Source organism: Chenopodium album, chromosome 18, assembly GCF_948465745.1.
Source record: "Chenopodium album chromosome 18, dcCheAlbu1.1, whole genome shotgun sequence".
NCBI lineage: Eukaryota > Viridiplantae > Streptophyta > Magnoliopsida > Caryophyllales > Amaranthaceae > Chenopodium > Chenopodium album.
The window spans coordinates 665,722-808,245 of record NC_137851.1 but is presented as its reverse complement, the minus strand read 5'-3'; the positions used below and the strand labels follow the sequence as shown (position 1 = coordinate 808,245).

Sequence of the window (142,524 nt, the reverse complement as noted above, 5' to 3'; positions counted from 1 at the left end):
ACGCTCAACATTTCAGGTATTTGGCGGATTTGTAATTGCTAATCTTTCAGATTGGTGCTCGAAGAAGCTGGGTTTATAACGTTTCCGGAACTACACTTAACTGATTATCATATTCTTTTTTCTCGTCATCAGCTTTGCATTTTGGGCGAGAAGTGTCATAAAAAAGGAGCGTGAACTCCCAAGGGGTAAACGACATTTGCACAGAATATAAAAGAGCAAAATAATGTAATCTAAATCATGTCTTGGTGAAATATGAATAATGATAGTCAGAAGGTTAGTTACCAACAAGAAAGAAAGAAAGAAAAAAAAAAAAAAAAAAAAAAAATCAGTTTTTGTATGGGTGTTGCAGTTGCACCCTCTGTGTATATATACTTTGATATTGTATTGATCTGAAATAAAAATTTAAGTCAGTTTTGTTTCAAAGTCACTGTGAAGTTTGGTTTTCAGTTTCACCTCCCACTTTCAGGGTCCAAATTTGGCATCCCAAGCACAATATATGGGCCAAAAAGACCCCTAATTATCTTAACAGTAAGAGTAAACCCTAAAGAAGCGTGATCACTATCACAACTCAAGATTCACAACATCAAAAGGATTTTTTTTTTTTTTTTTTACCAACGTTAGAAAATAGGGTAATGATATATTACAAACCTTGTACAAAAGTTTTTAATGCATTTCCTAGTGTGATATGGAATACGGTTTGGAAATAGTATTATTAATCCTTGACTATGTTTATTATATCCTTTTCTAATTTCTTATTAAAAGTCCTTAGGTTGTATATATCACTTTCCTATAAATTAACTCTATATCTCAAAATTTTCAGTAGTCTGTAAAGTATACTTTCATTTCTATCAAAGTTTTAGTAGAGAGTAATGTAAAATCAAATATGGAGTATATTGTTAAATATATGCATTGACAAATGTACTAATCAAAACGTTGTGTAATGATGGGCTCTGCCCCGTTTGCATCCAAAAAAAAAAAAAAACTAATCAACATGTTGTAATTTCGAGGCAATAGAGGAGTAGAGGACGCATGGGACTCTCTATGTATTCAATTAATCACAACATGTTGATTTTTACACTATCACTGCATTTTTGGTACGGGTGGCCGCACCATGCGGCAGGGTGCCAAATCAGTAAATGACAAAGTAACCCCCAGACAAAAGTAACCCCTGACCAAGTAGCCCCTGACTGATCTAGTAACCCCTGACCTAGTAACCCCTAACCGACCTAGTAACCCCCGATCTAGTAACCCCTAACCGACCTAGTAATCCTTGATCGACCAAGTAACCCTCGACCAAGTAACCCCTGACCGACCAAGTAACCCCCGACTAACCTACACCACCTGTTGCACATTCACTCCCGTACCCACTGCCCCACGCCGCCAACAGCCACGCCACCACCTACCACCAACTGTCCCACGCCACCACCACAATTCACCGAACCCACAACCAAACCACACCCAACCAGACCCACACCACGATAGCACCCAAACCTTACCCCACCACTAGATCCCTACCCAACCAGACTCACCCAACACACCCACACCACGACAGCCATAAGCTAAAAACACCCGGAAAAAAAAAATTAAAAATCGTTTTAAAAAATTAAATGAACAAATATCTTAAAATTTAATAGTGGCTTCAAATTTCACTCTGAATATGGTTAAAAAGGCCAAATTCGGTCATGAAAACTCTAGATCTAGAGTTTTCGTGTCTGAATTTAGACCTAAAAACCTCTAGCTTGTAGTAGAATGAGAAAGTGGCAGCATGGGTGAAGAATTAATGAGAAACCTCTAGCTGAATTTGGGAAGGAGGAGAGAGAAAATGGGTGTAGCTGAATTTGGGAAGGAGGAGAGAGAAAATGGGTGGAGAATTAATGGTGATGCAAAGAGGAGGGAAAGAGGAGAGAGAAGATTTGTAAATAAAAAAAAAAAAAAATTGTGGCTAGCCGTACGGTGTGGCTAGTCACATATGAAACTTTGTGTTACACTATTTATCATGTCTACAACAAAATCTTAATCAGATTAGATAACATTGTTGAATTATCATTTGTAGTGTATATTTTTGAAATATTACTAAGTATATCTATATCTATACTTATATATTAAAAAGCGTTCTTAAAAACGTTTATGTGCCATGTGGCACTCTGCCATGTCATCATTCAAATATGAGCATATTCTAATGAAAATGTCTATCTTGAGATTTGAACTCACAATCTAAAAAATATGCATTAGAAGCTTTACCATCTCATCTATTTATTAATAATGCTTTTATACTCGATTCATAAATATATGTATGGGCTGAAGATCCGAATATACATTTAATGACTGCGATTCTTAAAATACCTATTCTATTATTTGCTAATAATGCTCATCGATGAGGTAATGCAAACAAGAAATATTAACTATTGTTATATACTAATTTTATTTATTTAATTATTTTGATAATAATTATGTCTTTATTTTCATATTGATGATAAATTATATACAAAAGACATGTTTATATAATTAGTATTTGTTCCATAAATAAATTATTTAAAGGTTAAATGAAAAACTATTATATAAATAAACAAATAATGAATAAATAGAATAATATAGAATGAACCTATCTATTCAATTATAAGTGTTCAAAGTAACAACCCGGGGCATCGCCCGGGTCACACACTAGTTTAATTTACTAAAAGATGTTACTTGTGTAACCAAATTACCAAAGTTGCGTAATGTGGAAGTAAAATGTTGCAATTAATCTAATTACATTAATCTAATTGAGAGTGATTAAAATTAATGACACCTAAGTGCCAATTACTAAGTGTAAAAAAAAAAAAAAAAGTGTCAATCTATATATATAACTAAAGTAATAACCGCTGACATCATCAATGTCCAAGTGTCAACTTCTCATACAAATATTTCCCTCTAAAACTTTTGGTGACATCATTTTTTTAAAAAGATAAATAAAGGTTTGAAATTGGTAGATTAATTGCACATTTCCTAAAAAATTTAATGATTGAATTGGCTAACTACACATTTTCCTGTTCCTCCTACTCTATACATTTATAGTGATTGTATGTTTTGGGGAGTTCCATTATTTATTAGTTCTTCAAATTATTTTTAATGAAAGGCAAATCAATAAATTAATATGAAGTACTCCCTCTATCCCTAATTATTTGCCCCAAATCATAAATCCACTTTATTAAGGCTTTGGGCAAAAAATAGTGCTCATAGGTTGACACAAATATCAATAAGGAGAGAGATAGAGAGATTGCAAGTGGGAAAACATGCCAAAAGTAGTATGGGGCAATCTTTTAGAGACATCTTCAAAAGAAAAGTGGAGCAAATAATTTGAAATAGAGGGAGTATATGCTAACATCTTAAAAAAAAAGCTTAAATTTTATTTAAATTATGAAGTATATAATATAATATATGATTATAATACACAGTATCTAATAAGAAGTCATATGATTTATTATGTTTTTTGTTAAATATGTATCACATATAAATAAGAAAAAAATTAATTGTTTAAACGTGCATCGCACGAGACTCACCTCGTTACTAAATTACTATACAACCCTTTGCCTATTCAGTCTTCACCAGAGGTTTTAAAGTAAAATGAGCATATCGACTTAAATTAATAGCGGATTGACTGCTTCGAACTCTTCTGCTATGGCGACGATAAGCAGATCCAATCTTCTTCTTTCTCTTTCTCTAACGCTTTGTTTCTGCGATCTTCTGCCAACAACTCTCGCTATCTCATCTGGGTATGTCTAATTATCCTTCCAATTTTATTATTTGACAGTTATTTTTTTGTTTTTTTTTTTTTTGAACTAAATTGCCAATTATTGAGATCTACATCATATTAATTTTGTTGATTACTTTGATTTTTCAGGCTGAATGATGGTTTCACTATCAATGGTCGAGTAAAAATCCCAAGTACGATTATTCTGACCTTATTTTTTTTCTTTCTATTTAGTTGTTAGATATATGTTTTCTGTTCTGAATAATTTTAATTGAGAATTTATGTCAATAATTAATGTACAGTTTGCTAGTTTCTTAAATTGAAAGACTGGATTTTTATGTGGGTTTGAATCTGATTATTGAAACAATCATAGCACAACAAATTATAGGTTGACCTATATGGATTATAATTGAAGACATTGTTGTTGATTTTTGAATTACTTGAAGCTTTTGAATTATTAGAATATTGTAAGATGAGATAAGTTTGTCTATAGGTTTTACTAATACATTCAATATCATTCGAATTTCTCCATGTATTGTGTAGTGTGGCCGTGCGCTGGGGGGCTAACTGAGTAGCTTGTTTGGTTGGAGTTAGTCTCTTTGGATTAATTTGACATCTCATATCTCGCGGTAGGTTGGTGTCTTGTTGATGGGTGTTAGACTGTTAGCTTTGGGTTGATCTAGTGAAATGATAACCAAACTAGCTATGGTTTTTGTGGCAATATTGATACATGTTGTGAAGAGAGGTTGAGAAGTCAAAGCTCTCTTATTATTGAGATTCAAGAATAATTCCCGACAGTAGCTTTCTTTGGAAAAGTTTGTACTTGGTAATAGGTATTAAAAAAGTATGCATGATACGGTAAAGGAATGTAATGTGGAATATGTATGAACTATGAAAGATGTTTTAATTGGTGCTAATACTAAGGGCACAAAATGATTGTTCAATCATATATAGGATTTTGCTTAAAACTGATGAAGAGCTCAGCTTTAGAGGTCTGAGTAGAAGCTCCGTTATCAGCTCTTTGGTCTTCACCAATGGTTGTATTCTTAGCCTACAGAATTTGTATTTCAATCATCAATCATGGTGAATTTTACACAGGAGTAGACAAAACATTGAACCAAGCTACAAGGCCTACAACTTAATAGTATGACTCGAGATATCTAAGTGCTGTTAGTTGGATTTTAGAAAGTGATTAACCAATAACGCTATTTTTTTTTTTTTTTTGAAACAAACCAATAACGCTATAATTAGGTGTAAAGAAGAGAGATTTGCATTAGAATGATAACCAATGTATAATTCCCAAACCTACACAAACTAAGCCTTTTAATATCAGCTAGATTATAATCGTTGCTAACAAAATAGCATATGAAATCCGTGCAATACACTTGCTTTTAACTACCTAACACTACTTCCATGATGGTTTCAAAACTGTGTTTTAGGGAGAAAATTTGTAGGCAAAGATGAAATAGATGTTCTAACTTCTAAGAGATATGAATAATTACTAAATGACTAGTATGAATAACTTAATGGCAGACAGTGAGTGACTACGTTACTTTGTGATAATCTGTATGAACTAATCATTAGTCCAGATATAATTTACATAGCTCAAACCCCTCATAATTAAGGATATGATCTACTTTGTATTATACAGTTCTGCTAAATAACCTTCTATTATGCTTTGGGCGATTCCCATTTCCTCACATTACTAAATTCTAGCGAGGATATTTTGGGAGATTCAGTCACAAACTACACGTAGTACTATTCTAGAAACGGTGACAATATTGTTTAAACATTTTGCTATGGCATATGTGACTATTATTCTCGATGGATGGTTCAGATTACAACCCGTCGTAAATGTACTATATGTGAAAGCGTGAAACTAACTAAGAATTGGATATAAGGAGAAGCTACATGGCATCCTATTTATCAAATGTGGAAAGTTATTGGTCATTATTCTGTCATTTTCATTTTTAATAGGACAGAGTGATTGAGATTTCCTGATTTAAAATGGGTGAGTGACATGACACACATTGTTGCTTGTATGTGAAAGCTATGTTATAGTATACATAGTTATGTCAACAACTAAAATTATTGCTTTCAACTTTATACACTAGGATCACATCCCCATATCCTATTACTTTTTGCTGTGCTGATGATGCTTCCTTGCATAATGTTGTGGTTCATGTTGACGAAAAAATCCAACAAACTGAACTACATCTTTCCTTGCAGATTTTGGGACTAGGGATTTTGGTTTGCCTGCAAAGACTTCAAATATCAAAGTGATACTCAATGGTGGTCAAAGGGTTACATTTTTGAGGCCTGATGGATATTTTTCATTGTATCCTACCATGTAGATCCTACGAAGTGTACTTTTAAATTTTATGTTTATTTTGAATACAGTTTATTTCATTATAAGACTTCATATAAATCTGTAGGGATAGGGCCATTCCTTTTGGATGGTCTTAATCTGACAACCTTTTGCCAATCCTCAATGTCTTGCTTGAATTGTGATTCATACATATGCTAATGGCTGAAGAATAAATTCACTAATACTTAATTGTCTCTTGCTCTATAAATTATTCCTTTACTATGCTTAAAGCCATAACGTTCTAGCTGGCACTCATCTAATTGAAGTGGCTGCAACTGGTTATTTCTTTTCACCGGTATGTCTATTTTATGGGGTTTTTTATTTTTATTTTTTGGAGGTATGGGTAATCACTGTTTAGTATTTTTTTCATGTTGTTTGTGTAGGTTCGTGTTGATGTTAGTGCTAGAAACCCTGGAAAAGTCCAGGCTGCATTGACGGAAACCAGAAGAGGGTTGTCCGAGTTGGCTTTGGAGCCCTTGAGAGAGGAATACTACTATGAGGTAAGCCATGAACTAGTCTTGTTTATCACGGAGTATCATTCTATCCAACAGTGTATCATTCTATCCAACAGTGAATCTCACACAATTGGTCATGCTTTGCTAACCACAGAAAAGGGAACCCTTCTCACCCCTGTCTCTAGTGAAGAGCCCTATGGGTCTTATGGTTGGCTTCATGCTTTTAGTTGTTTTCGTGATGCCCAAACTGATGGAAAACATGGGTAACTGTTCTGAACTCTTAAATTAGTTAACTCTATTCTTGCTTACATAGAATTGCATCTATTTGTGAATTGTGACTGCACCACCTGCTAATATTTGTGTATCCAAGAAATAACAGAAGCAAATACCTAAAAGTATCCTGGAAAGGATCGTTGAGGAGAATTCATGTTAATATAGCCGGAAAACTACTTCCTAACCAGCTTATAAATTTTTTCTTCTGAGCAACCTGTATAAATGTGTAAATGCATCTCCTTAACAGTATATTTTTGAACTTATCATATACTTTGACTCTACTTTAAGTTTGGCTTTTGCTTTATGGAGAGCTTCTTTCAGTATATAATGTATGTTGTATCCCTGGCAGATCCTGAGGAAATGAGACAAGCTCAAGAACAAATGAGGAGTCAAGGTGGACCATTGGCAAGCTTGTTAGGCGGTGGTGCTGCTGCTCCGAGAAACTGACTCTAAAGTCAATTGTTTTAATATGCTATATTTATAGTACAATATTTAGATTTCATTCAGACTTTTTTGCCGTTTATGTACTTTTTCATAGGTTCAGTATTTTAACATTAAGTGCACCAATCCACGTATGTTAGGTTCCCTATTACATTCCCCCCCTCCCTCAGTTGCACTTTTGCAAACGAGTGGCCTTTATATTTTTGTAATGAGGCATGCAGTCAAATTGATTTGATCAATCTTAAGGTTAATCGGATAAAAATGCAAAGTGATATGAATGAACAAACCAACCTATGTTACCGTATAACCTAACTCGATATCAACTTGTAGACCTAGTTTAACCGTCTACTTGGTTTAGGGTTAACTTGACCTGCTAAAAGTCAAAGTGTCTCAAGTTAAAATATAGAATTCGTCAAAAACACAATTACCTTTTAGGCTTTTTTTTATTTATTTATTTGACTTAATATTTTGTGTTATTAAATTTATAAAAAATACTATGTATAAGAACTTTTCTTTGTTTTTCTTTTTAAAAAATAAAATATTACCATATGTGTTATTCAATTTATGAAATATACGGGAAGTTATTAGGAAAGTCGGAAGTATTTTTCTGTCAAAAAATATTACTCCCTTCGTTCAATATGAGCCCCACATGGAATCAATCACTTAAAATAAGAAAAGGAGAATATTTGTAATCTAACATTAAAGTAAAAAATAATATATAAATAGTTTTGCCTTATTTAATTTTTTAAGGAAAGAATTAGCCATAATTGCATAAATCAAGGGAGTACTTTCTTTACTTAGAGTCATGTCATTAATTCACAATCAATTAATCTAACCAATCAGAATTTAATATGTATAAAATAGGAAATAAAAATTAAGTTAAAAGTGAAATACATTCAATATGAAGTATATATGAGACTAAAAAATTGAAACGGAGGGAGTAGAAAAGTCGGAAGTAATTAGAATTAATAATTGTTTAAAAAGTTTTTACAGTAGGAAAAAATTATCTCTTTTGCTCCGTATTTGGATAGATTTTTGTCTCCTATAAATTCAAGTATCCTGCTCCAGTGAATAAAAGAAAAGAATAAAGAGTTTTTCGTTCAAAGCAGGGGAAATCAATTACACAGAAAACTAAGGTAAGGTTTTGTTACTTAAATCTGTTTCGTTCAATTTTGGTCTTTGATTTTGAGATTAATTACTCAATTGGTGTAATTGCTGTTTTCCAATAACTCAATATAGACTCCTTTTGGCAGGCTCAAATCGACAAATATACAAGGATATATAATAAGAATTCGATTAATAAAGGTTTGTTACCTGTTTATCTTTTCAATTAATGTATATTCCCTGTTTGTTTGGTTGATTTGAAATTTCTCGCACGGGGTGGATTTAATTTATGTATTCTTTGTTATGAATTGATTTGATTTTGACTCTTAATTATTTATGTGATAATGTCGTAGATGGGTGATTGGTCCTTGTTGCACTCTGATATTCTTGCTGGAATTGCTTTGAAATTGAATACCATTGAAGATTTTATCTCTTTCTCTTTGGTATGTCGTTCATGGAACCTTGTTTCCTCAATGGTAACCCGAATGGAGTCGTGCAGATAAACCAACTCCGCCTTGGTTGCTGCTAGCAGAGCCGGAGCCGGAGCTGGAGCTGGAGCCGGAGCCAAGCAACGATGACAATTCGAATTGTAGGAAAATTTTCAGCATCAGCAAAAACAAGTGCTACGACATGTTGATTCCTGAGATAACTGAGAAAAGATGTTGGGGGTCGTCTTATGGGTGGATTGTGACGCAAGACTTCAACAAGAATGTTAAGTTGTTTAATCCTATTACTAAAGCTCAATTAAGCCTCCCTTCGTTGTATGATTTGCGAGCTTACTCAAATACTTACACATACGATGAAGACGGATCATCATCAGATGATATGATGGAGAGATATCCCTGGGCTATGAAAGTTTTGGTGCGAAAATTCATTGTTTTAAAGGTTCCTGGAAGCAACAACATTGATGAGCTAGTTGTGTTTGTAATCCATTACCCAATATATAGTATATCTTTTGCTCGTCCCGGAGACAAAGCATGGACCGAAGTAATCGAACCATGGCCACGAAATCCACTCCGCCCTTTTATTCATCATGCCATGGTTTGGGATGGAAAAGTAGTCATCTTGTGTAGTCATATTGATGACACTGGTAATAATGCAGGGATTGCATATTTGGATACAGCTAGTATTGCGGCTAGTTCTTCTAATCCTGTTAAGGCTAAAAATCATAGTTTCATTCCCTACAATTTGTATGGAAAAACACGAGAAACATCAATGCATGCAATAGCGACTGAAGGAGAGATGTATATGGTGGAGTTAGCTGGTGATTTACTTATAGTGTTACGCCAAAGAGAGTCTGGTGTTTCGGATCAAGATGGTCAAGGTGAGTATATATACCTCTGGGAGAATAAACATTGCTACCGTACCATTAATTTCAAGGTCTATAAGCTTGTTCGTGACACTTCTTTGTCGTGGGAAAATGTTGATGGTTTGGGTAATTATATGTTATTTGTTGGTGATAATTATGCTACTGCTGTTCATATATCAGAGGCTCCAAATTGCCAAAACAACGCTATATACTTTACTGATGATGAACAAAGAGTATATTGGGCTGCATCATGCGGAACAGATGTCCGTGGACAGGATATGGGTATGTTTGACATGGCATCCGGAAATATTACATCATTCTATGATGGTGGTGATACAATTTCCAAATACTTTGCTCCTATATGGTTTATGCCCAACTTTTAGATTTTGCTTGTTTTTGTACCGACTTTCTTTCTTAATTGCAAGATTAGTATTATGCTTTATCTTCGTTCTCGTGGTTAACCATGAAATACTAGTCTTGTAGGTTGTAGCACCATTTTAGTACTTATGTTTTTTCAATTATGTGTAATTATTAATACTAGTAGTATTGATAAAACCTTTCAATTATGTGTAATTATTAATACTAGTAGTATTGATAAAACCTTAATTATGAAGTTTGTGATTTAAGGGTTTAAGCTAATTTTGTTGTAAGACGGATTTACTTTAATTTTATTTTAAAACAATCAACTTAAGGGTAACGGTAATCTTAACCCCGTTAAGGAACGAATATGATTAATCTAATACATTATAAATATTTTTAAGGTAAATTTTTTGTTATAAAAAGGGTAACTTTAAATTAGGGTAACTTAACTCGTTTTGCAATAATTTAATGAAAGTCTGTCAGCTCCGTCTTGATCATGCCATGTAGGTGTCGAAAACTGACCTGATCAACTTGATTCGAAAATCGACTTAAATAATATTCCGTAGCCAATTCAGCGTGAATCAAATTTGAAAATTAATCTGAACCCAGTCCGATCTCACCGAACTCAACTTGGATACCTCACTTTTACTTGTTCACCTGGATGATCGAGTAACAGCAATAAAAAAAAAACCCTCGTACTTAAACGACAACGTTCTATTTTGATTGAATGCCCTCTTAAATTACTGCTTTTCACTTAACTTTAAGTTGAAGCTTCCAACCTTGAAGTGCTCTGATCGGCAGAAATGGAGGGTTCACTGCCATTGACGACGGCGGCGAAAGGAGGAGGAGAGAGAAGAGGCGTTGGAAGATCATCTGCCTACAATTCTTCGTCGTCTTCTTCTTCCGCTAAACCTTCTCTTCTCTTGGCGTTCCTCTCTTGCGTCGCTTGTCTCTACGTCGCCGGCAGGTCAATTTTTCTCTCTCTTACTTTTGTTTCGTATCGATTTTGTCGTAATTTGTTGTTTTTTCGATCAAATTGGAGAAATTGTATAATTTTGGCTGTAATTTATGTAGAATTCAGCGCATTTATTATGTGAGAAATTAGTGTGAATTCTCTACTTTTTGATTGTTTTCTGATTATTTTGACCTAATTGAAGAATTAGGCTGCTCATTTGATTGATGTTAGGGGCTGTAATTAGATCAATTTCTGGTGTTTTCAGATCGGATTGATAACATATTTTCATTGTTATTACGAATTAATGATCATTTTGAACTTTTGATGATTGATCATCTGATTTTATCTTAGTACTTGAACTTACTGATCTGATTTCATTGGTTTGTAATCTGTTTTCGTCATTAATCAGTAGCCAATCAATCTGGAAATGTGTTAATTAAGTTGTTAGAGTCCTTTGTCCTTCAATTTAATTAAACGTCCATATGTTTGGATTTGGCATTTCTGAGTGAAATTTTTGTAGGTTTCAGATCAAATTCAGTTATTTGTCGTGTCGTATAATCAGGTTGTTAGCTCCTTATGGTTGTACTCCTGCACTTTAGTGTCTAGTAATGATTCTGAGAAGAAATATATGCTCTTAACTTGTGTGTGTTTATTACTGTCTGCTCTTCCTGTCTTTAACGTCCGTGTCATATAATCAGGTTATGGCAGGATGCTGAGAACCGAACTTTACTGGTCAATCTTCTCCAGAAAAACTCAGACCAGGTTTGTTGTGTTATAACTGGATTGGAAATTTGGATTTGTATCCTATCCTATTTACACAAAAGAGTTGATGCAGGAAGGACACTATAAAATTATATAGCTCTTTTCGTGTTATTGAGCTAGCAATAACTGAAAATTGTCCATTATTGATTTTTGGTTTCTTCAGTTCTGGTTGATTATAATACTCGTGGCCTTATTTTGTTTCCATTTTCTCTTTGCAGAGACCAAAGGTTCTTACTGTAGACGATAAGCTTATGGTGCTAGGATGCAAGTACTGCTCTCATTCTTTTTATTATATCTGTACCTTCTTTGGTCTAAATGCTTACTGCTTGTGGATGCTTTTGTGTTGCATTGGTCATTTTCACTGATATTTACAATGTTGCTTGTTTAAGAGATTTGGAGAAAAGGATTGCCGAGGCAGAAATGGACTTGACACTGGCTAAGAGTCAAGGATATCTAAGAAATCAGCGGAAACAAGATGGTTCTGCTGATAGGAAGCTTCTTGCTGTTATTGGAGTTTACACCGGATTTGGAAGTCGTTTAAAGCGCAATACTTTTCGAGGCTCGTGGATGCCTAGAGGTTAATGTCCATTCTCTTTATTTAGTGTCGTGCTAGCAATCTTAGCATCTACAATTGTCACCCATTAAACTACTTTATGCTAAAATCTCTCATAGAAATTTGGATCACTGACATAATTTCATTACTATCATGATATCTACCATTTATTACTAGTTACTAGAGTACTATGTATCTAGCCTTTTGCTTTACATAATCTCATGATGTCCTCCTTTCTTTTTTTTTTCTCAGACAAGTAAAAATTGTTTGGGGATCTCTTTTACTTTGTAATCAATGATCTTGTGTCTGTTTTTTCATCTGCAGTTTCCCTTCCTCTTCCTTCTCTCATATCCTCAATTCAATTGAATGTTGTTCTTAATTTGCATGACCATTCATCCCTATTGCAAAGTCTACTTTTGGCTCTCTGGTATTCCATAACTTGCATGGCTTATCATGTGCAATTTATGAATGGTCTCTAAGAGTCTAAGTTGTTTATTTGGCATTGCCTGCTGTTGTACTAGTAATTTTATCGATTGATGAGTCCTGAGTGATGGGCCTGTGATAAATCATTACTGATTTACTAGAGATGTTTGACTTATCCGTTGGAGAAGTCCTTTGACCTTATTTTCTTGCAATGTGGGCTTATAATGCACCTTCAGCAAAATACGTTTCACTTAATTTTTGCTGCTTGCTTGGTTTGGAATTCCATTGATTTTTTATTTTTTTTTAATAAGTTGCCTATGTGTATGGTGTCGTTAATTATTAAAATTCTGTATCTGCAACTTAGCATGTGTATCACAAGCTTCATGATTACTGTTTCAGGTGACAACTTGAAAAAACTGGAGGAGAAAGGAATTGTCATACGATTTGTTATTGGTCGGAGGTCTTTTTTCTGCTCAACATCTTTTCTGGTCTTTGTAGTTGGCACTTTGCAAGATGCTGAACATTGCTATCATTTTTTGCTTTCCTATTATTACTATCTCCATACTTTCTTGGACATTACTCATTCGTTGACTTTCTGAAATGCAGTCCAAATCGAGGTGATAGCTTGGATCGTGGCATTGATGAGGAAAACCGCCAAACTAATGATTTCTTAATTCTTGTGAGTCAAAGACTGATAGCTCAATGAAGACCTTGATTTTTATTTTTTATACTTATTGCTGGCTGATGTTGCTATCACTAAGTGCTTTCTTGAAAGATTGCACTCAAATAAACAATTATATGTTTCCCATGATCATTTACTGCTCCTTGTAATTTGAATGATTTTAATTCTTGTATCTTGATTCATATCATATTTTTTATCTTTAATAGCTTATATATATATATATATATATATATATATATATTCACAGATGTTTGTATATTTCTGATTTTGGCTTTAATCAAGTTATATGTGGCTATGTGCTAAGTGAAGGTGTAAAATTAAATATTTTGTTTTCCCTTGACTAAGTATTAGTTTTTCCCTTTGTATCTGGATATTAGGTATATGCTATTTATTTGGTTTTGTGAAGTGCTAGTATAGCAGATTATGTCTAAAGGATCTGCTTGTAACTTTCCAAAATCTGGTTTCGCTTTGCTCATGTAATGCATGCATTTTCTAGGAAGGGCATGAGGAGGCTCAAGAAGAATTGCCGAAGAAAGCGAAATTCTTCTTCAGTACTGCTGTACAAAATTGGGATGCTGAATTCTATGTAAAAGTTGATGATAGTATTGACCTTGACCTCGGTAAATCTGTGAAAGTCAACTCTTATTCATATGAGTGATTTATACACGGCTTAAGTCTCTTCTAATGTTTTAGCTCATCATTTGCTTTTTTTTTTTTTATTTATCAGATGGGTTGATTGGACTTCTCGAGAGCCGTCGTGGTCAACAGAGTGCATATATTGGATGTATGAAGTCCGGAGACGTGATAGCCGAAGAGTAAATCTTATGTCTTTACTAGATTTAGCTTGTGTGTGTGTGTGTGTGTGTGTGTGTGTGTGTGTAAGCTTTAACATGGGTTTGAGCTCCTATTGTAGCTTATCACTGTATCAAATAAAAATTTGAATACAATGTCAGGAATTTAATGATGTTCATTACTTTTCAGGGGAAAACAATGGTACGAGCCTGAGTGGTGGAAGTTCGGTGATCAGAAATCGTAAGTTAGACCTTTTACAAATTCGATCTTTTGCTATCTGTTGCTTTTGCCATAGATAAGGATTGCTTAAAAGTAGGTGTGAGTGGGGTGGGGGGGTGGGGGGGGTGGGGGCGGTCATATACTTAAATGATTCGTAGATTGGTCTCTTTCTTTGTGATAGTCCCATCTCTTGTTGTAATATGCTTGTGTGAGGCTAAGCTGATCGTTATGCAATAATTAGCTAGGTTATTGTGTACTCAATCTTTTGCACCTATAATATGCTTATCTACGGCATATTGTCTTCAATTGTAGAATATGAACTTATTTTATGTCAGCTATTGACACCTTTATATTTTTCCTTTGTTAGGTACTTCCGACATGCTGCCAGTTCACTTGTAATACTGTCCAAAAGCTTATCAGAGTACATTTTTGTGAACAGGTAGTTTTGCCTAATTGTTTTTGCCCAGATGACATTATTATAATCAAATTGAACTATTGGGGTGGTTGCAGTCCTTTGAAGTTTTCTTGCTAGGCTGGAAAATGGCATTATTTTTAGAATAAGCTAAATACTGATTTGCAACCCATAAAGATATCGGAAATCCCCCCCCCCCCCCCCCCCCCCCCCCCCCCCCCGGCGGTTGTCAAGGAAATTGAGCACACTTACTCCTACCGTGATAAAAATATGATTGCACTAGTTTGCTGGGTTTTTACAGAATCAAACTTCCAGCCTAGTTAGTTGGGAGGCAGGTTGGTTTAACTAAGCTCGTATTTTGATTTGGGCATTTAAGGTTGTTAGGTTGAATTTCAGAAGTATTTTCTCAATGTATTTTTTCTATTATAAATTTGAATTGGGCAAGCATTTTAGGATTTTCTAGCTCCTAATACTTTATTTGTTCCTTCCTCTAGTGTATCTTTAAAGACGTATGCGCATGATGATACATCAGTTGGTTCATGGATGATGGGATTGCAAGCCACTTACATAGATGATAACCGACTTTGTTGTAGTACCAACCGTCAAGGTATTATTATATTTTCAGACGATCATATTTTTTTGCCAAAACCTCAAAGATTTAAATTTATTATTCTATTTCCTGTCAAAAAAATAAAATTATAATTCTATTTTTTTGCAGACAAAGTGTGCTCTGTGGCATGATCCCGGTGAAGGTAGAGAGAGGAACCAGGAGGAGCATTTTTTTTTGGGGGGGGGGGGGGGGGGGGGGGGGGGGATTGGTGTAGGAGCTGTATAGAAAGAATGTGAATGCGCGTAAGCCATAACAAGAGAAGTATTCAGTACAATCCATTATTATTATTGATTACAATACAGGCCTATTCAGCGTTCACACAAGTTATATTAAGCTCATGAATGCCAAAATTTTGAGTCCAAGATACTGAGCTGCCCATTACCACGTCTCCTCTCCCTCATTTTCAGTCCAATTTCTCCATAATCTTTGATCCACAACATGGTTTTACTATCTCCATTTAACTATGAAACTTTGCGATGAACTTTTAATTTGTTGACACTTGTGATATTCATTCCATCAATAAAATAAAATCTTCTTTCAAAAGTAATTACATTAATTCAGATTTCAATCTTCCTTGAGCCTTGAGGCTATTTAGAAAAGAAAACCATGAAAGTTGATTACTAATGTGAACGACAATTACACAAAGGAACAACTATAGCTTGCGCATCTACTGTGCTAACATTATACCATGTCCCTGAACTATTAATCCATCATTTACATTAAGGCTAAATCTTAACCAAAAGAAGTCAAGATGATACCCTGTTAGAGTTGGACACCATAGAAGTTCACAGCTGATAAGGGTGGTAAGGTACATGTGGGAAAGAGTGGCGAGCATCATGCGATCTTTGTAATCAAGGAGGATCTGGATAAGGAGCAGTAAGAATGTAAGGCTGATGGGGAGGCAGTGCACTACTACTTGGTCTATAGGATGAAGTATGCGAAAGAGATGTTTGAAAACTAGTAGCAGGATGGTATATAGTTTCAGCCTGAGCCTCAGGTCCAAATCCTGCAGCAAGATTAGCAAGGGGATGTGATCGGCTCATTGAGCCGGCGTAGATTGGTGTATCAACATGCATTCTATCATGCATATATCTTCCAAAACCTTGGACTGGTGGATTAAAAACAGAAAATGGACCTGCCGGGAAATTTGGAGCATGTCCTAAATTGTGAACATGAGTTCTCTCTGATCTAAACCCACTATGACCTTGGATATGTAGATTAGAATGAGAGGGCAGTTGGTGCTGCAGAAAATTGGAATCAGAATATTTCATTATTTCATGATTTCTCTCTGGTCTAAATCCTCCATAACCTGAAAAGGAAATAGGTTGCTGTGGAGGATAGTTCGGTGAAGCGTCTCTCAAAGTCTCAACATGAGTTCTATCGGGTATAAATCCTGCAGAACCTTGAAGATAAGGGTTAAAATAGGGAGGCGGTTGGCCATCCAGAATATGTGGAGGTATAATTACTCCAGAGCCTTGAAAAGATTTTCTTTTTTTTCTGGACTTCTTTTTTACCCTGCCAGTCCTAGAGGGTGTTGGGACTTTCGTGCTGGAAGGACTATGACAATGCTTACCTTGTTTTCCAGGTCTTTGCTCCTCAGCAGGAGCCCCCTGTGTCGGGCACTTCTTCTTTCTTTTTTGAGGGACGGACTTTGATAGATTTGAATCACAGGCAGTTGCAATTATCTTCTTGGTCTGAGGTGGAACTTTACCAAATAAAAGACTCTTTAAATTGTCAGCACTAATTATTCCCTTAATAAAGAGCTGAATCTGTTCCACAGAGCGCCGGATACATGAATATATCTTGGTAATTTTAGCAGACCTAACTGCTCTTGCAGTATTCTGGGACCTGTCAGTAAAATCCTCGATCTGCAAGATATTCAGGTAGGAAGCTATAGGACCAATATGTTCAAAAAAATAATTGAATTAAAATTTACAGGCATACATTTCAGTTAATAAAGTCAGGCAGCTTACTCTTATCACACCTGTTGCTTTCCAGTTTTTATATATCCATGCTCCCTCAAAAGTACTAACACAAATTCCCTTCGACCACAGTGATTCCACTGATTCAATCTATAATGGCAAGAAAAATCAATGGAAGATATCAAAACCAGTGGGAATTGTACAAAACTACTGACATAGATTAAAAAAAAAAAAGGTTCTAAACCAACCATATCATGCAACTCCCTTTTTTGATACAAAACTTAAATGTGTTTTTAAGATGTAGCACATAAAGCAGCGAGCATTTAAATTTAGAAGAGTAAATTAATTGAGTATTATGTCCTTGTGTGCTTCTTAAGAACTGCATAAAATGGCATAATGGAAATTTAGAGCAACCATGATATAGGAGAAATTATTAAAAACATACTCTATAAACCTACCCCATAACTTGAAACCGAGATAATATCATAATAATCAAAATGATTACCTTAACCAACACAGATACAAAGAGCTCAGCAAGAGATTCTTTATTTCGTTTTCCATATTTCAAAAATCTAGGAATTATTTTCTTCACAGCCTCCGGGTCTGTTCCATCTGGAGTGCGTGACGTAAAAAGAGTAGTCAAAACAAAATGCTGAAAATCTGTGATCATCTCTATATGACTATTCCCAGCATAATATTCAGTAAAACCAATGGCAAATTCAGAAATGACGTGTACACAAATTACCCCAGAGTATCATTTTGTCTACGGAAAATACAGAGGTTGCAAGTATTGCAACTAATATCAAGTCTTGAGAGTTGAGACTGACTATTTGAAAAACTAAGCTCCACTTCTCTCTAGGCAGAAGCAAACAACAGCTAAAAAGAAAAAGAAAAAAGAGGATCCATCTAATATTTATATACTCATGATCAGGAAAAAAAATACCTTTCAATATGTCAGAAAATGGAGGTAATATTGGGATGTCCCGAGTCTGCATCAATCAACATAGAGTCACCAGAAATAATTGAAGAAAAGTCAAGTCAATGATAAAGAAATGTCCCAACATTATTTATGAACCCCAATCATTAATAAGTCATTGCCAAATGCCAATAAGATAAATAGAAGAAAGACTTGATGTTTTTACTTTTTAGGATACTAAACACATTTATAAAATCAAGATGATTATATACTTCAAGTTTTCAACATTGTACAAATTCTGCCAAGAAGCATTCAATATAGGCTAACAGTCATTTTATGGTGCCAAGATGATATTTTAACCTTCTTGAAAGAAAGATAATCTGAAAACTGGAAATAAATACACATTTAAAAATCTGGAACAGTTCAATGGTCATGAAATTAGCACAAATTCAGCAACAGGTATCCATGCAAGTCTGATCGCCACAGGGAAACTTGCAACAAGCATCAGCCAACAAAATGACTATTCAGATGGCCCTTGGAGAAAAATCAATGGTAAAAAATGATGATAAAACATCTGTATGCGCATTAATGTGCACAAATTACATGGTAATATTCCCAACCATACAGTATAAAAATGCAGTGCATAATATTCACTCTGATTAACATCTTTTTCTATAATCTTGATCATCTTATAATTTAGGTCATTGGTAAAATTCTAAGATACAAGAAAACAACAAAAAATAAAGATAATAGGTTAATCCAAGTGTCATACCTGCAAATGAAATGCCGCCAGTAATATCAGTGATAGAGAATTCAGTGTACCATCTTTAGAGCTGTTGATATCTTGTGCCTTAGCCCATGCTTTCAACTGCAAATCGGTTGCAAATGAAAAGGTTTACACAAATATGTTTCTATAGATCAATAGTTCAGTTCCTTTTTAATTTGGGTATTTAATACAGTGACAAAGTCAGCAATCAGTATAACACACAACCCAAATAGCAAATGGAGCTCTCATTGAACTACAAGCCCCAACCATAGTTTCATACAGTACATTTATTCAAAAACCAAATCATGTTTTCTCAATCACAGGCCTTAGTTGCAGCAAATAAAATCCACCACAATTTTTCTCCTTCTGTATATTAATTTTCGTATCATAATCCAGCCTTTATATCTTTGAAAGTTGCTATTGCCCAACCCAAAAACAAATCGCACACTAAAACTAAGGCAAAGCACCAAATAAAATTTGCAGTACACCCTTTTTTTTTTTTTTTTTTTTTTTTTGTGTTCTACTCACTTTCCAAATTTGACCTTTTTTGTTCTACTCATTTTGCTCATTCTGTCTTAGGCATACCCCCTTTACAAGCTTACCCCTTTTATCCCACAATAATTACAACTTTCCACACTCTCTTACTTCATACACCTTATCCTTACACCCACCAACCTTTTTTACTTTTTCTCCCCCTACTTTATCTAACATTTAATCATCATTTTTAATATTATTTTACGGTAGAATATAAAAGAAAAAAGGGAGTATAGAATAGTGTGTATATGTGTCCTATGTGATGTGAGTGACTAGCTTCTATAAGTTGGTAAATCCACAATCTTATAAGTCGTGACTTCCCCCAAGAAAGTGAAACAATTATATCTTTCACCCATCTTATTGAAAGACCTTCATCCATCTCTTAATGCGGAGCAAATGAAAGGGAAAACTAACATATATTCAATCAAGTCCTTACAAGCTATTACCAACTACAGCTGATTGGCTTTTGATTCTCCTTTTACTTACCATAAAACTTAGCTTTTGAAACCTTTCATCGATAGCCGAAATCAAGAAAATAATGTGGGATTTAGCAATACCATCTCTATTTCCAACTGAAAAATCACATTCAATTCCAGATCCAGAATCAGTAACTTTTAATACAGGCACCCTAGCCGACATGATCAGCTCCACAGTTGTAACATATCCTTTCTCTGCAAATATTTAAAAGGGTCAACTGAGCTTGGAGCGAGGAAGAAAGGATCCAACTCTATAGTGAGTGACTGACAGCCACAAAACTTGGAAACTTTATCAATTGAACAAAATGAAAAGTCACATTTTAAACAAGATAAAGGCCAGACAGGGAGATAATGAACTACCTCTTGTTCAGATACACCAGTTATTTAGTGTTTATAGAGACAGCCTATTCTGTTCTGCCACATAATGCAGCAAAGTGGAATTTTATATTCAAACTTCACTTTGCTAAGTTTCGCAAAAACCTATGACATGCTAACATTGCAACTAATCCAAAAAAAAAAACAAAAATCTGCATTATTCCTACTAACAACAGTGTGCCCACATAATTTAAGTACTACACCAAGAGTCAAGACGAAGTTTCTACATCACAAATAAGCTTATAAGGCAATAATCACTGTAATATCAGATTATAATATTCTCATAATCTCAAATTATCGAATTCCAATATGCGTATTATTAGGTCCAATTTATCGTCCTTTTGCTTTGATTAATGCATGTTAATCTAAGCATTATTCCTCATTCTCACTATACATGGGACTTAGGGAGTATCTTCTTTGATTAAAGCCTTATATATTTCCTTTACGCATGTTAAAGCATCATTTCAAATACACCATGCTTCCGTCTACGACACTACTTGCATGCATACTTACCTCTAAAAATTAGCACTTAAGAAAGTGCCTACGCAGTTATATATCGGTTGTGTCATTCAATAGAATAAGTTAACAAAAAAATCAGTTAGTTTATCTACTTGGTACCATAAATGACGGATATGCTACTCTATATTTTATACATAGCTACAAAATAATCTTACAAAAACAATGATTATCCACCGCAAAACCAATAATTTTGAAGCAGATTTCAGCACCAAGGAAACAATTAATAAATGCAATACATTTGAAAATTCAACAGAGGAATAACCTCGATAAGATTAAGTAAAAGAAGTATCAAAAGAGAGCCATAACTTAACAAACGTTAAGTGAGGAGAAATTTGTAGGTTACTTACTTCGAAGGGCATAGAATTTCTTTGCAAACTTGCGGAGGGTCTTGATTTTTGCAATGCGATCAGCTTCAAACAACTGATCATTAAAATTAATTGATAAATCAAGGTCACTTTTAGCATCGAACATATTCATCAAGAATGATCCAAAATCCTCCACTACAGGGCATTCTTCATTTCCTGAGATTTATAAGAATGGATTCATTAGAGAGGTTTTATTTTTTCCCTCATTGATACCTAAATATAATAAATGTATAACACAAGAGCATTAAAAAAATGATGACATAAATGGCTTTTTTCAAAGAAAAAAGGGGTGAAGGGGGTGACAATTGACATGAATAATCCCTAATTTCACTCGTCCTTTTAAATTAATCACACTTTTTGAAATTTTGGTAATATAGGATTAATCTGAGGTCTTGTGGGTACCTTTTCAAACTATTTCGGAGTACTAGTCTTCCTATATACGACAGACAAAAGACAAGATAAATAGCAGATCCTACTCTTTTGTGAATAGAACCTCCAAACTTTAAATTAATTTTTAATAATCAAAGGTAAAGTTAAATTTAACTTGTAAGTGAGACTTGGTATTCTTACAGCCATTTTCCTTGAATATAAGACCAGGGGAAAAAGGTAAGATTGACCACACCCCCCCCCCACCCCCTCCCCAAACAATAAAACAAATGATTAAAGTAAATGGTGGAAAGTGTAAGAATGATTACTTCTAGTTAATAAGTTGACAAGGGTTTTTTTTTTTTTTTGTTTATTAAATTTTGTGCTTTAGCTTCCGCTTATGACTTTTTTAGGGGCACCTCCTGAATCTCATTACAAAAAACAAAAATCCAGATTAAATCCCCCCCACCCCTCTCAACCAAAAAAAAAAAAAAAAAAAAAAAAAAAAAAAAAAAAAGAACCTAGGGGCCAAAACAGCTATACCGAAAGGCCGAAATATATCCTTTTTAGGTAATCAAAAACATCCAGCAAGCCAGGCTAAATTATTTAAAGGTTTTCACTACTATTTTTAGTCATCCTAAAGAAGATAAAAGCAAGAAACATGAAAAGTAGCCCAAATACTCTAGTATCTAAATAAAAGACGGTATTATAAATGCTATCATCAGCAGACAATAATATGCATAGGGGATGCTTTGTGCTTTCAAGATCACCATACAAATATTTCTCATTTGTAAATTCATAAAGGATTAGACAAAATTGCTAAAAAGAATAAAAAATAAATAAAAACTTTGCAATCTGCACTCTATCACTTGCTCTTGCTCAGCAATGTACTTTGCTATACAATAAACAATCAACAAAACAAGATTCTCTTCCCAATACTATATTGCAGATTGTACTTCTGAAAGTTCTTAAAGCACATTCCACAAAGTATATTCCCATTCAATTTTTTAAATCTATAAAATCCCAATTTTATCAGATAAGGGAAGCGGCAGTATGCCACTACTTATTGAGTGGCTATAAAAAAGGTAACATAAAGAGCTAATCATTCTACATTTCTTAATTATTGTGGTTTATTATGTGTGTCATGACTCATGAGTGATAACTTAGTTTCATTCAGTATATGTGCCCTTGCATTGATGTTGCAATCAGCTCTGGTGCAGCAGCTACTGCTCAGCAAGATCTACAACAGGTTAAGATAAAACTGTCTAATATAAGGTCTTGTACCAAGACTACTTCTGTGAAATTACGACATTTGAAAAACTTCTTCATGTTCAAGGGCAAAGAATATGATTCAGACTAGCTTATTTATCGGGCATCTCTGCACAATAAAAATTTTAATCGATAACAAAGCAAAGCTTGTCAAGGAACATGTGCATAAAGCCAGAAATACAGTTTTAAAATGAGGAATTTATACTTTCACTCACAGGCAATATGTTTTGTGCAATAGGTAGTAAATTTCTGTAGCTTTACACAGTCAATGTTACATCCACACACAAAAAAATATGCACTTCACAATAAACAATGTGTCAAACTTCACCTTTCAAACAATTAAGAAGCACCATTAAGAAATTGCAAGACTTTCCCAGGATAAATTATTTAAGAACAGAATATCTAACAACACTGTGAGCAGTACCAAATCCCATAATAACAATAGACTATCTCTCCTCTTCTATTGATTCAAGTTCAGCATGAAATTATAAGGGGACACCCACTAGCATATGGTGATATAGTTCCTCGTGCACATAAAAGAAAGCTTACCATACATTTCCCTAGCGATATCATTAAAAATACGAATCAAATCCCTTCTATTGGCATAGTCGTCAATGCTGGGACGAGTAGATCCATAAACTTCATCCAGCAGGGTCTGAAAAGAAGATAATTGAGAAAGCAAATACTTGTTCTTCTGCAATCCTAAAACCTCCTGTTTCTTAGCAGTCATCAACATCTCTGAAACAGTTGCCAAACCAAACTAACTCATTAGAATAACCTATTTTAGCTTTGCCTCGATAACCACAACAAGAGTCAAGAGGGACCCTCTCATTCATGGCTCATACAAATTACAAACTTCTTAACAGGTAAAAGGAATATATACTAAATCAAGAACTCAATAGATACATCAGTTAAACTTTACGCTGTTTGTACCTTAATTTTAACAAAATCACTAATCATTTACTAGTAAAAATTACAGTATAAAAATTGATATTTTGAAAATATACATTGACATTAACACAATAACAATTCTTATAGCAACATGTCGACATATATCTTTACATATTAGTCGCAGTACATAAACGAGGTCAAAGTTAATATATAATAGTGAAAATAGTCAAACCGATGCATCTAAACGGAGGGAGCATGATACGATAATCTGTACAAACTACTAATCATCTGAATATTATGCACATTTGCATCACTTAGTCACAAAATTAACTTAAATAAACAATAAATTAGTGCATAAGATCATAATAATCATCATCATCATCCTCATCATCATTAAACACTTAAATCAATTACTCCATCACTAAGTCGCAAAACAACTCGAAAAATCAATGCATATGATCATAACAATATTATTAAGCTGAATTAAACGAAATAATCACCACTATTATTGAAGCAATCGACTTCAATTAACCGCCAAAGAAAAGCAGTTTAACAAAAAATAAATAAATAAATAAATAAACGAATAATCATACTTACCGAAACAAGAAATTGAAAGGAAAACGTGATTTGGAAGCAATAAACCAACTGAAGAAATCGAAATTGAAATTGCAGAGAAGAAAATGAATTAGATTGATGAAATTAGGGTTAGAAGATACCTCAGGAATCGGAAGCGCCTGAGAAGAGGAGAGAGAAAATTGGAAGAGGATGGAATGAAGCACCAGCAATTACAGTCGGTTAAAAGGAGGGCGGGGAATTTTAAGGGGCTCGTATGACTGCGAATTTTGTCAAGTATAGTGCACATGGACTATCGACCGTTTTGTAAACTTACTCTATTAGCCAAATTCTAAGATGAGATAGTCGTCAGACTCGAGACTCAATGAACCATAAACGTTGGGACATGGCCTCGTGGGAAATGAGTTAATAACTTCTCGTAACACGGAGAAAGAGTTTTGAGTCTTAGGGCATGCTTGGATTGTGTGTAATACATTAAGGGGGTAATAAAAGTCAAATTAAGCAAAATGAATGTGAAAATAGGGAAGAAGGAGATAGTGATGGTGTGAGTGTAAGAAGATTATGTAGTGATGGTATGGTTTGAGGTGAAGAAAGAGGAATCAATACCCTCATTTTGGGAGTAATAGTTACACTAGGGGGAGGGTGGGTAACTATTACCCTCATTATGAGAGTAATAATTCCTCCATCTCTCTATTTTCCTCATAGCACAACTAGTTTATTTCATTTGTAAGCACCATGTCTCCTACAACAACACCTCTAATTACTTATGTTTTTTCAAGTTTGACTTTTATTACCCCCTTAATGTTTTACCCCCAATCCAAGCATGCCCTTAGGGTATGCTTGGATTGGGGGTAATATATTAAGGGGGTAATAAAAGTCAAACTAAGCAAAATGAATGTGAAAATAGGGAAGAAGGAGATAGTGATGGTGTGATTGTAAGAAGATTATGTAGTGATGGTATGGTGTGAGGTGAAGAAAGAGGAATCAATACCCTCATTTTGGGAGTAATAGTTACACTAGGGGGAGGGTGGGTAACTATTACCCTCATTATGAGAGTAATAATTCCTCCATCTCTCTCTTTTTCTCATGGCACAACTAGTTTATTTCATTTGTAAGCACCATGTCTCCTACAACAACACCTCTAATTACTTTTGTTTTTTCAAGTTTGACTTTTATTACCCCCTTAATGTTTTACCCCCAATCCAAGCATGCCCTTACATGTCATAAACGTGACTGTGTTATAAGCGTAATTGGATGCAAAATATATTTAGTTCACCTAATCTAATTAAATAATTTTCATTTAATTTTATCTAATTAGATTAAACTTTGACCTTTTTTGTAAATTACGAAGTAGTTCTTAAGATTATATTCAATCAAATGAGCTATCAGTAAATTCGTATTAAACTGTATTTTCCATATATGAAATTTTCGTAGTTTTTTAAAATTTACCGAGGTAAACATATTTAATGATATAATAAGTAAATTTAAATGAAGCGATATAGTTGATTGATTTGATCATAACTAAAATAAACAAATATTTTCTTAAATGAGCTAAACTATATATAACCTAATGGACAATATGAGCATGAAACCGTCAAGTACTTCCTCCATTCAGTTTTAGTTGTAAGTATTGTAACAATTTTCTCATAAAAAGAGTGAGAGTTTTTGTCAAAGTTATGAACTATTATAACTAGACTAGAAGTGAACAACAATAAATAAAATGGTGACATATAACAAATGGTATAGATTATTGTAGATTAGGGCTACACTTAGTGCCCTTGTGTTGATTAATATTGGAATTCATCCTATGTTTGTTCTTATTAAAAAGAATAAAATAAAAAATAAAAAATCTTATTCTTGCAAGTACAACTCAAATTTGTATAAGAGATGCACGAACTTATGATATAACATATAAGAGTAGACATGTGAATGTGAATGTGAATGTGAATGTGAATGTGCACCTATTGTATTTGTAAATGTATGTGTCCACACACATTGACCTTATGTGTACCTTGTTACTTTTAATTTATAGTTCAAATTATGACTAATCGTAGGGTTCGTTCTGATTTACTGAACTACACTGATTGAAGTTGAACAGAACTGAATAGAGTTAAAATGAATCATTTTATGAGATGAGGAAATTAGGAAATAAAATGAAACTAAGATGAAGAGAACATGCCCACTATGAAACAAAAGAAGTACTACGAATACGGGACTAGAGGAGTAGGGTTTAAACGAGAGCTGTCAAAAGTTGACCCGACCTGAAATACCGACTCAAACCCGATAATTAACCGACCCATCTGAACTCGAAAAAATGGTGACCCAAACCCGACCTGACCAGACCTGAAACCAACCCTAGACCCGAGTTGACCCGAGTATGTGAGACCCGAACCCGAACATAAACTGACCTGGAGATGACCCGACCCGAATGTAACCCGTAAATTATTGACCTGAACCGAACCCGACTTGAACCGAAATTGACCCAGGCCAAACCCGTTTTAACCCCTCAAAACCCGAATTTAACCCGACTTGTTACTAACTTGACCTGAATTCAATCCGACCTGAATTTAATCCAACCTGTTACAAACTCAATTCGAAATCAACCCGACTTGTTATTGACCTTACCCAAATTCAACCCGACTTGTTATTGACCCGACCCGAATTTTACAAGACCTATTACTAACTCGACCTAAAAATTCAACCCGATCTGTTACTAACCCGGCTCGAAATCAACACGACTTGTTATTGACGCGACTTAAATTCAACCCAAATTGTTCCTGACCCGATTTCAAATCACCTTAAATGCAATTTAGACCACCTTATTATTGTTGATCAAAGCATTTTGTCTAGGGAGATCAAGTCGGTCCAGGCCAACAAAAGAAAGGAGCATCATCCTCAAATTTAAGAGTTAAATATAGTATATATTTGTTGTATGGTCAAAGGAGATAATTATCTTCCTAAATTATAAACTATAGTTCCCTAATATATTGCCATATATATTATAGTCAAAGAAAATAATTAGCTTGATAAAAATGATAATTATCTATTTATAGTTAGTTGAACCCGAATATGACCTGACTTGGAAATGACCCGACCTGATTGTAACCTGTAAATTGTTGACTTGAACATAACCCGACTTGAATCCAAAAATGACCCGACTTGGAAATGACCCAACCTGATTATAACCCGGAAATTATTGACTCGAACAAACCCGACCCGTTTACCCGAATTGACAGCTCTACTCAAAACCTCCAAAATTTCTCAAAAAGCATGGATATTAGTCTTCAATTTTGGAATTCTTTGACTTTTTTTCACCCGGAAATAAAAATTGCCGAAATGTTTACCATGGTCCCTAATATCCTCCGGGAGTCCAATTGGCTGGGACCATCCAATTTGTCTTTAAACGACCAATTTACCGGTTTCCAACTTGCACCGATTTCATTAACTCAAGCCTACCACGAACATTTATGACAACATATAATGATCATATATGGTTCCAAACGGCATTATATGACCCCGAGATGTATCCCCTCTCAATGCTTTTCGACACCGGGCCCCGAAACAAAAGGCGTGGATATTAGCCTTTAATTTTGGAATTTTTTGACTTTTTTTCGCCCAAATATAAAAATTGCCTAAATGTTTACCATGGTCCCTAATACCCTCCGGGAGTCCAATTGGGGGGGTGGAACCATCCAATTTGCCTTTAAACAACCAATTTACCGGTTTACAACTTGCACCGATTTTATTAATTCAAGCCTACCACGAACATTTATAAATAATGATCATATATGGTTCCAAACGGTATTATATGACCCCGACATGTATCCCATAAAATCTCAAAACTTTTCGACACTAAGTCTCGAAACATCTCAAATTTCTTAAAAAGCGTGGATTTCAATTTTGGAATTTTTAGACTTTTTTTCGCCCGGAAATAATAATTGCCGAAATGTTTACCACAGTCCCTAATACCCTCCGGAAGTCTAATTGGGTGGGTGGAACCATCCAATTTACCTTTAAATGACCAATTTACCGGTTTACAACTTGCACCGATTTCATTAACTCAAGCCTAACACGAACATTTATGACAACAAATAATGATCATATATGGTTCCAAATGGCATTATATGCCCCCGAAATATATCCCCTAGAATTTCAAGACTTTTCGACATCAGGCCCCGAAACCTCCAAAATTTCTCAAAATGTGTGGATATATTAGCCTTCAATTTTGGAATTTTTTGACTTTTTTTCGCTCGGAAATAAAAATTACCGAAATGTTTACCATAGTCTCTAATACCCTCCAGGAGTCGAATTGGGTAGGTGGAACCAACCGATTTGCCTTTAAACGGCCAATTTACCGATTTACAACTTGCACCGATTTCATTAATTCAAGCCTACCACGAACATTTATGACAACATATAATGATTATATATGGTTCCAAACAACAATATGACCCCGAGATGTATCCCCTAAAATATCGAGTCTTTTCGTCAACGGGCCCCAAAACCTCCAAAATTTCTCAAAAAGCGTGGATATAGACTTCAATTTTGGAATTTTTTGACTTTTTTTTCGACCGAAAATAAAAATTGACGAAATATTTACCATAGTCCCTAATACCCTCCGAGAGTCCAATTGGGTGGGTGGAACCATCCAATTTGCCTTTAAACGACTAATTTACCGGTTTGAAACTTGCACCGATTTCATTAATTTAAGCCTACCACGAACATTTATGACAAAAAATAATGATCATATATGGTTCCAAACGGCATCATATGACCCCGAGATATATCCCCTAGAATTTCAAGACTTCTCGACACCGGCCCGGAAACCTCCAAAATTTCTCAAAAAGTGTGGATAAGCCTTCAATTTTAGAATTTTTTAACTTTTTTTCGCCCGGAAATAAAAATTGCCGAATTGTTTGCCATGGTCCCTAATATCCTCCGGAAGTCCAATTGGGTGGAAGGAACCATCCAATTTGCCTTTAAACAACCAATTTACCGGTATACAACTTGCAACGATTTCATTAACTCAAGCCTACCACGAACATTTATGACGACATATAATGATTTCAAACGGAATTATATGACCACGATATGTATCCCTTAAATTTTCGAGACTTTTCGACACCGGGCCTCGAAATCTCCAAAATTTCTAAAAAAACGTGGATATTAGCCTTCAATTTTGGAATTTTTCGACTTTTTTTCGCTCGGAAATAAAAATTGCCGAAATGTTTACCATGATCACTAATACACTACGGGAGTCCAATTGGGTGGGTGGAACCATCCAATTTGCCTTTAAACTACCAATTTACCGGTTTACAACTTGCACCGATTTCATTAAATCAAGACTACCACGAACATTTATGACAACATATAATGATCATAAATGGTTCCAAACGGTATTATATGACCCCGATATGTATCCCCTAAAATTTAAAAGCTTTTCGACACCGGGCCTCGAAACCTGCAAAATTTCTCAAAAACGTGGATCTTAGCCTTCAATTTTGGAATTTTTTGACTTTTTTCGCCCGAAAATAAAAATTGCCGAAATGTTTACCATGATCCTTAATATCCTCCGGGAGTTCAATTGGGTGGGTGGAACCATCCAATTTGCCTTTAAACGACCAATTTACCGGTTTACAACTTACACCGATTTCATTAACTCAAGCCTATCACGAAAATCTATGACAACATATAATGATCATGTATGGTTCCAAACGGCATTATATGACCCCCATATGTATTCCCCAAAATCTCAAGACTTTTCCACACCGGGCCTCGAAACCTCCAAAATTTCTAAAAAAGCGTGGACATTAGCCTTCAATTTTTGAAATTTTTGACTTTTTTTCGCCCAAAAATAAAAATTGCCGAAATGTTTACCATGGTCCTTAATACCCTCCGGTAGTCCAATTGGGTGGTTGGAACCATCCAATTTGCCTTTAAACGGCCAATTTTCCGGTTTACAACTTGCACCGATTTCATTAACTCAAGCCTACCACGAAAATTTATGACAACAAAAAATTATCATATATGGTTCCAAAAGACATTATATGACCATAAGATGTATTCCCTATAATCTCAACGCTTTTCTATACCGGGCCCCGAAACCTCCAAAATTTCTCAAAAAGCGTGGATATTAGTCTTTATTTTTGGAATTTTTAGACTTTTTTCGGCCGGAAATAATAATTGCCGAAATGTTTACCATGGTCCCTAATATCCTTCGGGAGTCCAATTGGGTGGGTGGTGAAGGAGTTATGTCTTCGATAAGTGCAATTACTAGATATATCAAGGATCACGATTATGGAGATAATTAGTTCATTCTATAGGGTCGTCAATGTTTGGTGCTAGATATGACAATTGATCTTTGGGATAGCTAATGGCCCGAAGCCTTATAGAGTGGATCCTACAAGGTCACACATAAGAGTATTGGGTTAAACAAGTTAGAGGCCCATTATTGGGCCTCATGAGTTCATGACATACCATGTTGATAATTGGGCTTGGATAGTCAGAAGAGTCTAATGGATTTTGGACTTGACATGGTTTTATTTCTAGATATGATCTATAAATATAAACCATGCCTAGGGTTGCATGATATAACAATTGACATACAGTGAATTGTCACACAAGCAACCAAGCTTCCCAAAACCCTAACTCTCTCTCTCTCTCTACTCGGCCCTCTCTCTCTCCTCCCTGTCCGTACGGCCCTCCTCCCCGGGTGGCGCGTGTGGTGGCGCGTGGGTGGTGTTGTGGTGTGTTCGTGGCTCAAATCTCCGTTGAAGGTTGATTGAAGTGTTCAGTCACAACTAACTAGCATTAGTGGAGGTTTAATCCGTGCTCGTGGACTAAGTAGAGGAATCACACGTAGGGTTCTTGTTCTCCTTATTGTTCTTGTTCGATCATTTGTGGAATCACGCTTCAAAGGTATAATTCTTACTTCTTTATGTGTTATGCATGAGATCCTTGGTTTAGGGTGCTTTATGAATATGATTCATATATTTTCCGCAATTTAGTACCTATAATCTCCTACAGTGGTATCAGTTAGCCTCTTGCAATTACATATATTGAGTATTAATTCTTTGATAATCCACAATTTTAATTTAATTAGGAGGGAGAATAATTTAATTATGGGTCATATATTAAATGTGATTTAACAATATAGAATCATTAAAAGTTGTTTAATTTGCTCCATATTAGCCTTAATTTGATCCGAAAATTGCCCTAATTAATTCGAAAAAATTCAAACCCCCCACCCTATTTTTTCAAATTCGAAATCATAAACCCTAATTTGTGAAATTTGTGTTTTTTGATTTTGATTTAATTCGATAGTTATGTGTTTAAAGAATTTAATCTATTTGATTTCATGTTAAATTATGAATTTTTCATGATCTAATTATTTAATTTATAAGTTAAATTGAATTGGGATTAAATTTATGAAGAACCCTAATTTTGAAATTGAATATGATTTAATTTTAAAATTAGAAGGACCACACTAATTTAATTTTAATAAAAATGTTTTGTTTTAAATTAAAATAAAAAAAAAGGAATTTTAGGTGCGGCAGCTGGGTGGCGCAGCCACGACGATTGCCGCACAGGCGGTGGTCCAGGAGGGAGAGCGGGCTGGGTAGGGGTCGAACAGAGGCAGCGCAGCAGTGCACCACCTTGTTGCGTGTGCTGCTGCTGTTGTCCTTGCGTCGCTGCAGGGCAGCGTACACCGCAAGGTGTACGGCCACCGTGGCCGGCTTTGGCTGGCCACACCACAATGGCTGGTGCGTTTTTCAAAAAAAAATTTATTTTAATTTTAAATAAAAAAAATCAGGTTTCAAAATTAAAATTAAAAAGATAAGTTTTGATTTTGAAAAGATAATTAACAAAATTAAAGTTGTTATTTTTGTTAAATTTGGATAATTATGGAGCAAAAGATTCTATATGGATAATAATTGATTAAATAATGTGATTATCCCATAATTATTTTAGAATATTAATTGATTTAAAATATGTGATTGGCAAGTAATTAGGATAGAATATCCTAAATTAGTTAGGATAATCATGGAAAATAAAAATGATTTATCTTCCACAATTAAAATAAGATTTGATTCTATCTAATACCTAATTTAAAGTATATGATATTTTATAATTGGTTATGAATAATATATGATATTATCTAATTACAGTAATTAATTAAAATATGAGATATTTAGGAGCCATGTTTCCTTAATTGTGAACATCCGATGTTGTAATTTAGGAAAGCATGATGAGTGATTTATTATATGGCATTCTATAATATATGATGTTATTTATTGCTATATAGACTAGTATGGCCCATAGATTCTAAATACGATATGCGCATCGTGATGTATTTTTGTAATCTAAATACGGCCTGCGTACCGTTAAGTATTTTTGTAATTTATTTTATTTTATTTAAGTAGTAGATAGAATAGAATAGTATTACAGGTTGCATTTAATCCAAGAAATCCATGGAGTGAAGGCCCAAAGGAGCAAGATGGATGAGATCCATGAAGGTTCAAGTGGGAGCTTTTTGCTTTATTAATTTTCTTAGGATTAAGGGGCCATACTATGTCATGTTTATGCATTAGTAGATTATGCATGTTAGATTTTATTTATGTTGCTTGATGATACGCTAGAGTTCACTAAATAATCACAACATAATAAATCTAGGTCCCGGTAATATTGAGGTAGCTTTTCCAATCAAAAACCCGATGAAACCTTCGATATTTATGATGGGTCATGCCAAAGCAGGGTGTCATATTATATCTTAGGGGAGTGGGGGTAAAACAAATTTTACATTTTTGATTGGTTATAACTCAACAAGGTTACCTAAAGAGTTTAGAAGCTTGAAGCTAAGGGTAATAATTAAACATGTGATGGGTAATTATTCAACCAAGAATTACAAAGAGTTGTAATCAGTAAAGAGTTTACTCACCTTGAAAATGTAATAGTTGATGGTAGGGCCAAAGTCCGGTCAATTATTGCACAAATAAAGGGTCTTGGAATCATTTTATTCAATAGGGATCAATTAAAATTGAATAAATGCTTTAAAGTTACCAGTTTTAAAATCGCTTATGGTACTTTAAATTTATTAAACATAATTATTGAATTTTGCCTCATTTGGTTTTTGTTTGTAGATGAATGACTAATAATGACAACACTATTTTGCCAACGAAACTAAATTTAAGGCTGAATCTCAGAAACTTCAGGGAATGGGAGAACGAGTTGAGAAATGTTCTCATAAGCCAAAAGCTTGAATCTCGTTTATACATACCTGTTGAGGGCAAGTATACTGAAGGTTATGATCCTGAAAGGCATGCGAAAATTATTTCGGATGCAGAGAAAATCAGGAATCTCATTTTAGAATCTATTCCAAATTGTTGGAAAAGAAGGTTCAGGCAATATGAGTTAACCAACTTGTGTGAATGTCTTTGTGCCATCTGTCGAGGTGGCATTGGGGCATTAGGAAGTGGAGGAGGAAACTTCAACGACTACAATGTAAGAGAGTTCGTTAATTCGATCCCTCAGATTTACTATCCCTGGACTGACAACATAAGGTATGAGGCTTACAATGTTCATTGTAAGATAATGGCTAAGAAGCTCATGTCTGGTCAGTCAGTAAGGACCCATGTCAATGAACTGATTGATTTATTCAATCAGATGGACGTCCTTGGGAAACCGTTTGATGATGACTCCGCACATGACATAATCTTGTTCTCACTCCACGATGGTTTTGATATAGTCGGGCTTACTCATAATGATGAGGGCTCGACGGTGACATTAGTTAACCTTTTACTCAACTATGCTGAGGAGTACCTGAAAAGGAGACAAAGCGAATGCTTCTATTATGGTGATTGGCTTCGCCATACACCAGGGTGTCCCCATTATACACCAGTGAAAATAGAAGGTAAGGAGTTACTTGATGTTTTTGTTGTAGAAATTAATCTTACCTCTTCTTCAACTTGGGTATTCGATACCGGTTGTGGTGCTCACATTGTTGATAACATGTAGGGCTTAGAAGGGAGTAGGGCATTAGCAAAAGGGGAAGTCACACTCTGAGTAGGAAATGGAGCGACAGTTGCTGCACTTGCTATTGGAGATTATCATTAAAGAGACTTCCGTCTGGTTTAATTTTGGTTCTTAATAAATGTTATTATGTTCCAACTATTACCAAAAACATTATTTCAGTTCCAGCTTTAGATACTGAAGGTTTTTCTTTTGAAATAAGAGACAAATGTTGTTTTATTTCCAAAGAAAATATGTTATATGCTAAAGCGAAATTATTTAATGGCTTGTATGTCTTAGATTATACAACTCATATCTACAACATAGTTTACAAAAAGAAAAGAACAGATGGATCAAACCCAACTTACCTATGGCATTGTAGGCTTGGACATATTAACCAAAAGCGCATCCAGAAATTACATAAGGATGGACTCCTTTCAACATTTGATTATGAATCATTTGAAAATTGTGAGTCATGCTTGCTTGGTAAAATGACTAAGTCACCCTTTACGGGTGTAGGTGAAAGAGCTAGTGACCTTTTGGGACTCATACATACAGATGTATATGGACCAATGAGTTCAAAAGCAAGGGGTGGATTTAATTACTTCATTACTTTTACTGATGATTTAAGTAGATATGGTTATATTTACTTAATGAAGAATAAGTCGGAAGCCTTTGAAAAGTTCAAAGAATTCCAAAATGAAGTACAAAATTAACTTGGGAAGACAATTAAAGCACTGCGATCTGATCGTGGTGGTGAATATTTGACCCAAGAATTTGATGAACATCTAATAAATTGTGGGATACTTTCACAGTTAACTCCTCTAGGAACGCCACAGTTGAATGGTGTATCAGAAAGGAGGAATAGGACCTTACTAGATATGGTTCGGTCCATGATGAGCTTTACTGATCTTCACATATCATTTTGGGGATATGCATTAGAAGCAGCTGCCAGAGTACTAAACAGAAGCCCGTCCAAAGCAGTTGAGAGGACACCATATGAGTTATGGACTGGAAGAGTTCCAAAGTTGTCTTATCTCAAGATTTGGGGATGTGAAGCTTATGTAAAACGTTTACAAGGCGATAAACTATACCCTAAATCAGACAAGTGCTTCTTTGTGGGCTATCCAAAAGAAACAAAGGGGTATTACTTCTACAATCGCGAAGATAACAAAGTGTTTGTTGCTCGCGATGGTGTCTTTCTAGAAAAGGAATTCCTCTCTAGAAAGTCAAGTGGGAGTAAAGTGGTTCTCGAAGAAATTCGAGACGAGCAACAAATGGATGTGGATAACACCACATCAGAGGCGAGGGCGCATGAGTCGATTAATCATGCGTTGGAGCAAGCTAATTCGACTAGCGAGACTCCTATCGTCCCACTTGAATCTAATTCATGCGAAAATCTTCAAGGAGTTGGAGAGAATATTTCTATTGTTGCTCCTACCCCACGCAGGTCTGCCAGAATCAGAAACAAAAAGTTTGTTGAGGTTCTGATAACTGAGGATTCTGAAATCTTCTTACTGGAGAATGAGGAACCTACAACCTACAAACAAGATTTGGCGAGCCCCAACTCAGATAAATGGCTTGAGGCCATGAAGTCCGAAATGGAATCGATGTCTGAAAATGAAGTGTGGACCCTAGTTGACTTGCCTAATGGGGTAAAACCTATTGGTTGCAAATGGGTTTACAAGATTAAAACAGACAAGGATGGAAATGCCTACATCTATAAAGCAAGACTGGTTGCAAAAGGGTACAGACAGATTCATGGTATTGACTATGATGAAACCTTTTCCCCAGTAGCTATGCTTAAGTCCATTCGGATCCTTCTAGCGATTGCTGCATTTTTCGATTACGAAATTTGGCAGATGGATGTCAAAACCGCCTTCTTGAATGGGTTCTTGACGGAGGAAGTGTATATGATACAACCTGAGGGTTTTGAAGATCCAGAAAATCCTAGAAAGGTATGCAAACCTCAGAAATCCATTTATGGATTGAAGCAAGCGTCTAGGAGTTGGAATCTTCGTTTTGATAAAGCAATCAAACAGTTTGATTTTGTCAAAAGTGAAGAGGAACCTTGTGTATACAAGAAGTCTAGTAGGAGCAGCATTGTTTTCTTAGTCTTGTATGTAGATGACATACTACTCATGGAAAATGACATACCAATGCTTGAGTCAGTCAATGAATGGTTGAAGAGTTGTTTTTCCATGGACTTAGGTGAGGCTGAATACATATTGGGGATCAAGATCCATCGAGACAGATCTCGAAGGATGATTGGATTGAGTCAAGAGACTTATATTGATAAGGTTCTTGATAGGTATTCCATGAAAGACTCTAAGAGAGGATTTCTCCCCATGTCTCATGGCACTACACTCAGTAAATCTCAATGCCCTAGCACGCCAGCTGAGATGAGACGTATTGTTGATAAACCTTATGCTTCGGCAATAGGGTCAATCATGTATGCCATGATATGTACAAGTACAAGGCCAGATGTTGCATATGCTCTGAGTATGTGTAGCAGGTTTCAGGCAAATCCAGGAGAAGCACACTGGACAGCTGCCAAGAACATCCTTAAGTACTTGAGAAGGACTAAAGGAATGTTTCTAGTATATGGTGGCGAAGAAGAGTTGGTTGTCAAAGGTTATAAAGATGCGAGTTTCCAAACAGACAGAGATGATTTCAGATCACAATCTGGATACATTTTCTGTCTGAATGGAGGAGCAGTGAGCTGGAAGAGTTCGAAGCAAAGCACTGTCGCAGACTCTACGACAGAATCAGAGTATTTAGCTGCTGTTGAAGCAGCTAAGGAAGCAGTTTGGATTAAGAAGTTCCTAACTGAGCTGGATATCATACCAAGTGCTTAAAAGGGAATCGAGTTGTATTGTGATAACAATGGCGCCATTGCTCAATCAAAGGAGCCTAGGTCACACTTCAAATCCAAACATGTAGAGAGGAAGTATCACCTCATTCGAGAGATCGATGACAGAGGAGATGTCAAGATGTGCAAAATTCATACAGATGAGAATATCGCTGATCCCCTTACTAAACCCCTTCCACTTCCAAAGCATGAGAAACATGCTAATGAATTTGGATTGAGGCAAATGATGTAATTAGAAGTTGTATTTGTTTTTAGAGAAAAATAAGTTACATATGTAATACATTCATTTGCAGAATTATGTTTAATCAGAAATTTTATTATTTCTCTTATTTAATTATGGTTTTTCAATGTTAAATAAAATGTCCAAAATAATTATGGATTGATGGGCTCATCAGGTTGATGACATGGTGAATGAAACCCCACAGGTGAACAAAATCCATATATTATTTGAGTTCCTAGTTCAGAATCATTAAACTGTACATAAATGATTTCTTAAATTGGACTAGCATGTAAGATTGATTGGATAGTGCAGTTTCATGGGCTATAGGAGCATAGTGATGATGCTCAGTCAATCACATGGATATGCATGAATGATGCATGATCGAATTATAGACCTACTTTGAAGTTCAAGTATAGAACTTCCGGATATATTAGCGGATTCCTTTGACATGAGTGGAACACTGATTCCATTCAATGATTGATTTAACTGTGGTACACTCAAACGTCCAGCCGTAACTAGGGATTATAAAGGGTGTTTCCCGGTTGCTTCATAAGTTGAGTGGGAGCTTTGGTTGCCACAAGATTGGATAGAGTCTACCTATTTAATTAGGAATGTGTCTTGGCCCCTTGAAGAGGGAGAATTCAGAAAATGCATGGCCGTGCTCAAATGCATTACATAGTAATCATTTGTTCTGTGAATCTAACTCAGTATTTCAAGAAAAGATTTGTAGACTAATATAATCACGACATGAGATGCAATCATATTATCAAATCGACATACATTAACTTAAGGAATTTGAATATTGCGCACTTGTCTCAGACAAGTGGGAGATTGAAGGAGTTATGTCTTCGATAAGTGCAATTACTAGATATATCAAGGATCACGATTATGGAGATAATTAGTTCATTCTATAGGGTCGTCAATGTTTGGTGCTAGATATGATAATTGATCTTTGGGCTAGCTTAATGGCCCGAAGCCTTATAGAGTGGATCCTACAAGGTCACACATAAGAGTATTGGGTTAAACAAGTTAGATGCCCATTATTGGGCCTCATGAGTTCATGACATACCATGTTGATAATTGGGCTTGGATAGTCAGAAGAGTCTAATGGATTTTGGACTTGACATGGTTTTAATTCTAGATATGATCTATAAATATAAACCATGCCTAGGGTTGCATGATATAACAATTGACATACAGTGAATTGTCACACAAGCAACCAAGCTTCCCAAAACCCTAACTCTCTCTCTCTCTACTCGGCCCTCTCTCTCTCCTCCCTGTCCGTACGGCCCTCCTCCCCGGGTGGCGCGTGTGGTGGCGCGTGGGTGGTGTTGTGGTGTGTTCGTGGCTCAAATCTCCGTTGAAGGTTGATTGAAGTGTTCAGTCACAACTAACTAGCATTAGTGGAGGTTTAATCCGTGCTCGTGGACTAAGTAGAGGAATCACACGTAGGGTTCTTGTTCTCCTTATTGTTCTTGTTCGATCATTTGTGGAATCACGCTTCAAAGGTATAATTCTTACTTCTTTATGTGTTATGCATGAGATCCTTGGTTTAGGTGCTTTATGAATATGATTCATATATTTTCCGCAATTTAGTACCTATAATCTCCTACAGGTGGAACCATCCAATTTGCCTTTAAACGGCCTATTTACTGGTTTATAACTTGCACCGATTTCATTAAATCAAGCCTACTACGAACATTTATGACAACATATAATGATCATATATGGTTCCAAACGACATTATATGTGTAACACCCCCAAATTTCGAGTCTTTTTAAAACAACAAGAGTAACCTTTAACTTTCAAAAACCCAACCATCGAACTTTGGGAGTGTTACTGCTACACTTATTTTCCGTAGAAAATAAATGCAAAGCAAATTGAAATAATATTTAAATAAACTAAGTGGTCTAATTGGTGGCAAAATAAAATAGTCATTACATCAAATCTGCAATTATTTTAAAACAATAGTAAAAAAAAAAAAGGAATAATTTAATTCGAAAATAAACTGAATGTCTTAGCTACGTGATTATTCTAACGTCTCCTCACACGTAACCGAGTGCCCTCTTACCAACCTGCAAAATATATCAGAAACAAGAAAAGAGATAAACTCCCAAAAATCAGATAAACTGAGTACTTCCAACTCCATCCCGTAAAATAAATAATTTTAGTTCGAAACATTTTATACATAATATAGTCTCATAGACATTATAATACTCAACCAAATTCAACTTGTCACATGACATTTTATTTCTTTAGTTAAGAGAGGGAAAGAGAACGCCAGTAAGCCGGGACTAGTCCCTGTCACCACCTACTTTACGGAGGGTCGCGCGTAACCCCAAATGGCCATGAAATAAAGCAGAATGTCCCTAGTGTGCACACCCCTCACTAATACCCAATGATTAGCAGGAAGACTAACAACAACATACAATAATTTAAACCAACTAGTAGCAACCATAACTACTAGTGGGCAACCTGTTCTTCACCCTTTCGGGTTTTATTTCCCTTCTTAGACCATCAATCACATATAATCAATCATCCAATTCCCAATATTTTATTCATTTTAAAAACTCATACGATATAAAATAATCATTTTTTTCGAAAATACATATACTAGTACACAAAATAGAAAGCTAGTAAATAAATTGATTCCATAATATATATCATACGATAGCACACTCATCACATGTAATTACATAAGCACGTATTTGGCACACAATATTTCAAAACAATTTCCTAACGGGATTCTAAAGATGATGGACATTGAAAATTACCTTGATTGTGCGTAAAAACTCAAGGTAATTAACCTCCGTAACGTTCACTTAGTAGCCTCCGTCTACAATAATAGATAATAATACTAAGTCAGTATGACTAATAATTTAGATGATACGAAGTTAGTAGTAGTAGTACACTAGTAGTGGGTAATTAAGCAACTTCTTGTAATATGTAGTATTGATAATTAAGTTTGGAGAAATAGGAAGAATTTTATTAATAAACCAACTATGACCAAAAATTTAGAAGTGGAGTATTGAATAAATAAGTGGTCCACAACAAACTTTGCCATCCTCAGCCTGTAAATCCCACGCACAAAACCCCAAAACACTTCAAAGTTTTCTTCTTTGACAGAAAAGAAAACAACCCATTTTCTTTTAAAAAAAAAAACACTCTCAACTCGTTAGTTTTGAGATGCTCAACGAGAACCAAGAAGATTGAAGAAATTATTAGGTAGAACAAGAAATCAAGAAAAAGTTCAATCAGAATTTCAGATTTGCCAAGCTCAATCCAATACAAGATAATCACAGTAAGAAAACTCATGGCTTACCGACGAAAGATCGGTTGGGGATGACGACTTGGGAAAAAAAATTGAAAGTATGGGTATTGTATCAGCATTCGGGATAGATGTATATATATATTAGAAAGCTTAGGTTGAATTTTCTAGAATATTCAGAAGATAAGACTCAATTCAAATTGAGTTTGTTGCAAATTCCTGTTGAAAAGATAAGCTTCAAATTTATTATTTTATCACTTTTCAAATCTATTTCTGAAATTATCGAAAATTAGTTTTTTATTTTTAAATTTTTTTTTTTATTTATTAAATCCGAAAATAGAAAATAATTAATATATATTTGAAAAAAAATAAATTATAAATTATAAATTTAAAAGTTTATACTAACAAAAGAGTTAACTAAATATACTCAAAAATTTGGGGTATTACAATATGACCCCGAGACGTATCCCCTAAAATATCAAGACTTTTCTACACTGGGCCCCGAAACCTCCAAAAATTTTCAAAAAACGTGGATATTAGCCTTTAATTTTGGAATTTTTTGACTTTTTTTTTGTTCGAAAATAAAAATTGCCGAAATGTTTACCATGGTCCCTAATACATTTTGGGAGTCTAATTGGGTGTGTGGAATCATCCAATTTGCTGTTAAACGGCCAATTTACCAGTTTACAACTTGCACCGATTTCATTAATTCAAGCCTACCACGAACATTTATGACAACAAATAATGATCATATATGGTTCCAAACGGAATTATATGACCCCGAGATGTATCCCATAGAATTTCAAGACTTTTCGACACCGGGCCCCGAAACCTCCAAAATTTCTCAAAAAGCGTGGATATGAACTTCAATTTTGGAATTTTTAAAATTTTTTTTGCTCGAAAATAGAAATTGCCGAAATATTTACCATGGTCTTTAATATCCTACGGGAGTCCAATTGGGTGTGTGGAACCATCCAATTTGCTATTAAACGGCCAATTTACCGGTTTACAACGGCCAATTTAATTAACTTGCACCGAACCCGACTTGAATCGAAAGTGACCCTAACCCGTTTTAACCTGTCAAAACCCGAATTTAACCCGACTTGTTACTAACCTGACCTGAATTCAGCCCAACCCGTTCCTAACCCGACCCGAATTTAACCCAACCTGTTACAAACCCGACCCGAAATCAACCCGACTTGTTATTGACCTGACCAAATTCAACCCGACTTGTTATTAACCCGACCCGAATTTTACCAGACCTATTACTAACCCGACCCAAAAATTCAACCCGATCTGTTACTAACCCGACTCGAAATTAACACGACTTGTTATTGACCCGACCTAAATTCAACCCAAATTGTTCCTGACCCGATTTCAAATCACCTTAAATGTAATTTAGACCACCTTATTATTGTTGATCAAAGCATTTTGTCTAGGGAGACCAAGTCGGTCCAGGCCAGCAAAAGAAAGGAACATCATCCTCAAATTTAAGAGTTAAATATAGTATATATTTGTTATATGGTCAAAGAAGATAATTATCTTCCTAAATTACAGACTATAGTTCCCTAGTATATTGTCATATATATTATAGTCAAAGGAAATAATTAGCTTGATGTAAGGAGGGTGTTCCCATCGTAGAGGATCTTTCTCCTTAGATGCCCATGGCCTTTAAAAGCCTAGAACTTTACACTTGTTAGGGTGTATTAGAATTTGAATTCCTGACTGTTTGGGAGACCTTGAATTAGAAATGATACTCTCATCACACTTTTTTGTAAGAAACAAGTATGAGTCGCCAATGAGTTTTAGGAAAACTCATAAACCTCGTTCATGCCTTTCTCTCAAGTAGAGTTCAAGGATAATTAGCACGAATCGTAAGTTTACCCATGCCCAAATTGGTCTACATAAACCAAAAATGAGTTCGGGAGCGAGGGTACTAAAATAACGTTCCTTTTAGGGAGGAATCGCTATTCTAGCCCTAGTTACGGCCTCTACTAGGTCTTCCTTTTTCACAATTTCATTACCAAACAATATATGCAACGTGATACCTAAAACTAAGTTAGTTGATTTTATTTACACACATTGATCACGTAGGAATTACATTGCAAAGTCGTTATTCTTTATTTAATTCAAAGTTCGTGAGAGGAACAAAATAAACAAGATTCGCCTTGACTTAAGTGATCACTCAACAATTAATTATTTAATTCTATTCTTTTTTAACGCAAGACACTATGTGAAATTGATTAATTAGAAATCCGTTTAAAGTGATCAAACAACACTAATTAATTAATTAAAGTCCTTTTAAACAATAAAAATAAAGGTGATTGATCTAAGTGCTCGGGAATTTACTACTTCTCTTTGCTAAATCTTCATTTAGAACACTTATGGACTCCTTCTTATTCGGGAACCTCCACCGTAGTAACAAAGATTAAGAGGGGTGAGTGTTTAGGACAAGAGGGTTTGGGTGCACACAAGTTCACAAGTTTTCTGCCAGCGTTTTAGGTTAATTTCTGTGTGTTTGAGCCTCGTATTAAGCCCCTATTTATAGGGAGGGGATACGATTAGGGTTTTGAGCATTCTGCCGCAGCAGGTGTCGCGCGCATCTGAATGGCTTGCGCGCGACTCGCCGGCGCAAGTGATTTAGTAGGCAGCACAACGGATTATCTTGGGCGCGCGGTATTATGGTAAGATTCAATTTCATATTTTTATAAAATTCTGAATCTTCCGCAAGCGCATCACTGGAGGTTGCGCTGGGTGTTGCGCACAACCTTGTGAGTTGCGCGCGCCAGACCAGCGCGACTCTTTGAGATGTGCGCGAATTTATCTGCGGCAGCATCAATTTTAACCTAGGCGCCTCTAAATCCGTCATTAGTAGGGTTTAAGCTCGGGCTTAAGCCTAATTATGATCGGGCTTAGTTAATTGGACCTTAATGCTTTTGCTTTTGGGTTAGGCTAGCTAATTTTTATGTTCTTGCAATTCAATCAATAATCCACAAGTGTTCTTCACGTTAATCCAACACGAAGATGATTTTATTTATCGTCATTGCACTTCCTGTCGGGACAGGATGCCAAAAGTAGATGTCTACACTTGATAAAAATGATAATTATCTATTTATAGTTAGTTGAATCCGAATTTGACTTGACTTGGAAATGACCCGACCTGATTGTAACTTGCAAATTATTGACTTGAACATAACCCGACTTGAATCCGAGAATGACCCGACTTGGAAATGACCCAACCTGATTATAACCCGCAAATTATTGACTTGAACCGAACCCGACTTAAACCCGAGAATGACCCGACTTGAAAATGACCCGACCAGATTATAATCTGCAAATTATTGACTGTAACCGAACCCGACTCAGACCCGAGAATGACCCGACCCGATTCTAACCCGCAAATTATTGACTTGAACCGAACCCGACTCGAACCCGAGAATTACCCTAATCCGTTTTAATCCGTGAAAACCCGAAGAAACCCGACCTATTGTTCACCCGACCTGTTATTAACCCGACCTAAAACCGACCCAAACCCGATAAGAAGTATGACCCGATGTGACTCGACTCAAGAATGACCCAACCCAAACCCGACCCGCATAGGTTATGGAATTAATTCGAATTGACCCGACCCGAGTTGACTCGACCCACTCTTATCCGACCCAAACCCGACCCGTTTACCCGAATTGACAGCTCTAGTTTAAACAGGGTAAACCGAATGTGGAACATGTTGTTAAATCACCGGTCTCAAAAATCAACCATCTTTTAGTTAGTGGTGGACTGGTGGTACATAAAACCCAAATTGACGAAACCACATCAAGATTATATCCAAAATAGCCGAAAATGGTAGCACTAGCAAGGTGCTGCAAACCCTTCCTCCCGCCATATCTAACCCCTCTTTCTCTCTCCAAAACCCCACTTCAATTCCGTTCTCAATTCTCCAATCACCCCAGAAACTATGCAATCAACAAAAGGGTTCGTTCATTCTGTTCTACCCCTTCAATTAATGGTAAAATTACCAATAACAATTCGGTTATTGATTCAAATAACGAGAAATTAGAGGGTGGAATCAAGAAAGAATTGTGGCTATATAATACAATGAGCAGGCAAAAGGAATTGTTTAAGCCTAAAATTGATGGTAAAGTGGGAATGTATGTTTGTGGGGTTACTGCTTATGATTTCAGCCATATTGGTCATGCTAGAGCTTATGTTACCTTCGATATACTTTACAGGTTTACTCTTTCTCCCTCTTTTTTAATCTTTGTAATGCGGTAATTGGGTGTAGAGAGAGTCGCAAAGGGTAATGATGTTGACGGGATTTGATCCCGGGTTTTGAGTTCCCTTTAACCAACTGAACTAGTAGTCCTGCACTATAATGTTGTGAATTTGGTTTTATTGCTGTGAAGTTTCTGTTTTTTTTGTTTAAATTTATGGTTTGTTGAAATATAAATGGGTGTTTGTTAATTTGTTTTGTTTGGGTGGATGTTATAAATTGTTAATAATGTATGTATGGAGAATTTTTTGTTTAATTCTGTTGGTTTCATTTTGGAAAGTTAAAAGCTTTGCTGTAGTTCACCAATAAATTTGGGTTTGTTGAATGGATAAGGTTACGTAATTTGATGGTATATGCTGTAATTAGAATGGTAATCATACTTCATATAACTGTTTGACTTATATCTTTTCTAATGGATTAGGAAACTTAATTTACTGGCCATATGTAAAGACAAACTTCCATTTGTCTTTACAGTCTAGGAAGATGGAAGGTTGGTAGGCTGACTACTAATAGATACGAAGTATTAGATAAATTGAGCTTTTGAACTGTTTATGTGTGTTTTTAATTATCACTGTATCTGCTGATTAGTGCTGTTTCTACTTAATCTGATGGCTTGGCAGGCATCTCAAGCATATAGGTTATGAAGTCTGTTATGTTCGTAACTTCACTGATGTTGATGACAAGGTAAGTTAACAAGATGCACTATCACGTGCTTATGGATTTTTTTAAACGCCCTCCTTTTGGTTGTCATGATTGTAAAATTGGATCGATTTACCTATCCTAAACTTTCTCCCAACACTGCAATTTGTTTGTGATTGATTTGTCTTAAAGCTAAAAATTTTGTCACGTCAAGGCAATCAACATATTTGTGCTTCAATGTAATATTGGCTTTGAGTTAATATGAATGTCATGTACCGACTGTCTTATACTTGTCTGACAGGATACCTGAGTATGGAATTTTCGAATTCTGTAGATAATTGCCAGAGCTAACGAACTGGGGGAGAATCCAATATCTCTTAGCAAACGTTTTTGTGACGAATTCCTCAAAGACATGGCCTATCTGCATTGTTTGCCTCCATCTGTAGAACCTCATGTCTCCGATCACATACCACAAATTATAGACATGATTAAGCAGGTATTTGTTTGAATTATTTTACCAGGATATGCTCATTCATAAGGTCATGTTGTGATTCCATATGTAGTTGTTGGCTGAAAAGATTTTTTTTATTACATGAAACTGTTTTATGTTGAGGACTATATTGCACAAATTCGGCGAGGGAGTTTCTGGATGACTTGAAATTTTTGTAGAATAAGTTCTTCATTTTACTTCTTTTTTTGTTATATATTCTCTCTTTCTCTTGGCAGATTGTTGATAATGGCTTTGCCTACAGTGTGGATGGGGATGTCTACTTCTCGGTGGCAAAGGTCCCTGATTATGGACAATTGTCTGGACGAAGATTGGAAGACAATCGAGCTGGTGAACGAGTAGCTATTGACACTAGAAAGATACATCCAGCTGATTTTGCATTATGGAAAGTAAGGATTTTTTTATTTTTTATTTTTTTTATCATCCTTCCATATTTTTATGGAAATCATTGGAGCAGAATTCATCTTTGGTTGTATCTAGGTTGTTACTACTCCTCCCAATTCATATCAATGATTATGCTTTCCTATATTGGATAATGGTTACACTTTACCTTTTTTCCATTTTGAGTTGTGTTCTACAATTTTTCTAAAAATTCATCTCCTTACCCTTTTTATACATGTATTGTCGTATTGATGTATTTACTCTTTTGGACCCACTGTTTATTTAAAAAAAAAAATTTCCTCTTTCAAGATTCCACCTTTTCCATTTTTCTCTCTGAATTTCCAATCATTTCCTTGGTTTTAATAAAAGGGAAGTGTAACCATTTAATTGTATCAAATAGAATTGGATAGCGAAGTGTGTCTGTACTCTGTAGTAGCTTACGTGTTCTGTTCCTTGTGCTGTGTTTTGTTCTCTCCTATGTTCTACATCAATTCTAATTCCTATTGGGAATTAATTGGTATAATATATAAACACCTCAATATTGGATATAACATGATACTTTTACACTTCAAAGTATTCCATAGACTTTTGACTTTTTGAGGATACCTAGCCATAGTGTCGTATGTGATTCTTTTTATCTGAGCCTTGTTGCATCAATGTTTCTTTATTCCTTGTCTTATACTTCTCACTGTTCACATCTAAAAGAATGCAAGAGATTTTAACCCCTCAAAAAAAAAAAAAAAAAACAGCAAGCTGGTTTTTGACTGTTTGTTGTTGATGAAGGTGGTAACATTTAGTTTTACTTTGCTGTGCTGTTTGGCTGCTTTTGATATATGACCTTTTACAAAACTAAGCTATTTTTACAGTCTGCCAAAGAAGGAGAGCCCTTTTGGGAGAGTCCATGGGGTCCTGGAAGACCTGGTTGGCATATTGAATGCAGTGCTATGAGTGCTGTATATCTGGGCTACTCTTTTGACATACATGGTGGTGGGATGGACCTTATGTTTCCTCACCATGAAAACGAAATCGTTCAGAGCTGTGCTGCATGTCGTGAAAGTAATATAAGCTACTGGGTCCATAATGGATTTGTCACTATAAATTCGGAAAAAATGTCCAAATCTCTTGGTAACTTCTTCACAATCCGGCAGGTACAAAGATTTAGCTGTATTAGATTTTCAGTTCTAATTATTTTGAATTGTGATCTTTATTCACCTCATGCTCATAACCTATCCGTTTCTGGCTGTTGTACTGAATCTAGTAAGCTCTTGGTCTTCCCAGGTTATAGAACTTTATCACCCACTTGCCTTGAGACTCTTCCTCATGGGAACCCACTATCACTCTCCAATAAATTATTCTGATGCCTTACTAGAGTATGCATCAGAACGTATTTTCTACATATACCAGGTATTGTCTGGCAATAATTTCTGTTATTTGAAAAATGTTGTTTTAATCTTTAGACACTTTCAAATTATTCTATAGATGGTAATTCATAATGCCCTCTTAACATAAACTTGGGGACCTTCACTCCTTTTATATGAAGTAAATGGAAATAGCCTGTCCTCTTTTTTAGTTCCTTTCTATGCACTTTTGATGTAGTTTTTTGCTTATGATATGGGCAAAACTTAGGTGGTTCTGTTGCTCCTACTGGCTTTGTTTTTTATATATAGTGCGATCTGTATGCAGACCTTATATGATAGTCAAGTTCTTCTGGGCAAGCATGACAAGGCTAGTTTAAAAAATTCAATTCCCCAGGATATTGCAAGTTGCATCAATGATTTCCAAAATAGTTTTGTGAATTCCATGTCAGATGATCTCCTCACGCCAGTTGTTCTTGCTGGACTGTCTGATCCGTTGAAGACCATGAATGATCTTCTTCATACCCGTAAGGTATGTAATCTGAATAATCCCAATTTTCCTTTACCTAGGTTAAATATGAGGCCATTATGTTAGTTTATTGGGCTGAACTATTACTTGACTATGCCCCAGATTGGAGTTTCCCTAGCTAATAAAAGAATAGTATTGTATACAATGTTCAGAAATTATCGTTCTTGTTTTTTCCTCCCCTCCTTTTCTCTCCTCTTCCTTATATCAAAAGGGGGCGTAGCATCTGATGTGAGCATGAAGTCGTGTCTGCTAAGTCATTTTGTTCTTTTATAAGTGTTCAATAACAAGTCATGGAAGGAATTTATTTATTTATTTGCTATATTAATTAATTAAGTCAACTTGCTGAAGCTTTGTTAACCCATCTGCTGGGGTTTGATATAGGAATGACGGTTTTACTTGAAAGAGATGGATATATGCTTCTCTGAACTGTAAAAGATGATAGTCATCATGTATCATGTAACTTGAAATAAATAAAGGGGAATTGTAAATGGGAAATGCTTGGATAAGTCTGGGTGATGAATTGATGATAGTTTGAAAGTTGTGATCTGTGCATTTGGTTGCTTTGGTTAGGAAATATATGGATGCTCTTTTGAGTGGTTATCCTTTTACTCAATTTTTTTTACCATCTGATTCTCCGTTATAATTCTGTTACGGGAAGAAATGTCTTTCTAGTTTGGTATCATGAAGGGAAAATTTCAGCTTTTTGATAATTTTTTAACATTTGGCACTACAGGGAAAGAAGCGTGAGCAGCGAATTGAATCACTTGTAGCCTTAGAGAAGGCAATCAGAAATGTGCTGGCTGCTCTTGGGTTGATGCCATCAAATTACTCAGAGGTAAACATTGTTGATGTTTTTAGATCCAATGCAGCCAATAAAACCTGGAAAAATGCTAACTAATGTCGACTTTTGGTGATGCAGGCTTTACATCAGCTCAAAGAGAAGGCTTTGAAACGTGCCAAGCTCTCAGAAGCTGAAGTTAAGCAAAAGATTGAAGAGAGAGACACATCAAGGAAGAACAAAGAATATGAGAAGTCAGATGCAATAAGGAGAGAACTGGCTGCAGTGGGAATTACTCTGATGGACAGCCCAGAAGGAACGACCTGGAGACCTGTGGTTCCCACTGCACTACAACAAGAGCCAACAATGGCTAGCTGAGTCAATGTAACAAGATTGTTTTCACACCATATCAGATATTCAAAGTCCAAGAGACATCATTTATAATTTTGAAATTTTCTGTAGATTATATTGAGTTTTCTAGTGAAAAAACTTGAGGATGAGCATAAGATATGCGGCTTAATAATCTAATACTATTACTGGAAACATTTTGTCTTTATTAGCTTACGAGTACTCTTCTTATGTTTATTAAGTTCGAATGACTAACCATATTGTTTCCAATTGACTATATGATTTCTTGCCTCAGTACTCTGTTGACCCCTCGCCTTGCTTTTTAGCATGGAAGTCAGATTTGGATTGTAACAAATACAGTTGAGACGAGACAGTTTCAGAACTATAAAGCTTCATTTGATATTAGAATTGATTTAAATTTGGTACATTTATGCTGTGTATTTGTAATCTATTATGATTTCTATCTGTTTCTATTTGCAAACGTTTGAAACAATGCTTGGTATATGGACAAATGCAATGGAAAACGGGGCAATAGTTATAGGATCATTTATATGTACAATTGCAGGTTTCAGTATTGGTATGTCTCCGGAGGAATCAACAGTCAAAACTCTCCCATTTAGGAGCATTTTTTTGCTGCTCAAGTCTCTATATGGGGCTGTCAGGTGGTACTCTTCTCTTATATTCTGAGTAAATATTGGCATTTTACCAAATTTGGACTTCCTAGCAAATGGTCCGCTGTTTTCTGCTGAAATGCTGCCTGTTTCTGTAGATATGTTGACTCTAAGGGTCGCCTCAGCGTCAAGGTTGATTAAGAGCAATGTGATCCCTTGCTGAATGGATAAATACGGTATGTCAGATCAAGTTTAGCCTTGTCAAATACAACTTCCTGTCTTTCCTCTACTGAATTTTCACCTTTCAAAGTTTCAAGTAATTTATTCATAAAAAACCTTAAAATGAGGAAGAATGGCATGATATACTTGATCTAGTTTAAAATGTATAGTTAAACTTTCCATTTCAAACTAAATGTTTCAATTATGGATGTCTTTAGTTAGGCATATACTTTTTGAAGTAGGTGGGACAGTTTTTTTTTTTTCTTTGTTCAAGAAGATATAATATTGTTTTAGGAAATGCTTCTTGTTGTTTTAACTGAAGTGGCTAAAATATTGTGTGTAAAATTTTCAAATCCATATGTTATAAGATAAGAACTTGATATGGGAATTGGTAGTACTCACAGATTGCTTCGAGCAATGAGTGTATGCTCGTAAATTACTCATCCCAGAAACGCTTGTTGAGAGAACTTGTTTTCCCATCAAACGATGCCAAAGAAGAGCGCTACCAATTTTATCAAGTCAGTAATAAAACAAATTTGCTGCAATTTAAAATATATGCTTTGCTTGCATAACAATTATATCTATAAAACTTATTGTTAGAGTACCTGTAATAATCAGGGTTTGGCACAAAATTAGATCTATCGAGAAGCCCATAATTTCCACCTATCAAAGTTTGTCTGCAATAAGTTTTGGTATTATATGTTGCTGCCATTCCAAGCTGATCTAAGTACCTGTTTTTGTTTATTAAAAGCCTGGAAGCTTAAGCCAAGGTTCATCAAAAATTTAGCTGAGTTTCAGTGGGTAATTGAGTGGAATGTTTACCAGAAGCTCATCACAAAAGTATTCGTAACATGATTTCGACCACTGTTAAAAGCACCACCTGCTTCACCAACCCAAGCAACAGCTGAGGTCCCTGAATTCCTTATGTCCTGTTGGAGTTTTTTGAATACTCTTGCTTCCCCGTTGAGGTGGGATGGATCTAATATATTACCCACAAGGCCATTGTAGTCACCTGCAAATCAAAAAAAAAAAAAAAAGGTTCACGGTAAGGTTATTTTTGCTATCGAATTACCTATAAAGTCCTACCTTCTTCCTGAGTATGCAATTATTATTTTCATGTTAGTCCTACTGGTCAAGATGTACATAGCTGTAAGCCTGTAATGCCTTATTTGTTATACTAATACTTTGCCAGTTAATCTGATAGGGAGACTGTTTCTGGTAGGTTGTGCTGATTTCCTTAATATTACGAGTCAGATGATTTTGAGAGAATGAGTGGTTTACCACTTTACCTGCACCAAGATTATAGACATGGTGGGTGATTGCTTGGAGAGACTTGGTTGTTTTGCCAATAAACTCTGCGAACCATGTAGCATCAAAAAATCCTCCAGGGCCAAGTATAAGAGGCTTTGTCTCAGAGCCTACATACACCTTTTCAATCAGATTTTGCAGGGTTTTTACATCTGAAGCATACTGGTGAGCTGTTACTCTTGCACCTATTCCCCTTGCACTGAGTTCATTTCCTATCAATAGTTCAGAGCATTAACAATATGTCATAATTTTGGAACGAGTACTTTGATTCGCTTGAAATCTTGTGAGCAATTCATACTTAGAGCACCTTACCAAGTTCCCATCCATAGATACTGTATCCCTTGTTAACTGTGTAGCTTATAAGTGATTCAGCATTGCTGGGATCCCAAGCTCCTTTTGTTGACCCATCTGGGTTTATAGTTCTTCCTGTCAGTGCATTCAACCCGAAAGTGACCACAGCCCTAGTCATACAAATGCCATATAACCTTTTAAGACTTCCGAAATTTTTACTTGGATTTTGATTAAGTTTTTGTAGAAGGCTCGAAAGATACATTTGTTTAGATATGTATTGTTGGCAAGGAAATTTGTTAATAAACTAGTACATACCCCGTCTCTTTGAAGAATCTGTTAAGGTCATCCCATCGTGCCATGGGCAAACAGCCTTGGGAGAAACCAAGAAATTGAGAGGAGTCTTTGATGAATGAGTTACAGGGTTGTTGCTCGTTTGTTTGGTAGATTAGCCTATCCTGTAATGTTCCGCCCATTCTGATTTTCAGGGGAGAAAATGCTGCAATACCACGATGATCACATAAATCTTATGAAAACATTATTACATATTTCCATATATATGCTGGAGACTGTTACAGCGTAGAGCACCGAGCTTACCCTTTACAGCATTTGACAAAATTGTGCTGTTCAGATCCTACAGTTAGCAAAGACACATATTAGAAGAAATCAGTGAAACCTCAGATGAAGATACGTGTGCATTCTTGTTAGATGTAGAAAGCTTCAAAAGGTAATAATGTAGCCGAGATTTGATCCAAAGATTACCATGCTTAAGATATTAATCAACTACTGTTAGTAGTGGTGGGCTTGGCCCAGTTCAAAGATAGGTCAGTAAGTTGGATTGGGCCTAGATTTGGACCAAGTAATTGGGTTGGGCTAGTATAGGTAGACCTATATTTTTGTCAAATTTAACCCGGGCTTGTTCATGCATGAACATAACTCAAAGACTTAGCCCATGACCCAGTGACCCACCTGGCCACCCGCGCTCGATCAACCTAACCTATTTGGGCTCGGGCTAAAGTTGTTAGGCTAAGTGGAAAGATTATAGAATGGCTTATCTCATGAGAAAGCGAGTTGATAATTAAATTCTTCGAAGATAAATGCAATTAGAAAATAAGTGAAAACTGAAATCATTTACTTGTAGTTTTTAATCCAATTTGCCTAGCTAGTCATTTGATTATCATTGATAGTAATATAAATATATTATTGCGTATTCCTTTTGTCACAAGTATGTAATAATCAGCATGCTTCATCATAGTCATTGCATATAGGGCAGGCCATATACAAAGCACATAGCAAACTCAAGTGGTCATGATTTCCCATTTTTATTGAAATGATTATGTATTGTTTACATAACAAAAGCAAAGTATTTCACCCACCTAATAAGTATTGAAAATTGTGCTCCTGTTAGTATGTTTCGATTACGTGAGGCCTATGTCCTTCATTTGCAAATATTGGTGTACGTACCGTTATATTTAAGGTAAAGTGTACTTATGAATGCACATTACGAGTAATTTTTTAAAAGGGCTGTTCATCCCCAACAAGAAAGAAAGGAAAATTTTCCAAATGAGTATTTTTGACATAATCTTTGAAACTTTTGTGTTTGTGAGGAAGAAATTTAGTTTGTTGGCCTCATTTAAAGGACCAACCATTGTGAACTTCAAATGGAAATTAAAGCCAATAATATATACTGTAGTGCAAAGTTATTCCTTGATGCTTTATTGCTTATTTTGTTAAAACAAATAATTCTTAAATAAAGTTGATAAATGACAAATAGTGTTGCACTACTAGTCTACTACTCTCTCATCCAATCATCCTTATGTATCGCTTTAGTCATACTTTTTGAATTCGGTTCATACTATTTGTATCTATAATTTTTTGTTTTTAAGCTTTCTTTAATCAATTTTGATCCTGTTATCAGCTATTCTAGATTTTAAGTACTTTCTTCTTCTAACTTAGCATTTTGATTTAGAGGGAAGAATTCTATTTCAGTCATATCTAGGTGCTGAGTTAATCAACCAAAGCTTAATTAAAGCTGGGTACTAGTCATATATACAAGTTTGTTAACATTCAAAGCATCTTGTTATGAAAAACTTTTGTCGAGTCTATCTCCAAAAATGTTGTATTTCAATTAAAAGTGTTTATGTCTCATGCATGTGTGCAAAAGGCAAATGAGACTTTTATTTGAAAACGAAAAGAGTATTATAACCCAGGTAAGTTTAGTATCGGGTTATGAATACATGAATGCAAAACTTGTATAAAGAGAATAGAAGTATACAAAAACACTATACTTCATGCATTCATTCACCACAACATAATCATAACAATGAAACTAGATGAAGAAAAAAGGTAAAAAAGAATACCAGATTGAGAAGAGAGGTTTCACCCCAACTACAAGAATCATAGTCACACTTATCAGAAGGCCACCAATCCAGTGTGGCGCAGATATAATCATCATCGGTCCGAGCAATCTCAGCCGTCGAATTAAAGTAAACATCCACCGTCTGATGCTTTGGTGATTCAACTGAACGGTTTAAGATGAAATACAATATGCAAGCCAACCCCAGAAGAGAGATGATAGAAAACACCATTTTACACCATATTCCACCTCTTATTTTCATTTTCATGTCTTAACTAATTTTCATATTATTCGTGTAACTTTATATGTATGTTATTGTAAATTTGTAGAATATAGTGTGATATATTATGTATTAATTGGTGTATATTATATAATATTTGATATATAGAATAAATTATGGAATTAAGAAATAAAATTTTGATGGGTGTTATGATTTTTCTTGTTAGATTTGATGGTGGAAAAAAAGTGAAAAGAAAGTTGACATGAGAATAATGAAAGAATAGTGAGAGAGTATACTTTTCATAAGTGGAAAGATAATAGAAGAATTGACAATTTGGTCTCATTAATAGAACAATTGATCCTTCTTCTCTTTTTCCCACTTTAGATTTTTCTATTAGTATGTATTTAGGGTCAATGGTGGCTATACAAATTACATGAACAAGATTTAGGATTGAGGACCCACTTTGGTTGGTAAGAAATACTTTTCTCTTTATTTTGCGCGTAAATTTTGATGGGCATAATCCATAAATCAAATAGTAGGAACTTGGAATAAAATTTTTACATCGATGTGCATAAAGGTATAGAGCTAATCAAGGGTTGTGTTAGAATTTGGGCCGAAAAATAGATTATTTTAATTTCAGGAGTAAAGGTTGAGATTTGGGTCAAAAATTAATAAGCTCTACATAAAGTTGCATGAGTTAATAGTATCAATGTTGTTGATGTATATCAAGAGCCAAGAATATAAGACTATTAGGCAAAGAAACATCCTATATAAAAGTACAATACAAATAAAGTTGCAACTTGCAAGTTGAGCATTAAGATTAAGCACATTTTTATATGGATGTAAACATGAATATTAAACTACTGGTATACTATATGCTTTTGTTAAATACTTGTATCAATGCATTGTATTATTACTATATAAAATAGGATAATGTATAGTTAAAAATAAGGTGGAAAACTTTTTGAAGTCCACTTGCTAAACTAATTTTGATGATTCCCTGACTAGTTAAGAACTAAGACACCAAATTCTTTGCTGATTGGCTATACTATACCCTCCAATGGGGCATAAAGGTGATTTTTCAAATGTTCCATCTGGTCAAAAACGAATTGATCCCACGCATCATTCACAAATCGTATTTGTTGTAATTTTAGACTTACAAAGCTTTGATCAATTATTTGTTGCAATATTCTTGTATAGTTGTTGGGGATTTGTGTTTAACAAGGGTCACAAAGAATAGCAAACGAAAATAAACGGAAAAATCTTTGAGGCGTGAACGGAATTACTTTCCCAAAAGTATAATTCTGACCCTATACTACAACCGGGTATCACGGAAATTTACTCAGAAGATACAACAAAGAACAATTGCAATCACAAGTAGAATGATTACAATACAATGCAAATAAGTGTATGTGATTTGTAATGATGATAATTAGAGAATCTTTGCAAAACAAGAGAAAATGAAAGAAGTTAATGTTCGTACTTTTTCATCACCCAACTTTCATCATAAATTAGATAATATATATACAAGAGCATACCTACGTGAATAACCGTCAAATGCAAACAACATTAAACCCAGAAAACGTCCGGACCCGATCGGGCTAACAACCGCCCGATCGGGCGAAAGAATTCCAGCAACAATCATGTGCGTGCGGGCCCGATCGAGCAGTTGTGGCTCGATCTGGCAGTTGATCGTCTATTCTTCACCTCGCACACGCGCCCGATCGAATGGTGGTGGCCCGATCGGGCGGCGATTCAGTGAGATTCACCCTCACTCTCGCGCTCGATCAGGCTGCCATAGCTCGATCGGGCTGCGTCAATGGAGTTCTCAACTCCCTTGGTTTGCTCTTATTTTTTGATTAATTAATTGCAACACCATTGCCTAAGTAATCTAATTAAACAACATGAATTTTGTCACCAATACTCTAAATATTTCAACAATCCTCCCCCATTTAGAGTATTAAAATTGACTCATTGCAAAATAACATCATCATCACAAAACAATCTCATGCATAAATGAAAGTGTACAAAGACTTGAACTTCCACTTAGTGAAACATATAATTCAAGAATCCGTATCCATTTGGTATCGTAAAACGTTTGAACCAAAAGCAACACATATTGGAAACTTGAAGATGTTACACACACAAGATTAATTACTTAAATACGTATTAACTCGACACTATAAGCCATGTGTCCATATCTATTCATAAGTACATCAAAGCTATGCCCCAATAGCTTCTTGAAGCGGCTAAACTTCGTACTTATATAGGTAGACTTTCAAACATGCTCATGTGACCGAGTATTATATCAGGAATTCTATTAAGTTAAAACAACCTCTTTTCATCACAGTAAAACTGGAACTTAACCTTGGATGATAAACAAGTTCCCAATCATCAATCAAGAGAATTAATCTCATTGAACTTAAGACCCAACGTCTTATTGGGCGTGAAGTTGAGATTCCCTTAATTGTGAATATCATAGGGCTCCAATCTTAGAGATTGCCATCCTTTATATTAACATCTCTAACCATGCTTTTAAAGCAACTGGCGAGATTTAACTTCGTACAAAAATAAACAATAGTTTTTACACTATCCTTGTTAAGTCCTTGGATGTAATAATACCTTACACCAATATTTCTTAACTCACCATTATACACTTGGATATATGCCTTAGCCAAAAATTACATTGTTATCACAATTCATCACTATTAGTGATATTGGCTTTGCCAACAAAGAAATCTCATCATGCATTAAAACCCTTAACCATTTTGCTTCTTTACCAGCGGAATGTAATGCAATGAACTCCAATGTCTTATAGAATCCGCAATACAAGTTAATTAGCTTCTTAGATGCTCATGAAATGGCACCTCCCCCATATGGGTAGGGCTGAGCAAAACTATCTGAAAATCCGAAAATCCGATGATTCGATCCGTATTTGATCCGAAAAATATGGATATCCGATCCGAAACAAATTTCGGATCGGATATCCGATCCGAAAAAATCGGATATCGGATCGGATATCGGATATCCAAATTTTGGATTTCGGATATCCGATTATCCGAAATCCCAAAAATCACTTATTGTTACGCACTATGTTTTGGTGAATAAATGATACCCTCAAAGGCCCAAGGCCCAAATAACTAACCCTAATTCCCTCAAAACTCCCCCAGACCCCTACTGCCTCTTTTCTCACCATCTCTCTAACTCTCTCTCTCTCTCTCCTTTCCTCATCTCTCTCTAACTTTCTCTCTCCTTTCATCTTCTCAAATATAAATCTCAATATCTCAGATCTCATCAACAGCTACTTACTACCTTCGCTGTTTCGTTCCTTCAGTCGACTTTGTGGTTTCGTTCTCACCACCGTCGCGTTCTCACCGTTCATTTAGGTGACTTTGTGGTTTCGTTCTCGCCGTTCGTTCTTCTGCTTTGAGAACCATGTGAACGGAGAATGGGCATCTACATTTTTTTACAGATTATTTATGTAAATTAATTTCGTTTTTCACAATTTTTTTTGTATATGATTCGTATATTTTTTTGGGTACTTTGATTTCAATTCTGATTTGGTTTTTTCATTTGAGTTTTTATCATTTAGATTCTGGATTTTGTGGGATATTTAGATTCAAAAATTTTGAAGAATTATAGTTGCTAATTACGAGTTTGTTCTTGTAGTTATGAGTGTTAATAATTAATATACTGGACAAAGATGAAATGACTCTTGAAGTTCAATAAAATATCAATTTGCCTTTAAAAACCAACAGATAATTAAATTTTTAACAATATTATTAAATTGATTGGATATTGGATATCCGAACTATCCGATCCGAAATTATCGGATACCCGAAAAGTCGGATATCCGATAATTTCGGATCGGATACGGATATCAAATTTTTGAATTTTCGGATACGGATATCCGATCCGAAATTGGAATTCGGATCGGATATCCGATCCATGCTCACCCCTACATATGGGAATACCCATCCACTTGTGGATGAATGATCTCTATTTGAGATCCAACTTACATCCGAGTATCCTTCAATAACCGAAGGATATCCACTAAATCACAAACCATAATCCATGGTTTCATTCAAGTACTTCAACAAACTATGAACCATTTGTCAATTTAGCATTCTAGGATTACTAGTGAACCTACTCATTTGACCAATCGCATAAGCGATAGCCGACCTAGTACTTGTCATGGCATACAACAAAACATCCTATAACTCTAGCAAATTCTAGTTGTGACACTGCATTACCTTTATTAGGTAATAACTTTATGCTAGGATCCATAGGTGTTGAATAAAGAAAGATCGAACTTTTATTAACATTGAACTTCCTGAGAACTTTTCTCAATATAATGATATTGTGACAAGATCAAATTCCCTTTTTCTTTCTTTATTCTTATGCCCAAGATGACATCCGCTTTTCCATGTCTTTCATGAAAAACTATGAACTAAGGAAAGATTTTGTCATTTCAACTTGTGACAAATCCGTTCCATCCAAAGATCTACATGTCATCTACATATAAAAAAATTATGACACCTTGACCGTTGTCATAAAATTTCCTATACTCACATGTCTAACTTATATAACTTAAAACCATTAGACAACACTACCCATCAAACTATTGATGTCATTGCTTAGGTGCCTATACAGTGATTTAAATGACTTGCAAACTTTTGCCTATTAGCCTTCCACAATAAACCCTTCCGGTTGTCGCATATAAACCTATTCTTCTAAATCTCCATTCAAGAACACAGTCTTGACATCCATTTGATGGATCACTAAATTTTAAATTGCTGCAAATGCAATTAACGATCTAATTGTTGAGATTCTAGTTACAGGTGCATATACCTTATGCCACTCGCCGGGCCTTGAACCTTTTAACATTTCTATCAATCCTCAATTTCTGAAGATCCATTTGTACCCTATTAGTTTAAAATAGGCGGTAAATTAGCTAACATCCAAGTGTTGTTTCCCATGATAGATTTCATCTTATCATTAATTACTTCCTTCCAAATGGAACATCCCAAGACTTCATAGTCTCATCTAGGTCAAAGGATCACCTTCCACACTAAAAATGTATGGAAATTTTAGTGTAACTTCATCCCTTGATCCTTCAAACAAGTACACATGAAAATCCGGTCCAAAGGTTTTTGCTTTCCTTGGCCTCTTACTTATCCTTAGTTGTGATGATGATGTAGATGCCTTCTCTAAATGAGTTTGGTCATCCACCTCTTGATAAATGAAACCTTGATCAAAACTTTCAGCTTTGGTATTCAGAGTTACATCCTTTGATCTAGGAATTGAAGAAAATCTCATTTCATCAAATCATGCATCCCTTGACTCAATGGTGGTGTGAACCGACCAAAAGCCATTTGCTCTATTACATAGAACCTATAGGATTTGCTATGTACCGCATATCCTATAAAATTGCATTCAACTCCTGTTTCACCTAACTTTTACATTTAGGTTCTGGCATTTTTACAATTGCCCTACATCCCCAAATTTTGAGATGACTCAAGTTTGGTTTTCTTTTGTACTATTGCTCATATGGGGTAACATCCTTCCCTTTAATGGGAACACGATTTAACGTGTAACATGCCGTTAAAACGGTTTCACTCCAAAACCCATCACTTAAACCCGAATATGACAACATAGAATTAATCATTTCTTCTAGTGTCCTATTCTTCCTTTTCCGCTACACCATTTTGTTGTGATGTATATACCACGGTAGTTTCATGTACTAAACCTATAGAAAGGATACAACTTGGCCAACAACATTCACCTCCTTTATCGATACTTAACTTCTAAATAATTCCGTTTGTTTGCAACTCTACTTCACTTTGTAGATTTTAAATATGTCTAGGCTTCATCCTTAGAATAAACTAAATAAACATAGCAACATGTTGATAAAACATCAATGACAGTTGCTAAACATTTCATATTGCCTAAGGAAGATGTGCAATGAAAATCACTCATGCGCTTAAACAAGCAACAAATAACTCTTTTCACATTGGATTTAAATGAGATAATTAAAACATAAATCAAACATCAATTACATGACAACACCAATGATATTAAATAAATAATCAAATATGTCATAACTAAGTTGCCTTTACCGCAACATCACATGACATATCAAAACCAACAAAATAAATCAATATTTTGTCGAAACTTTCTCAAATCAACTATCCTTTCATCATGATAATCAAGAATTAAATTCTTCCTCCAAAAAATGGAATCACGAAAGATAAATTCATCTAGCTCATTCATCATAAACCAAAATCAGTTTCATGCCTAAGAATTAATACAACATATATACAAATTTGACAAACTCCTCATTGCCATCAAATTTGTTTCATATACATACACTTATACAACTGAATTTACATAAAATAATTACACAAGACAACATCATAGAACATAAAATAAATCAGTCTTGTCAAATAAAACAATAAATTCAAAAACTTGAATAAATTAAATAAACAATAATATATACCATACTATCCACATTATAAAATTCATGACCTATCGAAACGAACATCACTTGAATCAAATCAAGACATTTGAATTACCTCAAAAAATTATTCCAATTACCGTGGCCATTAGTCATTACCACATGACCCATTGAAAACTACAACGGACCTTTTACCATACATAGACCAATAAATACTTTATTAAAGCATAACTCTTGCCACATTAATTACCATCAATAGTCGACAATCAATGAATCACAATTAGCATATGCAATATCAATTACATAATAAATAAAAATTAACATAATAATACATGTTAATACTTTCTATAAAAAAGTCATCATCAAATAAACCATAATTGATAATAAATCATCCATGCTAAATAATCATAAAATAAAATCAAACAATGAATAAACTATTCATCATTTCAAGCATGGAAAACAATATATAATTATAGAAAATTAGAAATACTAACCAATTCGCCATGGATAAAAACGATAATGGATTACCGCGAATTGCATCAATTTAATGGTATCGAACAAACCGTTCTCCTTCTTGATCCTCTTCCTTGTGGCCTCCAACGACTCGTCTTCCTCCTCCATTAACTTTGGGGATGAGAACGAACGCCACTCCAAGAGATGTCACCAAATTGCAATTATGAACTTTTACCATCTTCGTAAAACCACTCCTCGAACTTGTCCAATTTTAGGAAATTTGTCACCATTTCCTTCATATTTGCCATCTTTGTAGAGATTATACTTTTGGATTGTTGGGGATTTATGTTTAACAAGGGTCACAAAGAATAGCAAACGAAAATAAACGGAAAAATCTTCGAGGCGTGAACGGAATCACTTTCCCAAAAGTATAATTCCGACCCTATACTACAACCGGGTATCACGGAAATTTACTCAGGAGATACAACAAAGAACAATTGCAATCACAAGTAGGATGATTACAATACAATGCAAATAAGTGTGTGATTTGTAATGATGATAATTAGAGAATCTTTGCAAAACAAGAGAAAATGAAAGAAGTTATTGTTTGTACTTTTTCATCACCCAACTTTCATCATAAATTAGATAATATATATACAAGAGCATACCCACGTGAATAACCGTCAAATGCAAACAACATTAAACCCAAAGAACGTCCGGGCCCGATCGGGCGGAAGAATTCCAGCAACAATCATGTGCGTGCGGGCCCGATCGAGCGGCTGTAGCTCGATCTGGCGGCTGATCATCTTGTAATACCTCGTATTTTTGAAACTTATTTTCTAATTAGTATTCTCTTAAAAAGGGTACTTTAGTAATTTATTTTACTATTTGAATTTTGGAGCCAAAATGATAATTGAATTTTGGCGCCTAAAGTATTTTAAAACTCAATTATTATTTTTGGATTTTGGATAAGATTTATTATCCATTTATTTTATTTTAAAAACCAGATTATTTATATATATTTCGGATATTTTAATTAAACAAAATTATATTTTATTATTTATTTAAAAAGGCCGAAAATTCCTAAATTATTAACTATAATTGTTGGATTTTCTATGTGTAGAAAATCTGATTTTTCTTAGTTATTTTATTTAGTGAATAATTGGAATTTTATTAATTAATTATTTTATACAAGAAATATTATTTACACAATTGTTTTTAATTCCTTAAAACTATCAAATTAATTCCCTAAATATCTAAAGCCACCATGATGGATTTTTGGGTGACTTATTTTGGTAAATTATATTTTTAATTATCTCCTTAAGATCTCTTATTTTCCTTAATTCTATTTCTCCATCTTTTTAATATCTAATCATCATATTTTCTTGCCATTCATTCTTCTTAATTATTCCCCAAGTAATTCCAATGTCCTTATTATTTTTCATGACATACATAAATTCCATATTCAATTATACACAATCACCTTAATATCCAAACTTTCCTTAATTCTTTTACTCACTTCTCCAAGTAATCTCTTAAACCCTACTTGCCATAATTCTTCCCACATTCTCTTGCCATAATTCTTGCATGAGCTAGCCTATAAATACCCCTTCATACCTCTCATATTCTTCATACCAAAACTCAATTCTCTTCTTCTCTCTTATTCTTCTTTTCCCTAAACCTTTTCATACTTTTCTTCTCCTCGTTTCATACAAATATTATCCCGTATACCTTTGAAGCCAGTTTTCGGGAACTTCTGGTCAGTTTTTGGGGTATTGGTGTTTCACAGAAGATTGTTCCTCTCGAAAAATCCTTGAGTTTAGGCTCAAGAATCACCCAATTCGGAGTTATATTGAAGGAGTTATGACCTCTGCAAGTTCTGCCTATTCTTTCCTACGAAAATCCAATTCTCTTTAATCCTATTCTTTTATCTTCTTCATGGTTAGTTTTCGAAAATACAAATACCTATTTCAAAGCTATAATTTTATATTAAATTATTATTTTAAAAGAGTTTTACAGTCCATGTACATTAGATTTGAGTTTATGTTGTGATAACCTTATGGTTATGTTATTTGCAAAGTGTATTCGTGATTGAACTTTGAAAGTGCGAAGTGTTGATTGATATTCGGAATCAAGGTTTTTGAGGTTCTTTTTGTGTGGTTTTTCTAGCAAGGATCAAGGTACGTTAGGTGGTTAGATACCTTGAAAAAAAAAAGATTGATTTGAATGAGCATGTTTGAATGATTTTATGGTGATTGAATTAAATTGACTTGAATTATGGTTTATGAAATAAAAGTATGTTTAAAAGATTGGTTTTAATAATTAAATTGGAGTATTGATTTTTATAACATGTTTTGATTAATTAATTTATTATTCATGTTTAAAAAGGATTGGTTTTGAAAGCATGTTGGATTTATAAAAAAAAGGGTTTGGATTATTATTATTAAAGGTTGAATTATTGGATTTAAAAGAGAATTTATTGAATCATTGATTTATTATTATTTATGCTTTATTTAGTGAGTTTGAGTAGTTTTGCGTAATCACGCGGCGGTAATACGCTTAAGTCTATCTCTATGGTATAGTTATACGTATTATACTAGTATTTCCGTAGAGGGAGATTTGGGGGTGTTACACGTCTATTCCTCACCTCGCACACGCGCCCGATCGAATGGTGGTGGCCCGATCGGGCGGTGATTCAGTGAGATTCACCCTCACTCTCGCGCTCGATCGGGCTGCCATAGCTCGATCGGGCTGCGTCAATGGAGTTCTCAACTCCCTTGGTTTGCTCTTATTTTTTGATTAATTAATTGCAACACCTTTGCCTAAGCAATCTAATTAAACAACATGAATTTTGTCATCAATCAATCAATCAATCAATCAAAGCCTTAATCCCAAAAGTGGGGTCGGCTAACATGAACCAAATTTGATTATTCCGTGTAGTCATCAACATAAATCTTTCTCCTCCATCCCTTACGATCCAAAACTTCATCCTCACGTAAATCCATGCACTTCATATCCTTCCTCACTCCTTCCAACCAAGTCATCTTTGGTCTCCCTCTTCCTCGTTTAATCCCTCCATGGTCCCACTCTTCCACTCTTCGCACCGGTGCACCCTCGGGTCTCCGTCTTACATGTCCAAACCAACGCAGACGATTTTCCCTTAATTTATCTACAATGCCCGCCACACCTACTTTCTTGCGAATAACCTCATTTCTGATTCTATCTCTTAAAGTGTTTCCACACATCCACCTTAACATGCGCATTTCCGTAACCTCCATCTTTTTAATATGCTCTTTCTTAGAAGCCCAACATTCTGTACCATAGAGCAACACTGGTCTTATGGCAGTCCTGTAGAATTTTCCCTTCAACTTTAAGGGAATGCTGCGGTCGCATAACACTCCCGTGGCCGCTCTCCATTTAAGCCACCCTGACTTAATCCTGTGGGTCACGTCTTGATCAATGTCACCATTCTTCTGGATGATCGACCCTAGGTACTTAAAACATTCACTCATGGTCAAATCCTTTCCATCCAAACTCACCACTTCATTGCTTGTCCCCCTCTGAGTGCCAAAACGACATACCAAATATTCAGTCTTACTCCGACTTAGCTTAAACCCTCTAGATTCCAACCTTTGCCTCCATTGCTCCAACTTGGCATTAACCCCATCCTTAGTCTCATCCACCAAAACGATATCATCTGCGAACAGCATACACCATGGAACCTCATCTTGAATTGGTCTAGTTAATTCATCTAGAACCGTTGCAAAAAGAAAAGGGCTTAATGCAGACCCTTGATGCAATCCGATTGTAATAGGGAAATCTTTTGTCAACCCTCCGCATGTCCTCACATTTGTTGACACATCCCGATACATATCCTTAACTAGGTCTACATACCTTCGTGGGATACCTTTTTTCAACATTGCCCACCAAAGTATCTCTCTTGGCACCTTGTCATATGCCTTCTCTAAATCAATAAAGACCATATGAAGATCTTTCTTCTTTACCCTATAAAACTCCATCATTTGTCTTATCAAATGGATTGCCTCCATAGTAGATCTCCCAGGCATAAAACCAAATTGGTTATCTGAAATGCTTGTGCATGCCCTCAACCTTTGTTCAATCACCCTTTCCCACAACTTCATAGTATGGCTCATAAGCTTAATTCCTCGATAGTTAGAACAATCTTGAGCGTCTCCTTTGTTTTTATAAACCGGGACCAAGGTGCTCTTCCTCCAATCTTGTGGGATCCTTGTAGCCGTCCATATCTTGTTGAAAAGGTTTGTTAACCAATCAATACCAATCTTACCCAAACACCTCCACACCTCTATCGGTACCCCATCAGGGCCAACCGCCTTCTTAGGTTTCATCTTCCTCAGTGCAATCTCCACCTCTACTCTCCTAATCCTTCGCACATACTCCATGTTGATTTCTTCATCACTCATAGAGGTATCTCCTATCACAACTCCATTACTTCCATTAAATAATTCATCGAAGTACCCCTTCCACCTGTCCTTGATGCCCTCCTCTTGCACTAGGACCATTTGGTTCTTATCTTTGACACACTTCACCATGCCAATATCCTTCCTTGCCTCTTGTCTTCTCTTTGCCATCTTATAAATGATCCTTTCTCCCTCCTTGGAATCAAGCTTTTCATAAACCTCCTGATATGCCTTTTCTTTTGCTTGGCGAACAGCTGCCTTTGCCTTACTCTTAGCCTCCTTATACGCTGCAAAGGTTTCATCACTCCTACATTTTCCTAAGGCTTGATAGCATTCCCTTTTTTGCTTAATTACTGCTTTCACCTCTTCATTCCACCACGAAGTATCTCTCTGTACCGAAGTTCTTCCCCTTACTTCCCCTAAGACCTCTTTGGCCACTCTTAGGAAACAGTTCTTCATTCGTACCCAAGTCATGTCCGGATCCACCTCTCCATCCCAATCCGCTTCTTCAATTACCTTTTCTGTAAAAACCTTAGCTTTTGCATCCCTTAGGGTCCACCATCTTATCCTTGGTTCTTCTTGTCTAACTTTTTTCTTCGCCTTCTCTTTCAGACGAATAGTCATTACCAATAGCCGGTGTTGGGTGACCACACTCTCCCCTGGGATAACCTTACAGTTTATGCAACTTTGTCTATCTATGCTCCTTGTGAGCAGGAAGTCTATTTGAGTTGCATTTGCTCCATTCCGAAAAGTTATCAAGTGTGAATCCCTCTTCTTAAACCAAGTATTAGCCAAAATTAAATCATATGATTGGGCAAAATCCATAATAGCTTCACCACCGGCGTCCCTCTGCCCATACCCAAAGCCTCCATGGACACTCTCATAGCCATCTCGGCTCGCCCCAACGTGCCCATTTAGATCCCCTCCAATATATAACTTCTCTGAGTGGTGGACACCCTGCACCACCTCGTCTAGGTCCTCCCAAAATTGTCGTTTCTCTTCTGCATCTAAACCCACTTGGGGAGCATAAGCACTGATAACATTCACAATCTCCTTGCCACATAGCAACTTCAGCCTTATCAACCTATCGTTCTTCCGATAGACCTCGATCACCTCTTTTGCCAACCTCTCATCGAGAACCACACCAACTCCGTTCCTAGCTCCACCATTCCTTGTTCTGTGGCTCGTTTCTTGCCCAACATACCATACCTTATACCCCAAAACCAAGCCTCGAGCTCCTTCTCCTGTCCATCTTGTCTCTTGGAGGCACATGATGTTCACGCGTCGTCTTTTCATTACTTCTACCAATTCTGCTGATTTTCCCGTAAGAGACCCCACATTCCAAGAACCAATCCGCAAACTAAATTCTTTTCTCCCACGCTCCCTCCTGATCCCAACTCCAAGCCCTTGATTATTTGACACCACAATTGGGCAATATGGCGCGTCGCTTCTGGGCGACGACCTAGCAACCCTTACATACTTATCACTGCACCCGGGTCTGGGAAGTGCAGCGCGTCGCTCAGTAGGGAACGCCCCAATGGCACGCCCTTGCTCATTTGACACCACACTCGGGCAATGTGGCGCGTCGCTTCTGGGCGACGACCTAGCAACCCTTGCATTCTTATCACTACACCCGGGTCTAGGAAGTGCAGCGCGTCGCTGAGTAGGGAACGCCCCCACGAAAATATCTGTTTGGCTCATGTCATGGGATGTGACGAAGTTTTATACTGGCTGTCACTGGCCTACCGTAACCCTCCTCCTTTATCCAGGCTTGGGACTGGCAGCGGGAAACCCACTGGCGGAGTTGAATTTTGTCATCAATACTCTAAATATTTCAACAATAGTTGTATCCACTGACACTACTAGCTTATAAGTACGGTATACAATAACTAGGGTTTAGACTTTAGACTTTAGACTTTAGAGATCGTTGCTCCTAAAATCAAACATAGAAGTCGTCGGCTCTTAAGACTACCTTTTGAATTTCTACCAATAAAATCACTTAAATTCTTCCATTCATAAATTAGTCGTCAAAATACGCATCAAAGTGCAAGAATAACATTTGTTTTTGGTGAATGAAATAACCTTCATGCAATGGTCCAAAATATATCCAAATAAGGAAAGTCAATTGACAATAATACGGTTATACATGTATATGTTTACTTCTAAGAAATTTGACAAATCCATGCCTTAAACTTTGGTTTAAGACTGAATTTGTTGAATCTAGTCTTCTTTGATAGCTCTCTCATATTCAACTATCAAAAGTGTCAATTACGTCCAAAGTAATGTATAACAACAATTGAATTAAAAAAAAATTAAAAAGCAAAAATCGTCAACAGCAGGGTTGCCTTAAACTTTGGTTTAAGACTGAATTTGTTGAATCTAGTCTTCTTTGATAGCTCTCTCATATTCAACTATCAAAAATGTCAATTACGTCCAAAGTAATGTATAACAGCAATTGAATTAAAAAAAAATTAAAAAGCAAAAATCGTCAACAGCAGGGTTCGAACCTGCGCGGGCTTAGCCCAACAGATTTCAAGTCTGTCTCCTTAACCACTCGGACATATTGACTAATCTGGCATTTGATTAAGATATAAAATATTTATACCGAGTGTAAAGAGGATCATTAACAAATACATACTTCGTATATAGCAGTGAAAGTCAAACCATTACACAAAATTAAGTTTTAATCATTGACGTAATGACTAGTGAATAACATTTTTGCAAGATTAAGAATTTGAGCTCTGATGTACATATCCGTGAAGATTCATGGACTAAGCTAAATAGTTCATCGCATAGATCCATAGACAAAGTTAAATAGTTGTTCATCGCGTTACACCCTCTAGTTTCCAAGTTTCTGACCGGAACATCTATTAAATTTCAGATCTGTTTGTCACATTACACCATTTTACATTTACAGTGAATGCCACAATGTTAAAATGGCCAGAAGCGGCGTAGCAGTCCTAGCAGACTGTAGGTAATATTCAACACTCGTGTATCAGATATCCTGTTACTTTGGTTATGGTAAGTGATGGTAACCTGATTTACAACTCCAACTAATTGCCTAGTCTGCTACCTGTACACGAGCACTTGGGAGAATTGAACTCGCCTATGGAACAGATCAGCAGGTTCAAGTAATTTCATTCAACCAAAATGCATGCCTTGCAACTTTGCAAGTGCATATATCCATAATCTGCTACGAGCCTCACATATGTAAGAGACCGATGTGGGACTTAAAAATTTCTCACTAATACAATAGTAGATACTCCTAATAAATATTCATATGAATTGACTATAACTCAGGCAAATTAAAAGTTCAAGAAGCTTAGCTCAGTAAGTCGAAGTCATGCTTATCAACTGCTAATCCTTTTGCTCCAGAAGACTAGAATATATAGGAAAACAAACTTTATAGTAACACACATTGTAACAACAATAATCGATGATCTATTTTTCTATGAAACAAAAATGAGGGAGTCTGTCAGACAACCGTGTGATCATCCCAAGTTCACAGTGGAGCTGGGGAACGATCATCTACGGCACCAGTAGTCCGAGAACCAAAGGTAGCTGTTAATCACGCTCTGACCACACGGTCACAGTTCATCCACCAGACTTGGTTTTCTGTCTCCTTAGAACTCAAGGATACAGAGGTACGATTCTATAGAACAGATCCTGTTCAAGTAAGGTCGTGCTAAGTAGTCTACTGATTATGGAATATAAACTTGCAGTTTTTTCTCCAAATAATCGGTGTGGGACTTTCACTTCTTTATTACTTAGAGTCTTGGACTCACATGGGTACACCGACAGCACGAACCAAAAAATACGTCGACAGCAGGGTTCGAACCTGCGCGGGCGAAGCCCAACAGATTTCAAGTCTGTCTCCTTAACCACTCGGACATATCGACATCGCTTGCATTTCTAGTGTGGTTAATTAAGATTTATATTATTCACCATGATGTCATGTTACTGAAAAATACAGTAACTTTTTTTTGAGCAATGAAAACAGTAACTACTCTTATAGGAATCTAATATGGAGTACTAATTCTTTTTTTTTTTTTTTTTTTAATTTTATTTTTTAATATGGGTAAGAAGGTCTATTTTAAAAGGGGGGATTTAAGGGAAATTTCTCCTAAAATAAGCTTGACGAGATTCGACCTCTGCCCTCACGCTTGAAAGTCGAAAAACTAGCCAACTACTCTCGTCTTCTATCTCATATAGATTACTAATTCTTATAATCATATACGGACTGAAGAAGACGGCGTATGATTATAAGACTCCTGAATCATGTACTATTTTGCTGGAACAATTTCTCTTAATTAAAGAATTTTACCCTTTATAAAACTTTTGTAAAGCACATCTATTTCACAATTGAAGGTATACATTTTCTTTTTCTTTTTGCATGCTATTAATTAAGATCAATAGTTATTTACTCGTACGATTGAAGAAGACTTATGGAAAATGGATAGATTTCGTATTTGGTGCGGTGTATTTGGAAGAGAAAGGAGAGAAAGAGTCAAGAGTACTATTTCTCATGTTTGCATATGAATTATGAAACGGGCGAAGGGATATGAGGGATCCCTCTTCCTCTCGCCTCCTCTTCGTCTTCTCTCCTTGAGGACCTTGACCCATCCCTCACAATGTGCTACAGAGGAGTTGCCTTCAGTAGCTGAGGGAATATCTGTGAGGCTATAGGCTATGATTATATGACAAGGTTTATGCAAACTTCCCTCGCATTGTGATGTAAAGGAGTTGCCGAGTGAATTCCTATGATTAAGATCATGCAAACTTGAAAAAATTAAAGACAGTTGAAACTGGGATCCAAAGAAGAGGGAGTCTGTAATTTACAGAAAACAGAAAAAAAAAAACATGGCATACATCATGAAATGCCTGTACAGAAAACTACCTATCTGTGCCAGACTTCCGATGTACAGAAAACTACCTATCTGTGTCAGACTGTTAGAGACGAGATGTCAAAAACCGTCGGACTGTTGGGGGATCAAACACTGGATTTGTGGAGTATCAGATTATAGAGCATACCTTGATAAATTCACAGTTTTACAAATTGACCAAGGTAGTAAATTGTTATGAACCATGTCACATTACTCCCTTAATGAATTCTGTCAAAGAATATCAAACAAAGTTGTCCGTCAAAGAATATCAAGGACCAAATCTAGCCTGACCTAAGTTCTAATATAAATAGTACAACTGTAATTAAGTAGAACCAAAAGATACTAGCTTATAAAAAAAAGAACTCTAGAGCTTTGCCAGTAATTCAGGAGTCTCAACATGTACATCTTGGAAGTTTATGCACTGAGACAACGCAGCAGCAAGCTTCTTTACATCCTTCCTTGTATGTGCAGCGCTCAAAGTTATTCTCAGTCTACAAATAAAGAAGAAACATATGGGTAAGCCAACTCAAACAAAAAAAATGACCCCAGCATATCTGTATATCGAATAGCAGGAAGAAACTAAAGGGCGGAAGAGAAAACTGAAAAACCTGCAAGAATTAGGAGGGACTGTTGGTGGTCTGATTGCAGTGACGTGAAATCCTGATTTCAGCATATACCTGCAGGATGACAAGGCTTAAGAAAAGTCAAGAGATGCTTGTAACTATGGAAAATAGAAGGGCAAAGGAGTACGTACCGACTGGCTAGCAAGGAATCCTCTTCACTTCCTACTATAATTGAGACAATGTGACTTGTAATGGGGATTCCAGTGAGGTTTCGGAAGTCTTGCACCCGTTCTTGGATTGCTTTTCTACGCCAGGCTTCTTTCTCAGCAACAAAAGTAGCAGCTGGTATGTAAAGTCATTAGATTGCTTTGTCACTGTAGAGAGAATGCTATGCATTTATATAAATACAGCATATACCGATATATATGTACACACATTGCAATACCTTGAAATTACTCTCCTATCCTACTAACAAGCTAGCATCTTCCAAGTTAACAAGTTAACATTTGTAAGTTTGTCCTCTCTACATTTTCTTTGAGTTGGACCCCCTGCATCCAAGATCCACTCACCCACTTTAATCTCTATTTTTTACTCTCCTTATCTCCATGCAAAACGTACAAGTTAAGTTGTTAAATGAGCAGAGCCGTGGAGGAAGTTACTTTAAACTTCTTTTTTGACTAGGAACTGCTTCATACAACAAGTTCGCCAGATAGATAAGATTAAAGTCACTTTACCATGGGCAGCAGCAGCCATTGGTATCGGCATAGCAGTGGAAAATATAAAAGAACGACCCCTGGACATAATAAGTTGTTTCCACCTTTTACTGCCATTAAAAAATTGATGAAATGTGTAAGTAATTTCTAAAAACGCAATGGACAATGAACAGGAAAATCAAAAACAGAGTAGATAACAGTATGACTACTAAGAAGATGCCAAGTGGTACATAATACCATATGAAGCTGACTTCTATGAGAACAAGGAATAAGTACCCCCTCCCCCCCCCCCCCCCCAAAAAAAAAAATATAAAAAAAAAAAATAAAATAAAATAATGCACTCACGAGTGCTGAATGAATATGTACACTAATTCCTTGAAGAAAAAGCTTTTGTCTGCTAATGAGAAGCATCAACTTGCAGAAAAATGAAAGAAGTTCCTTCAGAATCAGCAGGTTTTCCATTTTTCTAACATGGAATATCAAGCAATAGTCTCCTACTGGCCTAAACTAGTTACTTTGTTGCTCAAGACCTTCAATTATCTTGCTATACTAGAGCCAATACACCCATCCAACAACTCTAATGGATAAGGATACTTGATGTATCTGTGAAATACAATAAGAAAAAAAAAAATTATGCATATCTATCAGATTACTTGGATACTTGTAATGAGTCTTAACACTTTGAAAAGTTGTAGTAGCAACAAAATGGTTTTCGGCAAGGATATGGCACAAATCAAATTATAGACCTCCCTTTATATGCTAACTGCAAAACATACACTGGATGAGTGGATGGTGGTTGTAGTGCTTATCTAGAAGTGAACAGACATATTCACTCACTTGACTTGCTACAATGTGACCACAAAATTAGCAAAACAAATCCTTTGTCTAAAGTTGATACCTGCATGCTATGAAACCTCCGGTGCAACCTGCGGCCTTACTTAATGTGCCAATACATATATCAACGTCACTTTCACAATCAAACTCTTGAGCCACTCCCCCACCACCTTTACCACAAGTAAATGTTCCATGAGCCTGAATTTACATAATTATAACAGAGTGATGAAGAAAATTTAGGCATCATTCATTGTATATATATTTCCTGGACGCTATTGCATAAACAAAAAGGGAGGACTTACATCATCAATGACCAACAAAAATCTATGCTTCTTCCGAAGTTTTGCAAGCTCAGTCATAGGTGCGAAGTCTCCATCCATACTAAATAAGCTGCCATTACAACATAACCAATTATGAAAAAGTTATGTAACTAAAGAGCAAAGTAAATAGGGAATAACATGTAGGACTGACCTATCCGTCACAACCACCTTCTTAGAAATTGTACAATCTGATCTGAGAGGCAATATTCAGGAAGTCAAATCATAGGAGTCACGCACACATTTGTAGTTGCAAGCCTACTTCATAGACATATATAAAGTTAAAAAAGACATACAGAAGTGCATCAAGATGGGACATGTCACAATGTTGGTAGACAAAGGTCTCTACACAATTTAGTCGTTCACCAAGGCGGAGACCATCAATTATTGATGCATGATTAAGGGCATCAGAGAAGACAGCAACTTTTTCAGTTCTATTAGGTATTTTGCCAGAAGCCAAGAGAGAGGCAATGCTTCCGGCTGCAACTATGAAGGCCATATTTGCAGCAAAACCAGTAGGGCAAAGAAGACAATCCTGCATCATATAGTTATCATGAAGAATATTAGTCTCTGCCCTCTCTGTCTCTAATATCTTTCTATCATACATATAGCAAACCCATTGTGCCTAAAGTGGTCTGATTATCTACCCTAACACCTATAGTTCATATTCAATGGTCAACCATAAGCAACTGAATTTATAAACCTAGCATCCTTAAAAATAGTATTGACAAATAAAAGGCAGAACTTTGAGAACAACACTGTCAGTGTTCGGTATTAAGTCTACCATAAAACAACTAAGATAATTGACTTGACAAAAACACTAATAGAGGTTTATGAACAAAACAAACCTCTTTCTTCTTCAACTTTGCTAAACTTCCTTCCAAATGCCCATGATAATCTGTATAACCACATATCAATGCAGAGCCTCTTGGACCCATCCCGTGCTCTTGGGCTGCCTAGCACAAGCAGTCCAAATCACCTCTAATGTCAAAACTTTGGCACAGTACTTTCTTAAAAAGAATTACACATGAATAGATAACAACCAAAAATCACCTTAGCAGCAGCCATTCTAATTGTGGGATGTGCACTCAAGCCCAAGTAATCATTTCCAGAGAACAGCAGTAGCTTCCTGCCACTGCGAGAATACGATTCTCCTTCATTGGCCTCTTCACCTTTAGGCACTTCAATTGATCCTAAGCAATTCAGCAACAATAATACAAGTCAATAAGGTTTTAGTCTAGCTGTTAACCCGTAACACCGAGGTTTACATTTATCATATTCCAGGTTTCAATCCCCTATCGACCCCTCCCTCAATTGATATATACAGCTATTTCTGTCAACGAAAAAGCACAGACATTTCCAACACCAAGGTCCCTCCTTTTCAGAACTACAAAGTCTTTTGAAAGAAAAATAGCTCCCTCAAATGCAATCCTCAATCCTACGACATTTAAGCTCACTGAATTCAATTTTTAAAACCCATTTATGCAAGCATTCTCTAATCATTTTCAAAATCACATTAATCTTAGATACACATAGAAATCAACTTCCAAAGTAACGCAGATTATCAGATTATGCAATTCATCCAATCCAATATACACAATGTACAATGTGTTCAATATCAATTACCAAATTGCTCAATTAATTTCAACAATTAGCAGAAAATAAAAGGACAAAAAAAAAAAAAACAATCAAAACATGAAATACCCATGAAAATTAGAACAACAAATAAGCTACAAACTCCAAAGACAATGAAAAGGGAAGAGGGAAAATACCACAACTAGGATTATCATTGAGCCAATTGCGAAAAGTAGACTCAGAAATCATGACTTCTACAGAGGAACGATCCCATTGACGCAAATTGTCGAACACTTGGTATGCATGCCCATCAAAAAAGGATGAATTGTTGGAGACATTGATGGGTCTAAGGGAACGTAATAATTTGAGAGATTCTAACTTGGAAAGCGCTTCTTCAACCCAATCATCCCAGTTTACGCTCATCTTCTCTCTCTAAGTTTTCTTGAAGGTTTGCTCCAATGGCGGGCGTTATTTCCAAAATTTATTGGGGTTCTACCGAGTTCTGTACTTTCTGGTAGATGGGTAGTTACAAGTTAGACGCTACACGGCTACAGTACTGTATTACTTTGGTAAAGTCAAACAATCAAGGAGTCAAAGGAGAGATAAAGTTAGTTGGTTGCTAGACTTGCTACCTTAACAACCATTAGCGGTTTTACATAAATTGATTTGCATACTCCGTATTTCGTTTACCAAGAAAGAAGTCAAAGAAGATATGCTAGAGGCCTAGAGCTTGTTTTTTTTTTTGCATTCATCTAACTTGCAATGAGACCTAGCACCCTAGTCATACAAAGTACAGACAACTTTGTAGCGGCCTTCTTTACAAAATCTACTCGTATCTAATTTCTAATCCAAGTATATCGATCTACAATAAAATGTATTCACTTTTTACTTTTATTTTTTTTAAATACTTTTTGCTCATTTAAAGAGTTATAAAAACTGTGAAAAGATGAATTGTAAATCCTCTCAAATGTAACCCACAAGCACTCCAGCCCATCGAGCTCGATTACTATATTATACGTACTTGTTATATATACGAAGTATAATTGTATAAGGAGTAACAAACTTATTATTTCACTCTAACTAGTAATGTTTACTAGGAAATATGTGTTAATTATTTAGAATTTTTAAATAATGTAACTAAGTGGAGAATAGATTTATCTGTTTTTCTTTATGTGCAAGCAGCAAGCTCTTTACCAAATGATCAACTAATATGTCGATATGCAACAAAGTTCATATCCACTAACTCAAATTAAAAGAAAAACAAAGGGAAAGTACATTCATGGATGAACATTTACATCACCTACAACAAAGTACAAGCACGAGTAGAATTGAAACTCACAAACGAGTATCAATCATTAAATACAAGGAAGAGAAACCTAATTACCTAAGCCTAAACATACATTTTTTTTTTATTGGATAATGAGAAGACCTATCATCGGAAGAAAGGATCCAAGAAAGTCGAGTTGGTGAGATCCCTAACCTCACAAGTCACGCATGGTAGTCAGTGAGCTAGCCAACTGCACTAGCCTTCTATTTTCTTAAAAACAACATACATACGTATTACATAGCTAAAGCTTAACACCATATGACCATAACAATTAAGAACATGCAACTTGAGAAGAAAGTAGCTTGAACTGAAGTGGTGAGCTAGAAGCATAGGTAAACTTCACAGAAGTATATGGATAAATTGGCTCCCCATTTTTCACCACTCCTTTACCCTTTTCCATCTTCAAAATCGGGGGATCAACAACTTTTTTCAGGGTTCGAATCCCGGTACAAGCAATTTTGATGTTTGATTGAGAGCAGTAACAATTATTGGTGATTGTCACTTTCCATACTGGCCTATTACTATTATTATTCTTCACAAACTTATGCAACTTGGTTTGGTTTAAACTCATATCCTTCAATGAGCACTGCCCCATACCTGTAAAAGCGCAAAACCAAATAACAAATAATGTTAATTCTAATAAGTTATAACAACCAATGTCGTACAAGATTTGATCTCACGCCTGCATTACTACCACTTTAAAATGTACTAAAACTAGTTCACCAAACGTTCATAATATAACACGAACTTAACTTGTACTCCATATAGTTGTAAGTACTATTCCATTAATATTCAAGCAACTTAATCGAAAATGTATGCATGACAAATTACATAACAATTGCAACATAAATATACATGCATTATTGTGCAATTAAAAATGTATACAAATTCCATTAATTAAACATACCTTGGACCAACAGGCTGAAAATTATAACAATGAAGAGGAAATTAATTTTTTCTTCCATATTTAATTTTTTTTCTTTTCCTTTGTTTGTGATGAATGGAAAATATAACTTTGGAACTTATAGATGTAAAAAAAAAAATAGATGGACAAAAAATTGATGAGAATTTATTGAAACAAACAATAAGTGGACCTCCTAAGACTAATGCTTTAATTCAAAAGTTTTTTACAGGTACACTTGTCTATTGATCCTTGATTCCCAAAAGAAAAAGGAGGATAGATTTTAATTGTGAGGGGTACTCATAGACTAAGAGTACTCTCATTCATGGGCAAAAAAATGTCCATGAGGAGAATTTAATGGTAAAAATGCTAAAAATGTTATCGCACTCATGAGCAAAAAAAAATATGCCCATGAGCAGATTACCAAATGCCCATAGGAATGGCAAAAATAAATTGCTACCGTACCTATGGGCCCATGAGTGTTTGTGAGAGAAAATATAGGAGAGATGGTGGTGTGGTTTTTTTTTTTTGTTTAGCCCATGAGTGTGGGAAGAGTTCTTAAATAAAACTAGCTATTGGGCCCGTACGACGTACGGGCTTATTATAAGGATATTATATTTTAGTTTTATATGTATTTGAATATTGAGCATAATATACCGTGTATTTGATAATGTTCCCTCTCAGTATACAATTGATATAGTAAAAAAGAGTGAATTTTTTTTTAGTAAGGTAGACCGGTATAGCGATATAGTAAATAAAAAGTACTTGTATGACTTATTTACAATAATCTCATACAATTGATAAAGTAAGAAAGAGTAATTTTTTTTGCAATAAGGTAAATAATGAAATGAAATAATTAGAAAGTTAGCATCCATCATGTTGAAGTCATGATTTAGTTTTTTTTTTTAATTTTATTTCTTTTTACTTTTGTACTTGGGGCCTTCCATCTTTCAAACTGAGGCTTTTGCTTATTGAGAAACATTTGTGTCTTCATTTGGTTGGTTTTCTGCCACTGTCACGCCGAACCTATATATATATATATTAATAATAATAATATCCCAATTTAGTAATATGAATTTAAGTACTCCGTAACATACAGGTAGTATTTGCATAACTTTCATAATAAGTAGTACTTGTCAAAAAAAAAAAAAAAAAAAAAAGAATAATTTTATAATAGCTAATAGTTGAATTCTTATCTAAAAAGTGATAAATTCTAAGTGGTTTGGCAAATAATCTATCAACTACTTCTAATGGGAATATTTCGGAGTACTAATATAATTATACTAAAGCATGTGATTTTTTTTTTTTTTTGACGGGAAGCATGTGATTTTAGTTAGATACAGAGTATTTATTTAGATTAATTAGTAAATCAAAATTAGCAATCCTAACATACATCCCTTTGAGATGTCAGATTCACAATATAAGATCAGTATAAGAGCTTTTTAGTTTTTACCTCTCGCAACTCGCAAGCACCATCCCATCGATCTCTCTGCAAAACACACAATAATTTCCCAATTTAGTAATTGGGGGTTTCATATAATAACTAATTCGTCTATAAAAATTTAATAAAAATAAAAAATCACAAGGTGAGAGTTTCTCACTAAATCTGAATTTGCGTGTGAATGATAATGAAGTAACTTTGTTATATAGTGTTAGAATTGCATAAATTATTTTGGAGATATACCATAATACCAATAAATTATTTTGGGGGAAAGTGTAACCGAAAACTTGAGTAAAGATATTAATTGGTAATTTAATTCGAAGTGAAGCTAGATGAAGGAGTAGGAAGGTTGAGCCGGATTAATGCTAAAATTAAAGAGAGAATTGGAGAAGTTGAAGCTATCAATACTAAAATTAAAGAGAGATATGGAAAGGCTGGAGTGAAAAGATGAAGTGAGTCTGTTGGCTTTTTGTGGTTCTCTTTTATAAGAAGACACGTGGCTTTCTTGGGTTGAAATAGAAATGATGGGGAAATGTAGTAGGATGATGACACGTGGCTTCCTTGGATTTTTGTGGTTAGAGTTTTTAAATACTAAGTATAGATGCCCATAAGAAAAAATGGAAAAGAGGAGTGAGAAAGTTAGTAGAGAGAGAGTGGCATTTTTATTTTTTGCCCATGAGTGAGAGTGGTCTAATCGCCAAAAATCAAGGACAATGGATGAATCTAGAGCCTTTCAAAAATTATTGGAATTTACTGTTCTTCTTTTGGAAACTTAGGTTGAATTTGGAGTGAGTGTTGTTGGCAATCGGTTATTGGCGGTTAATTGTCGACTGTTTTACTTGATTGGTTACGGCTTTGCGTTGCCTGTTTTGACAATGTGTTTATAAATTCCGCTATCACATGCAATAAACACTCGAATTAAGTTATATCTTGAGAAGCATGAAAAAAAAAGAGGTGATATTAAACCTATATAATACTCCGTATCAATTTGTGATCAAATGTCGTCTTGCACTTCTAATTCATAAAAAATAAAAAATAAAAGGGTCTTTCAAATATTCCTAGTAAATATTAGGATAATTTCAAGAATCTAGTGTTTCTCTAAATCGACTCCCATTCTCTTCACCTTAATTTTGCTGAATTGAAATAATTTTTACTGAACTGAAATTATTTTTGCTGAACTAAAATTATTTTTACTGAACTTAAATTAATTTTACTAAATTGAAATTATTTTTGCTGAACTGAAATTTTTTACTGATTTTCTATTATAATTCTTCTTTAAGAAAACTGAATTTTACTGAACTGAACTTATTTTTATTGAACTGAAATTATTTTTACTGAAAAAAAATTAATTTTACTGAACTGAACTTATTTTTACTAAGCTGAAATTATTTTTACTTAATATTATTTTTGTAAGGTGAAGAGAACAGGGCCATGATCAAATGGTTATATTTGTTTTATTTTAAACGATTTAAACATTATAGACATTACAGAGTACTTGATTGTTTTTAAGATTTAATTATAAAGTAATTTAAATCTTGATTATGAATTTATGGATAAGGAAAGCTAATACGGAGTAAATTGTTATAATTTCATAAAATTTTAAATATTCAAATTATTACCAGCCAAATAAGGATATCAATTGAGTATTTGAATTGACATTAATTCATAAACTCAGTAAATTTTTTTTTTTTTCATCAACTAGTTAGTTCATAGTTTAAGAGTCTTTCAAAATTTTAAAGGAGGATAATCTCAAACATTATTTTTTCTATTTAATCAATCCAATTAGATAGTCCTAGTTAAATTTAGACACTGATGGTTGGATGTAGAGCTGTCAAAACCTGACCCGATCCGAAATACCGACTTGTTTCGCTTATTAACCGACCCATCTGAACCCGAAAAATGGTGACCCAAACTCGACCTGAAACCAACCCTAGACCCGAGTTGACCCGAGTATGTGAGACCCGAACCCAAACATGAACCGACTTGGAGATGACCCAACCCGAATGTAACCCGTAAATTATTGACCTGAACCGAACCCGACTTGAACCGAAATTGATCCAAACCTGTTTTAACCCGTCAAAACCCGAATTTAACCCGACTTGTTACTAACCCGATCTGAATTCAACCCGACCCGTTCCTAACCCGACCCAAATTTAACCAAACCCAACCCAAAATCAACCCGACTTGATATTGACCTGACCCAAATTCAACCCGACTTGTTATTGACCCGACCGGAATTTTATCCAACCTATTACTAACCCGACCCAAAAATTCAACCCGATCTGTTACTAACCCGACTCGAAATCAACACGACTTGTTATTGTCCCGACCTAAATCAACCCAAATTGTTCCCGACCTGATTTCAAATCACCTTAAATTCAATTTTGACCACCTTATTATTGTTGATCAAACCATTTTGTCTAGGGAGACCAAGTCGATCCAGGATAGCAAAAGAAAAGAGCATAATCCCCAAATTTAAGAGTTAAATACAATATATATTTGTTGTATGGTCAAAGGAGATAATTATCTTCCTAAATTATAGACTATAGTTCCCTAGTATGTTGCCATATATATTATAGTCAAAGGAAATAATTAGCTTGATAAAAATGATAATTATCTATTTATAGTTAGTTGACCTGAATATGACCCGACTTGGAAATGACCTGGCCTGATTGTAACCCACAAATTATTGACTTGAACATAATCTAACTTGAACCCGAGAATGACCCAACTTGAAAATGACCTAACCTGATTATAACCCGTAAATTATTGACTTGAACCGAACTCAACTTGAACCCAAGAATGACCCGACCTGATTTTAACCCGCAAATTATTGACTTGAACCGAACCCGACTCGAACCTGAGAATTACCCTAACCCGTGAAAACCCAAATTAAACCCGACCTCTTGTTCACCGACCCAAATGTAACCCGACCCAAACCCGATAAGATGTATGACTCGACATGACCCAACTCAAGCGTGACCCAACTTGAACCCGACCCGCTTAGGTTACGGCATTAACTCGAATTGACCCGACCCGAGTTGACCCGACCCATTCTTACCCGACTCAAACCCGACCCGTCCTGTTTACTTGAATTGACAGCTCTAGTTGGATGGTATGCAGCTATGCACTATGCAATAATTTTATTTTACTATAAATAGAAGTAGAGAGGGGTAGAATTTTATTTACACACACCCGCATGGTAGATGCATCCAAAGATGATCTGAAATAGTTAATTTGAGTTATTACCCGTTGTATATATATTTGGGTGTATTACGTGTATATAAATATCTTTGAGATGGGGTAAAATTAAAGAAGGAATTAATTGTATATTATTCAATTAAGGCTTTTACATTATAGTACAAGATTAATTTAGCCTAAGTATATGCACAAAATAATCTAACTTAGGAAAATAATGATAATAATAATAATAATAATAATAATAATAATAATAATAATAATAATAATAATAATATTACATATAGCTAGGAGTGAATAATGTCTTAATTAAAGATTACAAAGAATAAAATATAGTCAACCAAAGTATATACAGTAGCTAAAATAGGAGAGTATATGTATGAGATAATATCATATGAGATACATACTAGATAATACTATCTATAATAAGGGGGAACACGGTATGTAGAGTATTTGATTTGATTTGATTTTATTTTATTTTATTTTATGAACAAATGGAGAAATATTTCTTTAGTTTGATTCCAACAGATCGAAAGATATCATATTATACACTTTCTGAATTAAACCTCCATATCCTTAGGATATTATGTTTAGGATCAATATCAATGCTATTAAGGATTGTGCAATGAATTAAAAACATTTTCTTAAAAAAAGTTTCTTTACAATGCATGCTTCACTATAAATAGGACATATGCACCATTAGCAAAAACCATAAAACCCTTTCTAAGAGAAAACACAATTTACAAAACATCTATATTTAAATTCTCGTTTTTATTCTTCCCAATGGCTTCATATGTCAATTTCCTTGGTGCAATTCTCTTTTTCGTATGTCTAATTCATGGAGGTAAGCGTTACAATTTATTTATTTTTTTTCCTTGCAAAAATTATATTATATGATCATTATAATCATTAATTTATTATATATTACCTCTGTTTTTTTTTAATTTATTTACAACATAGGAATTTTTTATATCTCACAAATAATACCCCTTTGTTATAACGAAATTTTTTCGTATAGGAAGGAGCGATTGCACAAATGCAGATTTAAAACTTGATCAAGAGCCAACAGGAGGAAATGTAGGAGGGAAGCCTGAGTTTAAATTTACCCTTAAAAACACTTGTGATTGTGTGTTTTCAGGTATAATATTAGCTTGTGATGGATTTCAAACTCAAGAACCAATTGATCCATCGATTTTGAAACAAGATGGTGGAGATTGTACCATAAATGGTGGAAATCCTATCAGTCCAAATAATGCCCTAAGTTTCAATTATGCTTGGGACAAATCATTTGACTTCACCTTGAAGAGTGCTCAAATTGCTTGTTCTTAGAAAGAATAAGTTTGTTTTCAAAAAAAAAAAAAAAAAAGAAAGAATAAGTTTATATCGTGTATGTACACCTGAAAATGTAAAACGTACATTTGCATGATTTGAATAAATCATCACTGGTAATAAGGGTTATTGTGTTCTAATTAAATTAACAAGCAAGGGTAATTAAAGAAATATATATATGCTATGTCGTATTAACATTCGTAGTAGGCAATATGAATGATTATGGTTTGAGAGCAATATAAAAATACTCACTTATACACAAGTTTGATGACATTATGAATAATAAATTTAATATACTCGTAAGTCTGATCCAACAAAATTGAAATGACAAAACCTAAAGAATAACACCCAAAAAATCATTAAAAGTATATTTCTACATACTCGTTATTGAAACCTATGCTAGGAAATTGGTAATACATATAAATAAACCTATAATAAATTATCACCTAATTAATCAATAATAAACATACCTATTGTTTCTGTCTGATCCTGATTTCCCCAAGAATTCGGACCTGAGATCCTGATACTCCTATCGGCAAGCTGAGAACCTACACAATGAGAAGAAGTTAGCTAACCCCGGGGTGGTGCGGGGATAACCACTCCGATGATAAAGTCAGAAGGTGTTTAAGAGAAGAAGGTAAGTAAGAGAGAGAAAGTAGAGAGAGAGAGAGAGAGAGTAATTAATGCCCTCATTAATGAGGTTTTACCTACTATTTATAATGATCTACCTTGACAGGTGGCTCTCATCCATGCAGAGCCTTCTGTGCCAAGTGTCGAGTTTCTGCTGCCACGTGTTGAATTCTGATATATATTATAATATATCAGGTAGGATGTAGCCGACATGTCTTCTTTCTAGAACATATCGGCATCCTCTCATAACTGTTTAGAGCCTGGTCACGTGCCTTCACAAGATATCGGTCATACTCAGATATCATCCCATACAATTAGCCCCCCAAGTGAGGACGCATGATCATACATCATCGTTCTCAGTTAACACAGGCAACAAACTGAACTAAACAAACTTTGGGTTCCACTTCTCATTCTTCAAATTTCACCTTATGTTGGAAATTTCATGCGACAACATTTCTTGTACTCTGTCAAGCACTGTGCGTTAACAAAACTTTATTATTGACCTTACCGTTGCCGCAGTTCGTTATACTTGCTTGGCTTATACTCAGACACATTATCAGACGAAGCTTGAGAATATCTCAGAGACTCATGTTCACTATATTCTTTTAAGCTCTATATTCTTTTGCTGAGAAGATTTATTCTTATTCATTGTTTTTATTTCTATTTTGTTATTGTAAGAAGACAATCTTTGTACTATAATCCTGTACTGTATCCATTTGCATTATTATTGGCTTTTAACCGTTCTTCCCCCCCAGGTGACCTTGTATGCCGATAGCAGACAAGGTGTACTTGTTATAAAATACCTAGGAGCGAAAAACTCTGTTTCCCCCCCCCCCCAAGTGACCTTGTATGCTGATAGCAGACAAGGTCTACTTGTTATAAAATACCTGGGAGCGAAAAACTCTGTTTTCCCCCCCAAGTGACCTTGTATGCTGATAGCAGACAAGGTCTACTTGTTATAAAATACCTGGGAGCGAAAAACTCCGTTTTCCCCCCCAAGTGACCTTGTATGCCGATAGCAGACGAGGTCAACTTGTTATAAAACACTTGGGAGCGAAAAACTCCGTTTTCCTCCCCAGTTGACCTTGTATGCTGATAGCAAACAAGGTCTACTTGTTACAATGTGCACGTTATGGTAGTGTAACCCTTTTTTTTTTTTTTTTTTTTTTTTTTTTTTTGAGCGGGAAAATTTTACACGTGTCATAAATCCTGCCGCTGCTTTTTGAAACAACTTATCGATCGGGAACCGTCGGATCTCTGAACCGCCTTTCACTTCAACTGGCCATTCAGTTTCCCCCTTTTTAGATCAAAATAACGCCATTTTCCCTTTACTTTGCATTTTTTCTAAGTTTTCTCTCAAAAAGTTAAAATTTTTCGACCAGAGTTCCTACCTTTCTTCTCTTCTTTGTTTTCGGTCTGCGCACTTCAGTACTTCAGGCGTGCTCTCCTTCTTCATCGTTTCTTATCATTTAAAGACATTATAGCAGCGATTTTCATCGAAGGTATTGTCGTACCCTAACCCCTGACTTTGCATGCTGTTTTTATTTTCTTATATTTAATTAAATGTCTAAAGATAGTGTTGAAGAGAATTTTCCTAACCTTAGTACTGCTAGGCGTCGTTTAATTAGGCAGTCTTTAGGCAAAGAAACCGGTAGTAATCAGGGTAATTCATCCTCTCTTTCTGATAATATAGACTACCTGTTTGAGACGTTATCTTCTGAAGAAGAAAAACGCGCTTTTATGATACATAGGACCATTGCTCATCGTGAAAGTGCCTATCACCCTTCTAACCCTGACATCCCTGCTGATACTGAAGTTCTTGACGTTGAGCCTGTTAATGTCCGTTATCACTTACGCAGCTTTACTGGGAGACGGTATTTTAATCAATACGGCACTAACGTTGTCAATATAGGTATAAACACTATGCCAAGGGTAAAGAGTACCAGTTATCAGCCTCGAGCTGCTGCCCGTGAAGCCGCTGAGGCCGCCAAAGCAGCTAAGGAAGCTGAGGCCGCTAAGGCAGCAGAACCCAGCAAAAGACCTGGGCAAGGTCAGGTTGTAAGTTCTTCTGAAGAAGAACCAGTGGATGACATCCCTGCAAACCCTCTGGAAGGTCCGTCATCTCCAGTTCATGATTCAGCCGTCAACTCGGTTTTAAGAGATGACGAGACTCAAGAAGACAATATCAACAATGAGAGTAGGGAAGATATTGTCGATATGACGGCTGAGGTTATCCAGGAAGAAAATCTGGATGAGTTTTATAATTCCGAGACTGATAGAGCTGAGTTCCGACAACCCATGGTTCTTGCTAACGAGGGGAAAGTCGCGAAGGCAAAAATAAGTGAGGCCTTTAGGAAAACGGCAATTGAAAAAGACTATTGCCGTCGCGCAAAAAGGTTCTTTAACCTACCTGATGGGTATGAGTTATCTCTCCCTCCGTCTGGAGCTTCAGTGCTGGATTGCCCGGTTGGTTCTGTGGCCGTTTACTTGAAACATTTTGATTTTGGCCTCCGTTTTCCTCTACATCCTTTCGTTGCTAAAATTTTGAAGGCTTGGAATGTTTGTTTGGTTCAGTTAACTCCCCAAACAATCCGTGCCGTTATTGCTACGGTTTGGGTCATGCTGTATCGTAATTTCCCTCTAACCCTTAACGTATTTAGACGGCTAATTACCTTGAAGAGGGATGGTCAATCAGATGGGTGGTGGTCGTTATACACTCAACCCCATAAGTACACCGTTCATCCTAAACTATCCAGCTGCAAGGGTTGGAAAGATAGGTTTTTCTTTATGTCGGTCCCAGAGGACTTTCCTTTGAGGAGAACTTTTTTCAGGCCTCATCCCCATTTCGACTCAATCCCCGAGAGAGATCTCGGTAAACATGAAGAAAGGGCTGTCAATCACTTTGACATCTCTGAATTTGATGAAGGTGACGGCAAGGTCCGTCTAGTTCCTGCGGTGTGGGTGCCGAATGTGAGTTACATTCTGGGCAACGCACCGTTATCTCGTGTCGGTCTCTGTTGGACTGACCAACATGGTACAACTTATCTTTCTAAGTTTTATTATTATTATTTATTTATATTTTTTTTTACCTTGCTTCTGACGTTGTTTACTCGTAGCTTACTATTGTTTTCCTTACCCTTTGTTTTTTAGGTATCGACAAGTTGGACAACAAGTTGCTAGGATTATCAGCTGACGGAAAGAGAGTTCTCAGGCGTTGTCCTAAAGCTACCGCTTCTTACGACACCTTAGCTTCAATCTGCGGTCGTGCACCGGCTGTTAGTGCTAAGAGGAGAGCTGAATTAATGGATGACGACAACGCCAAGAAGAGAAAGCTGACATCTCTCGCCAATCGGCGTGGTGGAATTGTGATCTCCAGCCCTAGACAACCTGAAGGGCGTGGTGGGAAGAAGAAGGACCAATCGGAGTCCGAGAAGACTCCACCCACCAACAAAGCTAAGAGCCCTGAGGCCATTGTGAAGAAGGTTATTCAGGGTGTTGAGATCGAAGATCTCACCTCTGCCGAGTCCCCTCGTCAAGCTCAGGCAACCACCACAATCGCTCCTACTACAGCTGGGTCAGATTCCAGCATTCCGGCCCTGACTTATCGGTCCAACCAGTGGATAGAAAGGGTTTCTGGCCGGTTTCCAGATGAAGTTCTAAAAGGTTTCGCTGTTCCTGCCGGCCATTCTGGGGACCGTTGGCAGCCAAACATGGACGTTGGTCGAAATGAGTCAATGATTACCGACGATCCAATGCAGGGTGGGACACTTGGTTACCGGCTTCTGAGTAACCTTACCCTTCCAATGGACAGACCTGCTGGTCCAATCGGTCCTCTCGCCGCTGCTCATATGCACAACTTAATGAAGGTATGTTTACTCTACTACCTTTCCTTAACTGATCTGTTTTATTTTTTGTATACCACTATACGCTTTATACATTTTACTGCTTATTTCTTAGTTTTTGTTTATCTTTGTTCAAGAATATTTTTCCTGTTCACAGGCCGTTATGTCTGGTACGGAGCTTGTGGAGATGTACCGCTATTATCAAGAGAAGCACCATCAGGCCTCCTCCAGTCAGAACGCCATGCAAGAGATCATCAACAATGCTGAGAAGGCCTTGGACGATTTAAGGAAGATCAAAGAAAAAGATGACCAGGAGTTGTCGGAATTGAGGATGAAGGCTGAGAAGGTTGCTGGCTTGGAGTTGGAATTGCAGAGTCTGAAGACTCAGATTGCTGAAAAAGATAAAGCCATTGAGCGCCTTCCTTCAGTCGAGAAGGATCTCAGCGATGCCAGGGCTAAAGTAAAAAACCTTGAGGAGAAGGTTACGCAAATGGAAGCTGATAAGCCTGGGATTCGCCAGAGAGCTGTGGGCCGTTATTTAGCTTCAGATAAGTTCTGCTCCAAGCTCCAAGATCGTTTTGATGGAGGTTGGACTGCTGCCCAGAGATGTGTAGCTCAGGCTGCCGGTTGGAAGAAGGAAGACTGGGCAAAAGTTGAAAAAGTTTTCAATGAGGAAGCTTACAAGATCCCTTCCGGCTTTGAGACACAGCAGTTCTCTGAAGAGGACTTGTACAATTTGGTGCCCAGTGCTGATGACGGCCCCAAAGATCCCAACATTTTGGACTCCCCTGTGCCTGAGAATGCACAAGCCTGAAGGGGCGGGCAGTCATCACCGACATCTTCTTGTGGGTCTTGTATTATTGGGCCTTACCAGCTATAACTCTTTTTACTGTCTTTTGTATATGTTAACATTTATTTCGACAATGCTGTTTTATCGGCATATACCCCTTTTTTGTGGTGATGCCTGTCGATTGTCAACTTTATCTGTCATGCAAACTTATTTTTATTTTCATTATCTGCTAACTGTCTGCGAATTTTTACACCCCTTATCGTAACTGTGTTGTCCTTGTTTATCACTTTCTAATGCACTTGTTTTAACAATGTTACAATAACTATATTGCCTTGCTAGTTTCAACATATAAAAGACAATTTGCAATCGTCAACTTTTAGAAATCTCATAAAAAACACCAACTTTTGAAGATACCAGATTTCAAAACCTCAGCTTTGGAAGATATCAGATCGTTACCTGACTTTAAAAATAACATTAAAAATTACCAACGTATTATGGATATCACAAATCAGTAATGTACTATGGATATCACTAAACACCATATCATTCCTTATACCATATCATCCCTTACTCCCCCCAGTGTACGTAGTTTGTGTTAGAGCTATGTACACTGAGCAGTAACCGTTCGTTGGTGGTTCAGATTATAACATTGGTCACCTACTGCTTTGTTGTTTCAGCCAGTTAGGTACCCTCTCGGCGATCACTTTCTGAGTTATGCCTCATGTCGGCGTATACTCGAATTGATTTGGCCGGTATTATATTTTGAACCAGCAACCTCATGAGTTAATGCATACAACTGATCAGGTTGTAGAACTATTAACTTCATGGAAGCGGTTTTGAGCTGTCCGTCCCATTTAACGATGTTCTGTTAAATGGAGGATGCCTATTTCAATGCACATTGTCTGAATACTTCTTCATTCATCACTGATATCCTTCTTGATATCAGCTTCACATAAAATTTGTACATTACACGTAGTACTTCTTCAATACAGCTGAGTTCCATACATTTTTAGAGGTGTCCCATCCAAAGTTTCCAGGTAAAACGACCCTTGGATGACGACATCTCTAATCCGATAGGGCCCCTCCCAGCTTGCAGTTAGCTTCCCATCTTCATTTTCCTTACCAGTTGCTGCTGTTCTTCGTAATACCAGATCTCCTACACTTAACGGCCGATGGGATACTCTTCTGTTGTAGGCTCTTGACATTCTTTTTTTAAATACAGCTGACTTAACTGCTGCTTTTTCTCTTAGCTCTGGCAAGAAATCTAATTGTTGTCGTAGGAGTAAATCATTTTGGTCTTCACAGTAATGCTGAATCCGAAATGTCGGCAACCCGACTTCTGCTGGTATGACTGCCTCTGTTCCAAAAACTAGAGTATAAGGTGATTCACCTGTGGCTTCTCTTACTGTTGTCCTGTTTGCCCACAATATCTCTGGTATCAAATCTGCCCACAAGCCCTTTGCATCTTCGATCTTCTTCGTAATTGCTGTCACGATTTGCTTATTTGCTGCTTCTGCCTGGCCGTTAGACTGTGGATGGCATACTGCTGCATAAGCAAATTTCACCTTGTACATCATTAGGAGATCTTTGACTGGCTTACAGTCAAATTGGGTTCCATGATAAAAAACCATCGCCATTGGCAACCCAAATCTTGTGAAGATGTTTTTCCATATAAACTTTTTTACTTCAGATGCTGTTATCTTCGCTACCGGTTCTGCTTCAATCCACTTTGTGAAGTAGTCAATTCCTACTATCAGAAATTTTCTTCCACCTGTGGCCGATGGGAACGGGCCTACTATATCCATTCCCCATTGGGCGAAAGGGATTGGATTTAATATCGGAGTCAGGTCATTTGGGGGCAAGTTGATAACTGGGGCAAACTTTTGACACTTCTCGCATTTTTTAACGTAAGCCATTGCGTCTGCATTCATTGTCGGCCAGTAGTACCCTCTTCTCATTGCTTCTCTGGACAAGGCTCTTGCTCCGAGATGGTTACCACAGCTTCCCTCATGCAATTCTTCTATCAATCTTGTTGACTCAAAATCCGTTATACATCTTTGCAATGGTAGTGAAAACCCTCTTTTGTATAACTGGCCTTGATACATAACGAACCATACACTATCCCTCCGCAATCTTTTCAGCTCCCCTTTATCTGTCGGCCCTACACCATGAACGATGTATGCTAGTATTTTATCGTACCATTGATTCCTCAGATCAACACATAAAACCTCTGCCGACATCTCATCTATGCTTTTCTGCTTTAAAACCTCCACCATAACTGTTCTTTCCAAGTCGTTAAAACTTGAACTTGCTAATTTTGCCAGCGCATCTGCTTGAGAATTTTTCAATCTCGGAACTAATTTTATCTCAAAGTATTGCAACTGAGCTGCTAACTGCTTCATCTTCTCCAAATATTTCACCATTGCCGGCTCTCGGGTCTCATACTCCCCACTAAATTGACTTGATACCAGCTGAGAATCAGTTGTCAGAACTAGCCGTTTTGCTTCTGCTGCTATTGACAACTGCATTCCGGCCACCGCGGCTTCGTACTCGGCTTCATTATTTGTTGCCTTGAACTTAAACTTCATGGCATATTCAAACATTTTCCCATCTGGAGCCGTTATCACAATTCCAGCCCCTGCTCCCGTTGCTGTAGCTGATCCATCAACTGATACCTGCCATGTTCCCAGTTCTTCCTCTTCATCGGTGTATGTGGTTTCAACAATAAAATCAGACAACGCTTGAGCCTTAATTGATGTTCTTGGCTTGTAGCTTATCTCATATTCCGACAACTCAACTGCCCATGCCAGTAATCTGCCAGATGTATCCATTTTACGCAATGATTTCTCTAAGGGATGATTGGTGAGCACCTCTATTGGATGTGCATCAAAGTAAGACCTCAACTTCCTGGCTGCCACTATTACTGCTAACGCCATTTTCTCTATCACTGGATATCTACGCTCTGCCGCATTCAAAACATGGCTGACAAAGTATATCGGTTGTTGCTGCTTCTTCCTTTCTACTAACAAAACGGCTGCTACCGTTTTTGGCGATGCCGAGATGTATAACTGCAACACTTCTCCCTTCTCGGGCCTGGCAATTGTGGGAAGAGATCTAAGATGATTCCTTACTACTTCTAGGGCATCACTTTGTTCTTTTCCCCACTCAAATGCCTTGTTCTTTCTCAGTACCATAAAAAACGGAAGTGCCTTATCAGCTGACTTGCTGGTAAATCTGGTTAACCCTGCCATCCTGCCAGTCAACCTCTGTATATCACGAATGGTTTTTGGTTGTTTCATCTGAAGTACCGCATTCACCTTATCCGGATTCGCATCTATTCCCCGTTCACTGACCATGAAGCCTAGAAACTTCCCTGATCTAACCCCAAAAACACACTTCTCCGGATTTAACTTCATCTGATATTTCCTTAAAGTCTCAAATGTTTCTCTCAGATCTGCTATATGGTTTCCTTTTTCCTTACTCTTCACTATCGTATCATCCACATACACCTCAACATTCCGTCCCTTCTGCTTCTCAAAAATATTGTCTACCAATTTTTGATAGGTTGCTCCTACATTTTTCAACCCAAACGGCATTGCCTTATAACAATATACACCACCATCTGTTATAAAAGTCGTTTTATTCCTGTCAGCTTTATGCATGCTGACTTGATGATATCCTGAAAACGCATCCAGAAAACTAAGCATGGCATGACCAGAGGTTGAGTCTACTAGCCTGTCTATCCGGGGTAGTGGGTAGCAATCCTTAGGGCAAGCCTTATTCAGATCTGTGAAATCCACACATATTCGCCACTTCCCTGTCGGCTTTCTCACCATTACTACATTCGCCAACCACTCTGGATATGTGCAAGGCTCAATGAACCCTACTACTAAGAGCTTATTTACCTCAGCCTGAATTGCTTCTATTTTCTCAGTTGAGAAATTGCGCTTCTTTTGCCTTATCGGCCTGAACTTTCTGTCCACATTCAACTTATGCTCCATTACTTCTGGATGTATTCCCGGCATCTCACTGGCCGAGAACGCAAAGACGTCGGCGTTCTCACGCAACAAGCTTATCAGGTTACACCTAGTATCCACATCCATATCAGCCCCAACCTTCACTGTTCTACTTGGGTCGCCTGGTTGCAGTTCAACTTGGACGGTTTCTCCCCCCGGTAACGGCCTTGGTGTTTCCTCAGGTCTTGCATCAAAGTTTTTCATGGTTAAATCCTGAGTTGTCGGCTCACCTTCCCTTTTTGGATTACATGGTACCGTAGCATTACCAACCGGATTCTTCAAAGCTGTCACATAACAGGCTTTTGACATGACCTGACCCCCATACACCTTCTCTACAGCACCCAAATTCGACACATAGGCTATTGCCAGATGGTAAGTTGACACAATAGCTTGCATGTCATGTATTATCGGTCTACCGATGATTGCGTTGTAAGCCGACTTAACATCCACCACCAGAAACTCTGCCATCAGATCTCTTGCCTGTAGCCCATCACCCATCCTTACCGGCAACACAATACTCCCTTCTGGCCTTACAGTCGACCCATTAAACCCGATCACAGGATACGATACCGGCTTCAAGTATTGTCTTCCTATATTCATCTCATTGAAAGCTTGCATAAACAACACATTTGCTGAACTACCTCCATCTACCAACACTCTTTTGATGTCAGCCCCATTTATCTTGGTTATCAGGACTAACGGATCGTCGTGCGGGAACACTACACCTCGTGCATCTTCTTCCGTGAACACGACTTGGGGTATTGACGCCGGCCGAGGACGGTTATCTACGTCCAAAGCACAAACTAGATGACGGTGCTCCGCCAAATGCTTCTTTGCCCCACTAACTGTCCCTCCATGAATCGGTCCTCCCGTTATCACATCTACCCTTCCAGTAGATAACGGTGGTATTCCTGCATCCCCCTGTCGGACTATTCTTCCTTGCGTCCTTTCGGGCCTTGCTTCCATCTGTTGCCTCTCAGCTGCTTGTGCCGGTTGCTGATTCCTGCTCGCATTCAACCTGTATTGTGTTAAGTGCCCTTTTCTGATCAATTCCTCAATGTTGTCCTTCAACTGTGTACACTCCTCCGTATAATGTCCCACATCCCTATGGAACATACAATACTTCTTCACATCCCTTGGCCTTGTCTTCATGGGAACCGGCCTTGACCAATCTTCTCTATTCTGGTTTACTGAGTAGATTGCTGCCCTTGGTGTATTCAGGGGAGTGTAGGTGCTATATCTCATTGGCAGCCTTGTCGGTCTGGTATCTTGCCGGCTTCCTCCTCCCCTTCCTGGGGCTGGAGCTCTCGGCCTACTTCCTGCAGACGATGTCCCTTCATACTGACTTTGCCCCTTTTCGGCAACGACATGTCTGCTACTTGTCTTCATTAACTCTTCACTCTTTATGTAATCATGAGCTTTGCTAAACGCTGCTGCCAATGTCGGTAAGCTTTTCCTTGTAAGATACCTTTTAAAATCAGAATCAACCAATCCATTCATTAAAGCCATCACAGCTATTTCCTGTTGCAATTTTGGAATGGTGTTTGCCTCATTGTTAAATCGCCTGATATAATCCCTCAAAGATTCATCCGGTTTCTGCTCCACAGCCATCAATTCTCCAGAGGTTCTCTGCCTCATACTGTTACTGACATATTGACCCACAAACATCTCAGTCAATCTTTCAAAGCTATTTACTGACCCAACTTCAAGGTTGTTAAACCAATCGGCTGCAGCCCCAATCATGGTTGTCGGAAAGACTTTACACCAGACTGCGTCCGAGTTAGTGTACAGCATCATGTGCCCCTCATAGGACGTTATGAATCTTGCCGGATCCCCTCTTCCATCATACCTACAAGTCGGCATTTTCACCTTTTCCATTGGCTGATCCAAGATGTGCTGGGCAAATGGGGATGCCCTAAACTGCACCACTGTGCGCATTGCTTGCCCCTCTACCTGCGAACTTCTCTGCTGCTGAGTTCTGGTACTCACAACGTGACTTGAGGATTGTTCAACCCGTCGTGATGTTGTATGCGACCTTTTCGGCGACTCATGTCGGGGTCTCCTTGACGAGTTCTCCAACTGATTGTGTTGTTCTTCCTGGTGACGGTGCGATGCTCCTCTATCGGCCTGAGCAGCCTCTCTTTCAGCCCGTGCCGCCTCAGCCTCTCTTTCAGCCCGTGCCGCCTCAGCCTCTTTTCTCTTCCTACTCATTGCACTCATCACCCTTGCGGCCGTTTCCAACTCATCTGGAGTGAATGCCGCCATAGGATCCTCTACCTCCCCTCCTTCTGCAGGGAGAGTTATCGGCACGTGAAACTGATTACCCTCTAGGGTATGGGTTTCATCTACTACTTCCACCTGGGGTTGTTCTACTGGTATTCCATTATTTCCGGCCATGGTTATCGTTGTTATATGTATGTTTTGTGTGAGGTTCTTAGGCGATAGAAGTGATCAACTTTCCCCTCCTTCTAGCGCCAAATTGCTTCTGTCTGATCCTGATTTCCCCAAGAATTCGGACCTGAGATCCTGATACTCCTATCGGCAAGCTGAGAACCTACACAATGAGAAGAAGTTAGCTAACCCTGGGGTGGTCCGGGGATAACCACTCCGATGATAAAGTCAGAAGGTGTTTAAGAGAAGAAGGTAAGTAAGAGAGAGAAAGTAGAGAGAGAGAGAGAGAGTAATTAATGCCCTCATTAATGAGGTTTTACCTACTATTTATAATGATCTACCTTGACAGGTGGCTCTCATCCATGCAAAGCCTTCTGTGCCAAGTGTCGAGCTTCTGCTGCCACGTGTTGAATTCTGATATATATTATAATATATCAGGTAGGATGTAGCCGACATGTCTTCTTTCTGGAACATATCGGCATCCTCTCATAACTGTTTAGAGCCTGGTCACGTGCCTTCACAAAATATCGGTCATACTCAGATATCATCCCATACACCTATGCTAGGAAATTGGTAATACATATAAATAAACCTATAATAAATTATCACCTAATTAATCAATAATAAACATCTACTAAGCTACTCGATCTACAATAAGGACAAGAATGATTCTTCGGAAGCCAATTAAATAAACATTCTCTATGAAATAAATGTTTACAACGAATCATCTTTATGATTTCCTCTTCACTTGACATCTTCTCAAAGCAAATCGAGCACATACTATCTTCTCTTAATTCCTCTTCTTTTGCTAATAATCTCACTAGTGTTGGTTTAATCTTTGATAAGCTCTTCAATAATGTTGTATGATCTTGCACAACCTTCTTAGCGCGTTTGGATGCTCGTCTCCCATCCTTATTAGAACAACTATTCTCGTCTTCTATTAGAATCCAAATCTTTAAAATATCAAGAACATGATCGAATTCTTCTAAATTGTTATCATCAACCTCCTCTACATCCGAACATGTGCACATTATGTTACCATCACCCTCATTACAAGGTTGTTCTTCAATAAAGGTGTAATTAATATCTATATTCACGGGTTGTGTCCGAACACCATCACTAGTAGGTTGTATTAACAGCCGGGGTGGTGCAACCCTAAAAGGTGTAACAAACGGCTCGAATAATGGAAGGTATTGAGTAGGGCTATCAACCAAGCTTTCCAACACCAGAGGACTAATCACTTCATGTTGTTGTGCCTCTTCAACCGAAACGTCTTGCAAAAGCCAGCCATGATTAGTATCTATATTATTGTCATCTTGTTCAACTTGTATAAAAGGTTCAACCATACGATAAAGATCATTAAGAACAACCTCCTTATGATTATTATTAATAGCCTCATCTTCGATTTGCTCGTCACCATCATCATCAATGTCAAGATCCGCGACAAAAACAAGCCTAGGACGACGAGGATTAGTCCTCAAAGGGTGAAATCTATAACAACTCATCATATAATCGGCAATTTGTTCAGCAAGTAATTTAGTTGTCTTAGGGTCAAAGACATAAGCCTTGCTAATTATTTGTTTAGCTAAATTGAGTAAATTATCCTTAAAAAGATAACAAAGCTTAAAATTAACGGTTATAGGAGAAACTTCATGGTACATTGATAATTTATGTATGAGATTCGCGGTGAAGTTGAAGGCGAACAAACCTTCATCATGCCTAACAGCTTTGTGCTTCATAGTAGCGACGTCGTTCCATTGAAAGAGCCTTAGATTTATGAGCTTTGTTTGTGGGAATAAACTTGATGACATGTTCATGTTTATTATAGTTTGTGTCTTTTTTTTCCTGCGCAAAATTAGGAGTTAAGAAAGATATAAGAGAGATCAATTATATTGTGGGAATTTTATAGGATAGACATGAATATATATAGAGTAGAGGCTAGCTAGAAAAGATAAGTACGTACTCCTTATGTTTTATCACTTTTCTTGTTCAATAAGACTCCGTGTTGATGTCGTGCTGTCTTCTTTCCTTTTTAAAAAGGATATTCTAGAATCTAGATTTCTTTCTTTTTTTGTGTGAAAATATAATCTAAATTTTCAAAATACGAATTTAGATTTATATGGAGTTTTTTTATTTTTTTATTTTTTTGATGAGTATATGGAATTATGGAGAATATTTGAGACACTGAAAATATGTTACTCTAAGGAGATAATATTAGATATATTGTGATAAATATTTGGAGCATTCTTACCTTATTCAATTCTATCCTCTAAGCCACGACTTCAAAATTATATCAAAATCTCTGATATTCTATCATACATATATATTATCACCTAGTACATGTATGGTATGATACTATTGTATATGATATGATAACCTTGTCAAAAAAAAAAATGATAACTTTTTTTTCCATTATATATATATATATATATATATATATATATATATATATATATATATATGTATATATATATATATATATATATGTATATATATATATCAATTAGATTAGTTGGTTAATTATCATGTTACCTAATAGGCTATGTAGCCCAATTCGCTCAAAATGGGTCAAAAATAGCCCAAAATTAACTATAATACATAATATGTAAGGAGTTTAGCGTATTAGGTAACACTGGATGGTTAATATTCAAATTCTGGCGTCAAATCACCTTTATATAATTAATCTTTTGTGCCTTTACATTATACTGTTAAAATTGGGCCTGACCCGTAAAATTAACTTAAACCAACAATGATTCGAACTGACATATAACCAAACATAGGAGATATTCATGACTAATAACATAGCCCAAAATTTTACCAACAATCTTATTTGACCCAATACTTTATGACCTATTTCTTAAAAATAAAATAAAATAAAATAAAAACTACTTTATGACCTAAACACAATCTACATCCTATTTAATATTACCTACTCCGTTTTTTATTTTGTTGACACCTCTACTTTTATTACGCTTGTCAACGATTAATATGTCAATTAAAAAAATTGAGGAAGGATTAATCAACAACCAATTGAACTGAATGGAAGGATTAATCAACAACCAATTGAACTGAATGACACGATTTGAACCTAAACTAACACAATGACCCGATTCTAGCAGTCTAGCACTACATGCAAACATCAAATACGTAGTAATTAGTTTTGGAACCTATCCACAAAGTTATTCAAATAATCAATTGGTTGTTGGTGTAGTGGTGATTGAGACTACATTTAATAGGGAGGATCCGTGTTCAATCCCCGGCAACAATAATAGGAAGGAGAATGGAACGGTAGAACCTTAATTTAATCACCCAAAATTAATCTCCGAATCCAAATTAGCTCAAAGGGTAAATCGGATAGAACAACAAAAACAAAGTTATTCAGATAAACATCAAACAATAAGCAAATGAATACATCAACAATGCTAAAGAACCAATGACAGTACTCAATCAGAACCAATAACACACAAAATTGAAAAAAAATTACTTGCGGTGTTTGTTTTGTGGGTTTATGAGGGGTTTGTCAATTTTGGTTTATTGAGTGATAATTGTCTTGTAGTCGTGCTAGTTGTCGCCCATCTTGGTCAAATATAAAATGATGATCCTCTTTGATACGAAGTATTATTTTAAAAAACAATATTGAGTTCGCCCTCTTGTAACAAAAAAATTACCCTTTTTGAACTATATTCTTGTAGACATGTAGTGCAAATACTACGGAGTTGTTTTTTTTTTTTTTTTTTAATTTTTTTTAGAATTCAAATTTTTTTTTTTTTTTTTTTAAAGAATTCAAATACGGAGTACAGTACTACATTATTATAAGTCACGTTTCCAAAAAAAAAAAAAAAACAAACATTATTAAAAGTCAAATTCTCATGTTCCAAAGAATATATTGAGATATTTGCTTTAAATTCCTACATAATTTTACCTAATTTTGCTATTGGTGTCAAGGAAATAAATTAGTGTTCCAAAGGGGATAATAATAAGCGAACAAAAACAGAACCTTAAATTTACAATTTCCTTGTGTGACAGGTTGGATTTAATTCTAACCATTCAACATACACAAGGAAAAATTACAATTTATAATATTATCCATCAAATTTTGAAAGCCTAAATTAGTTTAACTCTACAAGAAAATGAAACATTATTCTTGCAAATTATCGTCAATAATGTTCATCTCTTTTGTTATATTTTTCTTATTACTACATTCTTCAACAAATGCTTCAAGCATAATCCTGGATACTTGCAAACAAATTTTAAAGGATGATCCGGATGTAAGGTATGATTTCTGCTTACGGGTACTCGGGTCAAACATACGGAGCTCCGAAGCAACAATCACAATTGAGCAACTAGGTTCTATTTCCTTAAATTTGGGCATATCAAAAGCCATTGCTACAAAATCTAGGATAGAAAATCTCCTAAGAGATAATCCACATACCGACCCGCGTACTATTCGGGTTTTGAAGCTATTTTTGGAGCAATATTTGGATGTTATTGTGGATTTAGAAGGAGGGCTTAAAGCCTTACAATCTAAGGATTATTTTGAAGCTAATAATAGGGCAAGTTCGGCCACGATTTCGACTTTAACTTGTAAAGATAATAGAAAGGCAAAGAGAAGAATTCTTATTTTGGTAAAAGAGAATGATGAATTGTTTCAATTGAATTCTATTTCTATTTACATCACCAATATGTTGTTTAAAGAGATAATGGGAGGGTGATGAGCTTTTGAAGTGCTAATCAAACCTCGATTTGGTTTTTTTTTTCCTTAATGAGGGCTCGTGTATGATATGTCACATATTCAAATTCCCCTTTGACGTTTGGTTAATGATAATGCCCTTGTGGCTTATTCGGATAAAAAATAGTTTTGAGTTTTCCTAAACATACAAAAATAGAATTCTCTTTTAGCAATGGAAAATTAGAAATTAAAGAAGGTATGTTGTATGTATAGTGTATAATAGCTAGAATGTAGATATTTGTAGAAATTTTTTGATATAAGATTGGTGAAAATCAAATTTTACATGCATGCACAACTTGCCTGCCATGTTTCAAAAGGAGTGTCCTATACATTTGCTTTTAAGCCTTTTTAGTTATCATTTTATATTTGTTCCATATACTTCATCCGTATTTTAATAAATATTACACTTACTTAATACGGCCGTATTATAATAATATAAGTATCACACTTTCTTTGTTACTGTTTATTTTATAAATTGCCTAAAACTATTGTAATTCAAACTCTCCTAACAAAGATAGATAATTTGAATCACAAAAATTTGCTTTCTTTGATACAGTTTGTTTCAGTGCTATATATCATTTGGTTTATAAAACATCATTTAAAATTTGACTATGCAAATATGGTATAAGTAACCACTAGTGAGTAGTGACTAATCCATTAGGAATTTAATACTTTATTTAAGCAAATTCTGATTTTTTTTTTTATAAAATTTAAATATCCTAATTATTTCATTGGTTGAGTATTTTATCTAATTTATTAAGGTAACCCGGCCCAAAGGATCTTCTTAAAATGGGAATACGACCTCAATGAGTTTGGCCCTTTAATTTTCAACGTTACATTATAAAATATAAACCAAAATTCGCTTTATTTGTAAATTTTTACGTAGTTCTTAACCTATAAATTCTGTGAGAACGAAAAGAACTCCTTAAATTTTAAATGGCAAAAGGTGGTAATTTTTGGTTTTTCGCAATTTTCTTTTTGGGTTTGGGTCTCCTATATACAGGTACAAACTCTGCTTCTTTTTGGTTTTTGTAATGCTTTTTTAATATGCCTTTTGGGCTTTTGGTCATGGAATTTTAGGATGAACCATTAATTCAATTACGGAATACGGTAATATCTTGTCGTGTAAAAACATGTTGATAATGTAATTAATTTGAAGAAACAATATTATGTGGAGTAAAAACTACTCCGTAATTTTTAGATAAAGTACTAGAAATTTTTTATGATTTTTAATACTCAAAAAGCTTCGTCATTGAATTTACCAAAATATCTCTGCATGATATACTTTTGTTGTCTATACCAATCATATATTAAGTTGCCCACGTCCCTACATGACTATATATTGAGCTGCCCTCCTCCTATATATGGTCCATCACATTCGTTTATTCACTCTTCCTAGCTACTCCGATTGGAGAAATGCATGATAGTTCAAAATACCTAGTTACATACAAAATTTTTACCATTAACGTGACTTGTATGTATTATTGATAACATCTTTGTTTACAAAATTGACAAGGATTCACGTGTGATTTGAACAACATCCAATATGAAGTAGAAAGAAGCGAAAGAGTAATCTATACAATACTAAAAAGAGAATTGTAGCTTTGGTTAAAAAGGGCATTTGCACAGTAACATCTTTTTATATAATTCCCTTTATGTCCCTTTTTTTTAATTTTTTTTTTTTTATTGTTAGTAAGGTATGGGCCTATTTGTATAATTATGTAGATAGTGATGATCACAGATGATGTAGAACTTGTGATATTAATCTTCTCTGTACAACAAGGTTTCGATTAGATAAATACTACCTTCGCGTCACATTACTCGCAACAAAGTACATGTTTGCGGATGCCGAGGTAAAAGATTGAAAGGGGATTAATTAAGAGGAGGGGTAAAGTATTAGGAGAGACAATAAGTAGTGAAAGGGAAGTGGTCCATGTGAAGGAGAGAGGAAGCATGTGAGGGAATCTTTTTGAGTGGGTTTTTTCCCGCTCAAAGTTTTTGATTTCTTTCAAAGGGATCCAAATTTTTTGGCTCCCTTTCTTTTCCGTCCCTCTTTTTTCCACGAAATTCAAATGTGCCCCCAAATTCAAATTTGTCATTAAATTCAAACAAAAAGACATCTATATTAATAGGTCTCCTATCCAACTAAACTCATTTTTTTTTTGTTCTTCTTTGACAATGGGATTAGTGGGATGGGGGGGATTAAGTTTCAGAATTTTGTCCAAAAACCAAGACATTGTTTGTTAGCAAAATACAGGCAGCCTTACAAATTACATTTTCCTACCTTTTCTGTTCTAATTAATCCTAATTTCCAAAAGCTGTGTTAGTTCTATCAGCATTAGAATATGTACAGAAATCGGGCTCCATTAAAGACCGCAAAATAAAAACCAACAGCCGCCATTTCATCACCTTTACCTAATCTGAAAAAAAGGGACTCATGGATGATTTCTTTGATGATGATTTCTTTCAAATGCATCATCTATATGCAAAAGAACAGCAGCAAGCAGAGTACTACAAGCAGACATAGAAAACCTACAAGGCAACAGTTCAAGTGAAGATAATGGTTATGATGCAGGTGATGATGATGCACAAGAAGAAGAAACACATCAAGATGAAGAAGCAGAAGGTGCAAGAGCAGATAGAGAGATGATAGTAGATGAAAAAAAGGCTTCTGGTTGATGATATCTTGCTGAACATGGAAGGGGACTTGTTGCCAAAAGGATTTTATCCAACTTAGCCAGAAAATACAATGTTCACAGATCTACAACAGCCAGATGGTTTCAGGTAATCAAACAACACTTGCTTGAAGGAAAATGTGATTGATGTTAGGACTAAGAAACTAGGTAAAGTTGGGCCTAAATCTAAAGAATACATGTGCCTCTTTATAAGAGGACCACTGAAAGGAGCTATGCTGCTGCCCTTCATGTGTCCTCTTCTACCATTCATAGGTTAAGGAAAAAGGGTAGGCTCAGAACACACACAGCAAACAATCACCTAACACTTTCAGACAATCACAAAGTAGCTAGAATGAAGTGGGGTACTGAAGTGGGTGAACCCTACTCCATCATTAGGGGACCCTACTTTCATTGACATGCAATACAATATTCACATAGATGAGAAATAGTTTTTTTTTTAACCCTGAAACCAGAATATTTTACTTGCTGCCAAACGAAGAGAACCCATACAGTACACAACAGTAAAAAAGATTTAAACTCAAGGCAATGTTTATGGGTATGATAGGCAAGCCATTATATGATGTACACAAGAATATGTTGCATGATGGGAAGTATGGGTTATTCCCTTTTGTGAAATATGAAATGGCAAAGAAGAAGAGTAAAAACAGAGACAAAGGCACAATGGAAACAAAGGCAGTACAATCAGTGAACAAAGATGCCATAAGGGACATGTTACTTAATTATGTCATTCCAGCATTGCATGAAAAGTGGCCCCCCAACTACCAAAGAATGTCACAATACAATGGGACAATGCAAGGCCACATCAGGTGCCTAATGATCCTGAATTTCAAGAATCATGTCAAGCATATGGGTTCAACATCCAATTTGTGTATCAACCAGCTCAAAGTCCAGATTTAAATGTTTTATACTTAGGTTTATTTAGGGTGATTCAATCTATTCAATATCAGTCATTCAAGGGAATCTAGATGAATTAATTGAAAGAGTGGAAGAAGCTTGGGATTCTTTTGACCCCACTGTGAACAATTATACTTGAATAACACTATAGAGTTGCATGCTGAAAATGTTGGAGAAGATGGGTGGGAACAACTTTGTCCCTCCACATATGAAAAAAGACACTTGGACAGTCTTGGGCTACTCCCAGATCTGTTAGAGGTGGACAGGGATCTTCTGAACAATGTGGTCAACTATTTGAATACAATTAAAGTTCAACCAACAAGTAACCATCAACAAGAGGCAAACATGGAAGTGGATACAGACTAGGCATAGGGGACTCAAGTTAGAAGCTTTTGGGACACAAAGACTGCCACACATAACCATTTTATCCCTAAACTTGTTTTTTGTTTTAGTTTATGTTTTGGTTATGTGTAGTTTGGTAAATAGGAAGTCCACATTCAATGGCAGTCTTGTACTAGGGAAGTGTAGATCAAACTCAACTTTTGTAAGCAACAAAGAACATTTGTAATGATGAAAAAGAAGAAATTTTTTGTATGTTGTCCATCAAATAGGGTTTTATGTTAAATTAATGCATAGTTGATATTAAGTTCCTCTACAGCAACTTCAAACTGAAGTCACTAAAGCTTCCACACGTATCTACTAGCTATCAGTTAAGTCCCTTCATCATATGGAACATAAAACAAGTAATGCATTGTAAGTGGGGGGGGGGGGGGGACTCATTGGATGGGAGGGTCTATTTGGGACTCATTTTATCAAAGTATTGGACAGAACAATCCACCCACCAACATAAACCAAACATGACTCAAATAGTGAAGCCAACAAACCCTCAAATCAGCAGCAAATTCAATCAACAACATAATCAACCCCAGGGACTCAAATCAAGGCAGGAGATCATTTTAAACCAGCAACAACACAAACCACCAACATAATCAAACACATGGACTCAAATCAAGGATTGAGAACATTTCAAACAAGCAACAACACAAACCACCAACATAAACACATGGACTCAAATCAAGGCTTGAGAACATTTCAAACAAGCAACAACACAAACCAGCAACATATTAAACCCAGGGAATTAAATCAAGGCTTGAGAACAATTCAAACTAGCAACAACACAAACCAGCAACATAATCAAACACAGGGACTCAAATCAAGGCATTACAACAATTCAAACCAGCAACAACACAAACCAGGCAACATAATGACAAGGAAAATAACGATGGGACTCAAATCCATCCAAACACAACATAAACATTCCGAACAAACATAAACTAGGGTTTTAAAATTTACGCTGCCCAATTAGTTTGGGGGATGTAGTATTGAGGGTAGTAGATCTGAAGGTAGGTCATGTACACATCATCTGGCGGTAGATCTAGTACTAGGGAAACAAGAATGGAACGTGACAATGCTACAAACCTGCCCGAATTGTTCAATGAGTAACATTACATTTAGAAACTGCAACAATTGGCTAACTGTTGAACCAGTTGATCCAACTATTTTCTCTAAAGATGGAGATAAATGCGTTCTTATCGAAAATAATATTTTGAAGCCAGGTCAACATGTCAACTTCTCTTATGCTTGGGATACTCCTGTTGTTTGGGTCCCAGATTCAGCGGTTGTTATTTGCTAGTAAATGTGTTTAATTTACTAGCTTCAATGTCAACTTATGGACATTGTTTAGAATAAATCTAGTGTTTGTTGTCTTTTACAAGAACTTGATCGATCAATGTATGTTTTTTTTTCTTCTTATTGTCATGTAGTTGTTCGAGAGTATATGTTGTGTGAACTCTTTTCCCCGAAGTATTGCTACTTTATTAACACTATCAATCATCGCTTCTGATAAGCCATATGGTTTTAGAATGAGAAATTTCTAAAAATTGTTTTGGATGTCCGTGTTAAAAAATTTGTATATTGACAAAGGTGAAAATCAATATACTCAATTGCTTGGAACAAATCCCATTTATAATACCCAATTCATAGGATCGAATTCCATTTGTATCGCTTTTATAACACCCCGTTTGTATCGCTTTTATACACCAAACAAGACATACTCCGTACGTATTGATAAAACAAGCATGATAAAGAAACGGGGAAGAGTATTATATTATTGCTAAAAACATGAAGTGGTACACTAAAAAAAGTAATTATTTTCTAAAATTGGTAACATCACATGGGTTAATACATCAACACTTCAATAATTTTTTTTTTTCTACATTCGTAACAAGCTTAATCCTCGAATTTGAACAAAAGCTACCCAACATTTTTCAGAATTCTCACCCCTTGAAAAGAAAATTGAAAAGAAATAAAAAAGTGTTAAAAGGGGGTTTCTCTATTAAGCTCCTTTCCTCTTCTTAGATGGTGGCTCCTCTCCCTCTTCTTCATCTTCTTCTTCCTCCTCTTCTTCCTCGTCTTCATCTCCACCATCCTCGTCATCATCATCGTCATCGTCATCATCATCATCTTCCTCCTCCTCGTCATCATCATCTTCTCCCTCCCCTTCAACTCCTTCTCCATTGGCCTCTGGCTCTTCCTCAGCATCACCTTCCTCATCGTTCACCTCCTCACCTTCGTCCTCACCACCTTCTTCACCACCAGCCTTCTCATCACCTTCAGCTTCGTCGTCGTCATCATCATCATCCTCTTCGTCTGCATCTTTATTCTCTGAATCAGGTTTTTCAGTATGGTGGAACTCAGATAATGGAAGCCTGCAAAGACATTAACATTCCAGTTATATGAACTAGCCGCCTCAACATGACAATAGTTTTAATCCCTAAAGGGTTACTGACCAATTGAACAAAGCAGGTTCCTGTGGCAGCACAATACCACCTTGTGGCAAAGATCCTAGCTGAAACAAACCAAGTGACCAAGGATGAATGTCAGCTGAGAAATATTAAAACACGGTAATAACTCTCAAAGATAGACAAGAATAATCAGACAACAATAAGAAGACTCAAGAGTAGCTAGGATTTGAAGAAATTAAATTACAAATAGCATCACTTCTAGCAGGACCAACCAAATTGGGTAAATTAGATCTGCTAGCCTATGGCTCTGTTTGGCATCCAGCCAACATTGAATCAGATATTCTCAGGCAAAATTCTCTTTTGATATCAAACATTAACCCTTGTCACAGTTACAAAACATCTGAGCCAATGTATCCTAATATTAGGTTATCAGATTAAAAAAAATACATACTCCGTAATTAAATTGCCTAGGTTTACCAATCAATCAAAGCAAAATCCAGCAGTTCAATTACATGTGCAACCAGCGTCATCTGGCACTATGATTTTATCCCTAGGTCTGGATTGGCTTCACTCGTTGATTGCCATAAATTTGTTCAATGGAAAAGCCTTATGTGGATCCAAACTCCACATTTAACCCAAAGAAACAGATATGGGAAGCCCTTAACTGAGGATGCTATAGTAACTTATGTATCTTAGCTTTAATAAAGATCATATCCCAAAAATCAGTATCTTGATCAATCACTTTTCACAAAAAGTCAGAGAAAAAGCCCTTTATTGGCTTGGCTGCAACGCTAACGAATATTATCTCAACACCAAGGGAAGTCATGTCAATTCAAATTCACATCCATCAGATGATAAACGAGCAATGACAGTACCATCGCTGATTCGCTATAACAGGGATCACAAATCTTCTCAATAATATATCATTTTAACTCTAATGGGCTTGGCAAAAGTACATCTTGGAATCTTCAACGGGGCAATCATCAGTTTATAGGTTCCACTCTTCCACATAACAACCCATAAGCCTTTTTCCACAGCAATCCTCCTTGTACATGCCAGATACTCCTCTGATATTAGGGTAGTATTTACAGAGTTTTGGATAACTAATAATGCCAGACAACCTTAAAAGACATCTAATAGAATGAAGATAGGAGTGTCGAAGTCAAATTTGGGTTGGATAGCCAGCACATTAGACAAGGCAACCCGCACAATATAGGAGGAAGGCAAACCACATTGAATTATGGAGACAGCAGGTTTATTCAACAGGAACAACAAGGGAGTGCGTAGCAGAAGAAATCAATGGGAAAAGGGGGAAAAGATGGAAACACTCAGATGAGCTGACAAGTCAAATCCTTACCCAAAGACAACAATGACTGCTCCCAGCACAAGCTGGCCTGAACTGGTCAAGTATTGCACAGTGACCATGTTTACCTTTATGCTTGCTCATTGGTTTTACAATTTCAATAAAATTGTCACTTATCTAAGCAGAGAAAACCACCTATATTTTGACTAGATATGTACCCAGGTAGGAAGTTCTACTTCCACACATTACTCATTGTTGGCAATTCTGCATGAATTTTCTGTCAAGCAATCAAGAATAGAAATTATATGAATAGAAATTATTGACCAAGCTTCTTTCTCTATAAGTCCTAAACTAAAACCCTCATCACTGCTAGCAGACTCGTGGGGAACCACAAATCTTCCACTTTCATCCTTGAAAAATTTAAAGGGGGCTTTAAAAACACAAATTGTCTAATCCTTCTACCACATTTTATTTGTTAGCTTTGAAATTTGAGCTCACAATATTTCGTCACCAACCTAAAGTCATAATATAAATGCAATGGATAGAATATATTAAGAAACATGACAAGCAACCTTTGAAGAGCCATAACCTAGAACTTAGATCTTCACACTCCTACTAAACATAACACAGCATGATTTTCTGTTTGTGTGCCTAACATAAGGAAACAATACCTAATATTTGTAGATACTCTAAGCCAAAGTGTGTCCAAACACCCAATAGGCCAATATATTCTTCTTTGTACAGCGAAAAGCTAGAGAGTATAGAGAATTAACGAAATCACAACATCAAAGACAAATGACCTTTCAAAAATGAACCAATGATAAATATCAGCCCATAATTACTTAACCCCTAAAAATTAGTGATAATCCTCAAAGACTCAACTCAGCTCAAATCAACTTGCATTTACTCTCATAAACAAAAGCCATTAATACATAGTTCCTACTTCTAGCCTGCTTGATGATAGCTCAACAAACAAAAGGAAGCACAAAATACATCTATTTGAGAACCCATTTTATCGTTTGTCTTTTTACACCAAGATACTACTGAAAAACAAAGACCTTCCTCAATGTTACTACTTCAAATCCAGAGTACCAAATTAAACCACCATCCATTATCATGAGTTCGTTAGTCTTTACAGGAAGCTTCCACCTTATTACCTTAGCTTACAAAGAGACATATTTCCTTTCTGCTACAAGTCTTGATGAAAACAAAATTCTAAATCAATATTCGGCAAACTCTTACCAGCCTAGCAGAACTCAATTTTATAAAGCACCTCAAATTAGTTCAGCAAAAAATATCAATTCAGTGGCTCAAACAACCTACAGGCTACAAAAAACCGCAAAGCCGCTATACTTTCAGGCACTAATGATCAATCACAACCCCACGAAAACCACTTGTACTGCAACATAAACTAACCTAAAGCCCCAAATCAAGTAGAAATTCTTAAATAACACAAGAAAGCACTTTTTAATTAACATTCTCCTTCCAACTATCAACACCAGAATACAGGTCAACATTGCCAGAAATGTTAGGGTCAATCACAGGAGGCAGGACTAAAATGCTTAAATTACCACTATTTGGTCATGAATTAATTTCATCTTCCTTCCAATATAACAAACTTTAATTAATCCAAACAAAAATCTCAAATATGTTACATAATATCCACAAATATCATGAATTCTCCAAAGTTTGAAATTTTTTGCTGGTAAGTTACAGTTCTTTAACTCAGATCTACACTCAAATTTTACAATTAAAATACCCAAATTTCCTTCAAAATTTATTAAAAGGGAAAAAAAAAATCAAAAAAGGAAATAAACAATAAATAAAACAAAATAATTCTAATTCTTACTATATACACATATGATTATTAAAAAAAAAAATTAAGAAAAAATTTTTAAAAAAAAAAAAATCATAAAACCCAATTGAAATTGAAGTAAGCAGGAGCCAGAAACTTCACTAATTTAAGGAAAAAGTAGTGAATTTCACGCTAAATTATACCCAAAATTAGCAAAAAAATAAAAATTTCTAAATTAAGCTAAAAGCGAAGTGAAAAGAAGTGAGGAGAGAGAAAGAAATTATATACCACAGCAAGGGCAAAGGAGAGAGACTGAACAGCAACAGTAGCAACAGTCTCAAGCACAAAACTCCGCAAAACGACATCGTTTGAGCTCGCCATCATCTCCATTGCAAATTTCCTAAGAAAACTGGAAAATTGAAACAAAGAGAGAGAAAGGAAAGTGATGGAGAAAGAGAGAGAAAGAAGAAAGTTGGAAGAATTGATTCTTTCTTAATTTAATTTGTAAAACCCTAAAAATAGCGGAATCATATGAAGGAAAAACAAAAAGGGGTAAAATTGAGGGTTTTTCAGATTTTTTTTACTACCTCCGTTACATATTATTTGCAACGATTTGACATAAAGTAGAGAGAACAAATGTCTAATCGTTGCAAATAATATGTAACGGAGGTAGTATTTATTTATTTAACTTTTTATCTAATCTAATCTAATACTTGTACAGTATTTAAGTTAATTGTACAAGTGTTAATTAATTCAGTTGACTTTGACCTATTTCTTTACTCCCAAATGTTTAAATTACTCTTTAATACCGGTGGTACTTTAGTACGAGTATTTAATATTCCGTATGAGTATTATTTTATGGTACTTGTTAATATTGCAATAAACAAGAATGAAATATGTTTTTATAAAGGTTGGAGTGAGAATTAATATCGAGCAAAATAGTACTTTTGCAAAAAGATTGAGAAGACAAACATGCTTAATTTGTAGTATTCATAAGGAATATAAACATACATGAAATCCTGCTTAATTTAAAAATAAACCATGAGTACCTATAACAAAATCTTGTTGTCAATGAATTGAATTAATGATTAATCTATAATTTGTAAGCTATTTAAAGAACTCCTCAATTGTTTTTTTGATGCAAAAGCACTCAATTGTAACTCATTTATAGTGGCAGTAAAATTTTAATATTATATCTAACAATAAATCTTATTCAAAGACTATTTATAAACCTACTTTATTATATTAGTCAAATACAAGAAGTTTCCATTGTAATTGTAATTTTCATAAGGTTTATAATACAAGTATTAGATTTTTATAGGTCATCTTAGTTTAATTAAATTTTAAAGAAAATGCCTCTACAAGTTGCTGACATAAACATTATTTAAAGTGGTAGAATAACAGAGAAAGTGAAGTGAATTAAGGCCGTGGGATTGATTTCAACGGCTACGATGGGATATGATAAATTGATGGTGAAGTATTAAATTGACAGTAGGTAAAAATGTGAGCGTGTGACATGTAAGAGAATTCTTAGGAAGAGTCACATGTCATAGGGGGCCCACCTACATTTGTTCTTCCGAGTAGTAAAAGTTTTTTATTTTGTCTTTTAAATATTTGTCCCTTTTCTCAATCACAACCTCATTTATGCAACGGTACTCTACTACTCCCTAACGGTTATGACATTAAAATACGGAGTACACCGTGCATCTAATTGTACGGAGTATTACTATACTTCCTCCCATTCCAAAATATATGACATTTTGTGATGAATAATATGAAATGGAGATAGTTTAGTTTAAGAGTTTATTCTTCTACGTGGTTATAGAATGAAACCCCTCGTGAGTTTGTATAATAGGGCGAATTCTGTTGCCCTCTTGCCCATATCCAACATTGTATTCTTTAATTTAACAACATAACACTTGATCAGGTTCTTATAATTTAAGCGATGTATTTCACATTCCTTTAATTATAAACAATATGTTCATTCAAGACTAAAAATGCACCTCATCTACTCGCATTTTAGTACTCCCACCCTTGGAGCATCTATGCTTTTTAATATTCAACTACTTTTAACTAAAGTTATTAGTGGTTATAACAAACACAATCTTCCCATACCTACAATGAGACAATGTATCAATAACACAGGATTTAATGTTTGAGCCCATTAACAAAACAAACTTCAAGAAATACTATTTAAACTTTGGACTACAATTTTACACTAAAATTTTCAGATCAAAATGTATTTGGAGCAAGCAAGTCAACCACAATCTACCAACTTTTATGTAGCAATATCAAAGTAAAAATTCAATTGTTGTAATTGGTTGACAAAGTAAGCAATTTCCCTCAAACTTTAATGAGTTTCTCTCCTAAATTGGTGTCTGATTTAGTTGGGAGTTTTGAATTAATTTTTTTGCATTAAATTTCTGTACTTGTTTTTGTTTGCCTAGAATTATGATCTGGGTTTTGCTTCAATTTGCTGTCTAAATGCAGAAATCAGAATTAGGTACTAATGTTGTTTAATGGTCTAATTACTTGAATTATTTGCCCTTTAGGACAGCTTAAAACTCTAGGTTCAAGATGTATCGAAAATCAATGGAACCATAAGATTTTATTGATTAATGTTACATAGTCATAATCTTTTGTGTATAGTTGCTAATTTGGGAAAGTGTTGTTTCAGGACTATTATTAATTTATTAGGTGTTAATCATGAAACTGAAAGCAAAACTGATTGATTTAATATATTACAACTACTGTAGCAGGTGGTTTGTTAAGGGTTTTAATCACTGCATTATTGTTCTCATACTTAATTTAACTGAAGGTTAACAATACATTAAAGAATTTGATGAGTTACGCGACTATTTTAAAGTTTCATTCACTATGATGAGGTGTGTATTTCATAAATGTACCAGTAGTGAGTTTGTGGGAGATTTTGTATCAAGCAAGAAAGAGTTCCCTGATCATACTAATACTGGATTTTAATTTGGCAGCAGTCACCTCTATTGGGTTTGTGGCACCATATTGGTCAAGCCTTGGGGATGTGGCAGACTACAGAGAGGTTCTGTATTGCTTATAGGATGCTGATTTAGGATGCAGAGTAAGGGCATGGATTGAAGGTTTATAGCCCCTTGATTGTGTTATGATAGTAGTATACAGACGCACATTTTGACTGCTTTAACATTCATAGAAGTGGATTTATCCTGAAGGCTAAAGCTAAATGTATACCAAAGTATGGTGTATTTTGATGAAGCTAGTAAGGCCCTCAAAGTGTTTTTAGCCAGTGAAACTGTGATGATACTCATAGCTTAATTAGAATTCTCTGTTCCTAACATTGAAGAGACCAATTCAGAAAATCTAGTGTAATGCTTAGGAAATTGCCCCTGAACAATTATCGAAAAAGTGAGATCTGTTTCTTACTGGCTTGTGTATGAAAAATGCAAAGGAAGTTTAACAAGAAATGTAGGAAAAGAGGGGGCATACGCTTCCTATGATCTTGGATATTTTATTTCTAAGCATAAACTTTGATCACTTCACTTGGCTCAATGAGAGTTGTGCCTTTAATTTTTGCTTATTTCTTTCCATGTGTGTTTAGCATAGACAATTCTTTGTGCTCACTCAGCCGGGGATGTATGATGACCTGTGGATTGACGTGCAAGATCCAATCGGATAGATTGTGGATATGTCGTGCAATGCAATAAAATAGATTTCATTAAGGTATCTCAGTCTTTCACTAGAATGTTCAATGAGTAATTCAGTGGTAAGATCTTTGACATCCTACTTAAAGTGCCAACTCATGAAGGTGGATAGTAACACTGAGATGTCTGTGAAAATGATTGTCTGCAAAAAGGGGGGAAGGAATTAGAAATCATAGGCTGGATAGAAGCTGCCTGTTTGATGTCTTACTCGTCATGAATGTTTCTTATACAAGGAAGTGAGTACTGAATATGATACCTTAAATTGGCGCGTACATGCAATTTTGAAAAGATGCAGTAGTTGATGACACTTATGCTTGATCAGAGCTCGGAAACTGTACTGTTAATGTTCTACATTAAGTAATATATACACTGATATTATGAACTGTTTGTTGTATGCTAGTATGATGGTATCCATTATTTCTCCGGTTCTAATTTTTGTAATATAGAGCAAAACCATCTTACAGAACCCCCACCCCACAAAAAAAAAAGCCGAAAAAAGTGAGAAAACGATTGCATTAGAGGTATCAAAACTTAGAAAGGTGCATAATACCTAATTTATAGCTGATGAGAAATGCAGCTAGTCTCAGATAATGATAGTTAGTAACACCATTACATGATGAAAGGCGACTAATCAGAAAGCATCCAAATCTGTATTTGGTAGAAGGTTTTGTTTTTAGTTTTACAAGGTAATCATATAAACTCTAGATTTCTCTATGGTTATATAAGACAGGAAGCCTACAAAATTGATGGGTTACCTTTCACAAAGGCTAATAACTTGATTTTATTTGCTGTTTAATTAAGTAATACCTACAGAAGGCTCTGCTTAAAACTCTCTTAAACTAACCAATTATCTTTAATTTGTTTCTTGCACTTCTTTATTCATTCTCTTAATCCTGTTATTATCTTCATTTTTCTTTTTTCCTTGAACTGTTATACCACAAAATGGGCAGTGAATACAGTTCCAGAAAACACTTGTATGATATCAGCAAATCAAAGAGAACCAGAAGAGCGACATTGTATCTGTCTACAGTCGAAGAAGATGTCGCTACAAATCTTTCAAGAGGTCCTGATCAGAAGAATGAAAGTGATCAAACTCAGACCAGTGAAGGGCAGAAGAATGACCATGTAAAACTCAAGCAGCTTATTAGTGTTGATGGCAAAGCACACGACACATCTGATGGAAAAGATAAAGGTAGGGCTATACTTGGCCAGTATTTCGCTGATGAGAAGCAACTTCAACTGGTAGTAAAACAGCCTGATGACGGCCGCCAAGGAGTGAAACTCAAAAAATTTGTCAAGCGGTATGTTAAGGCTTTAAGCCAGATGGTTAAATCTAAGCGTAACCAACGCCTAGAGAACCCTGCTATCCGCCTTACTATGTAAATCAAAAGGCTAAATATCTGAAAATATAATAGCAGATACATAATCTTCCTATTTGAGAGTTATTTCTCCATCAATATTGTTATGACTTGAATAAAGCAAATTTTGTAATTTCACATGTTGTACCCTTGCACCTGTACTTTGCAGATTCGAGTGCAGATGAAAGTTTCAGCTTGCTACAAAATATTGGTGTAACATAGAATCTCAATTTTAGAGATAATAGAAATTAAGAGCACAGGGTTCTTGAAATTGAATCTTGCACATAAACAGAAATAGGTGTACAGCTAGCTACTAGTTCTTATACTGTCTGAGTACCACTGCAACCGCATAGTGCACACATAAACTTGTAGCTACAATGCCTAACAGCAACACAGAAAAATTTACCTTAAAACCTTGAAATTCAATAACCTTAACATTCTGGGGTTCGTTAAATTAATTTACGAGTAATGACGATGATGATGATGGTGTCAGCTGTCAGGGTAGACGCCCATCGCCAAGAAGAGTTCAATCTACATATAAGACAAACACTTTTTTTTCCTCTTCATCAGTAAAAGTTTGGATCTTGTAATAAACTACATCAGTTTAGGTCTTTTGGTAATTAGATTTAGGTAAATTCTAACACTTGATGTTTAGTGGTTGCAGACATGCAGTAATTGTTGATTTGTTAAAAGGTGCACAGTTTAAATTTTTATTAGACTTCTCTTGCCCTGAAGCGTTTTCTTAAAGGCATGCACCATTATCAGTATGGAAAATTTTGGACGTTAACATAGTCGGCTATTAATGGTAAATCACTAAATCTTAATTTCTTTCCTGGAGGTTGCGAGCTAGATAGACTACCTTGGCTGAACTAGATAGACTACCTTCTTGTTACAGAAACCTATCTACTTCCGTCAAGTTGTCAACAATTAGTCAATGGTAAAACTAAAATTTGTAAAAAAAAAAAAAAATGATACACCACAAAAAGGAGAAAAATCTAAAGATGAAGAATTGGCAATCAAATTATGAACCCATCTGAACAAAATGCCTTCAGGACAACTATTTTTGGAGAAAGTTTCATTATTAATGGACTTTTGATCTACGGTACAAATGGAAAACCAAGTTTAGGCTTTGAAGGATGATAATCAGAAATCAAGTATAGACAGGCAGACAGCCCTTCAAAGCAACTAAAATGCATATAGCAGCCTAGCAGGAGATAGATAGTCCTTGAGGTTTCAAGGTTCTACCTTGGCTGCTGCTGAAGCATAGCTTACACTACTGTCTCTCATGCTCTTGCATTGGCTTGACTGTTCATACCGCAAAAATTTAATCTTTATCTTCGTGGCAGAGTTCATCAACATCTGAAAACATAGAAGATGGAAATTATATGAGAAAGTAAACAGTGAAGTGGTACCTCGAGCATTAAGACTGCCAACTTAGCTGTAATTATACGAGACGAAAAACAACTGCCACCAAGCTGAAGTAATTAAAGAAGGCAAGTAAACAAATATATTGGTTCTTAGTTGAATTCAGTAGAATACTCCATAATGGTACTTACATGGAGGAACACACTAATTGGATGACGACCACATATGGTGTTATCATATTTGAGTAAATACTGCTTGAATGCATCCGGATCTCCTGTTTCTATAATTTCCATCCCCATACGATCCAATGCTTCAATAGACTTGTGGATGGCTCCATGTTTCTTGTCATAGTAAGTGTAGTTGAAGCTAAAGCAAGGAAGAAATAGTAGGGGCTTTTAGTTTTCAGGAACAGAACTAAGAATATACTTAGAAAAATCTGGCATCATATCAGCCAAAGAGAAGTAAGAACTGTGTGAATGGACATACCGAGATCCCCAGTGACAGAAGTCCGAGGATACTGAGAAAAAATTGCTTGTATCATCCACGTATTTAGCTAGCAATCGGCCATACATGGCTTCACTTTCAGCACTAACAGCCCCAACTAAAATTGGAACAACTTTTACTGAATGTCTGCAATATTATTAGCAGATGGTGAGGCTCAACAAAGCAGATGGTGTGGTTCATAGAAGAGACTAACATAAACATATTAGTTACCCTTCAAATACTTTAGCAAGATAAGGCAAGTGCATCTCCATGCTGTGCTCAGCCTCATCAACCCGAATATCCATCATTTCAAACTCCCCAGTTGCCTTAAGCTCCTCAATGACTGGTTGAATAATAATAATAAAATAAAAAAAGGATACAAGTGAATTCTCTTCACAAAAGCAAATCATGAGGTTTTCCATACAAGGAAATTTGTAGAAGTGGGAAATAAATACACGCCGTTCCTTGAAACCATCCCAACGAATCAATTAACCATAGAATACTAAAAAGATGGTGTCAGTGAGCTTTCCTCATTAAAAACTAAGAACCTCTAACAGTTCTACTTACCCCCTCCCCCTTTCTCCGCACACACACACACACACCTTTCATAAGATTCACAAAATACACGTGAGGGAAGTTTAAACCAACACAATTACCATTCTACTTCCATCAGTCCATGAAAGCAAGTTTCTGTTGCTAAAAGAATCTACAAATTATTCTCCCCCTCCCACCCCCCCCCCCCCCCCCAAAAAAAAAAAAAAAATGATGACTATAGAGTATTAAATCAATCAATCAATCAATCAATCAAAGCCTTAATCCCAAAAGTGGGGTCGGCTAACATGAACCAAATTTGATTATTCCGTGTAGTCATCAACATAAATCTTTCTCCTCCATCCCTTACGATCCAAAACTTCATCCTCACGTAAATCCATGCACTTCATATCCTTCCTCACTCCTTCCAACCAAGTCATCTTTGGTCTCCCTCTTCCTCGTTTAATCCCTCCATGGTCCCACTCTTCCACTCTTCGCACCGGTGCACCCTCGGGTCTCCGTCTTACATGTCCAAACCAACGCAGACGATTTTCCCTTAATTTATCTACAATGCCCGCCACACCTACTTTCTTGCGAATAACCTCATTTCTGATTCTATCTCTTAAAGTGTTTCCACACATCCACCTTAACATGCGCATTTCCGTAACCTCCATCTTTTTAATATGCTCTTTCTTAGAAGCCCAACATTCTGTACCATAGAGCAACACTGGTCTTATGGCAGTCCTGTAGAATTTTCCCTTCAACTTTAAGGGAATGCTGCGGTCGCATAACACTCCCGTGGCCGCTCTCCATTTAAGCCACCCTGACTTAATCCTGTGGGTCACGTCTTGATCAATGTCACCATTCTTCTGGATGATCGACCCTAGGTACTTAAAACATTCACTCATGGTCAAATCCTTTCCATCCAAACTCACCACTTCATTGCTTGTCCCCCTCTGAGTGCCAAAACGACATACCAAATATTCAGTCTTACTCCGACTTAGCTTAAACCCTCTAGATTCCAACCTTTGCCTCCATTGCTCCAACTTGACATTAACCCCATCCTTAGTCTCATCCACCAAAACGATATCATCTGCGAACAGCATACACCATGGAACCTCATCTTGAATTGGTCTAGTTAATTCATCTAGAACCGTTGCAAAAAGAAAAGGGCTTAATGCAGACCCTTGATGCAATCCGATTGTAATAGGGAAATCTTTTGTCAACCCTCCGCATGTCCTCACATTTGTTGACACATCCCGATACATATCCTTAACTAGGTCTACATACCTTCGTGGGATACCTTTCTTCAACATTGCCCACCAAAGTATCTCTCTTGGCACCTTGTCATATGCCTTCTCTAAATCAATAAAGACCATATGAAGATCTTTCTTCTTTACCCTATAAAACTCCATCATTTGTCTTATCAAATGGATTGCCTCCATAGTAGATCTCCCAGGCATAAAACCAAATTGGTTATCTGAAATGCTTGTGCATGCCCTCAACCTTTGTTCAATCACCCTTTCCCACAACTTCATAGTATGGCTCATAAGCTTAATTCCTCGATAGTTAGAACAATCTTGAGCGTCTCCTTTGTTTTTATAAACCGGGACCAAGGTGCTCTTCCTCCAATCTTGTGGGATCCTTGTAGCCGTCCATATCTTGTTGAAAAGGTTTGTTAACCAATCAATACCAATCTTACCCAAACACCTCCACACCTCTATCGGTACCCCATCAGGGCCAACCGCCCTATAGAGTATTAAATCAAAATTTTATATTTTAGGAGATTACAGAAGGTAGCATATATTTGATGAAATACTTCCTTTACCAAAGGACTTTTCCCTGCTTCCAGAGAGAGCAAATAATAACTAATCTATATGTTCATGAAAAAGTTTTCGAGAAAATCACCCAACACTTCAATGAAAAAAGACACCCTGGATAAACAACTTAAAGCAAAGTCTGACAATTGATACCAATTTTCATCACAGTTTCAAGAAGACATTTACTTCAACCAGTTCAATCACACTAGAAGAGACAATGGAATCAGAAAAGAAAGAGAATATATGTAAGGCTTGACCATACCTTCCAAATCAATAGGCAGATCTCCAATAGGAGTCTTGTAGACAGTGGCTCTTGAAAGAGCACATTTTGGAGTATAGTAGTGATGTGAGGGGCCCAAAATGAACACCCTTGAACTGGATCAACGCACATTTTTTTTAAGTTAAAAAGCCGCACATTAAATAGTAAGCCCCCTCACCACCACCACCACCACCACCACCACCCCAAAAAAAAAGCATTAATGCATAATAACATAACTAGGCTGTTGCTCTCATTAATCTGAAAGATTTAATTCCCTTTTCCGTATAATATAGGTATATAGCATTAAAAAAGAGGTAATGATACATAACAATTGAGTTTTGAAGAAAAAAACTCACATGCTTGTGGGGTCTATGTTGCCAAATGCATAAGCTGCAGCACGGCCCGAATACGAATATCCTGCATGCCTGGTCATATGGAAGCAATTCCTAAAGTGAGGATTATGTCCATCACAGTATTTAATGTCATTTAAATGAGGGTGAAACAGGAAAAAGCCTTACGGGGCAATAACACCTCGTACATCAGAAGATTTGCTAAGGCCAGCTTCATTTAGCCACCCTTCAAGTTCTTCAGCTAATTTGCTAGCTGAATAAGAGACATAAAAGCTGCTTAGAAAAGATGAACACTTTAAAGACAAAAGGATGTAAAAAACTTTAAACTGCAAGGCAAAATTATAGAACCAAAAAATTCCAACTGTACAAATTTATTTCATTCTTAAAATCACTGCCCTACTGATGTTCTGGGAAATAGCACACGCTTAATTATGACGGAAATAACAATGGACGATGAAAAATACCTATGTCATTCATACCCCTCATGTAGAATGGTCTATCCAAGTTACAAGACTTAAAACACTAGAAAGGAGGGGTATGATATCACCCTAGAATAACTAAACTTGACCCTCTCCCCCCTAAAAAAATGAATGGCTAAGTATACTTCTCCAATAAAGTTTAGACCTATAACTCTATAAACAAATCTCACTAATTACTCCAAACACCTAGAGTTAAACCACCAGCCAAACAAAAAAATTAGTCTATTTGAGAAACACTTTTGTTTAAGCATATCTCCCGAAATATACATACATGTAATGTAGTACATTCTATAGCCACCATTATTTTAAGTTGGACCCATTTGCTCCAAGAACATATCTTAAATCAGAGAAATTAAGCAATATTGAGGAAATTATAGCTATTAGTAAAAGCAGTTCGCGGTGTACCCATGGTCTATAACTCTATATATGCATGCAAGTATGGAACAAGCAATTAAAGCTGACTCAGTGGACTGGAATCGAAAATTCAACTTAAACTCATCACAGAAAAACAACTCAACTGCACTAAAATTTCTCTTAGGTTTAATAAACAAATGTTTATCACAAGCATTTTAAGCATTAAATATATCCTGCAAATCCAGGACAATCAAAGACAAGCAACAACATTCAAAACCCTGAACTTCAATGCAAGCAATCCTAATTCAGCAATTTCAGAACAAAGTTTTTCTTGATTTCTCAAATGATCCCATATAATCAGTTTTTATACCCTTTATCATATTAAGTTTTCTTTATAATTCAATTGTATGCACTTCGTATCACATAGAACCAATTTTCAGATTCCATATAGCCAAAACACCCAAAACAAAGAACATCAAAATATTTAAAATCAATGAACCAGATAAATATTTAGTCAAAATCAAGTTTTTACCTTTACTACAGCTTTATAGCATTAAAGTAAAGAAGGGGACATTGTAGAAAATTGAAATTTTTAAAAATAACTAAAAAAATCAAACAACAGAATATGAAAATGAAGAAAAATGAAGAAACATACAATTGTTGGTGTACCAAGAACCAGCGTGAGAAGCTCTTCTTGCTATCTCCATTGCCAAATTCAAGAGGAGAGAGAATTTGGGGATGAATTGGATTCAGAAAAAAGGAAAAAGTAGTGAAGATTACAGATTCTTCTGTTTGGCTTTTTGATTGATTTTAATAGTGATTCCTCTCTACCTATATCGATTCTTCTCTTCAATTTGCGTTTTTGTCCTTTTAACCTTTTATTTTACTTCATATTTTTTAGTAACTTAAATACGTACTCCGTATTTAAATACATACTCCGTATTTAAGAACTTCATATATCTGCAACCTTAAGATTTAAAAAATAATAGTTCCTCAAAAAAGATTAAAATAATAATAAATAATAAAAAAAATATTAAGTCAATCAATAAGTATTTTTTTTCGAGAGAGAGAAGTCAACAATTATCAATCGATAGGTTGGGAATTGCTAGAATAAGAAATGATAGAGTGAGAAAGTCATTAATATCTCAACACATGCCATTGTCAAAAGATGAGAAAGTTAAGAATAAAAAGAGGAGGGAATTTGAATTTTAATCCAAGATAATGTGTTGGGATATTAGTGGCTTTCTCATTTTCTCATTTCTCATTCTAGCAATTCTCGGTTCCGCTTAGCAAAAATTAGTGTTAAGTTTGGTAAAGTTTTAGTTAAATGGAACGGAGTAGATTTAGAAATCGTAAAGGAGATAATACAATCAAGGAAAACAAGAAAAGGTAGAATAAAAAAAAGAAAGTATAAAGTTTTTATAAAAACAAAATTTAAAGAAAACATCTAAGCACTAGGAATATATTTTGTGACAATTATGAATATATTTTGTGTACGGTTAGCTAATTTGATTCGAGTCGGTTCTATAACTTCTATCATAGCTAATCTTAAGAACTAGGAAGTAGGCTACATGTATTTTTTAATTGGTTATTAATTTTGAAAATTATGACATATCCATGCTATTAATGATACTCCATAATATTTAATTATTTGTAGCTTATATTACAATTAGCCCAAAAAAAAAATCCTTTTCTTAATAAATGAAGGTGCCTAGGGTTAAAGTTGATATTGGAATGAGCCGAACTAGACCTCATGAGACCTGTCCACCTAATATCGAACCGAGAATGAATCTTAATCCGAGCCGAATCTAATGATCTAATTGAAGCAATCATGTTTGCACCTCTTTTTTCTGATCAAAATCATTAGAAAATGGTTACATGAATATCAAATAAATAGCATAACATTAAGTGGAACCCTTTCACTTATACATTGTTGCAATACAATTAACGGATCATCTGTAATTGCTATGTAAAACCAGCAATATGACAATGAATGACAAAGAATAACACCAAAACCACTGCCAATATCCTATATGCAAATCTTTCATGAACAACTTTACAAATTACAATCTTGGTAGTATGCAAATAAGGCAACAAATTATCTATAAAGCACAAAAAAATTATCTGTGACACTCTTCTGTAATCTGTAGTCCTGTGGGGAAACAGCAAGCTTTTGAAGAAAATGAACTGGCACCGCAGCTCGACCACACTTCAATTACAACACCAATGCTATGACAGATGCTTGTATACGCTAATAAGCCAAAAAGCCATGGACATCAACATTAATGTCCCGCTCCTTCAGAATAAAAACCTACAATGACAGTCGTGTGACAATATTGAACAAAACCAAATTGCACATCAGTAAAGCACATATAGTCAGTACGGAAGTCATGTAGAAAAGAGCATTTCAAATGAAAAAATTTATTAATTCATATCCCTAGTTCCATGAGAAATTAGAAATTTGATAGTCCAAATGCAGTACAATCAACTATACGTGAAAGTGTTATGATTTGATATCAAAAGCGCCATCAATCAACTTACATCATCAAACAATTCTTAAAGTTTCCTTTTAAAAACAAAAAAAAAATAGTTTAACATCCTTGGTGAACGCCAAGTAACTAAACATGGCAAGTTGAAAATGGGAACAGGGGAAGTTCAATAGGGGGAAAATAAAAAAAATAAAAAGTTGAGTCGTTACCTATTCTACTAAGTAACAGCAGTCAGCAATGGGATGCCATGCTGACCTACTTTGCCATATCCAAACATGGCAGATCTTTACCAACACACTCAAAGATGCTCCAAGATGTGATGGATTTTAGGAACTCGCCGGCGAAACAATGGCTCCAATCTGTTAGATGGAACTCCAAGCTGCCACCGTTTTGCATCATACATCTCATTCCATGCCTGAACAATTTCATCAATTTTGAATTCCAGACCTACAGTCATAGCAAAAATATAATTATAGCTTACGTCTTCATGTTCAAAATAAAAGCTATTGTTATTACACATCATAGAAATAAAGTAAAATAAGATGCAGTTAATCAAGGAGCAAATATATTCAAGAAGTATATACCTGCTGGTGCAGCTTGGTTCGAGCAATGGTTCTTTATCATAACAGTTATATCTGTATGAGAAGCGCCAGCAAGTTCAAACTTCTCAACTGCAACCTCTAAACATTCCTCCCAAGATGGTAAACCCGACTTGAACTCGACAATAGAGCGCTCGTACAGCAATGTGCCCCATAGAATGTATATTTGTGATCTTAAAATTGAAGCCTGTTCTTTAGCTTCATCAGCAGATAAATCTCTCAGCAAACCATCCAATCCCAATTTCTGCAGCTTAGCCTTGTACTTTTCTTCCTTGGAAAGTCCATTCAAACGTCGCTCCTCCATTTCCTCCCATATCTGCATGCCTGCTTCCATGCTGTCCTCAGCTTTATTATAAAGAAGAAGAATCTCCTGAGTTGCACCAGACTCAAGATCAACCAAGTCCCTTTGCGCATAATGCCAGCAAAGCTTAGCTAGTTCAAACTGCTGCTGCCCAAGAGCAAGGTGACCTTCGTAGAAATCGGGTTTTATCTTAAGAGCTTCTTCGTATTTCGAGCAGGCCTTTGTGTACTCCTTCTTTGCCCACTCAAAGGCTGATTTAATCTGTGACAGCATTGATTCACCAGAAGGATCCTCTGATAAAGATACCTGCTTCCTTGCCTTGGACATATGAACATTGCCCATATTGAACAAGGCCAAAGCTGCCATTTCTTGAAATTTATCAGAAGCGATATCAAAAAGTTCTTGTGCATCTTCACTTGAAATAGTGTCTTCTATTGCCTCTGAATATATCTTCATTCCAATCTCATGCTGGTCCAAGTATGGATCTGAATCGAATCCAGCATGGTTTTTGAAGAGCTGAGCAAATTGGATAATCCAACTGTCAATAGAAGTTGTATCCTTTTCGCTGTCACAAATTTCTGATTGCTCACTCTTTACAGCATTCCCCTTAACCTTAGAAACCTCCTCACCATCATAAGTAGGTTCTTGGTCAGGGCTAACTTCTGAAATGTACAGCCTGAGAGAGCCATGTGGATCCCCCGACCCTTCAGCTCTCCTCAATTCTTCTGTAGTAGTAATAGTGACCAAATCACCTTCTGAATCCCTATATTTCACGAGAGAACCCTCCAAATTCGGAAATCGGTCACGGACAACATCCCTCATCAAAAACACATTACAGTTGATAGGTAATTGAGCATATCTTATATCATCACCATAAACTAACTTGACAGACCTTGAAATAGCTTTTGCTTCCTTAACCATAACTTTCTCTTGAACAACTTCCTTATCCTCAGACTTTGGCACATCCTCCTCAACCTGTTCACGTTTTGACCTGGCATGCACCTTCTTCTCCTTAAATTGCTTACCAATTGACTTATGTCGCACCTTCTTCTCCACAACTTGTTCAGGTTTAGGCTCATCCTCTGCCTTCTTCACCTCAACATGCTCATCTTTAGCATCCTCACCTCTCATATGCCTCCTCTTCTTCTTCGACGACTTCTCTTTGGTCAACTTCTTCTCTTTGGTCAACTTCTCCTCTTTCGCAATCTTGCGAGAAGGTGTACTACTAGGGGAAAGTGTGTGTTCAATAGCAATAGCAATTTCCTTCTCATCCAGCTTAATACCCCTCTCTTCCATGGTCTTCTTCAGGCTATCACTAAGCTCCAACGCGGTCTGGTTATTAGGCTCCATACTCAACACAATACACACATCCCTCCAAGCCAAATCCAGCCTATTGAAACCCTCAAAACACTTGGCCCTCCTTAAAAAAGCTTTGGTATACTTAGGCGCAACCTCTAATGCCAAATTACACTCATTAATCGCTCTCGGGTATTCACCTAAACCCATTTGCATATAACAACCAGCCATATTTGTCCTCAAATTTGCTACATCTATATGATTACTAGGAAGCAATTTAAGGGCCTTTTCAAACTTCAACATAGCCCCTTCATAATCATGTTTTTGATACAACTTGCTACCCTCTTCCTTAAACTCCTGTGACATATTAATGAAGATTGCTGTATCTTCATCAAATGCTTTTGAGCTTCTATCAGAACCCTTGCTCGGCTTCGCCGCCGAGCCCCCTTGCTTAGGGGTTTCAGGTTTCTTCTTACCAATAGGCTTCCCCATCACTAAACAAATTATTCAACAACTAAAGCAATACCCAATACCCTAATCAAGATTTTAATCCAAACCCAAATCCCAAAATCAATCAAAAATACCCAAAACCCCAGAATCTAAAACTGCCAAAAATAGCAGAAACTAAACAATCAGAACAACAAAATTAAAGCTTGAGCTAAATAAACATGAACAATTAGAACAATAGAAACTATAACAGAAGCTCAAAGCTATAATAACAGATTTCAGGAAGTAATTAAACAGGGGGTTTTTGGAGGGAAAAGAGGAGAGAAAATTACAAGTGAGATAACAGAGAAGCAGCCACCACCGGTTTTGCAGAAGGTAGGAGAAGTAGAAGAATTCAATGAAGTGAATAAAATACAGTTATTTTTGTTTAGGACAACAAATAAAAATGAGATTTTTGCTATCTGGGTGGTAGGAAGAAAGTATAAAGAAATGGGAATTTAATTTATTTGAGCAATAAAAGACCAAAACTTGAAGCCACTTAGGGTTCTTTCTTCCTTCAACAAGAAATGTCAACGAAACTAAACAGTTGGACCCACGCGAACTGTTAATGCGTGTGAAAACTTCATCTCTTTGATTATCGAACATGGTTAAATTGAATTTCATCAACATCAGTAGCTTAATGCCCTTTACTTCTTCGATATATGAGTAATTTTTATTGCTACTCCCAAAGTTCCGATTCTCTGTTTTCTTTCAAGCTATCCTTATACGAGTATGTTGTATGTCATATTCACCATTATATTATGCATGCATAGCGCATAATTCCCTATATTCTCTCTAATCCTTAAATGTACGTATGTTATATTTATCGTTATATTATATTATTATGCATGCATAGCGTATAATCCCCTATATTCTCTCTAATCCTTAAGTAAATTTTTTTGGGTATATTATGTGAATAATCCCAACTTTAAATGTTAGTTACTAAAACGATTCCGATTATAATGATGTACTCCAACATACATTGTAAATTTCCTAATGTTTTTACTGTCATTGTTTAGAAATTTAAGTGGCATATACTGGCATCTTAAATGACAGCTTAAATAAACAACATTGGCTATAATAAGTAAGAAGATGTGTCACGCGCCAATCATGCAAACAACCATGAGTCCATGAATGATGAAGCCAGAGTATTGGAAGCAACTTACAGCCTAATACTACAACACAATTTCCCCACATTTTTTAAAAAAAAATACTTTTGTTGTATTTGGGTTTGGTGTGGATTTGAAATCCAAATTTCAGCTAAACCTTATGTTTTTGGTCCACTAGTACCGACATTATAAATCACTAATAACCCTTATAAAAAGGAGGGATTATAATTAATATAATACATTTGTACTCTGTTTTTCTCCAAGTTATATTTACTTTTTGTCTTTTCACAATAAGGAGTATATACAAACTTGATTAAAACCATTGTTTTGAATTCCTATGAAGTACATAAAGAAAAATATACTAATATTGACTAAATTTTTTTAGAAGACAAATTAAATTAGGTTAAATGATATTGGATTCTGCATAAGATATAGTTTTACAATATTAACTTTTTTAATAGACGATTTAAGTTATAAACAATCCGCTTATGCATTCGCAAATGTAGGAGTCAATTAACAAAAGAGAGTATATATAATTAACGAAATCCCACCACCCTATGACATAAGAAGATAATATATGGTCTTATATTTTGATTTTCTAGGCTTTTATTATGACATATTTGGTGAATGGTATAGCCCAACTCATAGCTCCACCACAAAGGATATGAAGAATTTTTGGCAAAAAAGTAGGATACCCAAACACCAAGCTGTCTCTATCAATTTGCCTTTGCGTGATTACCTGTTCAAGTATTGCCCATTTTCTAATTATTTTATTTTATGCTGTCATTCTCACTTTATGTTGGAAAGATCTTGTTTTTTTCTTTTTAATTAAGTTTTCCAAGGATTTATCAAGAGTATTAGGTATCTTATTGAGTTTTGAACCTTTGACTTGGTCTACTTTATTTTATAGCTAAGTACTATGAGTAGTTTCATAGATTTGTCATTAATTTCACTTGGCTAAAATTCATTAAAATTTAAGTGCATAATTAATAAAACAAACATTTTCTGTAAATGGGTTATTTTCAATTAATTTTGACTAATTTTATACGAAATTGCAAGTGTATGAATAATTCTAAAGTATTTTGACTAAATTTATCTTATTTGAAATATTTTTTGTTCGAAATATTAAGATAAATAATTTAATTACGTAGAACACAACCAATTTACCATTAACCGAAAGGAGTAGTCGTCATTTACATATGGCACCACAAGACACAAGGTCAACTAAATGAGAAAGTTGACCACTAAACATTAAGAAAGACAAAGACAAGGACTTTGACAGGGAAAACAACTTCATCTTCATCTAGCAAGTGTGACAAACTATGAACGAAAATTATTTTGTACATTAGACCGATTCAAGCTATTACTATTGATAAGGAAAAAAGGATCATCAAAATGTCCATAATTTCACTGTTCAAAAATAAAATTGATTGGTATAAGAGCAATTTAATTACACACTGTGTTGTTCTAAATTATTTTGGTCATTTCAGCAGGGGTGTTTCTAAAGGCATTCTAAACAATAAAAACCCTAAAATTATAGAGCATAAATGGAATAACTTTAAAATCCAATACGGAGTACAATGTAATTTTAATCCGCCTTTACTTTTAAAGTACTCTTAATTTTACTAGTCCCTCTGTAACTGTCTACGAAATATTCCCACAAAAATTTTAGAGACAGATTATTTGAGAATAAAGGAAAATTTTATAACCATAAATACCCAGAAATATAACAAATGCCAAACAATATATGAATATAATAGTATATAGTCTATATACTTATATTTATATAAAGCCATCAATTTATATGGCTCAGACATAATAACAGTCGGTTGCTAAAACCCGATTGTAAGGGAAATACGTGAAACAAGATACACGAAGTATCTTAATACAACTAGTATTCCTATGAACAAAATATACAACCACCTGAGTTATGATGGTATAGTCAAGTATCGTCAGGAGCTATGATTACTTCATCAGATTACAAGTTCACAGCTGCATATAGTCTATTTATCTATACTCTAGATCCGTAGTTGAAGGCAGGATGAGGTGATCGCCTTCTCCGGATTTACTGTACCCCTCGACTAACTATTGCCACTTTCTTTCAACAGTCAGACAGATCAATGAGGCTAGCTTCAAAGTTTCAAACTTCCAAATTTGCTACATCAGGTTCCTATATCATGGAACTAAACCGTCATTATGTGTTCCCCGAGAATTAAGTTCCAAATCAGGAAAATAGCCGAGAGAAGGAACAACTCTTTGCACAGTTCCGGCAGCATGACAAAAAGCCAAATATTCCTGTCTCGGTTGGTTGGGCAATATCTCTCTCCCGTCTATGCATAACTCTCAGGAATTCTTCAGCACACAAGTTTCCATCACGGTTTGCATCAAAAACGTGAAATATTATTTCCACCACATTGTCATTGAGATAAACACCACACACCTGGAATCCCAGACCCAAAAAAATTCATCAAAAACTGGAAAAAGGAAAATAGGTTACATATATACTCAATTATGTCACTTCGGGCATCAAGACCATGAATCAAGTTTGTCATGCCTCGGTAGTAGTAGTTGACAGGTTTCCTATTTATTCTTTGTTATGCCGGTTGTAGTTTGGAAGATGAGGGTTTGGCATCCATGCCAATGAATAGGGTCTCTAGAGGGTTGTATTTGAACACTGGCAATAGTCAATACTACTAAAAGTAGGATGACTTCAATTCCATGACTCCTAACTCACAAATTCCTCATCTAAGTCAAGAGTCAGTACTAAAAAGCACTAAATCTCCAACTAATCTAATGCTGGTAGGCTACATTACACCAAAAAATGTGTCAAACATAACACAACATTACCAAAGATGCAGGAGGCCCAAAAGAACAATTGCCAAATAAAGATAGCTTAGCAATTGATATTTGATAGCTTAGCAATTGATCTTTGATAGCTTAGCAATTGATCTTTCTCTAGCAGTACTAGTAATGATTTTAGCGTAACCAGACTGCAGGCAGCACATGTATATTGTGGCATATCTTGTGCATTGTGCTCCAAAAGAAGACATTGTATATTAACTAATTGAACATTTTCTAATTTTTTAGGATTTATATTTGTGTTCACAAAAACTAACAAAGAAAATTTTACGAATAATCCAACTTTATAATAACAACAATATTCAGGAATGCAATACCTGAGATGCAGCTCGTTGAAAGTCCTTTCTTGTCAATAAACCATTTACTTTACCATAAGCCAATAAGGCCAAAGCAAAAGGCTCAAGCTTTGTACGCAGTTCTGCAAATTTGCGGAATTCGTCTTCTGAAATGCGTGTACTCTTAAGTTGTGGGTCATTGTCTAATTCATCAACCCGTTCAAGCAACTTGTTTAAATGCCTTATGTCAGCAGAAGCAACCATAGAGAGAGCAAAATCCTTGGCTGATATGGTCCCTTGTGATCTATAATCATAGTGGGAAAACTCTAATCTCACAATCTGCAAAAATGATGATTGGTCCATTTCATTACTCAAAAAAAGAGAGAAACGTAATGGAGAAATGCAGATTCATAGACAATGAGCTTACTTCGTCATGTAATTTTCTTAAGAATCGGACAAAGTTGTCATATTGTAATGGCATTTCACCATTCTCACCAAAGAAATACTCAACTAAGCCTCCATTTTCGACAGAGCCTCCAAGTTTAAAACCAGGTCTAAGTCCATCACAATGACTAGATCCTTGCCTGTTTTGATTTCTCATCAGAGCCATAACTTTTTTGAATTCATCCCTGTCAATTTCTCTACAACAAAACATGTACACAGTAAATATTCTAAATTCCAAAGTAAAGAAAACGCATAAGACAGACTGTAAGAGATCTGGAAAGTTTTATGATCGGAAGAAATATGTGAAGGCCATGACAGGCTTGACAGCACAGAAAATAAAAATGATAGAAGAGTGCCATGCAAAATAACTGACACACACCCATTTTTATCAATATCAAACATCTTGAAAGCCACGGAGAAGCTTGATTCCGGGATGCTGAGTAGGGTGACAAAAAAGATGTACCTGAAACAAAGACATCTCGGATCACTTCGTACACATCTTGGATTGAAGAATTGGCAACAAAAAGAGTACATGGACTGAAAACTAACTTCTCCGACATAGATATAAAACAAAACATACTGAGAATTCATACACATTGACTATTACCAAGCAACTCACTCTTTAAAAGAAATTAGTCCATCATTGTTCACATCAAAGAGCATAAAAAACTCAGAAGTAGGACATCTTAGCTCGCCAGGACACCTCTCCCCTGAAAGAGACCCATCTCGGACCAGACCTGATTCAGATGGGGGAAATACAGCGACAACAGCTCGCATCAAATCTGCCGGTGTCATCAGTATTTCTCCTTCAGGTCTTTGAACTGATGCAAAATACTCAAATACCTTCACAAAGAAAAATGAATTTATTAAAGTGCAGAACACGCTAGATAGTGACATTGGCTAGTCTTGTCAAAGCTTCAAAATTATAATCAACCAATTATTAGTGTTCCTGATATGGGCAAGAGGCCTCAATGACTTAGTACAGGATATTGTATAATGTCAATCGCAAATTAAGAAATAGCCAAGGTCGATGACTAAATCCTTTCTGAAGGCATAAACAACCATAGATTTAACTTAGAAGGAGCAACAGAAGCCACTCATGCACACATTATAGCTTACCACATTACTTTAAAGACCCCAAGTAGCTGCTTAAAAGATTTAAAACCATGTTTCTATCTCCTAACATCAAAATCACTAATCAGAAGTGAAAGCTTCCATAAAGGGTCTGGCAATTTTTACCAAGTAATTCAATGTAGTCTATATTAGGACATTTGGAAGTTTGGCTTTCTTCTTGAGTCCAATATGCAAAGTAAGAACATAAAATAAGAGCGAACTTACAAAAAATGTAATTATAATAAATAGAAGCACATAAGCTTTTATAGATACCTTCTCTGGAGGACTTCGCATTCTTATACGTTTTTCATATTTGAAAAAGACCTTCCTCCTAAAAGCATCTGCCAGAAACAAAAACATATACAGGAAGCTTAATGAACATCAAAGGTGCTAAACATATTGAATTTTTTTTTAAAATTAGGGAAAAAAAAAAAAAAAACACAGCAACAATGCTACAAAGAGGACAAAAACAATATTTGCATAACTAGTAAGAAAAAACTAAAGAGGTGCATAAGTGTGCTGATCAGCGACAAAGACAATATTTGCATAACTAGTAAGAAAAAAGTACAGATGTGCAGAAGTGTGCTGATCAATGACAAAGACAACAATGTAACTTGTGCAAATTTCTATTTATTCGGCCTTCTGAAGTTCTTAAAAAAAAATTACTTGAGATTTACGTGAATCACGACACCATAAAATTGTTAATATATGAAATAACACAAGTCTAACGAAAAGGCATAACAGTCCAGTGTCAAAATTTCAAGTGGACAAAGTATCTCACATATATAGCATACTACAAGTAGATCATAGTTTGAAAGGAGACAGACTCTACAGGGGTAAGATTGCATACACCTGAGTACCTAACACACTCACAACTGACCCACAAGACAAGAACCACTATATAGGTATTGGGATAGTGCTGTTATTGATGGGGTAAGAAAGCCTTGAATTTCTAGTATTAGCTATCAAATACACATTCTATTAAATTTCCAAGCATAACTTAAAAAAACAAAAAAGAAGAAGAAAGTGGCAGTAATCGAACAATGCAAAACTCATTGCAGTTCCAAGTGTAAGGCTAAGACTGAAAGCAAAAAAAAAAAGAAGATAGTGTCAGTAATCCAATAATGGAAACTCATTGCAGTTCCACAAACCCACGGAAAAATAAATGCACCTAAAGAGAGTGTGTTCCATAGTTGGAGAAAGTTCGAAAGCCGTTGTGAGGAGGATATAAAAGGCTGTTATTGTAGTCGCGACATACTATACAAACTTCAAAGGCAGGCTACCAAAAAATAACATTGATTAAATGTGTAATGAACTGAGATCAGTCACACAGCAATACCAATATAACAGCAAGAATTTCTGATTTTAACTTGTAAATTAATAAAGATTGAAGCTTTGATACTAATAGATAATGGTGAAAGGATTACAACCGATAGTGTTAATAGCTTGAGGCTACCACTCTCTAAATAGCTTGAGGCTATCAAACTCTAACAATGGCTTGAGGCCATGAGTCTCACTAGGTTTCCCTAATACAATTTCTGCCTCCTTTCTCAATATCTTTCTTCCCTTCTTATAATTACATTCTCCCTCCCTAGGATGATTCTAGACTGAGTTCTTTTGTCTCATGTGCACAAGTGGCATCTCTTAGTACATTGCCTATTTACCCTTCTTATGTACTACATTTTATCACTATTAACAACTAAACTATCTGTATTACCCTTCCCTTAAGATAGTTCATTACAAAATGATATAGAAAAAGAATTTTCCAAATATAATAATGGAGGTGCAAATTGTTCGGGTTCAGCTCTGAAAAAAATATATATAATTCCAATGAAGCAGTTAGATTTGCAATTCTATCCTTTGTCTACAATTGATTTGCAGCTTAAGCTACTCATTCTAAGAAGCAGGTCCAGTTAATTCCTCTTGCAGACACAAAATAAAAATAGCATTGAAGATTTGAAGTACAAGAAACAAGAGTTCTCCAATCAACCCATTTCCCAGACGCCCAGACAATAACTTTGCTTTACAAGTAGGAAAAAATGTACTACCCATTACCCAATTGGAACAACCTTGCCCATGTTCATTTCGAGGGTAGAATATCAAATGCAAGTTTTATACTATAATTACTCAACAAAATTAAACAGCTATGATTTACCATAAACAAGAACTGAACCTAGTTTCAGAAATCATACAAGAAAGTGGAGCAGGAAAATGGTGTGCAAAGATTTCATTTTTTCGCCATGAGCAATCTACATAAGGGAGCAGAAATTGCAAGAGGTGGGATACAAGAACAATAACATTGAGTTGGCCAACAAGTACACACATGTACCGCAATTACCAAAAGCCATTAAAAAATGGTGGGTGGCACTAAATCATTAATACTGATGGGTCTGCTATTTGGAGTTTACTAGCTGCTGAAGGTGGAGGTATTATTACTGACCAAGATGGGTTGTTAAAGACTTAAAGTCTGTTTTCATAGCCAAATTTGGTTCTTGTAATGCACTCACGCTGAACTCAAGGCCCTTGCAAGGGGTTATATCTTGCTTGGATTCTAGGCTATCAAAAGGGTTCTAGTAGAGCTAAATAACATATACCAATGCCCAATTCACATGTATAATACTGAGGATGTGCATTGCGGTGAAGTAATGCACAAAGTGAATTACTGCACGATGTTAGCCAGTAAGGAATATTCGACTATTTGATTAGAGAACACCTTACACCAATCGTGAGGCCAACAAAACAGCTGATTGATAAACCAATAAAAGAGTGGAAAGCCGTAAACAAAAACAAAATCCATTATAACTCAGTTACATAGATCAGTTGTTCCAATTCATACACCTCCCTCTTATTGTCAGGAGTCAGGACATTGCATACTCTTAAGTTCAACTCTTTAACACATCTTTCGCAATGTTCTTGAAACCACAAACATAGTTTCCTAGATCAACCAACATTAGTAATTTGCATACCACATTGCAACAAAAAGTAACAATTTTGCATTCAAACACAGTTCAACCGCGGAATCTTCTCCATTAGATTGTATTCTCTCCTTTTCCTAAGACATTCATTTTGCAAATCATACCCAATTGAGCATATGGCATTTTCAAATAACACAATTCAATCACAATTCACAAAGACACATCCACATTATTTATGAAACCCATATTGCACTATAACATATCAAACATAACAAGGCCAATTTCACCTAGCATCAAGCCAAATTCTACAAAACAAAACAATAACCTACAATTCGACGTGGATACCAACTACCTTAGTCGGTTAAAGTCTCGAGGGTGGTATTCAAAACCTCGGGGTTGAATCCAATCTACATCATTGCCTTTGCTACTCCCTATACACCAACAAAAAAACAAATAACCTAGAATTTTTCACCTAATCTAGATAAACATTCCCAAATAAAACATTAAGCAATTATGCATCATAATTCATATGGAGTAAATCATAACCTCAAAATCAAAAAGAAAAAAAAATAAACATACCCGGAAAAAGAAATCTGGAATTCTTCAAGGAGAGAGAACGAGGAGCAGATTCCAAATAAGAAATCGAAGTAGCTTCTGTGGGAGCAGATGGCCAATCAGCAAAAACTAACATTGATTTTCCTTTAAAATAATCAAAAAAAGATGATGGAAATGAAGAATTAACATTTTTAATATCATTATCAACAACATCATTATGATTAGGCGAAATTGGGTAAAACAAAGCCCCCAAACTTGATCCAACTGCAATTCCAGAAACCAATTTCAGAACCCATGATTTGTTGTTGGTTTGAGAGGAAGATGATTGTGGGTCCCCCTTGATTGCGCCACTTGCTGCGGCGGAAGAGAGGTGGCGAACAGGGAGACGTTGAGCTGAAGATAGAAGATGAATTGATGGTTTTGATGTTCGTAGAATTGAAGAGGAAGACATTGTTGATGTTTGATGAAGGTTGCGATAATGGCGATTGATCGGTGGGAGGTAGTTGATTCAGAGGAAAATGAAGATGAATTGATGAAATGGGTTGGAGTTTTTATTTATTGAGAGGTTGACTATTAGACCACAGAATTTGTAAAATTGCAACTGTGATTCTGTGAGCCAAAAACAACTTGCAAGGTAGGTGTAAACCGTAAAGTTTTAGTGGTGCACCCGGTTAAAATAAAAATACTCCGTACTTTTTAGTTGCAACATTGTTATTTTCCCGTCTCTTAAGCAATTTTTTTGAAAGAGAAATAAAGAGAAAAATAAGAGTGACTCATATGGGTAAAAGAGAGATAAAAAGAAATATGTCAAAAATAAGAAGTGTTACAACTAATTAACAATATCCAAAATACGAAAGTGTTGTAATTAAAAAGTTGCTCATATGTTCTTTTGGATTAGATAGTGAGGATAACTAAAAAAATAATACGAGTACTCTGAGTTACTCGTAAGTCTGAAGATAACTAAGGGCATGCTCTGATTTACTGAACTGAACTGATTGGAGCTGAACTGAACTGCTTGGAGCTGAATTGAATTGAACTAAACTAAACTAAACTGAAATGAATTGTTTATGAGAGAAGGAAATTAGGAACTGAACTGAACTGAAATTAAGTTGAAGAGAACAGGCTCTAAGGTGGTTAGAGATTCTTTCCGATTGACATCATGGATCGATTCTTGTGTTTTTCTAATTTAGGATCTATTGGACATCTGAAAATCAAATTAATAGAACACACCTTTAGAGAGAAGCTAATACTTTGTGTATATTTATTTAAACGTGTGTAATTGATAGTCTACAATTCCTTTAACTGTTGTATAAGTTTGATCAGATTTTTTTTTTTTTTTTTTTTTTGGTGTTTCACCCGATTCACCCTTTGGGCTAATTTGGATCCGGGGATCAGTTCTGGGTAGTTAGGTTCCAGTAGGGCTGGACAAAACTACTCGAAAACCCATTCCGTTACAGTTTCGAAAATTAGGGTATCCGATCTGATTACCATAACGGTTCGGGTACCCATTTCGATAATTTGTTATCGGATATGGTTATTGGGTATTATTTTAAAATTAACGGTTACCCGTTCGGATCCGATAAGCAATTATGACTTCTTTTTTTCCTACTTGAATCTATTTTTCCAACATTTAAACTCTTACCTTACTTCATAATCACTATATAATATCAATGACTAGTAATATTATTAATAATTTGATCAAGATCATGTGGTATTGTTGTTAATTAGTGTTAAGAGATATCATAATAACTAATTTATTAAGTTTAATTATTACTATTGGATACCTTATTGGGTACCCGATAACAGATCCAAAAATCCGGGTACCCGAACTTATCGGTTCGGTTTATAGATATCACTTTTAGTGATATTGGTTATCGGGTAGCCGAACCGTTAGTACTAACGGTACGGGTACCCGTCCCATGCTCATCTCCCAGTCTCCTCCCAATTGTTGTTGCGGGGATCGAACATGGGTCCTCTCTATCAAGTGTAGTCCCAATCACCACTACACCAATAGCCAATTGGTTGATTGGATTTATTTTTAAGTGAGTTGTTGATGGCTTTTAGTGATAAACTTGGCAAGGCTAATAAGTCGCCATCTATCACATGTCAATTAAAAAGTCTATCATTAAAGATTATGCGTTGCTTGATGGGGTTACCATGAACTATGGAGACACCACGACTATGGTAAAGATAATCTAAAGCAAACACATCAAAATCATCAACTACATTACATGATTACATTAAGTCCAAGTCTTGCCAAATATTGATGCTTAATTATTCTATATTATTTCTCCTTTCTTTAGTTAAAATAGCTTCTTATATACATTAACATTTGTGTCGAAAAAAGTATATGCATTAACATTTTATCCATTACACACTCATGAGTTATTATGAGTCGTGTGACAAATAATATCTTAATTTTGTATGTGATAGATAATAACATTTGTTTTACAATCTATGGTAGGTAATTTGTTATTGGTAATTTAAAAAGCAGTAAGAAATTTGCTAATCCCTCGAATTACAAGGTGGTAAAAAAAATTTTTAGATATTTACAAATTACAACTGATTATATGACGGTAGGCAAAATCGTTAGGCACTAATGCATTTCTTGTAGCAATGGATAGTTGATAGAGAACCACATATATGATCCGCAAGCTAAGGAGCTTAGAAGCCCAAATCACAAATTAAAGGAGCTCAATTGCCTTACATTTCTTACCTCATTTATGAAGGAATTCAAAGTAGTGGCTGTTTTCACCATGAACAATCAAACATTGACTTCTCAACCACCACAACTCCTCCTCATCACGTAGAGTACGGCAACATAAAATACCCATTCCCGAAGTATCATGTAGTCACGTAGCTTTAACTCTTTTAAGGCAAGTGGTTAGCACACAACACGCTAATGACCCTCGCTCCTGCACCATACATGATACCTAGGACATCATAACTTACATGTCAGTGCAACAATCAAGGAGGGGAAGGGGATTTCAATATTGCAATTTGTGTGCTGAACAACAATTTTGATTTTTGGTGACTCCAATCAATAAACTACTTATTTATTGTATTCAAAATAGTAAAGAGTCACTCATATTACTACTTAGTTTCACATTAAAATATTGTAATTAATTCTTTCTCATACCAAATTTGTAATTGAATATAATCACCTTTTTAGTTGAACATTTCTTGCATTTGACGAGAAATTAGCACCCTTTGCCTTTTTCTTTTGTTTTTGATAAATAGCACCCTTTGCCTTTGTAGAGCTTGAATGGCCAATTAATTACCCACCACTCTAAAGTTAAGCCACATTTACATAAGTTAATAATTAACTACTTCAAGTATATATCAATGTCGATTTCAAATAATATATTAAAATCATTATAAGTCATTCTTTTTTTTCTTTCTTCTTCAAAATTAAACGTTAGGATTTTAAAATTCAAATGATGAAAACAAAGCAAGAAGTTTGTAGTTAGTTAGAAATTTTGAACTCCAGTACAAAGGTTGATACACCAACCGTATATTAGCTTTAGAATCTTCTTTTGACATGCACTTAAAAAAAACCTAACGTATAATTAAAGCATGAGTTTCATAATACATTTCATTAGATGAAAGAAAGTCAAATCCGTGGGGGGAGCGTATATATTGACTTGCTGACTTTAGCAAAATTATAGTTTAGTCATGATATTTAGAATTACATCCCCTTGACCCCACATGTATTCGAATGACTCCTCCATTGATGGATCATTGCTTTGATTTTAAGCTCTTGGTAAAAAAATATAAGAGACGAAATTTTGTATATACTGCGTATAACACAAATGTAGGATTTATATAATTATTATATTATAAGTAGCTAATATGTTAATAACATAGAGCTAGAATACAGTTGTAGTTCTCTAGCTATGATGGTGATGGTAATTGATTTGAGCCCTTTGACTATGAGGATGCATGTGTATGTTGGTGACCTTGGTGTAGGTGGTGCAGTGTACTCCGTATTAAAGAAATACAAGAAGATGGCTCTTGGGGGGTGGTTGTGTTAGCATTAGGGTATTGGTGGCTTTATTTTATTTGATATTCGAAAAACTTTGAAATAAAGATGAATTATCAAGTAAACAAATAAACAATAATAATGACATAGAAGCGAAGTTAACATCAACATTTATAACTTTAATTTGTTCATAATCACGTATGTTCGAGCTTGTAATTGAGCATATGTTAAAAGACTTGTCTTTAAATATGAACATTATTATAGTAGTGCTAGTAGGCCTGCTAGCTGCATGCACATAAACATATACTAGGTATATTATAGAATTTGTATAGATGGAACCAATTCTTGAGTAAAGAACCATTCAATTCAATCAATTGCATGTATACATACATGCATGCTAATGCCTCTTCCAATGAAGTTGAATAAGCCATGTCAATATGTCGTAAATGCATCCCCCTAAATGGCTCTAACCTTCCAACGACCGCTCCATCCTCAGATCACTCGAGCTCTATTACTCACATTCTTCCATGCCTCGGCCCTGCAATTTGTAGACTGAATTTTGTCACCCTCCCTTTTTGATGTTGGGTTTATATTATGATGATTGAAATTAAAGTTGGTCATCAATAGCCCCATTTGAAAATTTTACTCCGTAAAGTTTAAACAACCAAGAAACGCGTGTTTTCAAGATTAACTGTTTTCGTTCAAACTTGATTCAAAAAATTCAATTTGGCACGAAATATCACGGAGTATTAACTTAAACTATGTTTTCAATATTACGGTATAGTTTTTATTTTAGCTAAAATATAATCTAACCCACAGTTTCATGAGTTCTTAATCTTTTATAACTCTTGTTGAACCAAACATAGCTTCCTAAATCTTAAGCAAAGTGGAAGTTAGATATAGGAGGAATATATGAACAATTTCTTTCATTGCTTGCTGCATTGTTTTCTCAACTACTGTAAATAGCTTTATAGTTTTCTGCTTTAAAGTGGGAACAAATTATAGTGTATTTTTAATTTACATCATAGTCTCATTACTCTCATACTATCATTATAGTTGCATCCACTAATCAATCAATTAATAAAATTCCATGTTACATTATTGTTACTATTATCAGATGTCATACAAATATATATACCACGTATTTAAGGTATGTAAAAGTAGTTATCTGAAAACCAATCAAAATAATCAAAGCTGGGTAAAAATTATTTAAGGTATGTACAACTAGTTTAATTTTGGTAAATACAGTTTAAGTTAAGCAAAATTAAATTAAGTTCAAAAAATATATGATGAAGAGAATAAGGTTGTAGAGAAAACCTATGAAACTTACTTTAGTAAATTGGGTCAATTTTAGGTCATGTAAAGATTGTGCGCTTGTGAATGTGATAATCTACTCAATTCTCTTCAATTAATATACACATACTCGAATGATTTAACAACATAATTGTTTGTCCTATTGAATATCATTATTAAATTTTTGTAGGATCTTTATTTAAAAACTAAGCTTTACTCCATATATTTAGCAAATACATCAACAATTCAATAGAGTGCTAAAACATTTATTTGTAGATTCTTTTTTGTGCGACGTTCTATTAGTTATTAATTAATCATGGTGTTTGGGTCCAATTTATTCTAATTGGGTCTAGTCATTAAATGATCCAATTAAAAGCCCAAGGTCAAGGTTCAACTCTCCAAATAATGCTAAAGTCAAGATCAGTCCACAAGGCAAGTCAATTGGGCCAAAGCCCACTTCTCCTATATGCCAAGGTATAAAAGCCATCAATATTACATTTGTACAGGGATTCACATTCACACAAAGCCTCAAGCAATTAATTCTCTTGCATAGCTTTCTCTCTCTACACATTGTACTAACTTTAGCATCGGAGGGGCCTTCCTCGGCAACACCCCCGAGGCTAGTTTACGTGTGCTTGCTGTGCAGGAAATCCTCGGTCCATCATCACTTGGACCGAGCCCAGTCTTCACCACCTTATTGGACCTTCGGCAAGGTCCCATTGTTTTTACCCGAAACAATTTGGCGCCGTCTGTGGGGAAGACTTTCAAAAAATCTTTAAGCCAATTTCAATCGTTCTACCTCAATCTTAGTTCCAATGGCTAAGAATCGCAAGAACAAAAACGACGGTGCTTCTCCTCTGAGAAAGCGCCGAAAGTCACTAGGAGGGGGTCCCTCGGAACGCCCCACTGCTAGCCCATCTCCTCCTCGGGATAGGAGCCCCTCCGCGGGACCCGACTCTCATGAGGAGTCTAGGGAGAGATCCGAATCTCCTATCATCCAGTCCGATCATCCGCCGAGCCCGCCTCGGTCAAATGAGGGCAACTGGTCCAGTCAAAGGACTCAATCTCATGCCCGGAGCCAATCCCGGAGTATTCGCACCTGCTCTCACTCTCAGCCGAGGACACCCTTGACAGGGCCCAACTCGGAGGAGGTAGCGAGAGCCCTAGCGGTCCTCATGGAAGCCATGAAGGCTCAAAACATACCACCTCCACGCGACCGAACCCCTCCGCAAACCAGAAATCAGCGGAGGAACATCGGCCAGGAGGGGGGGAAACTCTCCTCCTTCAAGGAGCTTGGCGAATGGGAAGAGGATACTTGGAGAACCGAGAGGGAGAGAAACAGGAACTCTCACTTCTTCAGGGATTCCTCCACTCAGCTCACCACGAGCCGAACCCATAAAAGCAGCAGTTCTGCCTCTCGGCCAGAAACTGCTCGCCGAAGCGTTCACGACCGGCTCGGCGATAGGGAACGGAGCGTGCACAGTCGCCTCTCCTACCCTGTAGCCGAGGCCCAGACCTCTCAGCCCGGGACGAAAACCACTTCTACCTCTCTGAGAGGGCGGAGCGCGGTCCCTTCGGCTGGGAATAAGGGCAAAGCCGTGATGCTGCCCTCCAGTTCTCCATTCGAGCAATGGATATTGGAGTCCCATGTGCCGACGGTCAAAATCCCGTCGCACATTACTTATGATGGAACTTCGGATCCGAAGGACCATATTGCCTCGTACGAGGCTCACATGCATCTCTGCCCCAGGTCCGAAGCAACTTGGTGCAAATATTTTCCAACCATTCTCAAGGGGGTCGCGCAAGCGTGGATCTCCAAGGGAGTTAAAGAAGGCTCAATTACTGGGTGGACGATCTGTCCTCCAAGTTCAAGAGCAAGTTTTCCACGGCAAATCGCCGAGAGAAGACTACCGTAGAGCTCATGGGCCTGCAGCAAGGTGAGGCCGAGAGCCTCCGAGACTATCTGACTCGCTTCAGCAACGAGTCATCCAGCATTTCTCAGCTGGATCAAGGGCTGGCAGTTTTCGCCCTTCAGCACGGTCTCAGAACTGGGCCGTTCTCCGACTTCATGGTCATGAATTCACCTCAGACCTTGGAGGAGGCATTGAATGCCTCGGATAAGTTCATCCGAGCTGAGGAGTGGAACAAAGCAAAAACCCAACCTCAATCTGGGGGAGGGAAACAAAAACAAGCGCCCTCGTCTGAAGGCCAAGGCCAGAAGGCAAAGGGAAAGGCGAAAGCCTCGGAACAATCTTCGGCTAACGAGTCGAAGAAGGAAAAATCTGCTCCTTTCGCGGGCAGATACGAATCTTACACTCCGCTCTCTCTTCCGCGCGCTAAGATCTACAGTGTGACGAAGGAGGAGCAGAGTTACAGAAAGCCGAGACCGCTCCCAGAGTGGTATCAGCGCAAGAATAAAAATCAGTGGTGTGAGTTTCATGAATCACCGGGACACAACACTGAAGAATGTATCCAGCTGAAGGACCAAATCGAGGATATGGTCCGGAAAGGGTACTTGAAAAAATATATCGCGGATCACCGCGAGAAAAAAGAAGCCGAGAAGCTTGAGAAAGACTCTCGGCAAGAAATTGACTTCCCCCGAAAGAACAGCAAAACTGCGGAAGGAAAATTCCCTCCAATCCATGTTATCTCGGGAGGAGCATGCTCTCGGAGGGAGCACAAACGTCACCTCAGGGCTCTGACCCATCAGGTGAATCATGCTGATATACAGCCACCCCAGTCACCGGTGCCGAACATGACGTTCACAGCCGCTGACTGCCGGGGGGTGACGTACCCTCACGAGGACCCGTTGGTGATCATCGCCACGGTGGCCAACCACGACGTCAGCAAAGTCTTAATTGACGGTGGTAGCGGGGCAAATATTTTGTTCCGAAAGGCCTACAATCAAATCAAGTTGAAGCCCAAGCACCTCACGCCGGTATCCTACCCAGTATCCGGATTCAATGGGGCTTCAACTTATCCTGATGGGAAGGTTCTACTTCCTGTCACCATCGGCTGCGACGAAGCAGCTAGGAATGTCATGACCGAATTTTTGGTCATTGATGCTCCTTAAGTGTACAACGTGATTTTGGGGAGACCCATAATTCACGAGATCCAAGGGGTTGTCTCAACTTATCACCAGCTGATGATATACGTTTCAGACGCCGGCTTCCCCGAAAGGATCCAGGGCAGCCAAAAG

General features: G+C 36.0%; 14 protein-coding genes, 1 long non-coding RNA gene and 3 other non-coding genes across 24 annotated transcripts in view; 6 read left to right on the top strand and 12 right to left on the bottom strand.

Moving 5' to 3' along the window:
* The window catches only part of LOC145592560 (putative vacuolar membrane protein YML018C), a 12,326-nt gene extending 11,903 nt beyond the window's left edge, over positions 1 to 423 (top strand). The window contains exon 8 of the mRNA XM_081649060.1: positions 17 to 423. Within this exon, the coding sequence (XP_081505186.1) occupies positions 17 to 79 (63 nt within the window). The 3' untranslated portion in view covers positions 80 to 423. The remainder of the gene's footprint in view (positions 1 to 16) is intronic.
* Positions 424 to 3,596: 3,173 nt separating this feature from the next.
* LOC145592559 (ER membrane protein complex subunit 7 homolog) lies at positions 3,597 to 7,506 on the top strand. Its single transcript, XM_081649059.1, has 7 exons — positions 3,597 to 3,752; positions 3,881 to 3,924; positions 5,960 to 6,068; positions 6,330 to 6,393; positions 6,482 to 6,598; positions 6,708 to 6,816; positions 7,176 to 7,506. Exons 1-7 carry the CDS (start codon positions 3,658 to 3,660, stop codon positions 7,271 to 7,273), a joined length of 636 nt encoding a protein of 211 aa, XP_081505185.1. The 5' UTR covers positions 3,597 to 3,657; the 3' UTR covers positions 7,274 to 7,506.
* An 865-nt stretch (positions 7,507 to 8,371) lies between these two features.
* On the top strand, positions 8,372 to 10,319 carry LOC145592558 (uncharacterized). The gene is made up of 3 exons (XM_081649058.1): positions 8,372 to 8,403; positions 8,521 to 8,572; positions 8,871 to 10,319. The coding sequence occupies exon 3, from the start codon at positions 9,002 to 9,004 to the stop codon at positions 10,061 to 10,063; it is 1,062 nt and encodes a 353-aa protein (XP_081505184.1). The 5' UTR covers positions 8,372 to 8,403; positions 8,521 to 8,572; positions 8,871 to 9,001; the 3' UTR covers positions 10,064 to 10,319.
* A 471-nt stretch (positions 10,320 to 10,790) lies between these two features.
* On the top strand, positions 10,791 to 15,652 carry LOC145591096 (hydroxyproline O-galactosyltransferase HPGT3-like). The gene is made up of 12 exons (XM_081647492.1): positions 10,791 to 11,007; positions 11,694 to 11,757; positions 11,976 to 12,025; positions 12,147 to 12,334; positions 13,133 to 13,193; positions 13,340 to 13,412; positions 13,912 to 14,035; positions 14,143 to 14,230; positions 14,397 to 14,447; positions 14,794 to 14,865; positions 15,333 to 15,445; positions 15,557 to 15,652. The coding sequence occupies exons 1-12, from the start codon at positions 10,844 to 10,846 to the stop codon at positions 15,577 to 15,579; spliced, it is 1,071 nt and encodes a 356-aa protein (XP_081503618.1). The 5' UTR covers positions 10,791 to 10,843; the 3' UTR covers positions 15,580 to 15,652.
* Positions 15,653 to 15,955: 303 nt separating this feature from the next.
* LOC145591095 (protein HESO1-like) lies at positions 15,956 to 24,668 on the bottom strand. 6 transcript variants are annotated; one of them, XM_081647489.1, is made up of 10 exons: positions 24,564 to 24,668; positions 23,506 to 23,694; positions 21,304 to 21,477; positions 20,073 to 20,257; positions 19,059 to 19,154; positions 18,314 to 18,359; positions 17,876 to 17,982; positions 17,422 to 17,520; positions 17,022 to 17,316; positions 15,956 to 16,850 (listed from the first exon to the last, which is right to left on the bottom strand). In XM_081647489.1, exons 2-10 carry the CDS (start codon positions 23,690 to 23,692, stop codon positions 16,300 to 16,302), a joined length of 1,740 nt encoding a protein of 579 aa, XP_081503615.1. In that variant the 5' UTR covers positions 23,693 to 23,694; positions 24,564 to 24,668; the 3' UTR covers positions 15,956 to 16,299. The 6 variants fall into 6 exon arrangements, with proteins under 6 accessions (XP_081503615.1, XP_081503616.1, XP_081503612.1 ...); XM_081647490.1 differs by having other exon boundaries at positions 15,956 to 16,841; XM_081647486.1 differs by having other exon boundaries at positions 15,956 to 17,316.
* A 19,891-nt stretch (positions 24,669 to 44,559) lies between these two features.
* Positions 44,560 to 49,812, top strand: LOC145591094 (cysteine--tRNA ligase, chloroplastic/mitochondrial-like). The gene is made up of 9 exons (XM_081647485.1): positions 44,560 to 45,017; positions 45,679 to 45,742; positions 46,032 to 46,193; positions 46,424 to 46,594; positions 47,453 to 47,734; positions 47,865 to 47,990; positions 48,270 to 48,473; positions 49,204 to 49,305; positions 49,390 to 49,812. Exons 1-9 carry the CDS (start codon positions 44,629 to 44,631, stop codon positions 49,624 to 49,626), a joined length of 1,737 nt encoding a protein of 578 aa, XP_081503611.1. The 5' UTR covers positions 44,560 to 44,628; the 3' UTR covers positions 49,627 to 49,812.
* A 158-nt stretch (positions 49,813 to 49,970) lies between these two features.
* On the bottom strand, positions 49,971 to 54,889 carry LOC145591092 (heparanase-like protein 3). The gene is made up of 9 exons (XM_081647484.1): positions 54,383 to 54,889; positions 52,620 to 52,656; positions 52,341 to 52,521; positions 52,047 to 52,195; positions 51,716 to 51,946; positions 51,249 to 51,438; positions 51,032 to 51,157; positions 50,829 to 50,928; positions 49,971 to 50,426 (listed from the first exon to the last, which is right to left on the bottom strand). The coding sequence occupies exons 1-9, from the start codon at positions 54,644 to 54,646 to the stop codon at positions 50,067 to 50,069; spliced, it is 1,638 nt and encodes a 545-aa protein (XP_081503610.1). The 5' UTR covers positions 54,647 to 54,889; the 3' UTR covers positions 49,971 to 50,066.
* A 13,544-nt stretch (positions 54,890 to 68,433) lies between these two features.
* On the bottom strand, positions 68,434 to 68,515 carry TRNAS-UGA (transfer RNA serine (anticodon UGA)). Its single transcript has one exon. It is a non-coding gene; the product is annotated as a tRNA-Ser (tRNA).
* A 901-nt stretch (positions 68,516 to 69,416) lies between these two features.
* LOC145593369 (small nucleolar RNA U3) lies at positions 69,417 to 69,631 on the bottom strand. Its single transcript, XR_014102711.1, has one exon. It is a non-coding gene; the product is annotated as a small nucleolar RNA U3 (small nucleolar RNA).
* A 133-nt stretch (positions 69,632 to 69,764) lies between these two features.
* TRNAS-UGA (transfer RNA serine (anticodon UGA)) lies at positions 69,765 to 69,846 on the bottom strand. The gene has a single exon. It is a non-coding gene; the product is annotated as a tRNA-Ser (tRNA).
* Positions 69,847 to 70,955: 1,109 nt separating this feature from the next.
* LOC145592557 (8-amino-7-oxononanoate synthase-like) lies at positions 70,956 to 75,490 on the bottom strand. 2 transcript variants are annotated; one of them, XM_081649055.1, is made up of 11 exons: positions 75,030 to 75,490; positions 74,311 to 74,450; positions 74,106 to 74,213; positions 73,554 to 73,792; positions 73,412 to 73,453; positions 73,243 to 73,330; positions 73,005 to 73,138; positions 72,128 to 72,216; positions 71,585 to 71,735; positions 71,439 to 71,507; positions 70,956 to 71,321 (listed from the first exon to the last, which is right to left on the bottom strand). In XM_081649055.1, the coding sequence occupies exons 1-11, from the start codon at positions 75,253 to 75,255 to the stop codon at positions 71,195 to 71,197; spliced, it is 1,413 nt and encodes a 470-aa protein (XP_081505181.1). In that variant the 5' UTR covers positions 75,256 to 75,490; the 3' UTR covers positions 70,956 to 71,194. The 2 variants fall into 2 exon arrangements, with proteins under 2 accessions (XP_081505181.1, XP_081505182.1); XM_081649056.1 differs by lacking the exon at positions 75,030 to 75,490 and having other exon boundaries at positions 74,106 to 74,209.
* A 561-nt stretch (positions 75,491 to 76,051) lies between these two features.
* Positions 76,052 to 77,168, bottom strand: LOC145592924 (uncharacterized). Its single transcript, XR_014102502.1, has 2 exons — positions 77,067 to 77,168; positions 76,052 to 76,756 (listed from the first exon to the last, which is right to left on the bottom strand). It is a non-coding gene; the product is annotated as an uncharacterized LOC145592924 (long non-coding RNA).
* Positions 77,169 to 89,173: 12,005 nt separating this feature from the next.
* LOC145590643 (uncharacterized) lies at positions 89,174 to 94,703 on the bottom strand. Its single transcript, XM_081647063.1, has 6 exons — positions 94,176 to 94,703; positions 91,439 to 93,827; positions 91,014 to 91,252; positions 89,919 to 90,965; positions 89,623 to 89,807; positions 89,174 to 89,282 (listed from the first exon to the last, which is right to left on the bottom strand). The coding sequence occupies exons 1-6, from the start codon at positions 94,701 to 94,703 to the stop codon at positions 89,174 to 89,176; spliced, it is 4,497 nt and encodes a 1,498-aa protein (XP_081503189.1).
* Positions 94,704 to 98,860: 4,157 nt separating this feature from the next.
* Positions 98,861 to 102,105, top strand: LOC145590641 (putative invertase inhibitor). Its single transcript, XM_081647060.1, has 2 exons — positions 98,861 to 99,405; positions 101,919 to 102,105. Exons 1-2 carry the CDS (start codon positions 98,861 to 98,863, stop codon positions 102,103 to 102,105), a joined length of 732 nt encoding a protein of 243 aa, XP_081503186.1.
* A 3,055-nt stretch (positions 102,106 to 105,160) lies between these two features.
* On the bottom strand, positions 105,161 to 109,435 carry LOC145591091 (uncharacterized). The gene is made up of 3 exons (XM_081647483.1): positions 109,207 to 109,435; positions 105,866 to 105,924; positions 105,161 to 105,784 (listed from the first exon to the last, which is right to left on the bottom strand). Exons 1-3 carry the CDS (start codon positions 109,306 to 109,308, stop codon positions 105,412 to 105,414), a joined length of 534 nt encoding a protein of 177 aa, XP_081503609.1. The 5' UTR covers positions 109,309 to 109,435; the 3' UTR covers positions 105,161 to 105,411.
* Positions 109,436 to 114,964: 5,529 nt separating this feature from the next.
* On the bottom strand, positions 114,965 to 120,429 carry LOC145592556 (uncharacterized). The gene is made up of 8 exons (XM_081649054.1): positions 120,265 to 120,429; positions 118,945 to 119,029; positions 118,783 to 118,851; positions 118,430 to 118,542; positions 116,048 to 116,159; positions 115,820 to 115,963; positions 115,525 to 115,699; positions 114,965 to 115,327 (listed from the first exon to the last, which is right to left on the bottom strand). Exons 1-8 carry the CDS (start codon positions 120,314 to 120,316, stop codon positions 115,202 to 115,204), a joined length of 876 nt encoding a protein of 291 aa, XP_081505180.1. The 5' UTR covers positions 120,317 to 120,429; the 3' UTR covers positions 114,965 to 115,201.
* A 1,063-nt stretch (positions 120,430 to 121,492) lies between these two features.
* LOC145591090 (protein PHOX4-like) lies at positions 121,493 to 125,265 on the bottom strand. The gene is made up of 3 exons (XM_081647482.1): positions 122,683 to 125,265; positions 122,308 to 122,545; positions 121,493 to 121,920 (listed from the first exon to the last, which is right to left on the bottom strand). The coding sequence occupies exons 1-2, from the start codon at positions 124,784 to 124,786 to the stop codon at positions 122,397 to 122,399; spliced, it is 2,253 nt and encodes a 750-aa protein (XP_081503608.1). The 5' UTR covers positions 124,787 to 125,265; the 3' UTR covers positions 121,493 to 121,920; positions 122,308 to 122,396.
* A 2,440-nt stretch (positions 125,266 to 127,705) lies between these two features.
* On the bottom strand, positions 127,706 to 134,650 carry LOC145591089 (calcium uptake protein, mitochondrial-like). The gene is made up of 7 exons (XM_081647481.1): positions 134,075 to 134,650; positions 130,854 to 130,921; positions 130,087 to 130,310; positions 129,847 to 129,930; positions 129,451 to 129,664; positions 129,066 to 129,362; positions 127,706 to 128,329 (listed from the first exon to the last, which is right to left on the bottom strand). Exons 1-7 carry the CDS (start codon positions 134,499 to 134,501, stop codon positions 128,114 to 128,116), a joined length of 1,530 nt encoding a protein of 509 aa, XP_081503607.1. The 5' UTR covers positions 134,502 to 134,650; the 3' UTR covers positions 127,706 to 128,113.
* Positions 134,651 to 142,524: the final 7,874 nt, after the last annotated feature.

Excerpts from the sequence above, each read along its gene's own strand:
- LOC145592558 (XM_081649058.1), top strand. The coding sequence starts at position 9,002 with ATGTTGATTCCTGAGATAACTGAGAAAAGATGTTGGGGGTCGTCTTAT.
- LOC145592559 (XM_081649059.1), top strand. The coding sequence starts at position 3,658 with ATGGCGACGATAAGCAGATCCAATCTTCTTCTTTCTCTTTCTCTAACG. Across the intron at positions 3,925-5,959 it reads TGGTCGAGTAAAAATCCCAA|ATTTTGGGACTAGGGATTTT; the intron begins GTACGATTATTC and ends CTTTCCTTGCAG. Across the intron at positions 6,069-6,329 it reads CCTGATGGATATTTTTCATT|CCATAACGTTCTAGCTGGCA; the intron begins GTATCCTACCAT and ends CTATGCTTAAAG.
- LOC145590641 (XM_081647060.1), top strand. The coding sequence starts at position 98,861 with ATGTTCATCTCTTTTGTTATATTTTTCTTATTACTACATTCTTCAACA. Across the intron at positions 99,406-101,918 it reads TTTAAAGAGATAATGGGAGG|AACAGCAGCAAGCAGAGTAC; the intron begins GTGATGAGCTTT and ends TATATGCAAAAG.
- LOC145590643 (XM_081647063.1), bottom strand. The coding sequence starts at position 94,703 with ATGGCCGGAAATAATGGAATACCAGTAGAACAACCCCAGGTGGAAGTA. Across the intron at positions 90,966-91,013 it reads AAGCGTTGTCTGATTTTATT|GTATCAGTTGATGGATCAGC; the intron begins GTTGAAACCACA and ends GGAACATGGCAG. Across the intron at positions 89,808-89,918 it reads TTGGGTTGCCAATGGCGATG|GCAGAAGCAGCAAATAAGCA; the intron begins GTTTTTTATCAT and ends TCTAACGGCCAG.
- LOC145591095 (XM_081647486.1), bottom strand. The coding sequence starts at position 23,692 with ATGTTGATGACTGCTAAGAAACAGGAGGTTTTAGGATTGCAGAAGAAC. Across the intron at positions 21,478-23,505 it reads TATCGCTAGGGAAATGTATG|GAAATGAAGAATGCCCTGTA; the intron begins GTAAGCTTTCTT and ends TATAAATCTCAG. Across the intron at positions 20,258-21,303 it reads GAAATTCTATGCCCTTCGAA|AGAAAGGATATGTTACAACT; the intron begins GTAAGTAACCTA and ends AAATATTTGCAG.
- LOC145591096 (XM_081647492.1), top strand. The coding sequence starts at position 10,844 with ATGGAGGGTTCACTGCCATTGACGACGGCGGCGAAAGGAGGAGGAGAG. Across the intron at positions 13,413-13,911 it reads CTAATGATTTCTTAATTCTT|GAAGGGCATGAGGAGGCTCA; the intron begins GTGAGTCAAAGA and ends TGCATTTTCTAG. Across the intron at positions 14,448-14,793 it reads AAGTTCGGTGATCAGAAATC|GTACTTCCGACATGCTGCCA; the intron begins GTAAGTTAGACC and ends TTCCTTTGTTAG.
- LOC145591092 (XM_081647484.1), bottom strand. The coding sequence starts at position 54,646 with ATGAAAATGAAAATAAGAGGTGGAATATGGTGTAAAATGGTGTTTTCT. Across the intron at positions 52,657-54,382 it reads AAACCTCTCTTCTCAATCTG|GATCTGAACAGCACAATTTT; the intron begins GTATTCTTTTTT and ends TGCTAACTGTAG. Across the intron at positions 51,158-51,248 it reads ACTTTTGTGATGAGCTTCTG|GTACTTAGATCAGCTTGGAA; the intron begins GTAAACATTCCA and ends AAACAAAAACAG.
- LOC145591090 (XM_081647482.1), bottom strand. The coding sequence starts at position 124,786 with ATGGGGAAGCCTATTGGTAAGAAGAAACCTGAAACCCCTAAGCAAGGG. Across the intron at positions 122,546-122,682 it reads GAACCAAGCTGCACCAGCAG|GTCTGGAATTCAAAATTGAT; the intron begins GTATATACTTCT and ends CTATGACTGTAG.
- LOC145591094 (XM_081647485.1), top strand. The coding sequence starts at position 44,629 with ATGGTAGCACTAGCAAGGTGCTGCAAACCCTTCCTCCCGCCATATCTA. Across the intron at positions 48,474-49,203 it reads ATCTTCTTCATACCCGTAAG|GGAAAGAAGCGTGAGCAGCG; the intron begins GTATGTAATCTG and ends TTGGCACTACAG. Across the intron at positions 49,306-49,389 it reads TGCCATCAAATTACTCAGAG|GCTTTACATCAGCTCAAAGA; the intron begins GTAAACATTGTT and ends TTGGTGATGCAG.
- LOC145592556 (XM_081649054.1), bottom strand. The coding sequence starts at position 120,316 with ATGGAGATAGCAAGAAGAGCTTCTCACGCTGGTTCTTGGTACACCAAC. Across the intron at positions 118,852-118,944 it reads GTACGAGGTGTTATTGCCCC|GCATGCAGGATATTCGTATT; the intron begins GTAAGGCTTTTT and ends CCATATGACCAG. Across the intron at positions 118,543-118,782 it reads AACATAGACCCCACAAGCAT|TTCAAGGGTGTTCATTTTGG; the intron begins GTGAGTTTTTTT and ends GCGTTGATCCAG.
- LOC145591091 (XM_081647483.1), bottom strand. The coding sequence starts at position 109,308 with ATGGAGATGATGGCGAGCTCAAACGATGTCGTTTTGCGGAGTTTTGTG. Across the intron at positions 105,925-109,206 it reads TCTCCTTTGCCCTTGCTGTG|CTAGGATCTTTGCCACAAGG; the intron begins GTATATAATTTC and ends GGTTTGTTTCAG. Across the intron at positions 105,785-105,865 it reads GAACCTGCTTTGTTCAATTG|GCTTCCATTATCTGAGTTCC; the intron begins GTCAGTAACCCT and ends ATGTCTTTGCAG.
- LOC145591089 (XM_081647481.1), bottom strand. The coding sequence starts at position 134,501 with ATGTCTTCCTCTTCAATTCTACGAACATCAAAACCATCAATTCATCTT. Across the intron at positions 129,931-130,086 it reads GGACTAATTTCTTTTAAAGA|GTACATCTTTTTTGTCACCC; the intron begins GTGAGTTGCTTG and ends TCTTTGTTTCAG. Across the intron at positions 128,330-129,065 it reads TTCAACGAGCTGCATCTCAG|GTGTGTGGTGTTTATCTCAA; the intron begins GTATTGCATTCC and ends CTGGGATTCCAG.
- LOC145592557 (XM_081649055.1), bottom strand. The coding sequence starts at position 75,255 with ATGAGCGTAAACTGGGATGATTGGGTTGAAGAAGCGCTTTCCAAGTTA. Across the intron at positions 73,331-73,411 it reads AAGGTGGTTGTGACGGATAG|CTTATTTAGTATGGATGGAG; the intron begins GTCAGTCCTACA and ends TTGTAATGGCAG. Across the intron at positions 71,322-71,438 it reads GTCCCTCCTAATTCTTGCAG|ACTGAGAATAACTTTGAGCG; the intron begins GTTTTTCAGTTT and ends CTTTATTTGTAG.